This window comes from Helicoverpa armigera, chromosome 29 (assembly GCF_030705265.1).
Source record: "Helicoverpa armigera isolate CAAS_96S chromosome 29, ASM3070526v1, whole genome shotgun sequence".
NCBI lineage: Eukaryota > Metazoa > Arthropoda > Insecta > Lepidoptera > Noctuidae > Helicoverpa > Helicoverpa armigera.
The window spans coordinates 1,962,534-2,089,157 of NC_087148.1; the positions used below are offsets into that span (position 1 = coordinate 1,962,534).

General features: G+C 37.3%; 9 protein-coding genes across 19 annotated transcripts; 6 read left to right on the top strand and 3 right to left on the bottom strand.

Annotated features, from left to right (window-relative positions):
- Positions 1 to 2,550: 2,550 nt before the first annotated feature.
- On the bottom strand, positions 2,551 to 14,811 carry LOC110378522 (transcription factor SUM-1). Its single transcript, XM_064042711.1, has 4 exons — positions 14,020 to 14,811; positions 7,432 to 7,563; positions 3,535 to 3,640; positions 2,551 to 2,994 (listed from the first exon to the last, which is right to left on the bottom strand). Exons 1-4 carry the CDS (start codon positions 14,293 to 14,295, stop codon positions 2,900 to 2,902), a joined length of 609 nt encoding a protein of 202 aa, XP_063898781.1. The 5' UTR covers positions 14,296 to 14,811; the 3' UTR covers positions 2,551 to 2,899.
- Positions 14,812 to 17,087: 2,276 nt separating this feature from the next.
- Positions 17,088 to 39,737, top strand: LOC110383447 (43 kDa receptor-associated protein of the synapse homolog). Its single transcript, XM_064042500.1, has 12 exons — positions 17,088 to 17,325; positions 28,687 to 28,775; positions 29,234 to 29,349; positions 29,977 to 30,059; positions 31,121 to 31,290; positions 32,083 to 32,234; positions 33,994 to 34,116; positions 34,677 to 34,860; positions 35,429 to 35,629; positions 37,784 to 37,893; positions 38,779 to 38,959; positions 39,509 to 39,737. The coding sequence occupies exons 3-12, from the start codon at positions 29,312 to 29,314 to the stop codon at positions 39,719 to 39,721; spliced, it is 1,455 nt and encodes a 484-aa protein (XP_063898570.1). The 5' UTR covers positions 17,088 to 17,325; positions 28,687 to 28,775; positions 29,234 to 29,311; the 3' UTR covers positions 39,722 to 39,737.
- Positions 23,665 to 26,636, top strand: LOC126056276 (uncharacterized). 4 transcript variants are annotated; one of them, XM_064042498.1, is made up of 3 exons: positions 23,665 to 25,310; positions 25,518 to 25,628; positions 25,702 to 26,636. In XM_064042498.1, the coding sequence occupies exon 1, from the start codon at positions 23,665 to 23,667 to the stop codon at positions 25,204 to 25,206; it is 1,542 nt and encodes a 513-aa protein (XP_063898568.1). In that variant the 3' UTR covers positions 25,207 to 25,310; positions 25,518 to 25,628; positions 25,702 to 26,636. The 4 variants fall into 4 exon arrangements, with proteins under 4 accessions (XP_063898568.1, XP_063898566.1, XP_063898567.1 ...); XM_064042496.1 differs by having other exon boundaries at positions 23,665 to 25,628; XM_064042497.1 differs by having other exon boundaries at positions 25,518 to 26,636.
- A 12,982-nt stretch (positions 39,738 to 52,719) lies between the features above and the next one.
- On the top strand, positions 52,720 to 67,629 carry LOC110383446 (CUE domain-containing protein 2). Its single transcript, XM_064042701.1, has 7 exons — positions 52,720 to 53,161; positions 59,733 to 59,864; positions 61,385 to 61,466; positions 61,915 to 62,041; positions 62,598 to 62,761; positions 63,744 to 63,873; positions 65,289 to 67,629. The coding sequence occupies exons 1-7, from the start codon at positions 52,996 to 52,998 to the stop codon at positions 65,349 to 65,351; spliced, it is 864 nt and encodes a 287-aa protein (XP_063898771.1). The 5' UTR covers positions 52,720 to 52,995; the 3' UTR covers positions 65,352 to 67,629.
- A 3,013-nt stretch (positions 67,630 to 70,642) lies between these two features.
- On the bottom strand, positions 70,643 to 83,012 carry LOC110382646 (isocitrate dehydrogenase [NAD] subunit gamma, mitochondrial). Of its 2 annotated transcripts, none has more exons than XM_064042549.1 (8): positions 82,663 to 83,012; positions 81,240 to 81,354; positions 80,367 to 80,518; positions 79,704 to 79,848; positions 78,762 to 78,904; positions 77,472 to 77,623; positions 76,438 to 76,638; positions 70,643 to 71,196 (listed from the first exon to the last, which is right to left on the bottom strand). In XM_064042549.1, the coding sequence occupies exons 1-8, from the start codon at positions 82,899 to 82,901 to the stop codon at positions 71,153 to 71,155; spliced, it is 1,191 nt and encodes a 396-aa protein (XP_063898619.1). In that variant the 5' UTR covers positions 82,902 to 83,012; the 3' UTR covers positions 70,643 to 71,152. The 2 variants fall into 2 exon arrangements, with proteins under 2 accessions (XP_063898619.1, XP_049707335.1); XM_049851378.2 differs by lacking the exon at positions 70,643 to 71,196 and adding an exon at positions 72,970 to 73,619.
- A 283-nt stretch (positions 83,013 to 83,295) lies between these two features.
- On the top strand, positions 83,296 to 102,044 carry LOC110382647 (transcriptional repressor protein YY1). Of its 6 annotated transcripts, none has more exons than XM_064042550.1 (12): positions 83,296 to 83,596; positions 89,305 to 89,409; positions 90,299 to 90,398; positions 91,162 to 91,291; positions 92,710 to 92,780; positions 93,405 to 93,539; positions 94,610 to 94,711; positions 95,509 to 95,610; positions 96,060 to 96,161; positions 96,686 to 96,806; positions 97,333 to 97,452; positions 97,928 to 102,044. In XM_064042550.1, exons 2-12 carry the CDS (start codon positions 89,320 to 89,322, stop codon positions 98,055 to 98,057), a joined length of 1,203 nt encoding a protein of 400 aa, XP_063898620.1. In that variant the 5' UTR covers positions 83,296 to 83,596; positions 89,305 to 89,319; the 3' UTR covers positions 98,058 to 102,044. The 6 variants fall into 6 exon arrangements, with proteins under 6 accessions (XP_063898620.1, XP_063898622.1, XP_063898621.1 ...); XM_064042552.1 differs by having other exon boundaries at positions 94,625 to 94,711; XM_064042551.1 differs by having other exon boundaries at positions 92,713 to 92,780.
- A 784-nt stretch (positions 102,045 to 102,828) lies between these two features.
- LOC110382644 (2-iminobutanoate/2-iminopropanoate deaminase) lies at positions 102,829 to 103,305 on the top strand. Its single transcript, XM_021343306.3, has one exon. The coding sequence runs from the start codon at positions 102,829 to 102,831 to the stop codon at positions 103,303 to 103,305; it is 477 nt and encodes a 158-aa protein (XP_021198981.1).
- A 386-nt stretch (positions 103,306 to 103,691) lies between these two features.
- Positions 103,692 to 109,062, top strand: LOC110382643 (coatomer subunit gamma). Its single transcript, XM_021343305.3, has 2 exons — positions 103,692 to 104,331; positions 106,115 to 109,062. The coding sequence occupies exons 1-2, from the start codon at positions 103,789 to 103,791 to the stop codon at positions 108,161 to 108,163; spliced, it is 2,592 nt and encodes an 863-aa protein (XP_021198980.1). The 5' UTR covers positions 103,692 to 103,788; the 3' UTR covers positions 108,164 to 109,062.
- A 285-nt stretch (positions 109,063 to 109,347) lies between these two features.
- On the bottom strand, positions 109,348 to 126,300 carry LOC110382645 (putative uncharacterized protein DDB_G0282133). 2 transcript variants are annotated; one of them, XM_064042709.1, is made up of 15 exons: positions 125,945 to 126,300; positions 124,153 to 124,831; positions 123,502 to 123,623; positions 122,999 to 123,197; positions 122,606 to 122,749; positions 122,161 to 122,258; positions 120,458 to 121,447; positions 119,040 to 119,187; positions 118,270 to 118,349; positions 117,204 to 117,360; positions 116,612 to 116,721; positions 115,093 to 116,171; positions 114,010 to 114,129; positions 113,102 to 113,200; positions 109,348 to 112,490 (listed from the first exon to the last, which is right to left on the bottom strand). In XM_064042709.1, exons 2-15 carry the CDS (start codon positions 124,613 to 124,615, stop codon positions 112,340 to 112,342), a joined length of 3,960 nt encoding a protein of 1,319 aa, XP_063898779.1. In that variant the 5' UTR covers positions 124,616 to 124,831; positions 125,945 to 126,300; the 3' UTR covers positions 109,348 to 112,339. The 2 variants fall into 2 exon arrangements, with proteins under 2 accessions (XP_063898779.1, XP_063898778.1); XM_064042708.1 differs by lacking the exon at positions 125,945 to 126,300 and adding an exon at positions 125,657 to 125,936.
- Between the last annotated feature and the right edge of the window lie 324 nt (positions 126,301 to 126,624).

Below are 126,624 nucleotides of genomic sequence, written 5' to 3' on the forward strand. Positions count from 1 at the left end.
CATGAAGCAACGTCGTTGTGCTTATCCGGGAAATAATAAAAAAAAAACCGGCCAAGTGCGAGTCGGACTCGCGCTCGTTCCATAATTATAATACATCCCATATTCTAACTCCCTTTTGTACTTACCCCATAAACTCCCTTATGTACTTACCATATTATTATGCTCCCATTTACTCTCTATACCTACACCCTATACTTACCCCATATACACCCTTATATACTCTAAAAAGTGTTACATATATTTTTTCAGTTCAGCAGTTCACGCTTTTCGCATTCATATTTTCGTAGCACATATTTTTTACATCCACAATGGTAGTCGTAACCCATAATTGTGGAAAGTCTTTACCAATATGATAACAAACACCCGAACACCACACGCGAACAATTCCAAAATGACCACGAAATTGCAACCTTTTTTGTATTGTGTACCTTCTATGTACCATTAGTACCTACCTCTTATAAAACACTCATTCATATTTAATGTCCTCCTAGCCGAGCTCACGTAAGGAGAATAGATAGCCAACCGCGCAGGACATATTATAGTGCACGAGCATTTGCGCAGACACAGGTGCACTCCCTATTCCTTCACTCTCATAACCCGATGGGACGACAATCCGACACGACTGGAGAGAGATCTGGGGCCCGATTCTTCTAAGTTAATAATGTCAAAATCGAATAGAAATCGAATCGCAATATGATCGCAATAGCAGTTTTAACCATATCGAGCATTCTGCTACTAATATAAGACCAATCGTATTCCGACAACATTAGATTGGTTTGCGATTGGTCTGCTATTTTGGTCTATACGGTAGTTTGCTCTACAATCATATTGCAATAGTTAATCATTTGCAGACATAATGATTCATTATTGAATGACAGAAAAGGATAAAAACGTTTATTTCAAAGAAAAAATAGCGGAATGCCACATACATTTCAATCGTAATCGAGTCGGGATTGGATCTCAGTCGAATCGACTTATCGACGAGTCGAACGTGAATCGTATGTTGCTTAAGTAAAATTAGGAGAATCGGGCCCCAGGCTTTTTTTTTCATATTTAACAAAGTTCTCAATACCCACTTATATTCTGTATACAAACTTATATACTTACCCATACACAAATTATTTCTTCATCAACTATACTTACTTGCCTGAAATCCTATTTATGTGTGTCTAGTTAATAGTTTAGAGGCGTGGTCGCTACAAATAATATACAAAATATTGCTACAGTCACATTGCAGTGGGTAGATTTATTTGCAGAAGAACAGATTCATTTATTTTATAAAAAAAACCTTTTTCCAGTTCACCCACGATCAGAGATAACTACAGAGGGAACTATTAATACCCGGGTGAAATATAGCCACGTCAACCGGGGATAATGCAGCTTTCTAACAATGAAAATTTTTCAAATTGTTTCAGTACAAAGTTCAGTAAGTATTTAAGTAAGTTTAGTAAGTTCAGTAAGTATTTACTGAACTTTGTTTTATGATTCATCATCATCATCTCAGCCATAGGACGTCCACTGCTGAACATAGGCCTCCCCCTTAGATCTCCACAGATACCTGTTGGAGGCGACCTGCATCCAGCGTCGACGGCGACCTTAATAAGGTCGTCTGTCCACCTTGTTGGTGGACGTCCTACGCTGCGCTTGCTAGTCCGTGGTCTCCACGATTTGATTTCTATTCGATTAGCCCGATAGGCCCGATGCAATAGCAGTTTTAACCATATCGGGCATTCTGCTACTAATATAAGACCAATCGTATTCCAACGACATTCGATTGGTTTGCGATTGGTCTGCTACTTTGGTGATTTTGGTCTATACGGTAAGTAGTTTGCTCTACAATCATATTGCAATAGTTAATATTTTGCAGACAAAATGATTCATTATTGAATGACAGAAAAGGATAAAAACGTTTATTTCAAAGAAAAAATAGCGGAATGCCACATTCGTCTCAATCGTAATCGAGTCGGGATTGGATCGCAGTCGAACGTGAATCGTATGTTGCTTAAGTAAAATTAGGAAAAAAAATTAAGAAAAATTATTAAATAATTTTTCGTCTTATCTATGATTAAACCCAAAAAAAAAAACAAAACTGAAACTGAACATACTGCAAATAATTTGTACAGTAACGAAAGCATTAAACAGTGTTTGCTGTGGGCGGGGCGTGTCGTGTGCCAAGCCACGCCCACCGGCGCAGACGCACGCTTCGCCGATCCCATTAGTTACGGTCCCATCTCTCGAAATAATCTTAAGGTTAACTATATAGTATGTATGTATGTTTGGAAAACGTATTTTTTTGCTGATTTTTGGGTAATTAATAATACTTCATTATCTGCGCAGCCTTTTCCCAACTATGTTGGAGTCGGCTTCCAGTCTAACTGGATGCAGCTGAGTACCAGTGCTTTACAAGGAGTGATTGCCTATCTGACCTCCTCAACCCAGTTACCAGTTGGATAATTATACTTGGGTAAATAATTATTTGGATGTTCATGATTAAAAAATAAACATAATAATATAATACAAGATCTTTTTTAATCTCAAATATTGAGCAAATGTTGGTACATACATAACTTAAATATTTACCTAACTATCTAAAAATACAAAATTCACATAAGCTCCATAAATAGCGACTTTCCACCTCATTTCGGCTTACAATATACACAATAAATTACTTTCAGTTTTAAAATAGGTACCTATTTCTTCTAGTATATGCTGATCAATCCTACTTATAAAAATTGACAGCTGTCAATTGCACAAAACATTCGGTACTCCTGTGCTTGGTTATTTCTATTCCACCATGTCTTCAAAATCTTAAATTACATAAAATAGGAACAATATAGACCCCATAGGGCAAAGAAGACAGATTGAAAATGTCATTTTGACATAAACTAAAACACAGGTGTCATGGCGTGTCTTTAGAGTTGGAGTTATTAGAAAGAGCTTGCACGATACATCGTAATCTCGCAAGACTGTTTACTCCACAGGATGGGCTGTCATCTGTAACAATAAAAACAAAATTATCAAGAAGCACCTAATTGGGTTTGTATTGTAGGAAACGAATTAGCTTTTTCTCGCGGTTATTTTACCCGCATCTCGAGGACCCAAAGCCGGGAAAAACATAGCCTATGTTACTCGGGAATAGTGTAGCTCTCCAACAGTGAAATAATTTTTCAAATTGGTGCAGTAGTTTCGAATGGTTTAGGTTACAAATATTACTTTCTCCTTATTCTATACGTATGGATTGAGATAAAGTAAGATTTGTTGAAATTAAATGCAGACACTTAATTTTATATATTGAGACATTTCCTTAAAAATCCTCATCGGATCTTATAAGTACTTATGAAATCTGCAAAATTAACATTGTCTGCCTCGTTCACGCCAAAACTACTGAATGGATTTATATGTTACTTTGTCCTCTTATATTTATAGCCTGCCTGAAAACTTCTACTTTTAATTTGGGACCGGGAAGAAGTTTCCTTGCCTCGGAACGCGAGTGGAACCGCTGGGAAAAGCTAGTATTAACTAGGGCACACTTACTGCTTAAAAATGGTTTCTCTTTTTCAGCTTTTGTCTCTCTCGTATCATAGGAACGTTGTGACGTCACCGGCGACTCCATATAGCTCTTACAGTTTTCAGACTCCAACTATAACAAAAGATATATGGCTTACCTACTTATATTCAACAATGTCCGTAAAGTGACAGCAGGGTTAATCATCATAATGTTAGGTAACCCTTGACATAACCGGTCATGGTGACCATTTTTGTTATAACGAGTTCCTCGGAGTTTGGGAATGCACATTAAATTGTGGGTGACGGTTGACATACCTACGTACTGACGTACACTACATACAGTTATACATACCTACATCTGTGGCAGTCTTTACGAGTAGTCAGAAGCCAGAAAGTCTGACAACCAGTCTTACCAAGGCTTATAGAGTTGCCCTTGTAACTGGGTTGTGGAGATCAGATACGCAGTCGCTCCATGTGGCAAAAGTACTCAACTGCATCCAATTAGACTGGAAGCCAACCCCAACATAGTTAAAAAGCCAGGCCAATTAATTTAAATTCATTGATTGTTTTATAGAACTTAAAAATAGACAATACAGATAGTTTTGTAAACGCTAGATCAAACGGCGAGCGTTAAGCTAAGCTATTCTATCGTTGAATCAAATCGGAATGTACAATAAGTAGAGTAAAACTATACAGTTCAAACGATTAATCCCTTTCTGAGATATTGTCGGCTATTTTTAGTGGAGACCACACATTTGAATGTTTTAAAGCGAAATATTTTGAGTTTGCCTGCATAGGAAACGATTACACATTTAAGGGTCCCATACCCATGTTAGGTAGGTCCCATATATAGGTTTTGTATATAACATAGGAATATACGTTAATATATTTTATTTATCTATGGGCCATTGATGCCTCATAATAAAGTTTAAATAAATAAAATACCCGAAATAAAAAGAGTAAATTCATTTTTCGCGAATGTACCTCATGCATGAACCATAATAGTAGACAGTTGAAATCTTCACGAATGATGTTGCTGCTATTGTAGCAAATACTAGAAACTAGATAAAAATAAATATTTTGTGCTTACTTACTTAGAATTCAGAATCTGCAATTATGATGATGATACCGAAATGGAGGAAAGGACGATTTATGGCAGAAGCAAGAATTTTGGGACTAGGCGTATAAATATTTACATAGGAGGATGTATTTTTTTGCCAACCGACATACCCGGTAGTAATATAATCAACACCATTGGACCATTGGAATTTCAAATGGAACTACCTACATGGAATTAAAATTATCGATGTTAGCGTAGATATGTCACATAAGATAACCGCTAAGTCGTGTATTTTAGGCTATTTCAGTGCGTGCCGGCTCGACGAACATGTCAGATGTCCTGATGCGCTAAGGACACCTGCTTTTAATGACTTCAGATCGCTAGAAATGGTATTTAATGTGATCTGGTTTGATACTTTATACCTACCTGCTAAGATATGCTTTTTGTTTTTAAATGTATCGGAAATGATTGTTTACTAAAGTTTCTGGCTTCAACTGGTAGCGAGAAAAGTCAAATTATATCCTGAAATGTTTTTTTAAGTTTGTTTACCTATAAAATTTTGTACAAACCCAAGTTTACACTGGAAACATCGGGAGAAGGCGCGAGTCTAAGCTATGTTTCAGATTTTGCGATTGTGTATAAAAAAAAATTCTTATGAAGTTTTTAATCATGTGTTTAATCGTGTTTTAGTAGCAGTCGCTAATTACCAGTCACCCTATACAAATATTTATTTTACAATACCTAAGTTAACATGAGATGTGATCATGTAATTCTGGGTAAAAATAATACTATTTTTTATGGTTTTGTATCTTTTCCAAGTTATTCTAAAGTAAAAAAAAAACATTTAAATTGAGAGAACTTTTGGATAGCAAAGATAAAACATAGCCACATCCTAGCAACGAACCACTTCATTTTCTAAAGTCGGTTAGGAAAAGCATTCTCTGCTACATATGTAAAACTTTTATAATGACAAAACTATAAATACACTACAAAGAAATCGACACAATTTAATTCGCACTGAAAACAAAAATATAAGCGCGCGCACACACATACGATTTCACGACACGACTATCATTCTATTACAAACTACAAACTATACACACATATTATATCTATGATTCTATCGCATTACACGTTCGTGTCGCGATGTTAAATTGTCATCTATCCACGTCCACAGATTATTTATTGGTACACGTGCGCCCGGTCTTAGAATAGAATTACACGGAATGGCTTAAACGTGGACCATCGTTTTAATTGCGAGCGATATTTTGTTTTTTTTTTCTTGTTTTATAGTTCGTGGAATATGTATAGATAGATATTGAAATTGAGATCATCATCTGCCTAGCCTTGTCCCAACTTCCAGTCTAGCTGGATGCAGCCGAGAACCAGTGCTTTACAAGAAGCGACTGCCTATCTGACTCCTCAACCCAGTTACCCTGAGATAAAAGATTGGTTGACTGGCTTTCTGGCTTTCCGAAACAACTGCCAAGGAGGTTCCAATGACAGCTGGGACCAAAGGCAGGTCATGAGCCATCTAGACTGGGCCTGGATATTTTTTGTTACATTTAGTTAGTAGTTATTAGATAATTTTGCTCTTGAATAAATAGATAGATTAGAAGTTTAATTGTTGAAAAATTCGCGCTCGCTCCGCTCACCCCGTATTTTTCATTTAGGCATCGTTCAGACCAAACGTATTGTCGGCCGCTGACTGTGAGCGCGCGTTACGCAGTTTATTGCTTTTCCATATATATTGAAATTGTCGTTCACACCGAACCGACTATACGCTGTTACGTCGTCTGTTGTAGCTGACTCTCAGTGGCCGATTATTTTACTACGCGACTATGCACGGCGGACGCGGATTGGCTACGCGGACGCAGTTGCCGAATAGCGCCGCTCCGCCGCGTACGCACCGCCGCGCCTCGGTACAGCACGTCGATAATTAGTGTCCCTTTTATATAAACTTAAACGTATTAAAGATAGTAGGTAACTCATCGAATGTTTTACTGTCATACGAAAATATTTTTTGAACTTATTTGGATAAAGTCTATATTCGAAATAGGTATAAAGTATGAAATTAACCAAGAAAACATCTCTTCAAATTTAAGGGATGTACCCACAATCTCTTCTTTTTATTATTTTCGTCTTCCTCTAGAGCTTCGCAAATGGCAACTATCTCAATGCGAATCATTTAATTGAAATATCAGTAAAACGTCTGATTTGAAAAAAATAAATTACGCTAGTTTTATCGTATGGGAACCACGAGTGATCTCAGAGATCTTTTATAAAATACTACGAGCAACTTCAAATACTGAGCTCTTTTATGTGTAGAATAGTCAGCCGCTCAGCGTACGCATCTAGTGTGAACCTACACGAGCCTATTCTTTTGTTCACACATGTAGCGCATCGTACGCTATAGCCTATTGTCGGCTTGGTGTGTACGCGTACTGCAGATTGAGTCGACGTTCACACTGGGGCAGACAGTGAGTATACTCACAGTCAGCGGCGGACAATACGTTTGGTGTGAACAATCCCTTACTCTGTTTTTTTATTTAGACCTCAAACAATTAAAAAAATGCAATTTTCTTCATAGGTCTTATTCTTGGCGAGTCGATGGCAATCAGACTAAATATTTTTGTGACCCATCATTTTCTCACGCACACGCCGGTGTTGGGGCTCATAGCTTTTTCTATGTATCAAACTATCCTCAAAGTGAAAAAAATGATCCGACCGTGCCAAGCGTTGCTTGACCTAATGAAGTTATGATCGATTGACCGATGTAGCTATTACTAGGTCCTCGATCACCTATCAAGAAGTAAATAGGCAAATACTTAATTATCCAATACTTAATACCTAATTATGCTTACCACAGCAGCAGCCCTAAGTGCAGCTTGTAACCTCTCTATATGCTGTATGGCAGCTCGTAATATCTCCAGCTTGGGCAGTCGCCCGCTGCCGGCGCGCGCTCTGATGCGCAACTCTTCGAATGCTGCGTTTACCTGGTGATGGAAAAGAGGGATAAGAAGTAAGTAAAGAATCATGTCGGATCTTATCGGACGAAATCTTCTTTTAATAACGTAAGGATTAATGTAGGTAAGTGTTTTACGAATAAATTAAACTTTACGTTCGCAAAGTAAATATAAAATGGTATTGTAGGATGTATCTACCTACAGTACCTAAACTAGCGATTTTGTAACAGGGCAAAATATAGCCTAGGTAGGTAGGTATGTAAGATATAAAAGGATCGATGAGGCTCTGCGTTATCGATGAGGCTCTGCGTTATCTACGCAGCTCCGGATCTTCAATTTTTTTTAGGCGGGGCAAAAACTGAAAAATGCCGCCCTGCCTACCTACCTATATGTTTATTTTCACCAACGAAAGTCACTTTTTTGATAGGTAAATGATTTAAAAAAAAGTGTCCAAATCATTATAGCCTGAAACTGTTGGTCAGGTTTAAGTTATGTAAGTCGAGACAGATTAATGTAGGCAAAAAGATAAAAAAACGCTGTTAAGTATTTTGGATTTGACATTTGCAATTAACCATGCAATGCCTGTATAATATTGCGCGAGCGAAGCGAGCGCGAAATTTTTTGAGCCTACGACACAAAAGTACCTGATCAAGTACACTGTCAAGCAACAAGTAGCCGCGAGCGTAGCGAGCGCGAACTTTTTTGAGTTATTTGTTTGAAGACTCACTGGGCCGTCTCTAGCTCATGTAGCGCCTGGGTGCAATCATCACCCAAGCGCACCACCCTCGAAATTTTTTGAGCCTACGACACAATAATAAGTGACTAAGTACATTGTAAAGCCACGAACTTTTTTAAATTATTTGTTTGAAGACTCACAAATTATGTACAAATAAAAAGAAACCGTGATTAGAATGAGTGCCATTTGTGTTCCTTGATTCGGTGCGTCAATAAAAATGATAAACCATCAAAAACACAACATTGTCATATAGCCGCGAGCGTAGCGAGCGAAAATTTTTTCACTTAGTTGGAGGATGTTAAAAGTGAAAAATAATCAAAATGAAAAAATAATCAAAGCGAAGGCGACTTTTTTTAGAAACTTTGCTTGTCAGTATCATGATACAATGGAACTTCCTTATCAAACGGGTGTAATTCATCGAAATTTCCTGGTGGTGGGGCGCCCCTGAGACCAAGGCACCCGCGTTATTCGCACACCCTGCACCATAGGTTAAGACGGCCCTGTAGGTAACTATTATGGTATTATTAGGATTTAAAATCAGGCAGCCGCCTGATTTTGCCGCCCCCTGAATTTGCCGCCCGGGGCATGGGCCCCGGCTTGCCCCCCCCTAGATCCGGGGCTGTATCTACGCACTACCTGCGTTTTCTATATAAATCCATAAGGTATATAATTATTTATTAACATAAACAAGATATTACCTATATAATTAGGTTGTTCATGCATTGATTCTGGGCAGCAGTTAAAATTGATAATACGTGAAGCTAGTGCGTTTGCTTAGAAAACGTTTTATTTATTAAATAGCTACTTTATTTTCCTTCAACAAAACATACAACGTCAAAAAACGTCCATCCAAAAAATAAACAAACATTTTCAATTAGTTCTCATATTTATACATGAAAAACTGTGAAAGCCACATAATTTATGATTTCAGTACAGAGTATAGGCTATTAGTGAACCGCCATCTTGGTTTCACGTCGTAAATAAAATGTACTGAAAATGTACGCGAATTAGCTGTTAAAGGTTAGTGCATAATGACGGATATAAAACAAAATGTTTCGAGTTTAAATCAGCTTTAACTTAAATAATTTTTCGTATAGATAAGCATAATTACTATTGGATATCTTTACAAATCTTTACTAATATTATAAATCTAAACAGTTTGTTAAGTTAACTTAAGTTTTCATGAACGAATACTCCTAACGAATAATTCTACCTAACTTCTACCTTCCATCCGCGAGTCGTGTAAACAACTTCGCGTACTCGGATAAAAGTGAGCCAATCTCGGTACCTAAATAAACTATCAAACAATGATAAAATTCTCAAATAGGACTAGTTATGTATTCCCGACATTAACGTGTTTTATCTAAAAAAAAACAAACAAACTGCAGCTTAACAATATTTCGCCGAAGTATCCTTATTTAACATTTACTTCAGCAAAGAAAGTACCGTTAATCTAAACTAGGTTTTAACCGCTAAAAATAGTTCTCTCACCAATAAACTCGACAATATACGACTTACATCTTAATTTCACATAAAAACGAATTTACTACGTCTCACTAAAGAGACACGATTTATTTTTATATTCAAACGGTTGTACTAGCGGTGTTACCAGCCTTAAATATTATGATAGTGACACATAAATCTGTCAAATGAAATGTCACTTTGACGTTTTGTTGCTTTTTTTGTTTTTGTTGCTGATTGAAGTATTTATTGTTGTTTTTTTGTGGATTATTGATGCATAGTTTTGAATTTGAATTATCATAACTATTAGATAGTAGATATAAGTATTTTCCGTTTTTTATAAAATTTGGTATTGCCAAAACCTACACCGATAATTTCCCGCTAAATAGAAGTTATTATTACCTATTTTGACAAGAATTTCACCGAAAATTAAGGAATATTGACGGTACAATAAGTTAAACAAATCATGAGTTTAAAAAAATGTGCAAATACAAATTACTTATCTGTCTGACGCGATTTCCAACTTTTCAAAACTACTGAACTGTTTTAAACGTATTTTTCCCCTGTTTCGGGAAATGGTAATAACCACGGCAAACAGTTTAGTTTCAAAATAAACTGAAATAGTAGCTTTAAAAGACTGGTACCAAATTCTTTTAAAACAAGAACTCATAAAAATAGCAATAAACAAATAAATCAAAGGGAATATGTCTAAAATAATATCCGTAACAGTTAATTTTATACAACCCGTGCTTATTAGGCACGAACCATTGACAACAACCGACCCGTTTGCTGAAAAATAAAAAAGAGCTAGTCTCTGGTTTATAAATATAATCAAAAGAGTTATTTTGACTGGGATGACGTATTGTTCAATTAATTGAGATTGTAAAAGATATTTTTGTACGCTTTTATCGTTTTCGTGTTTCATTCTATTTCTATGTAAAATTATCATTTAGAAAATACTAAATTATAGATGGATGAAGAGAATAGATCTTTTTTTTTGTCCGGGAATTAACTATCAAATATATGTATATACTTACCTTATGTTTGCGTATTCGTATTTTTTATACCCAAAAGCATGATACCTATTAGGTACCACATCCATTTGTTCTTTCTTCCGCGATAAATGGGCTAACGTTGATTTTTTTTCAAATCGCTTACCTACTGTGACTAAAAACCGCCCTTGTGAAATTACTGTTATCTAAACTAATATAAAAAAGAGGTTTTTTTTTGTTATTTGTTTAAAGGATCCAAATAATATACTAAACTGATTTAAAAAAATCTTTCACTGTTGGAAAGGTACCTACACTTTTTCTGAGTAACATAGGCTACATTTTATCCCGGTACGGGCAGTAGTTCCCTCAGGACGCGGGTGAAACCGCGGGAAAACTTCTAGTAGATTCTTATAGCTTGACACATACATTTACAAGCGTGGCTAATGTTCTAGGCTAATTTGAAACATTCAGAAATACAGAGAAATCAACTTGGATTTAATTAAGAACGGATGTGTCCTGTCAGAATCTTAAAAGGATTATTTACATCTTGACTCTTGAGTTAAGATTATTTACGAACATTTCATTTTATGACATTTAACATTTTTTATATTATGGTCCTGTTTCAGTCGTGGCGTTTTTTTAGAGTTTGACCGACTCCAAAAAAGAAGGTCCTCAATTTGACCTGTACGTATATAGGCATGTATTTGCGTATGTATTGAACCAATTTTGATGCGATTATCAGTATAGTATTTTCCAGACTTAGGAGAAGGTTTAAGTATGTTATTTCACCGTTAATCTAGAGCTATGCGTAATTTAATACGTATAGGTACGTGGGATTTGGATTGCTTTCATTTTACTTGCATGTTAGCTGTTTTCTCGTGGTTTAATTCTCATCCCGCAATATGTAACTACTGCCCGCACTCAGATAAAATATAGCCTATGTTACTCGGGGATAATGTAGCTTTCCAACAGTACAATAATTTTTCAAATCGGGATATGGTAGTTTCAGCAAACAAAAAAATGTTCCCTATAGTGTATGTAGAGTAGAGATAAAAATTGTGACAGTCTGAAATTGAATAGGTACACGACCCCTACCACTTAGTAAGTACGTCTACCATTTTAACTCTAGAAGCTATATTTACCAAAATATCACGCGATTGGAAATCTATAGCGACAGTTACTTTAAGAGCGTTAAAATGTCGCTTCATTTAGTTCAGCTTAAAGTGAAATGGATCCCTAGGGTACGCGCGTCGCGGCATATTAACGGCTCGTCGCGCGCGCATGTGTTAAATCACCCTTTTAATTTTGGGCGCGTTTTTGAACGTTAATTTAGTTAGTAATTGGTTTTGAAAGACTTTTGTGTTGTTAGTGGGTTTGAGTCCTGTGCAAAAATCTTTTTCATGCAACTTGCATGAAGAATCCATGAAAGAAGTACAGATCCCTTGAAGCATGGATACAATCAAATATGACAAGGTAATTTCCAAACGTTAAAAAAAATGCTTTTATGCAAAACATTTCGAGAAGTACCTATGTGAATTGGAAAAACTTTCGGAATTAATAAAGAAAGACGTACAAATATAGAAGTGATAAATACTTATTAGCCCAAATGATCGATAAGATGCATTGTAGATAATGTACCTACCTAATTGTATGTATGTGTATGTAGTTGTATATGTATAATATATACCTTAAGTAAAATACCAAAAAAATCATTTTAGGTATTATCAACCTAAAACTGCTTGGGGTTTGCGATGGGGCTTTAATTTTAAAGTAAGTAAGAGAAAATTACACGAGACAAACACACGCATAAATCCATACAGTTTATAAAACCCAACATACATACACATGCAAGCAATGATCTTAAAATTAACTCGTTTAATCTCATGTGACAAGTTTGTTCGAGTATAATATAAATAAATACCGCGACTCCGTCCGTTAGTCACGTCGCGAGGATTACTGGATTTCGGAGACATGGTGAGACGCAGAGGTTTAGATGGTAATTAGATTAGTTTTATGATTTTGTTGGGTTTGTAATGGTTGAATTACGATTTTATTATCATTATTTATACCTATCTACCAATGTTTTCGTGAATATTAGAATCTCTCTAGCATAGAATATACATACAAGAAGCATAGGTTATGTTACCTATGTGTACATAACATGAACTTAAAAAAACGTTTCGTAGTTAGGTAAAAAAGTGTTTTAAGTTAAAAACAGGTAATAACATTACAGCAGAGGAGATTTTGTTAAAATATGTCTCAGGTCCCAAACTCCCAACTCTAGAATTCTTAGAAAATAAGCTTTCATCTAAAAAACGGCATCCAAATCGGTTCATCCTTTTAAAAGCCACGGTGCTACAGAAAGACATACAGACTTATTGTGGTCAACTTTATCATACCATGTGTTGTTGGTTAAAAACTTTTCACTATAGTAAAACTATTGCCATTCAACTCGTCTAAAAAACTCAGATAAGTAAAAACTTTTCAAATAAAACTTCTTACGAAGCAATCGTGAAAAATGCGAATCCAATACATTAAAACTCCAAGTCCTACAAACTTATATCTAACTTAGCTTTCAATTTAACTTAAGTAAGTTAGTGGTTAAGGCCGGTCCCAATAAGTTATCTATCTTTCATTTGCTTCATCCTCCGAGCTTTTTTCCCAACTATATTGGGGTCGGCTTCCAGTCTAACCGGATGTAGCTGAGTACCAGTGCTTTACAAGAAGCGACTGACTAGGCCACCTATTGTGAAAATTCTATCTCTAGAAAGCACATAAAAGGAAGTCGTGGCTTAGTGGGTAAAGAACCAACCTCTCGAGTATGAGGGTGTGGGTTCCATTCGAGGTCAGGCAAGTACCAATGCAACTTTTCTAAGTTTGTATGTACTTTCTAATTTTATCTGCGACACTACTGACTGTGTTTCGGAGGGCACGATAAACTGTAGGTCCCGGCTGTCATTAAACATCCTTGGCAGTCGTTACGGGTAGTCAGAAGCCAGTAAGTCATACAACCAGTCTTACCAAGGAGTAGGTACTGGGTTGCCCGGGTAACTAGGTTGAAGAGGTCAGACAGGCAGTCGCTCCTTCTAAATCACTGGTACTTAGCTGCATCCTGTTAGACTGGAGTCTGGAGGCCGACTCCAACACAGTTGGGAAAAGGCTCGAGATATGAGATATAATTTTGTCAACCCATATTAGTAATGTCGAATTCCTATCTTTAGTACGTGAAACAGCAGATAGATCTTATATTAGGACAGGCTTCTAACCAAAAATCAATAGTAACTGAATGTAACCTACTTTTCGTAACCGCCGTCGCTCGCGTAGTGTTGCCGCTTTCCGTCGGTCGACTGCCGCTGTTTTTCTTTTACAGGCTTTACAAGCCCAAGCTAAACATCTTCTGCTAGGACCCAAAACATGTTGTACATGGCTCTCCCCTTTTTCCTCATTAATCTCCCCGCTTTTGTGCTCGTTTTTAACTTGGCAACACTGTTCGTTTAGTTTTTCGTCTTTTTGAAATTCGAACTCTTTGTAGTTGTTGTTGTTGTAGTTATCGTAAATGGTGTTGTAGCTCATTGTTTATGGTTATTTAAATATCTACTAATATCGTAATAACTATTAAGTAGTATGTGCTAATATTATTATTAAGTTATGTTTTGTGGTCACTTGGTTAACTTAGTTCACGTTTTGGTAAACTTTTTAATCACTTGAATCATAGCGAGTTATTTTTATAGGAACTTTATTTTTCTTTCAGTCTCCAATCTACAAAGCACTACTTAATATTGAGCAAAATATTTTCCTTAATTCAAATAAACGAATTTTCTTTTATAATGGCTACCACTTCTTAAAGTTTTTCTTGAATGATAATTATATTTAACCTCTTATAATATCACTTTAATTCACTAATATATTTGCATATTATTTATATTCACTAAAAACCACCACAGAGGCCACATCACTACACAAAAAACAAAAAAAGAAACAAAAATTCTAAATTCAAAACGCGCGCCAAATCTGACAGTTCGGAGTTGCAACTTTTTTTTTCGGGTGACGCTCCCGGCGACACGGGCGACACTGAGGGTTGATCGCAGTCAGAGATTTACAAAATATGTCTGCTATTAATAAACTGTCTAGCTGTGTAGCTCTCGCGTCGTTGAGAGATGCCAATTTATTAGTGTTTGGATTGAAATTGATGCCGGCAATATATTCCCTTTAAATTTGTTGCGACGAAAGCGTTGAGACATTTTTATTTTTCATATGCACCTCGTTTGAGTATTTCGAATCGATTTTTAATGTGACTTTTCGTTTTTTTTTTTTTTAAGAATATATTTTATTTGTTTATTGGCTTGTTATTTTTTTTAAAGATGATTATGACTGTGAAAGCGTGGATCATGGAGAACAACCTGATTAGCGGAGGTGCCATAACGGAAAATCTACAAAAGTTGCACGCCAACGTGCAGGTGTTCGGGGCGCCGAGGCACGTTACTGTCTCCGCCGTTACACGCCTTCTTTGGACTCGATCATTTTTGTAATACGAAAAATCGTTGACAGTTGTCTCAAAGGACCAGAACCTGTTATAATTCACTCGTAGGGAACTGATCCACCCCGTACGTGTTTGGCCTAGAAGAAGGCCCCTGACCTACCTTCATAATGGCATCTCCGTTCATTTTTTCCTTACTCCGTGGTTTTCTGGCTTGTTATTTTTTTAAATAATGATTATGGTGTGTGAAAGCTTGATAATAAATCTCCTTACTTCAATGGAGGTTGATAGGTATATGAGTTGGCTGTATATCTGTTAGCGAAATAGAATTTTATAGTGATATAAGTTAAAACATTCTTTAAAATTGTTTATTTGATGTTAAGAATAAAACAAACTTCTGTTATTTCCTGGTGAACATCAAAAGAAATATGAGAGCAAACTTACAACATACAAAAATGTCTAAGCATAAGCATTTATATGTATTTCCTCAATTCGGTTTTAAAGATATTTCATTTTGTAACTTTTGTGTCTCAACGATCTTAACTTTTGGTTTCCCATTGATCTTTTAACTGTTGCTATTCAAATAAAACTGAACAAGGCATTTTGCATCCTTTTGATGTATAAAGTTTAAGAAATCCCGCAAAGGATTGTATACCTAACTTTTCCTAAGTAACTATATATCTGTTGTTTCGTTTATTTACTAAAAGATGGTAATCTAACACAACTTGTTTTCGGCTAATGTCAAAATTCTATCTCTAGCTGAATATTGTTAACGTCCGTAAGTCAATCTAGACTCACATGTTCTTTCCTTACCTATGAGGTAGGTAGATACCGAACTATATTGTAACGAAAGCTCAGCAATAATGTTTATAAAAACATACAAAGGATTGTTGTTGAGTCTCATACGTAATAGTTATAATAAAGAAACAAAATCTGTCTGTGGCTGTCATTGAACATCCTTGGCAATCGCTACGGGTACTTAGAAGCCAGTAAGTCCGACAACCAGTCTTACCAAAGGGTATTGGATTGCCCGGGTAACTGGGTTGAGGAGGTCAGATAGGCAGTCGCTCCTTGTAAATTAGATGCTACCTAGCTGCATACGATTAGACTGGAAGCCGACCCCAACGTAGTCAGGAAAAAGGCTTGGGAGATGAAATAAAGAAACAAAATGAAATGCTACAGAGAAAACTTATCTTAATAACACTAGACTACATCATAACACAATTTTATCACAATCAAATCAAACCACAAATTATTCGTTTTTAACCATTCCTAATTAAATTAACCGCTATCCATTACCACCAGCGCCCCTAGCGGAATTTCCCGGAACTAGGACCGCAAGAGGCGCCAAAAATGTCTGTGGTACTAAAGTTCGCGCATGCGTAGTGAATGGTAGAGTCTAACAGGGAATGTATGGAGATGTGTTAGGAATAAATATTTTAGTATTTATTTATATATTTTGATATCGTTTGTTGTAAGTACTAAATTGTATATTTATAAGTTTATAGACTTGATAGAATGTAGTTAAGACATAAAGTTTACTGAGTTTTAAAGATATTTTTCAGCAATAAGTAAGCGTGGTACTTATTCTGAAAAGTGATAGAGCAGTATACTTAAATTATTCTCTATTTATCTCTCACCGAGTAATAAAATATAAAATTTTTAAATAAAACTTGAAATAATTAAATTTTCTTCGAGTAAAAACTTTAGTGAAACTACAAGGTAGGCAAATACTCAATATAAGTTAAAAAAAAAACTCAGAAAATTATGGCAAGCATTATTAACTTATTAACTTCGTTCGAACTGCGTTCACAAAATACGTACTCAACAACGCATATAAAAAATTCACCCCCAACACTTAACAATGTCATAAAAATATAACAACGTAATAACGACTCCATGCATTCCTTATTCCGCGAGAACAACATCCCTCGATTGGGGTGTGAACCGTTCTTAAGGACACTTATAACATTAAAATTAAACAAAATAACACTATTTACTAAATAAATAACAATTCAAAAATCAAAATAAACGTCAAACGAATATATTTTGATAGTGCAATATAAAAATTTTGTGGTTTTTCTGTGAAAATTCGGATCAAATGTGATAAGTGAAAAATGTCCACGGTAAGTAAAGATTTTCTTGTCTAATATTATTTTTAAACGTTCTATTTTTGTGTTTGGATGTTCTATTAGCCATTTCATTGTTATTATGTCGTGTTTTCTTTGTTTTTGGGCGTAAATCTTTGATTTATTTCTAAAAGTAATGGGTTATAAATCGTTTTACGAAAGAGGTTTGACAAGAAATAGTTTTCATAGGTGTGATCCTGTGATGCAAGTATTAAATAATATTGCGTGTCTTATTCCACACATATTATAATTTTATCCAAAAACCAGTGAAATATAAAGTAAATACTTTTAGATATATTTTTGTTATAGGTACTTTTTTATATAAAAATATAGGTGTTTTGTGAATCTATTGGCATAATATATCACACTGTCTTCAAGCTAATCTATGTTGCCTAAAAAAAGTAAAGGTAACTCTTTTACACACATTTTTTTTTTAAATTAGGTACTATATCACTATAATATTTTTTTTGTAGGTACTAAACGCCGTGGTTTTTCTACTAAATATTGTTAAAAATATCGATTTTAAGCCCAGATATTATTAGTTTACCGTATTAAAATCGAAATGGCCTGTGACCTATTTAGCTTAGACATGACCTAGGTCAAGACCTGTCTAGGTGCTGTAATATTGCACTAAAATGTGCACCTCATTCTAAAATGTGCTTTGACTGGCATCTGTCCGTTTTCAGTGCAACTTTCGGACGAAAAATTTATTAACGTGAGTGCAATTTTACGTTAATTGAATTTTTTGAAATTGTGTTAGGTATGATGTTTCGAAAAAGTTTTTTCTTTGTTATGTTGGTTGATTGTTTAATTTTTTTGGGGCTAATTATCTTTTAAAAGTGTGTGGTTTTTAGTGAATTAAAACGTGACGAAATGTTTAAAACCTGTAATTATTTTAAATAGTTTCTTCTTCTCGTACGCTTGAGAAGAGACTAGCAATTATTAATTTATTCATCAAATTGAGGTTTTGGTCACAGGATTTTCCTTGCGGAATAACCGAGTGTAGTCGACAGTAGTCATCGGCAGTTGCAATTGGCAGCTATCTTTAAAAACACGACACCAGCCGTACTCGGAAGAACCGAGCGGAAAATCCGCCAGTGTATAACGCTGTAACAATTGAATACTCAGAATGTACTCACGTGACAAGAAGTGTCAACTCTTTACAAAATAAGTTACGAACCCATTTTCTGTGGCGTTTCGTACCTACTGTCCTTTCAAGGCCGGGAAAATACTGGGTTGGATTTTTTACCTATAATTTCTTATAACAAATATGTACCTACTTATTTTGTCAACTGTCAACCTCATATGTAAGTTCTTACTAATGTTAGCGAAAGTAGCTTAGTCTGTCTGTCGCGCATTTACACCAAATCTTCTGGACCACTTACGAGGATAGTTTTGAGCCTGAGACACAGTCTTGTTTTCGGGTTGAAAATTGGAACTAAATTGGTACCCTCATAACGCGATTTGAACCGCGAGGACCAGATCATAAAAAGTTTCCAATATGAAATAGGCAAAAAGAGCTTTCAGATCAAAATGTCATCCAGTCTAGGGCATCAACCCATTCCTAGGCTGACCTTTTCAACCTATGTCTAAGGGTAATGCTCTCAGGTATATAATATTCGGACGAAAAGGTCTAAATATTTGTCTGGGAACTTTCATTTGAAGAAATAGCTAAGTTATTTTTGAGTGAACCGCAATGCTGGGTGAGATGAAAATAGAAATTATTTTAATTAAGTATGCTATTTTTATGTTAAGAGCTTTTTCGCACTAGTGGATTTTCCGCTCGGTTTTTCGGCAACGCTTGTTTTGCACGTGCGTTGTAACGCGAATATAAGCAATTGTTTGCTATCGCAAGTATGGTCTCGTGACTTTTCATAATATGGTTTCTTGTAAATACACGTTACGTTTTGCCGAACTCAGCTACTGTTGTCAGTTTTGGCTTATGATAAAAATATGCCGTGAACAATACATCGCGTTTTCTTGACAGCACCGCAAAGTCACTCATCTGCCAAGCCTTTTCCCAACTATGTTGGGGTCGGCTTCCAGTATAACCAGACGCAGCTGTGTACCAGTGCTTTACAAGGAGCGACTGTCTATCTGACCTCCTCAACCCAGTTACCCGGGCAACCCAATACCCCTTAGTAAGACTGCAAATTCACTGTTAATTCAAATAAACGTGCCGTGAGCAAGAATAGTTTTAAGTTGTTGAGCCATAAGTATTGAAAAAGTGTCTACGGTGTTTATACCTAAGTGTACCAAATCTTAAAAACAAACCACTTTTTTATATAAAACCTTATTTTTAATATTAAAAAGCAGCGCCCACAGTCTCGCCAACATAATCTTGCAATGCACGACAAAATCCCTGTTATTAAATTTCTCTGATAATATTCAAAGAGATTCAGAACGCTGGCTTTTGTAAATAACTTCAACTTCTCAGTTCTCTCATCTCTGGTATTTTAGCAAAATGGTTTGCGCTTATTCTTTTGCTCTTTTTATCTTTAAAGGTTAGGATAAACTTTGAGTTGAGAATTTGTGAAATATTTTTACTCAGTATCGCAATTTTTTCCACATTCTTGCTTCCGTTAGTGGTTTCGTGCATTTTTATGGAATTCTTTCGCCAGCAGTTTCAATCGCTTTCTAAGGGAAGTAGTTCCCTCAAGTGTGTAAAAATTAGCCTACCTATATGTTATTTCAATGTTGTTTGTGCAACTTAAGAACACCTGCATCTATAAACAAAACCACATTCAAATCGGTTTAACTTTTTAAGAGCTATGCAATGCCACATAGAGACAGACGTCTAAACTTAAAAACTCTTTTAGAACCGGAGGAATAGGTAATTGGAATAAGTCTAACTTTAGATTCTGCTATCTGCAAATACGTTTTTCTAAACATTTGTCATAGTGGCCCATACAAAACTGATCGCTGTGCCTACATACTGTGAATTTACCGAAGATTTTCACGACCAAAGTGTGCCATGTTCAATACCTCTAATTCTACCGTCAAAGCTACCAGTAGCCTGTTATCACGGAAGTACACACATACACAGACAGGTATAGGAAAATCTCAACTGTCAGGTGTTCTATTGTCTGATAGACCGACCCATTTCACTTGGCTGACAGTTTGAGAGTGTGCACTTTATCTGACGATGTACTCGACACCTTAGCTTAGGTACTTATTTATTTGTTGGTTTGATATGTAGGAAAAAAGGAATTACTTATATACTTTTTTTTTCGACGGTAAAATGGGTGTCAAAGGTTAGATGGCTATGTGTCTTTGTGAATTCGTATCTGTGAAACGGTTCTACAGATTTGGATGCGATATTTTGTAGATGAAAGTTGGTTTTTCAGCGGTGGTTCTTAGGTATGTTTTATCAAAATCAGATTAGCTGTTACAAAGTTATTAGCTGTTTTGACAATATACCTATAGCAATAGGGATCTCAGGTAGGTACGAGTATAATAGATACTTAAATGATCAATGTCGTGTTTGGGTTCGTTTCGATCCGTAGTTTATTAAGAATTATAACTTTTTAGTAGGTCTGATATCGGATCTGAATATCGAATATCTGATCATTGTAATGCGCGTACCTACTACCATTCATCTTCATATCTACTGATTTATGAACCCAAACAAACTATAGGCCGACTAAAAGTTTGCAGTGTGCTCTCAATAAATCACGCTGTTGTATTTATTTATTATGGAAATCATATGCATAAACTTTTATATAAGAAATAATCAATATTCGTAACATACGTTTTGCCCCATGTATCAGTTTGACAGATTCTAGTTACGTTACGGTCATAAGTTTGATTCTTGGCTGATGTATTTCGGTACTTACATAAAATTCGGACCTATTCAGTTACAGACTATTTTAGAGAAAGCTTCCGCCCGTGGTTTCAATCACGCACCGTTCAAACTTCTTCCCGCACATGGATAAAAAGGTGCTTATGTGCTATTATGATACATAAGCGACATTACAGCCAAGTTTCATTACAATCCATTCAGCATGAAAGAGCAACCAATTTAAAAGTACCAGCTAAAGATCCAGCTCCTAGGTAAACCACTTCCCGCATCTGATAAAAGCCTATAATTATGTTATTCTAATATACCTATAGGCTGTATATATTACTGCCTAATATTACCAACATCTGTGAAAATGTGTGAAAGCGTAAATAAGCGTGTTAAAAAAATACACTAATTTTCACGTTAAAATAATTAATAAAAAAATTAATAATAAATTAGTAAGGTTCAGTGTTTTCTAAAACTACATAACAGAGCCATTCTACAGCCAACAGTTAGTCGCGAAAAAGCCGTGTCCCCAGAGAATTTATTATAGCGCTCCGAAGTTTAGAGTCAGCTGAAAACCTTAAAACATTCGCATTTTTAAATACCAGCTTCCATTTGCAATTTCACTCGCTTCTTGAAAAAACTACTTAAGTACCACACTCAGATAATTCGTACTCCTTTAAAGCTGAGTTTCATCAAAATCCATTCAGAAGGTTTTGCGCGAGAGTAACAAACACACCATATTTTGCATTTATAACTATACGAGTATATACTAGCTTCCACCTACTTCCCGAACCTAGATAAAATTCTTACTTCCTTATAGCTTTCTGTAAAACTAAGTTTAACCAAAGTTCATCCAGTCGTTTTTGCACGAAAGAGTATCAAATATAACTTCCACAAATCCGAAGAAAGGTTCAGTGCTTTCTAATTTTGATGTAAGCGCCATACGAGTAGGTCATGTTAAATTCCTACCTCCAGTACCTAAGCAAAATAACAGATAGATAGAATATAGGGAACAGCTCTTAAAACAGCATAACAGAGCCATACTACTGCCAACAGTTAGTCGCGAAAAAGCCGCGTCCCCAGAGAATTTATTACAGCGCCCCGAAGTTTAGAGTCAGCTGAAATCCCTAAAAAACATTCATATTTTTAAATACCAGCTTCCACCCGTAGTTTCACTCGCTTCTTGAAGAAACTGCTCCCTGCACTAAAATAATTCTTACTTCTTTAAAGCTGAGTTTCATCAAAATCCATTCAATTTTGCGTGACAGAGTAACAAACACACATACATATATACCAGTTTCACCAGTTTCCTGAAAAACGACTTTCCGCACCCATCTTTGCAAATTGTAAACCTGAGTTTCTTTAAAATCTATAGGTACAGTACTTTTTGCATGAAAGAATGACACACGACCCTACATACAAAACTTTCGCATACAATATTTGTAGGGTTTAGTGCTTTCTAACGGCCATTCCCAATTTTATATACGTATCTGTTGATTTGGTTATTACAAAAGATAGAGTAACTCCTATCTCTAGTAAGAAAAACAACAGATAGAATATAGGGAACAGCTCTTAAAACAGCATAACAGAGCCATTCTACTGCCAACAGTTAGTCGCGAAAAAGCCGCGTCCCCAGAGAATTTATTACCGCGCTCCAAAGTTTAGAGTCAGCTGAAAAATTCATTGTGAAGCAAGTTTTTGTAGGTCGGCTATACAATAGTTCATTTCTTGCATTATTTGTTGCATTTTACTCCAGTGTGGGTTGAATAGTTTCTTAGTATTTTTGCGGTGAGTTGCACCATTTAACTAAAAAGCTGGGTACTCACTTAGCAGTGTAGCAAGTAGCGTATCAGATACGGTATCAAGTGAGTACGTAGGCACGAGCTCGCTCCAAGCCGCTCGCGCGTGGAGCGCTGTAAGCTCGCAGTGACCCGCCGAGTGGCGGTTTCACTGCGAACACAAAGGCGGCTCGCAGTGTGCTCGTGGACGAGCCGTACCCACTTGCAGGTTGATACCGTATCTGATACGCTACCTGCTACACTTCTAAGTGAGTACCAAGCTTAACGATAACTGAACTATTTTCAGTTGTCATATCGCCGATGTGACCAATGGTCGGCAAGTATACGGCTGGTTATGGTTTGGTTATCGTTATAGTTGAATCGTGCAACTGGATCTTATTGTTATAATGATTACTTAATTGTGCATATATGTGGGAATGAATGTCGAGTGGAATGGAACGTGACAGAATATGAGGGAGGCGTGAGCGAGTGAGCGAAGGAGTGAGGGGGAGGGACTGAATGAACGGGGTTAGAGGCAACCACGCGGTACTGAGTGTAACGAACGAGCCAAAGTTGTTGAAATAAAAGTTGTAATAAGTGTTTAAAACGGGATTTTATTCAAAGTCATCGATCCCCAGCACGAAGAGAGCTACAGATTTTGGGGGCTCGTCCGGGATCGATCAACGACGAATTTCCACGAAGTTTTCTACGACGCACCGGCCGGCGCGACGCGGCGGCCATTAAATTTGAATTACGAAGTTACGGAGCACGATGGAATCGAAATCAACGACGATTACGACTGCAGCGGCGCCGGTGGCGTTCGGGCTCACAGAGGGGCTCATCGAGAAGTTCAGCGGAGACGACAAATCTTACTCGTCGAGTAAGTGGGCTCAAGACATCGAGGATAACGCTGAGATATTTCAGTGGACGCCGCAACAAACTTTGATCGTAGCTCGCCGGTCACTCACCGGGACGGCTGAGCTATGGTTAAAATCCGAGAAGGCATTCAAAACCTACGGCGATCTCAAGGCTGCGCTTGTGAAGGAATTTCCAGACACCGCGAACGTCAAGGAAATGCACGAGCTAATGGCGGCACGCAAGAAATTAAAAGGCGAGACGTATTATCAGTACATGTTGCATATGAAAGAGCTAGCGCGGCGTGCGAAATTTCCCGACTACATCGCGATACAGTACATCGTGGATGGCATCGACGATTACGAGAGCAATAAGGTGATTCTGTACGGCGTGACCACGTTTCCAGCATTGAAGGAAAAGCTGGCTTTCTATGAGAAAATGAAGTCCAAAACCAGGGAGCGAGAAAAGAGAACCGAGAGGTTAAAAGGTCATGCGAGGTCGGCGGAGGCGTCCTCGGCAGCATCGGGATCGGCGAGGCGGTGCTATAGCTGTGGTGACATGGGACATGAAGCGGGTGTGTGTAAAAACGGATTGAAGTGTTTTGGGTGTAATCAGTTCGGTCACATTCGTAACCAGTGTCCCGTAAATCCGATGAGATCTACGGCTACAGCATCGGCATCGGGTCATTCAGGCGCCAAGATGGCGGGCGCAGGCGGCAGCGGCGCTCACGGCGGCCGAGGAGGCGGGGCTTCCGGTTCCGGGGAGGCCGGAAAGTTGGGACCCAAGCGACCCGCGGCTATGTTCGGAACGGTGAACGAAGTAAGCGGAAACGAGACTGTCCGCGCGGTCATAGACAATGAAACGTCACTGACATTGACAGATGTCAACACTGTAAATGTGACAGCTACGAGTTACGAAGATCGAAACGTTAACATCACGCATGTAAACAAATGTGTTCGGAAGCCGGTAAAAGACATTAAAATTAATAATACAGTTTTAAATGCTCTCGTAGATTCAGGTAGTGATGTGAACCTATTATCTTTGTTGTATTTACCTATGTTGAACGCCGAAGTGGCGAGTGAAACGTTAACGATGTCTGGATTAGGCCGTAGTGAAATACAATCAAGGGGCAGCGTCTCTGTTGGACTTGAGATTGATAATCAGTGTTTTAATGGTGTAGTTTTTCATTTAGTTCCACCAGAGGTGATGCCCTACGACGTAATAATAGGTCAAGAGTTCCTGGGTCGTGTTACTGTGGTAATGAATGAAGGGGGTATTAGGTTTTTTCCCATTGGTTGTTGTGAATGGGTTGGTCAAATTGATTGTTTTCCAGGATGTGTAGCAGTCAATGTTGATCACATTCAAGATCCAGCAGTAAGGAGTGAGGTTATGCAATGTGTTGAGGAGTATAAGCCATTGTATAAGGAAGAGGCCCGATCCAACTTCAAATTGTATTGAAGGATGACATCCCAGTGCGACAGCGACCCAGACGACTGTCACTTATGGAGCAACAGGTAGTGGAAGATCAAATCGAGGAATGGCTTGATAAAGGCATCGTGAGGGTGAGTTTCTCAGATTACTCCAGTCCTTTAGTGCTAGTAAAGAAGAAAGATGGTTCGACTAGGGTCTGTGTGGACTATAGGCAGGTCAACAAGAAAATAGTTAAGGATGAATTTCCACTTCCCGTAATCCATGATCTGATTGACAAATTGCAGGAAGCTAAGGTATTCAGTGTACTTGATTTGAAAAGTGGGTTCTTTCATTTGAAGGTCAGCGAGGAGTCTATTAAGTACACATCATTTGTCACTCACCACGGGCAGTTTGAATTTCTCCGTGCCCCGTTTGGTTTGTCCACCTGTCCCAAGACTTTTATGAGATTTGTGAGTATAATCTTTAGAAATTTGATTTCCCAAGGAGTGTTAATCATATTTATCGATGACATTATAATTCCAGCCTTGGATGAAGTTCAGGCTGTATCGAGGTTGAAGCAAGTGCTAGAAGTCGCAGCACATTATGGCTTGGAGATTAATTGGAAAAGGCGAACCTACTGCAGCGTGAAGTTGAGTACTTGGGCCACAGGGTGAAGGATGGAGAAGTACGGCCGAGTACAGATAAGGTGGATGCAGTCATAAGGTACCCTGAGCCAAGAACCCTCAAGCACTTGCACAGTTTTGTTGGATTGACAAGCTATTTCAGGAAGTACATTGAAAATTATGCTTCTGTGGCGAAGCCATTGACTGATTTATTAAAGAAGAATACAGAGTTCATATTTGAGGATAAGGAAAGAAAGGCTTTTGAGACACTGAAGAATAAATTAGCTAGCGGACCTGTTCTGAAGATTTTCAATCCGAAGTTGAAGACTGAATTGCACACCGATGCCTCAGGTGTAGCATTGGCTGCAATACTCATGCAACACCATCCAGGGTCAGGCTTACACCCAGTACATTACATGAGTAAGAAGACAACTGACATTCAGAGCCGGTACTCAAGCTACGAATTGGAAGCACTAGCCATCATAGAAGGTATCAGGAAGTTCAGGCACTACCTTTATGGTATTCCATTTAAAATAGTCACAGACTGTAAGGCTTTTGAATTAACACTTAAGAAGAAAGACTTGTCAGCCAAGGTAGCCAGGTGGGTCCTCATGCTCAGTGAATATGATTTCGAAGTGGAGCACAGAGCGGGCTCCAGGATGCAGCATGCAGATGCTTTGAGCCGCATACCAACAGTGGCAGTGGTTACTACTCTGCAGGAGAGTTTACGCCAAGCACAAGATCAAGATGATGGCATAAAAGCCATAAAGGAAATTTTGAGAGGAGGAAGTCCATACGACGATTATTGGTTAGAAAATGGTGTGTTGTATAAGACTGAGCAGAAGCTGTTTGTAGTGCCAAGAAGTTTGGAGAAAGAAATTATTAACAGAGTACACAGCAAAGGTCACTTTGGAAAGTCTAAGATGAAAGAGTTACTGAATAAGGAATATTACATTAGAGATGTGGACAAGAAGATGCAGGATTTTTTATTGAGTTGCATTCCTTGCCTACTAGCAACAAGGAAGGAAGGAAAACAGGAAGGATTCTTGAATCCGATAGAGAAAGAAGGTGTTCCATTTGATACCCTGCATTTAGACCATATTGGTCCACTTACAGAGACAAGAAAGCAATACAACTACATACTCACGGTGATAGATGGGTTTACGAAGTTCGTATGGCTGTTTCCCACGAAAACTACTTCATCATCAGAGACATTAAGGAAAATTCAGATTCATCAGCAAATATTTGGGAACCCCCGGCGGTTCATAACAGACCGGGAACGGCATTTACAAGTAATGAGTTTAAGAGTTATTGTGAAGAAGAAAAGATATCTCATGTAAAGATTACTACTGGTGTGCCACGTGGTAATGGCCAAGTGGAGAGAGTACATCGAATACTTATTCCAGTTTTAACAAAACTATGTTTGGAGAATCCTGCAGTATGGTACAAGCATGTAAGCAAAGTGCAGAGGGCACTCAACTCTACTTTCCAGAGAAGCATAAACACAACACCATTTGAACTACTGATGGGAGTAAAAATGAAGGGTAAGGAAGATTTGGAAATTCTACAACTATTACAGGAAGAAAATACACTACAATATGATGAAAATAGAGAGAAGATAAGGCAGCAAGCCAAAGAACAGATTCTAAAGATACAAGAGGAAAATAAAAAACAATATGATAGAAAGAGGAAGGAAAGTTCAAAGTATAAGGAAGGTGATTTAGTGGCGATTAAAAGAACACAGTTCGGTCCAGGGTTGAAGCTGAAACCTAAATACCTAGGCCCTTATAGAGTGGTGAAATGCAAGCGTAAGGATCGCTATGACGTAGAGAAACTTGATAGTTCTGTAGAGGGTCCCCAGCGTTCATCCAGTTCAGCTGACCAAATGAAGAGATGGCCTCAACACGGTGACGCCGAGATGCTGGAGGAGTAGCAGTCACCTTACTCCGCAGGTTATTATTGCAGTTCTTATTTCAGGAGGGGTTAACTTTCGTTCATTATCACAGTGCCATGGCGTAGGGCTATCTGTACCAGAGTATTTACTATGTTATTTTTCTATGTAAAACTAAACATTTTGTTTTCTAAACCTATAAATTGTATTAAGTTCGAAGTAACATTTAAATGTTTTTGCCAATGTAGAGTTGTATGTTTTAAATTCAGAAACAAGATTGTCTTGTAGGAAGTAGTTATGTGTATTAGGTTGTTGTAGAGTATGGTTCCAGTTTATTTTATTTAACTCAATTATGTAGTGGTTATTATGATGTTTTAGTCTAGTTAGTACATAAGATTTGGTGTATGTCTGAGGACAGACATGAGTGCAGGACGGCCGAATGTGGGAATGAATGTCGAGTGGAATGGAACGTGACAGAATATGAGGGAGGCGTGAGCGAGTGAGCGAAGGAGTGAGGGGGAGGGACTGAATGAACGGGGTTAGAGGCAACCACGCGGTACTGAGTGTAACGAACGAGCCAAAGTTGTTGAAATAAAAGTTGTAATAAGTGTTTAAAACGGGATTTTATTCAAAGTCATCGATCCCCAGCACGAAGAGAGCTACATATATGTGTGTGCTTCGTTTGTTCATACAAGTGTCATTGTACAGTTCGTACTAACATTGAGTATCAAAATATAATCCTTTTTGGCGATTTTTTGCCTGATATTAACATAGCTTCCACAGGAAGCCGACCCCAACATAGTTGGGTAAAGGCTCGGGAGATGATAATGATGATGATTAACATAGCTTCCACAACAGCGGATTTTCCCTCTTTTACCACCCTTAAAATCTAAGCGGAAAATCCGCCAGTGATCAACTGTAATATAAATAACATTACGGAACCGTGCATGACTCAGCAGTTACAGAGATTATTTCACGAACAAATATTAACACGTTCTATTTCTATCTTTTCAGGTAATCAATCCGTGATCAGATGTATATCAGCAGTGTTGTAACAATGGATGTTATGGATCACTACATTAATCACAATTATTCTTAATCAGGTGAGATTTGAAACTATAACTTCTTTATTATTTTAAACTAGCTTCCGTCAGCGGTTTCGGGCCATTAATTATTTACGAAATAATATAAGAATTGGGGAGTATAAGGTAGCACTTTCGAGAAGTACGTTTAATTATTAAGTGAAAAAATCATATGGGATTATGTAGGTAAATGCATAATAGAGTGCATAAGGGAGTAAATAGGAGTATTGCATAGGAGTAGTACATAATGATTTACTTCTTTAGGTACTCCGTTATGAAAACAGTTAAAAATCCTTTCATTTTTCGATCCGGTATCGGTGACCGACTTAAAAAAAATATTTTCAAACACACTAAGAGCAATAGTGCAACGCACAAGTCCTACAAAAAATCGGTCCAATTATCTATCCTACAAAAAGTCTTCCAATTATCAAAATTTCAAGCAACATGAACTCACATACACTTATCTCTCTCTTTCACAGCGACTCACCGCGCTGAGCGAGCGAGATAGCGCGATGCATCCAACTAGTAGGTGACGCTGTCGGCTACACCCGCGGAACATGTCATGGGACTCTATAGAGTCGCGCGACTTCCTAGGGTAAGTTAGAGGTCTAATGGGTGAATTTGAGGTCTGGAATTGGGTAAAATTGGGGTTAAAGAATGTCCGAAATATAGTAAAATTGGGGTCCGAACCTGGGTAACTTTTGGGGACCAAGATTGGGTAACGTTGGAAGTTGGAGTACATAATGGGTCAAAGCTGGGGTCCGAACTTGGGTCAAGTTGGTGTCCGAACTACAATGAAGTTGGGGACCAAATTAATTAAATTTGGGGTCCAAAACTAGGTTACTCGGCGGTGAAATATGTATCTGATAAAGTTGCAGAGTTGCAGTCAAAACTGTGCAAAGTTAGGGTCTGAAATTTGACAAAGTTGAGGTCCATAATTTGACGAAGGAGAGGTATAAAATTGGGTAGAAATGGTAAGGTTCTAAAATGAGCAAAATTGGTGTCCAAAATTATACAAAATACGAGTCCAAAGTTAGACGAAGTTGGGCAATTTTGGAATCCAATCTGAATCCAAAAATCCAAATTGGCTGGAGGCTATCGCATCGTAAAGTTGAGATCCAACAGCTGTGCAAAGTTGGGGTCCAAAGATGAACAAGGTTGGGGTCAAATATTTGACATAGTTGAGGTCTAAAATATCTAAATCAGCACTGTTCTGTTACAGCGGGGTGCCGGCCCACCAGCTGTCGGCGACACGTCTGCTGAGCTCACCTGACCCATCCAGACACCACCTCGAAGAGCCACAAGGTAAAGTACAACTTATTCTTAGATATAGAGAGCCTACTACTTTACTGCTTATGACTACCCATCCAACTGTCATCGTATTTTATTACGAAAAATCGTCCTTACTGAATTATCTAGACACACGGCAGTGTGTCCGCCAAGTTCGAGCAAAAAAAAGCGACACATCGGCCGTGGGTTATATTACACGAACCATTTCGGGCCAAATTCGACCCCCTTATAACTCAAAATCTATTTTATTTGCGCATATCAAATTTCTCGTATCTGTTGAGACCCCCTCACTTATCTAAAATACAACATTTCATTAATATACCTATTGTAGGTCTTGAGATATTGACGTCAGAAAATCGCTATTTTTACTATACACTCACTGACTGACTGACTGACTGACTGACTCACTCATCAAAAACCTAGACCACTTCCAATGGTCGTATTGACTTGAAATTTGGCATGGAGGTAGGTCTTTATGTCAAGGTAAAGGGAAAAATCTGAAAATGGCCAAGTGTGAGTCGGTTTGTTGTTTTGGTGTAAATTTATACCCCTAAGGAACTAAAACGAACTAAATTTATATAATATATCTTCGAATGGTCGTAGGTACCGATCTGAAATTCGTTACAAAGGTTTGTATTTAGTCAAAGTAAAGTAAAAATCTTAAAACGGCCAGGTGTGAATCACTTTCAAAAATAACGAATGTGTAACTTTGATCCACGAACATAATATATGATAACATGTCATGTCAGTCAGTTGGTAAATCTAGTCCATTTAGTTAATCTAGTTAATTTATTTGTAAGAAGCATAGTGCATATTCACAAATCTGAAAGATAGTATAAATGAGACATTTCTTTAACTAACTTAATCATAAGAAAAAAATAAAATAAACAACCTTACAAAAATAAATGAAATCCCACCCAAAACAAAAATGTGAAAGACTGCCAAGTTCGATAATATGGGAATTTTTCGCCTATAAAAGAAGTGAGATCTGAATAAGTACCAAGTAATATCTGTAATAAGTACCACTAATACAGTACATACAATTTACTATACAACTTAATTCATCATTTTCGCAGAAGCCTACCCATTCGCAGAAGAATACCGAGCGAACGCTGGCTCCGGGCGGAATGGCACGCTGGTGTGGGGCGCCCGCTTCGGGCCCGCTCACCGCCCGCCCACGGCCGGCCTGCTCGACTGCTTCCGAGCCTGCAGGTCGAGGCTGGACCAGTATCTTGCAAGAAGGAAGGTAAGGGGCCAAGATTCTGATGTTCTCTAATAAAGGCAGCTCAAGTTCCTTCTTCTACGCCAAATAAGTGCGATGGACATGACCAAAACGACCACCGCTGGCCTGCTCGACTGCTTCCGAGTTTGCAGGTTGGACCAGTATCTTGCACGGAGGAACTTGAGGGTCCAAGATCTGAGGAGCTTCATCATCATCTCCCGAGCCTGTTCCCAACTAGGTTGGAGTTGCAAGAAGTATCTTGCAAGAAGAAAGATGAGGGTTTCGGAAGATTCTGATGTGCTCTAGGGGATGCCTTAATGCAGGTAGCTCAAGTGCCTTCTTCTACGTCAAATAAGTGTGATAGACATGACCAAAACGACCACCGCCTGTTCGACTACTTCCGAGCCTGCAGGTTGAGGCTGGACCAGTATCTTGCATGGAGGAAGGTGAGGGGCCAAGATCTGAGGTGTTTATGATGTAGAATATACGGTTCCTTCATTCTATAGCTACTTGAATAGCACAATTGCTGTGCTTGAGGTATTGGTTCCGATGCACGGAATGGGCCGAAATCACTTTGAGGATTTAAGAAACCCTCATAAAGCAGCCTAGACTCTAAAAGTGGGTGATTGATACACCCGACCACATGAATGTTATGCCTTCTTGTTATGAGAGTGAAGGAATAGTGAGTGCACTTGTGTCCAAGCTCGTGCACTAAAATATTCTGCGCAGCTGGCTGATCTCCTTATAAATATGAGAAAAGCCGCTATGCTCCGCTCAAATCAACCTCTCTCACACATTGTTTTATTTTTCCCCCAGATCGAGCGCGGAGTCCGTCTCTACGGTCAGAATGAACAACGGCTAGCAGTCAAGGTCTGGCTATCTGCTCTCCGAGGAGTCAGACATAGAAGTGACAAGTTCGCGCTACTAGGCCATTTGTACCAGGCTTATATGGACTTCGGGAAGTATCGGTAAGTAATATGGAGGAAGGAAAGATGAGCAGAGATGGTCCATCGAATGATGATGCCATAAGGAGATGCAGGGAGGTCAAGAGCGTTATAGCACGACTTTCTTTAGGAGATTTTTCATTGTGACATCTCCGGTAGTCATTTTGTTCTCCGCAGTTTAAGAAGAATAGAATTTTCCAAAGAGTTAGGTCTGCCCTCCGCGATGTTGGACATCGCCACTTGTAAAAAGCTTACATGGACTTCAGGAAGTATCGGTAAGTAAGGAAGCTTTTCTAGAACTTTCGCAAGAATGTTAGGTGGGTTTCTAGAACTTTCCAAAGAGTTAGGTCTGCTCTCCAAGGTGTAGGACACAGGAGTGACAAGTTCGCGCTACTAGGCCACTTGTACCAGGCTTATATGGACTTCGGGAAGTACCGGTAAGTTGGCAACGGGTTTCTATAACTTTCGAAACAGTTAGGTCTACTCTCAGTAAGGGTGCATCTATTCGGAGCATGTAGCTAGAGCAAGTGTACATGTGCAAGTGACAAGAGCACGTGGGTGGGTAACTTGCTTTGGTACATGTGCGACTCGCTAGGTCCGTATGTTTTAAAATGTTGAGGCACATGCGCAAGTTACATGCACTGTGTAGATGCACCCTAAGTAAGTAACGGGTTTCTAAAAGTTTCGAAAGGGTTGTTAGGTGGGTTTCTAGAATTTTCTAGAAGAAGTGAGGTCTGCTTCCGAAGTTCAGGAGCATAGCTATGTTCGTTTTCATCAATTGGCTAATGATATGATCAATCTAGGAAGCGAAATAATTCCCTCGGTATACAAGTGAAACCTCTGGCTATATAATATATTATTAATATTTTTCATTTATTTATTTTTGAACATATATTATTAATATTATACATATGTCTTGAAATATTAGATACTTTATTTGTAAAAAAAACATGAGTGACCAACAAAAAATACTTCCGTCCCGCCACAAAATGTAATGTTGTCATTACAATAAATCGTTATTCTACTACGGATCGTCAACAGCCGTAGTTTGGCAAGTTTTCAAAAGAAATTCCCTGTTATTATGTATATTAGTTTTTTTTCTGTTATTTGGAAGAACGCCAAAATAGTTTGGTAACGTAAAAAGTTTGATTTGATAGCTTTATTGTAGTCTGTGCTGTTAATTGTAAACATTGTTTTGAGTTGCCATGTTACTAAATTATATATTTCTCTAATATATCTTAGGCAAACTGTCAGTTTGAGTGAAAAACAGTTGCTCCTTGTAAAACACTGGTATTCCGCTAAATCCGGTTAGACTGGAAGCCGACCCCAACATAGTTGGGAAAAGGCTCGGGAGATGATGATATCTTGACCAAACTAAATATGTATCTATCCTACACGGTATCTTACTAATATTATAAAAGCGAAACTTTTTAGTTATATATGGATGTTTGTTACTTTTTCACACAATAACGACTGGATGGGTTCGCTAAATCTGGGCAGTAATATAGCTTACACATATCAAAAGTAGGTATATAAACAGGACATACGCTAGGAAGAAGTAGAAGATGTTAAAACAACATATCATGGACCGCTTTTTTATCTGAGTGCGGGAAGTAGTCCATTCTTATAGCTGATGAAACCGGATATGGATGAAACCGCCCTGGAAGAAAATTGGTATGGCTATATTTTATCCGCTCTTATTGGTTCACTTCAATTTTTTTTAAAGCAGCGGGGGTAACTACTGAACACAGCTAGTAGTTAATACAAGCTATTTTGTTCTCAGAGAATCTCTGGAATTCGCGAACAGACAGCTGGGTATATCTGAAGAGCTGGACTCGGCGCCAATGAGGGCTGAGGCTTACTTGAACCTCGCTAGAGCACACCAGACCTTGGGAGGACTCGACAGGTAAGTTAGACTGGGTATTTTACGTAGACATAAATGCTTATTGAAATCTGGCCTTGAAAAAAATATAATCCTTAGATACCAATTATCTATATCAATTTTATAAACCTGAAGTGTTTGTTTGAACGCGCTAATCAGGAACTTTTGATCTAATTTTAACATTATATCAAGAATAGAATTTACCATTACCGAGGAAGGCTACAAGAAGGGAGAAGGGCTTTTTTATCCCAGTGTCTGAAATATGTCTTTATTTATACTTTTTGCACCCTTTGTACAATGGTGTACCTAACGCATTTCCCACGGAAAGGAGGTGAAACCGCTGAAGTAAGCTAGTAGAAGTATACAAACCTTTTTTTTCTGTTGGGATACCATCAAATGAACCCTCTGCTGTATGTGCAACGTAAGGTATTCTCAGACTTACTGCCTACAACCCGTCATGTTCATTCGTAGGCCTTTTATTATGTACCAGAGCCGCGGTAACTCAATTTCAAACAATCCCAGAGTATTATAAACCTCAATAGTCCTTTCAGAAACCCCCTAAACACTGTTAATTCCTCTTCCAGAGCCCTTTCCTACGCTCGTCAAGCGCTCTACAACGACTGCGGCGGCGGATCCACAGCGGGTTGCGTACATCTAACTGTAGCAGCCGTCAGTTTAGAACTGGGAGCGTTTTCTAAAGCCATGGACGCTTTCCAAAAGGCTCTAGCTGTGGCCCAAGCGCAGAATGATAATACGCTGTTGTTGCAGGTAAGGCTCTCGTTACGGTAAAGTTCTTGTTATGGTAAGATTCGGGTGAAATTTTGATTTTATGTGTTTCATAATATACACATAGGTACATTAACACACACGTAAAGCAAATACGTAGGTACCAATTAAACTACTTATCTTTAAAACTTAAAATTCTATATACAAAAATAAAAATAAAAGCGTATACGGAAAAAAAATAATTAGGTGTTCTTGGCGAAATTGTGAATGCGAGTTTACAAGGCAGAGTGGGGGTTTGTGATGTTTATGTAACATTTGTACTTAAAAGTGACCTAGGTAACACAAAGTTCAATTGTGTTATATCTTTGTTGTTATTTGTTTGTGAGAGAAAATAAAAAAATATTTATTACATCGATTATTTTTTGGATTAGGTTAAAGATGGACTAATGACTTTTTTCATAGACCGTGCTTATTACAGAATGCATAAACTTCTCACAGTTGCTCATTGTGCCACACTCATACTCAGCTGAATAATTTTAAACTGGAAACTGACCCCAACATAGTTTTAAAAGCTTACACAGAAGGAAATAAACCCATTGTCCTACCACAGGTATACGTAGGTCTCTCAGAGCTCTGGCGTCGTCTCCGCGACGCAGAACGCGCAGTAGCGTGTGCGGCCCGCGCCTGCGACCTGGGCCGCGGGCCCCGCGCCGCCGACCTCAACACCCGCCACCACCGCACCGCGCTATTGCAGATGGCCGCCGCTTTGAGAGCACGCGGCGAGCTGGGGGATGCGCATGATTATTGTAATGTAAGTCTGTTTTATAATGTAGGTCCTGTCATTGAACGTCTTCGGCAGTCGGGTAGTCAGACAGTGGATTGGGTTGTTAAACAGTTGTTTTAAGAAAAACGGACTTTTATATTGTCGGTGAACTTGGGTCTATATTAGGGCATGCAATACCGGTTAACCGGTTTCGTTTTTACCGGTAAATCGCCCATTTTTGCGAGTTTAAAATTACCGGTAAAAATAATATGAAACCGGTAATTTACCGGTTTTTACGTTTTTCTGATAAAATATAGCAATTGTTCATTTATCGTCAAATCTTTGTTATGTAGCCTGAATATAATGTAATGTTGCATACATTACGTATTGTAAGAGTGTTAAAGTTGCTGTTTTTTAGGAAAGTAAACTTGTGTGTCCTTAACTATCTCCAGGTTAGATACAAATCTTCTTTCTCATCTTAATTTATAAAATCTAAACAAATTGTATTCAATCGGTTATTCTGTTTTTCCTCACAGATGTCAGCTCATACTAGGTACAAATGTAGCTAATGCTTATTTTACCTACTCAATGACCTTACTTCTTCTTCTTCTTTCGTGCCGATGACATGTCATATATTGAGACTACACTATGTCAGCCCAATATGCCGCCACAGCGAGAGCACGGCCAATGACCTTACTGAGCAAGGGCTTTTACTTCACCACCATGCGGACAGCTCTGAGGACACGGTGGAGCATACAGTCCAGGTGTGCACTGCCTGGGAAGGGTACCGCCGTGTTGTCGTCGAGGCAATACGCAGCGGCGACCTTTCGCGTCCTTCCCTGGTTGAAGCCATGGTCCGGAGCTAGAGGGAATGGGAAGCCGTCGCCTCCTTGTGCGAATCAGTCATGCTCGAGAAGGAGACGGCGGAGCGACTGCGAGTAGCACCTCTCATCCCAGCCGCTGTAGTGGACCAGGAAGACACCACGGGCGCCAAGGGTCGAGAGACGACTCCCGGCCACCATAGGCGTCGGTCTGAGGGCGGCGAGTTCGGGTGGCTCATTGTTCCACCGTCTGCATAGACAACAGACCCGTGTCAGCGGCGCGCGTTGTTCCACGGGCTCCTCAGGAAGATGTCAGCAAACCCAGCGGGGCCCAGCACAGCCTGCCGCGCCGGGGCCGCGGGATTGTTCGAAAGAGTTACGCCTACTAAAAAACATGGGTTTTAGACAGAAAGAGTCTGTCATTTGATGTTTACCATAAAAAAGGGCTTTCACTTCAATGTAAAATATATTTTTTTAGGGTAATTCTTAGCGTTTCTCCTGTCTTGTGACGGGGTCGGCTTTCCGTATCTTCCTTCTTCCACTTTGGTCTATCCTCCTGAATACACATCTTCCTCTTCGAGTTCGCACAATTTCATGTCATTCATTACGACACTCAACCACCACGGTTTCGGCCTGCCTTTGCGCCTTTGACCGGGTATATTGAGATTGAGTATCACAATCACACAGCCGATGTCCTCAGGTGTCACTCCTTTTTACATGTCCGTACCATCGCAACCGTTTCTTTTGCATTTTGTCGGCGACATCGCGTACGGATGGCTGACATGTTTTTTGTTACGGCCCACGTAAAAAAAAAAAAACATATTTATTTAGTTTTTGACTTAGACTACCCAATCTTATTGTTATAATATCACATTTTAAAAAAATTACAAAAATTACCGTTTTACCGGTTTACCGGTAAAAATATTTTTATTACCGAATTTTTACCGGTAATTTTTGTTTTACCGAAATTGCATGCCCTAGTCTATATGTACCCGGACTGCAGTAGCTGATGGTAGTTAAATGCTCATTACAGGAGGCATTACGCCTTGCCACAGTGGCATTTTTTTTATTGTCCAGTTATGTATCCGCGTTTTCAGGATCCAAAGGTTTAACTACGTGAATACTTTTGCACATATTTTAACGGGTAAAATATCCAACACACATAAAAGTATCATTTTATAATACAAACTAGTGGCCGAGTTCGCTACGTATGAAGTCCACCATTTTGTTACAAAACATCCGGTTAAAACCAAAACTAGACTAGTCTAAATAGTCCAAACAAAGTTAAACATTTGGTTTGAATAGGTGAGCCCGGTCTTGAGTTCGAAAATTACAAGGAAAATTTACATTATTTTTTATACCTTTGTCTCTGCTATTGCAGGAAGCATTACGACTGGCCGCAGTGGCGGGAGACCAGGGATGTTACGCGCGAGCTGTCCGCATCGCGGGCGATGTGTACCGAAGAAAATGTGACATCGGGAAGGCTTTAAGGTAGGTATTTTTTAAGTGATATTTTGTGTACCTATGGGCAAATGCCTTAAATTGAAGAACTGTATTCATAACTTTAAATACTGTTACCTAGTTAACACTTAACGTCATACTTTTTTAATAGGGTAGTGTCCAGGGTCGAAATAATGAAATAATATTTAGTCCGCTTTTTAGATAATCAAAAAATATTGGATACGTATTTTTTCTTTTTTTAATTAAACATAAAATGACAAAGATATTACACTTCAAAAATTAGGAGTGGGGGCCTTTTACGTCACAGTGTCCTGAAAATTGTAGCAACTTGTGACGTCACACTCAACTTTAACACGCTATATCTTAACAAGTTCTGATCCAATTTAAAAAAGAAAAAATACGTATCGCTTAATTTTGGACAATCTACAAGACGGACTAATTATTATTTTTTAGGAAACTAGCCTATTCGATCAATTGAATAGAATGGTTAAAATAAAAAGTCAAAATAAAAATATTATTTGTGTAATTCCAGCTCAATTATCGACGATATTTAATATCATAACAAGTGAAATTATGTATGAAACCAAAACATGTCAACAGTACGCTCCTCAAATTGAAACTAATCTTATTTAATACGGCTAATTTTTATGTTTGAAAACCATTAAACTCAATGACGATGAAGTTATTGTTGGCGCCCAGTGTGGGACCACCAGTCCCAGTTGGGCGCCAAAATCCATTCATCATTTTTATATTATCCAAACTCGTCGCTTTACCTTCTTCATTTTTTAAATATTAAAAATACTACGTTTATGAAAGAACTTCTTCAGATTTCCATTCTACCACCTTTCTGATAGTGAATGACGCTGAAGGCTTAACATTCTCCCCTTTTTAAATTATTATTTATTTCTCTTCTAGACATTACGAAGTAGCAATGGGAGCGGGTCAAGCTTTAGGCGACCGCCTCGCCCAAATGGAAGCCATGGACGGGGCCGCCCGATGCCTCGAGGCGTTGAGACTGCAAGGCCGGATCTGTAATTGTAGGCCATTGGAGTTCAATACAAGGCTGCTGGAGGTTGCTACTTCTGTTGGGGCTAAGGTGAGGATTTAGCGTAAGGGGGATTTTTAGGATGTCTCTTGTAATTTTAGCAATAGGAGTAAGTAAGGCTTTAGGCGACCGCCTCGCTCAAATGGAAGCCATGGACGGGGCTGCCCGATGCCTCGAGGCGTTGAGACTGCAAGGCCGGATCTGCAACTGTAGGCCGCTGGAGTTCAATACAAGGCTGCTGGAGGTTGCTACTTCTGTTGGGGCTAAGGTGAGGATTTAGCGTGAGAGATTTTTAGGGTGTTATATAAGATGAATGAAACATGGTGTGTTTTTAGGTGCAAGGGGTGGCTGGAATTTTAGTTTACTAGGTACATAGTTTTTTGCATTGCCTATTTTAAGGTTAGAAATGAGCATGCTTGACGTGCGATAATTTAATTCTAAACTGCGTAATATTTTTTAAAATATTTTTCCTGATGTAGGTTACCGGTATTTTGTTTTATTTTATCATTTCCTTTTAAATTTCGCGTCAAAGTTAAATTACTCATTTTTTCACTGGTTGAAATATCCAAGAAATCATCAATATACATTCTTCTCCGTCAGATGTTAGTACGTCGCGTACGTCTGCGCCTAGCAGAGATCTACACCGGCCTGGGCGACGTGGAGGCGGCAGCGAGACAGAAGCGAGCGGCGGCCGCGTGGGCAGCGCCCGCCTGCGCCCGCTGCCGCTCCCCGCTCGCCGAGCGCGCCGAGCCGCTCGCGTCTCTGCCCTGCGCGCATATCGTGCATCACGCGTATGTATCTATATACAACTAGCTGCCCCCGCCTGCGCCCGCTGCCGCTCCCCGCTCGCCGAGCGCGCCGAGCCGCTCGCGTCTCTGCCCTGCGCGCATATCGTGCATCACGCGTATGTATCTATATACAACTAGCTGCCCCGCCTGCGCCTGCTGCCGCTCCCCGCTCGCCGAGCGCGCCGAGCCGCTCGCGTCTCTGCCCTGCGCGCATATCGTGCATCACGCGTATGTATCTATATACAACTAGCTGCCCCGCCTGCGCCTGCTGCCGCTCCCCGCTCGCCGAGCGCGCCGAGCCGCTCGCGTCTCTGCCCTGCGCGCATATCGTGCATCACGCGTATCTATATACAACTAGCTGCCCCTGCCTGCGCCTGCTGCCGCTCCCGCTCGCCGAGCGCGCCGAGCCGCTCGCGTCTCTGCCCTGCGCGCATATCGTGCATCACGCGTATGTATCTATATACAACTAGCTGCCCCGCCTGCGCCGCTGCCGCTCCCGCTCGCCGAGCGCGCCGAGCTGCTCGCGTCTCTGCCCTGCGCGCATATCGTGCATCACGCGTATGTATCTATATACAACTAGCTGCCCCCGCCTGCGCCTGCTGCCGCTCCCCGCTCGCCGAGCGCGCGAGCCGCTCGCGTCTGCCCTGCGCGCATATCGTGCATCACGCGTATGTATCTATATACAACTAGCTGCCCCCGCCTGCGCCCGCTGCCGCTCCCCGCTCGCCGAGCGCGCCGAGCCGCTCGCGTCTCTGCCCTGCGCGCATATCGTGCATCACGCGTATGTATCTATATACAACTAGCTGCCCCCGCCTGCGCCCGTTGCCTGTCTGACCTCCACAAGCCTGGTATAAGATGTTCAAATAACACCCGGATACATAAATTAAAGTGCTTTTCGAAATACTGTATGTATCTTTGTCTGACCAAAAAAAAACAACTTTATACATTCTGAATAGTAAATACCTATTTTTTGCTTCTAAACTACAGCATTTTCCCCAAAACTAGCCATTTTAAAATGACAACACTTTTATTTTTATTGTATTTACTACGATTATGTGCGGACTCAAATGGATTATGTGTGTGTTAGCACTTAAATGGTGCCGTTTGATTAATCATTAACATCTTACTACACAGTTGCATGCCGGAGTCGTGGTCGCGTCGCTCGGGGCGCGGCGCCGCCCCCGAGTGCGCCGAGTGCGCCTCCCCCCGCGCCCCCCGCGCCCCGCCGCCCGCGCCGCCCGCGCCGCCGCCGCCCAAAGCTAATGCTGGACAGGTAACACACTACACAGCTGCATGCCGGAGCGCCTCCCCGCGCCCCCGCGCCCGCCGCCCGCGCCGCCCGCGCCGCCGCCGCCAAAGCTAATGCTGGACAGGTAACACACACACTACAGCTGCATGCCGGAGGTGCCTCCCCGCGCCCCCGCGCCCGCCGCCGCGCCGCCCCGCGCCGCCGCCCAAAGCTAATGCTGGACAGGTAACACACACTACAGCTGCATGCCGGAGGCGCCTCCCCGCGCCCCTGCGCCCGCCGCCCGCGCCGCCCGCGCCGCCGCCGCCCAAAGCTAATGCTGGACAGGTAACACACACTACACAGCTGCATGCCGGAGTGCGCCTCCCCGCGCCCCCGCGCCGCCGCGCCCGCCGCCGCCGCCGCCCAAAGCTAATGCTGGACAGGTAACACACACTGCATGCCGGAGGTGCCTCCGCGCCCCGCGCCCGCCGCCCGCGCCGCCCGCGCCGCCGCCGCCCAAAGCTAATGCTGGACAGGTAACACACTACACTGCATGCCGGAGTGCCTCCCCGCGCCCCGCGCCTGCCGCCGCGCGCCCGCGCCGCCGCCGCCCTAATGCTGGACAGGTAACACACACTACACAGCTGCATGCCGGTGCGCCTCCCCGCGCCCCGCCGCCCGCCGCCCGCGCCGCCGCCGCCCAGCTAATGCTGGACAGGTAACACACACTAGGCTGCATGCCGGAGTGCCCCCCGCGCCCCCGCGCCCGCCGCCCGCGCCGCCCGCGCGCCGCCGCCCAAATGCTGGACAGGTAACACACACACAGCTGCATGCCGAGTGCGCCTCCCCGCGCCCCTGCGCCCTGCCGCCCGCGCCGCCCGCGCCGCCGCCGCCCAAAGCTAATGCTGGACAGGTAACACACACTACACTGCATGCCGGGTGCGCCTCCCCGCGCCCCCCGCCCGCCGCCCGCTGCCCGCGCCGCCGCCGCCCAGCTAATGCTGGACAGGTAACACACACACAGCTGCATGCCGGAGTGCGCCTCCCCCGCCCCCCGCCCCTGCCGCCCGCGCCGCCCGCGCCGCCGCCGCCAAAGCTAATGCTGGACAGGTAACACACACACTACAGCTGCATGCCGGAGTGCGCCTCCCCCGCCCCCTCCGCGCCGCCGCGCCGCCGCCGCCGCCCAGCTAATGCTGGACAGGTACACACACACAGCTGCATGCCGGAGGTGGCCTCCCCCTGCGCCCCCCGCCGCGCCGCCGCGCCGCCGCCGCCCAAAGCTAATGCTGGACAGGTACACACACTACGGCTGCATGCCGAGGTGCGCTCCCCGCGCCCCGCGCCCGCCGCCCGCGCCGCCCGCCGCCGCCGCCCAAATGCTGGACACACACACTACAGCTGCATGCCGAGGCCTCCCCGCGCTCCGCGCCCGCCGCGCCGCCGCCGCGCCGCCGCCCAAAGCTAATGCTGGACAGGTAACACACACACAGCTGCATGCCGGAGGCCCCTCCCCGCGCCCCCCGCCCGCCGCCGCGCTGCCCCGCCGCCGCCGCCCAAAGCTAATGCTGGACAGGTAACACACACTACCTGCATGCCGAGGCGCCTCCCCGCCCCCCGCGCCGCCCGCGCCGCCCGCGCCGCCGCCGCCCAGCTAATGCTGGACAGGTAACACACTACTTGCATGCCGAGTGCGCCTCCCCGCGCCCCGCCCGCCGCCGCGCCGCCCGCGCCGCCGCCGCCCAAAGCTAATGCTGGACAGGTAACACACACACAGCTGCATGCCGGAGTGCGCCTCCCCGCGCCCCTGCGCCCGCCGCCCGCGCCGCCCGCGCCGCCGCCGCCCAAAGCTAATGCTGGACAGGTAACACACACTACTGCATGCCGGAGTGCGCCTCCCCGCGCCCCCGCCCGCCGCCGCCCGCGCGCGCCGCCGCCGCCCAAAGCTAATGCTGGACAGGTAACACACACTACACAGCTGCATGCCGGAGTGCGCCTCCCCGCGCCCCCGCGCCCGCCGCCCGCGCCGCCCGCGCCGCCGCCAAAGCTAATGCTGGACAGGTAACACACACAGCTGCATGCCGGAGTGCTCCCCGCGCCCCTGCGCCCGCCGCCCGCGCCGCCCGCGCCGCCGCCGCCCAAAGCTAATGCTGGACAGGTAACACACACACTACAGCTGCATGCCGGAGTGCCTCCCCGCGCCCCGCGCCGCCGCCCGCGCCCGCGCCGCCGCCGCCCAAAGCTAATGCTGGACAGGTAACACACACACTACACAGCTGCATGCCGGAGTGCGCCTCCCCGCGCCCCTGCGCCCGCCGCCCGCGCCCGCGCCGCCGCCGCCCAGCTAATGCTGGACAGGTAACACACTACACAGCTGCATGCCGGAGTGCGCCTCCCCGCGCCCCTGCGCCGCCGCCGCGCCGCCGCGCCGCCGCCGCCCAAAGCTAATGCTGGACAGGTAACACACTACACAGCTGCATGCCGGAGGCGCCTCCCCGCGCCCCTGCGCGCCGCCGCGCCGCCCGCGCCGCCGCCGCCCAAAGCTAATGCTGGACAGGTAACACACACACTACACAGCTGCATGCCGGAGTGCGCCTCCCCCCGCGCCCCCCGCGCCCCGCCGCCCGCGCCGCCCGCGCCGCCGCCGCCCAAAGCTAATGCTGGACAGGTAACACACACACTACACAGCTGCATGCCGGAGTGCGCCTCCCCCCGCGCCCCCCGCGCCCCGCCGCCCGCGCCGCCCGCGCCGCCGCCGCCCAAAGCTAATGCTGGACAGGTAACACACACACTAACAGTGAGCGGCAACAACTTCAACAAAGTGTAAAGAAACCAAGTAGCTTATATGGGTGCGCCATAATGGCGTCCACGGCCGATTTCGGCCACGGCGGAGATTAAGGCGGGCCATTTAAGGAGGCACAGGACATATTACAGTGCACGCACATTTGCTTGGACACAGGTGCACTCACTATTCCTTCACTCTCATAGCCCGATGGGACGGCAATCCGACACGACCGGAGAGAGATCAGGCGCAGGACCGACATTTACGTGCTCTCCGATGCACGGGTGAATCAATCACCAACTTCCAGACTCCGGGCTGCTTTGTGTAAGTTTCTAAAACCCACAAAGCGGATTTCGGCCTGTCCCGGGAATCGAACCTGAGACCTCGGGCTCCGCAGTCGCGCTTGCGATAGCTAGACCAACGAGGCAGTCAAGTTTAAATAAATACGTCATACAAAACTTTATGGTTTTCCAGGACTTCCCATTCGGAACGCCACCAACGCTTCGCGAATCAGACCTGAACTCCATAATATCAGACCACAGTAGTCAACAGGCTACATCCAGCGTCTAACTTATTTAATTCTACCATTTATTTCTACCAAAATGTTTAAAAAATACTATTGGCAACACTGATGTTCTTTTTTTGACACTTTAAGCGGTTTAGACTAGCGTTTGCAACTGTAAAGCATTGACGCTATTAAAAGCTCATATAAGAGCAAGTCTCTATACTAATTCGTGAAAATATGCGTCTTTTGAAAAGCGAAACTACCGTTACAAAGTTTGCGCGCGGGTAAAAACGTTAGTCTGAAATCGTTATATGTAGAATTTCTTTATAATTAAAACTTTGACTGCTTTTTTAACTGACTTCCTAAAAAGAAGAAGATTATTATTGTTTAAATAAAAGATGGAAATAATTCGATCTTTTTCTGAAGTGCAATAGGGATGGGCTATGTTGCACATATCGATGTTATCGATAATATTCTGTGCAACATGGATTGTGCAAAATAGTCCATACTGATAATGACAACGGTTAAAGTAATATCCAGGCAGTCAAATTTTAATTATAAAACATTTAAAATGTTATTGTGATTAACCATTTTTTTTTTAATTTTAAAAAAGGGTTTTTTTATCCAACTTTAAAATAAGTGCATTATGAATTGCTGATTTTGAAATGATGGATGAAAAGATTATTAATATTAAAGAACGAAGATTTACTAATAATTATATTATATTGAAAATAAAATTATTTGATCACGCTCGCTATGCGAAGCGGTGTAAGTAGGAAAGTGTCATTTCGGTGCAATCAAAATAAAATAAACTCTTTTGCAAAAAAAGCGGGCACCTATGCGAAATCTTAGTTTTAAGGACTTTACGTGTATTTTAAAGGGTTTTAATGATTGTAGGTTATTTCTAGCATCAAAAGGGTTAGCCAAGCATGCGTGAGAGTGTATTCTAAATTTGAATTTTGTACAATTGCTAAGAAATTGGTTAAACCTAGTTTTGGAATAATTGCTGGCAGAAAGTTCGTCGGTGTTTTGAAAAGTTTTTGAAGTGATTTTCAGAAAAATTATAATGCAGTTTTAATTAATGATTAATGTACATTTTTGTGAGATCAAAACGTTTTCGAAAAACTATGCATATTTGATAAAATTTTCACCTGCTCTAAATGGGCTATATTGATGATTGATGGCAATGTTAAGAGTTTCGGTATTTTATTGTAAAACGTTCTATTGTTTAGATATTGTACCCACGTGTTTTAAAATATCGCTTTTTCATAAATAAGCACTATTTAGAGGAGTATCAGTACTTTTTGCTGCGACAAAATCAATTTAAAGTAAGCAATGCCGATCACAACTCGTCTCCTATCAGACTTTGACATTTTTTAAAGTCTTGAAATTCTACAAAATACAGAAAATAGTGCATAGATTATGAGCACGAGGTCTTAAGGTCCCGTAATCACTCGTTTTTAAACAACCCCGTCTCTTGGGAAACTCCGTAGACCTCTGAAGATCTATGAGTCTGAGCGTTCAAATAGCGTGTTTTCAACCCACTGACGTTTTATTAAATAAACTTGACTGCACCGAGATTTTCTGGCATCTACAGCACGTTCCTGCTTAAATCATGACAATAATTGGCTATCTGCTCATTTCTTAAGAAACATACGATTGTACAATAATTTTGTATTCTTGACTCCCTCTCAGCTAAATCATCGTTTAGTAACCTGGTACCTATGGAGTTATCGAAAGCTTCAACGCGGCAATAATTTGACTTTTGAGATAGCTTAAACCCTCCTCATCATTTTTCATGTGGTTAATTTTAACATTAATCACAAAATTTGTTATTTTTTAAAAGTCAAAGTCCGATTGGAGACGAGTTGTGATCGGCACTGCTTACTTTAAATTGGTTTTGTCGCAGCCCAAAGTACTGATACTCCTCTAAATAGTGTTTAATTATGAAAAAGCGATATTTTAAAACACTTGGGTACAATATCTAAACTATAGAACGTTTTACAATAAAATACCGAAACTCTTAACATTGCCATCAATCATCAATATAGCCCCATTTAGAGCAGGTGAAAATTTTATCAAATATGCATAGTTTTTCGAAAACGTTTTGATCTCACAAAAATGTACATTAATCATTAATTAAAACTGCATTATAATTTTTCTGAAAATCACTTCAAAAACTTTTCAAAACACTGACGAACTTTCTGCCTTCAATTCTGCCAGCAATTAGTCCAAAACAAGGTTTAACCAATTTCTTAGCAATTGTACAAAATTCAAATTTAGAATACACTCTCACGCATGCTTCGCTAACCCTTTTGATGCTAGAAACATACTACAATCATTAAAACCCTTTGAAATACACGTAAAGTCCTTAAAACTAAGATTTCGCATAGGTGCCCGCTTTTTTTGCAAAAGAGTGTATATTGATGTCTAAAGATTATTATATTGTTAATATTAAATTTAATTTATCATAAATATATAAATGTGTGGTTTCATTGCCGTGGTTGGCATTAAAAAAATTGGTATAGGTATATGTATATTCTTTGCGATGCAAAATATTTTTCGCTTTTAAATTAAACCACGTTGTGAAACCACAAAAAATGTTGTATAAAAATTATGATATTTTGAAATGAAAAAGAATGGAAATTATTGAAACGAAGACCGTTCCCAATATTCAATCTATCCACTGACTAGAGATAGAATTTTGACATTGGCCTCATAGAACTAATATCATATTCCTATCTCTGGTCAGCGAAACTGCAGATAGTTTGAATATTGGGATCGGCCGTAAATGAACGAATGTCCATATCCTAACTGTAATTTCTATATATTTAATTATAAAGTTTGGAAGTCTGTACATTTAATGTTCGCTGTTGTGATTAGAGCGTTACAGGAACTTGAAAAACTTAAATATTAAAGAGCGAATGAATTTCGTGTTCTTTTCTAATTTGTGGAAAGATGACAGTATTATGGTCTCTGTCAAATGTAAAATACAGATGATAGACAGAGATAATAACATGCGAAGTTAATTTTGAAAAGTTCATTAATTCTACGTATAATGTTTCACCATTTCTGGATTAATCTGCAAAAAAATATGTGAAATTATCTACCATAGTTTTCACAGATTATTTCCGGAAATGACGAAACTGGTCACTACTCTCGAAAAGTGTGACAAAAATTACGCTTAATTTAGTTTTATTATTACATACAAGGGATTAGATAAATAATGGCTGATTGCCATTTTAAAATTATAATTACCGCGTCTCTTTCCTAGAAGTATTAAAAAAAAATGGATAACAGTATTATTTGTGCCAAATTATTATGCAGGTGAATGTCAAAAACTTTGTCAGATTTGTAAAAAAAAAAGGTTTTATTTAGTATGGGACTCGGTAAATTTAAAAATTGAATGAACTTAACCTTAACTTGACTAAAATGGCCGAATCCACGGCAAAAAGCTAGTAAATAACTAAATAGTGTATTTAGGATATCGAATCCTTTAAAAATACGCTTTATTAAAAATGGAGAAAATTTGTTTTTTGTACGAATTATAAAGAAAAATATTATTAATGAACGGAAATTTGTGTATCGTGATGAATTTTTATTGTTGTTGGTCTGTATGTGAATGTGTTTTTTTCCTTTTCTTTAAAAATATATAAACTTTACATGCACTGTCATAAGATACATGGTAAAAATCAACATATTCAATTACCTCCGTCATTTTTAAATGCCCAAAAAATTAGGATCGATCTATCCACTCAACCAAAATGACAAAGTTCTGGCTCACCGACTTTCTTAAAATTAAAAAAAACAAACAGCAATAATTATCTAATTGAAATGCGTGTTGTGACTAGTATACAATAGTGATACAAAGCAATCTAGCAATAAAACATAATGTATAAAATCTAAATGACTTAAAATTGTATATGAAATTGGAAAGCCAGAACATTGTCAGTGTTCCTTCGATAAGTGTCTATAAAAGAAAGATTTGCGAAAAAGTCTCAACTTCACTAGAAAAATACTAGACCAATTCCAAAAGTTCTCTCAAAGCCCTACGCTTCATATGTATAACATAAGCAATTTTGTCATCATTACCTATCATTTCAGTTACAGGATGTCCACAACTATGTAATCAGTCATTGATCATCCAAGATATTAGAAGATATACATACTTAAAAAGCACATGCAAACTTAGAAAAGTTGCATTGATACTTGGCTGACCTCGAATTGGACCCACACTCATACTTGAGAGGTTGGTTCTTTACCCACTACGTTTTTTTGCTTTCACATGCAGACTAACATAATTGTATTGTGATTATACTTTTATATAGATGGAGTATATATATAAGCTTGTATAGCAAAGATATACGTTGCTGTTTATATACTATGTTATAGCATGTAGTTGTACATTTCTAAGTCTTACGGTAATATGTGTAATTATTTCTACATTAAAATAAATAATGGTTAAAAATCCCCGATGGCTGGTTGGAATAAAATTATGAACATGGTTTGGTTTTCTCTGGGTTTTATTAATTTAGTAGCATCTACTGTTGGACATCAGACTTAATTCGTTCAATTAAAGCCCAAAACGCATTATATTTTTTATTAATTTAAAGTTACTGCTAAATTCTCCCAAGTATGATATAGTATCTCCATTTTTCTTTGAAAGTTGATGGAGATAGAGGGATGACATATAGAAAGTCAGCAGAGCTGGGCTTTTTTTAATACAATCTATAATTCTATATACCTATCTATATTTTATGTTTCTTTCGAAATTATAAGGATTCTGTTCGAGGTACCCTTAAAATATCTCAAAACACGCCATCGGGTTTCAAAACCGTAAGCATAGAATATAAATCTATAAATCAAAATTTAATTAATAAATCTGGAATTTACATATTCTAAATCCATAATTAACTGCCAAATTTCTAATCGTCAATTAAGCATAATAAATAAAAAATAATGATCATATATAAACAGTATCTAATATAGAAGCACTGGTTTGTTGGGCACATGAAGATGTAAAGGTGAGAGTGAAAAAAGCTACATTTTCAACCGACTTCCCAAAAGGGGGTCCTCAATTCAGATGGTTTTTTTTGTAACACTTGTCTTGTATAATCATTTTATATTTTTCAAAATGTCTTTTTATGATATTTTTCAGAATTTTAATTTTCAATTTCCATTTAGTTGTGAAAACTGTCTTCCAATGTTACAAAACTTACAAATATTTAAAAAGTTCTGAAATTATAAAACAAATCGTACTTTTTTCACTCTCATCCAGAAATTAAACACTGTTAAATAGATAATCAATCATATAGAAAATATTAAAAAATATATCCAAATAATAGTCCAAAGTCTATCGTCGTTACTTATTATAAGATTTATAACTAAATAATATTTTGTTTCCAATATACTTACTTCACGTTTGTAGAAGTATTTCGTTTTGTAGGAATTAAAACAAGTAACCAGGGTCCCGATTCTGCTAAGTTAATAATGTCAAAATTGAATAGAAATTCAATCGCACTAGCAGTTTTAACCTTAGCAGGCATCCTGCTACTAATATAAAACCAATCGTATTCCAATGACATTCGTTGGTTTGCGATTGGTCTATCTATATAATTTGCAGACAATATGATTCATTATTGAATCACAGGAACAAAGCACGTCGTACTAAGTTTGAGAAAAAGAAAAGAAAAACCTGTCAGTTTAAATAACATTAAACGAAATACTTCTACAAATAAATCTATTTATAAAAACACTGAACTAAACCTCACTTCGTCCTAACAGCTATATATCTTATATTTTAGCTAGATAAACTGATTTAGACTAATATTTTAGTTAGGTAACATAGAAAAATCTATAAGTTTAAATGGAGGCACATTTATCACATATTATCGAAAAAAAATCGATATCGATAAAAAATGTGAGTGTGCCCCATCACTATACAAGAGCATTTAGATAGATAGAAATTAAATTTTAGTTAGGCATTTTCGAGGACGTCTCTAAAAGCAAGCTTAACTCCCTTTTTTGGAAAATACGTACCATGACTTAGATTTTCAAAACACGCTTTAGTAGATAAATTAGGTACCAAAAAGAAACGGCAAAAAGTAAAATTATTAAATTTAAATTAGCACACAAAACACTGTTTTTAGGAAAATAATCACAATCATTTGAGGTAATAAAATAAACTAAAGTCATGTTACGGATTTTGCAAAAAAACCTTTTGCAGAGTGAGATTTTTTGTGAGCCCTTTTTATAAGCAACTGCAGATAAATATTTTTTTTTGTTTAGTCAGAATTCGTCAGCGGACGTAAAATATATTAGAACGCTTAAAAATTACAATTATTTACAAATTAGACATTAAAGTTACCATCAAAAGTCAAAAAAAAGACGAAAACAAGTAATTTGCCAAACCTACGAACATACAAACATGTAAAAATTATCTATCGACAGAAGTATAGACGAACGTAGCGTTCATTTTGAAATAATATTTGCTTATAAAATGGGCTTCTGAAATCCAACTCACAAAATCTTTATAAAACTCACAGAAATATTTAGAAAAAAGATTATATTATTATTATAAATTATATGAAATATAGTATTATTATATATCTTATCTTTATAATATTATGTACTTGCACATACGGCTCGGTTAACCTATTTTAGCGTCCATCGACAAAAAATATTATTTATTGCAAGAGTAAGAGTATCTATTACTTGTTAAAACCTGCTTTTGAAACATTATTTATTTATATTTGTTGTACTTCGAAAATCCGACGACTTATAAAGTAGAAAAATATTGAATAACAAAATCATAAGAAAAGTCGTTGATCTTAATGAACTTCAAAAAGTTATTATTTATTGTTAGGGGACATTTATAGAATCTTAAATGAAACAGCAACAATAATAATAAAAAAACACAAACATAAATTTTGCACAGTCGTATAATATAGTGACAACAGCAGTCATTTTGCACAGAACCCATTGTGCACAAGGCCATCCTGCACAAAATAATATAAGGTAACACAAAAACCACTTAAGGTACAGTAAGTGTCCCCTCTCAATAAATAACATACAAAAAAGTCTATAAAAAAGAAATCTTAATATATATTTCGTTAAAAAACTGTCTAACGTTCCAAGAACTTAAAATTTTCACACTAAACCTAGCTAAACGTAGGTAGATTGCACTCTATTTATTAGAATTTACAATTTTATTTATCTCATAAGTAGAAATAAGTATTTATCGTGGAATATGTACCAAAAAATATTAAAAAAGGATATATTGCAATAATTTTGTGTTGTGCTCGTGTTTGTTTAAAAAGGTCGTAAGTTGTTTATTTTTGCTTCTTAATAAAATTTCATTGAAAATCTACGTAATATTAAAAGCTGTAATTTATTTGGGCAAAGAATTAGACTATATCATGTATAGAAAGTTAGAATAAAATATCACAGACCATCATTTGGCTTAGGTACTGCGGATTTAATAAACAATCGATCGTTTACAGCGATAAGAGATTGAATATTTACGTACGCTTCATACAAATAAATTCAAATTCACAATCTCTGATCGCAAAACTACGGATGGATCGGTTATTGAAGTCCGTAGTCTACAAAGAAACTTCATAAATTGATTATATTTATAAAAGCTATGGTCATAACCATAGACGAGTAGGACTAAAAGAAAACCTAAAGAAAACTAAACTAAAAAAAAGAACCTAAAGACTTTGCTTACGACCTTTTTACTTTGTCTACTACGCAATATTATTTTTAAAATGTATAAAAAAAACTGTGCCAAGACATTCCCATTGTGATTCCAAATAATTATTGTTATAGGTACTGTAAAATAAATAAAATATAAAAATGTAGTTGTGAACATCGGCGTTGTGTTAATCAGTCATTTTTAGGATAAAGGTTGAGAGAATAAATGATTGCTCGTTATATTTTAAAGTTTTAATTGAAATATATTAATTTCAAAAGAATGTTGTTTTATTTGTCATCTTTATTATTTAAGATTCTTGAAAACATAAAAAAATAGACTTATCAGAAACTACTTAACTGTTTTCCCGCGGTTTCACCCGCGTCCCGTGGGAACTACTGCCCGTACTGGGATAAAATGCCTTTGTAACTTAGGAAAAGTGCAAGACTTTTGGCTACTTATACAATAAATTACTAAGATATAAAATGTTCTCGCTATAGCAGCAGGTTCAACGAAATTACATTACTTTGAATCACCCGCTAAAATTTACAGCGAAATTCAAATGTTTCCCGCGGAATCAAACTCGCAGTGACAGCCGCTTCGTTCGGAAACTCAGCTGTCATTTCAGTTTATTTTGTTTCTTAATTTATTTCAATAAAACGTTTTTAAATAAGAAAATAACATACACAATATAAATAATGAGTTAAATATCATAACTGTCAATAAAATAAATAAAAATACGAAGCAGAAATACGCATTTAAAAAAACATGACAAGTAACAGTGGCTGTATGCAGATGAGTTTTTGCCTGTCCTTAAAACTACAAAAAGTTGTTTATAAAAAAAAACTTGCATTTGTATTGATTTTCGCAGTTCTATCCCAGATTTTTCCCGTGAAAATACAGCTGCAGTTTGGTCTAAACATTTTTTTTTCTCTTACCGAAACAAAGAGACAGTGATTCTGTTTGCTCGGGACGGTTTTTATGGACATTAAACCTACTTTTACTGTGTAGCCACCCGTAACGTTATTTCTGAATATATTTTACATTCTTCTAGTGTTTTACTGAAAAATAAGGTGTTTTAGATCAAAATGAGTGCTATAGCGCAACAAAAAGTCCTTGTCAAGGAGGGTTTATTTCAGTTTATTACCAAACATATCCCTAGTGCGGATTTAAACGTAATTGATGATATTGTACTTACATATGTGATTTCGATACTTGAGGAGGCTTCCCAGGACCCCTGCTTCGACGTAGAAGGTAAGAATATTATTCTAATCCATTAAAAACTATCGGAATATAATTTGATGAAGAAATATTTAAATTTGACCTAAATAAAGGTGTTGAAAATTACATCCAAGTTGAGTAGACATATCATGTTGTCCATTTTTCATTGTTTTTCGTCACTGTAGTGTTTCTTGATTCAAATTACGTGTTCGCGTAACAAAACAGGCTCGCCTTGACAGATATTCATAATGAAAACAAAAGATTTCAGGCCTGGATGCATTAATAACATTAGTATTCTGTTTATTTATTAGTTTTCTATAAGAATATTTACTAATTTAATTACTTAAACAAATGTAAATGTTTTGTTTTACAAACAATAATTACATACAATATATAATTGATAAATACTGTTTATTTAATGTTTTGATAGCTTATAAAATTTTAACGGACCATAATCCATCCATAACTTCTATAAACTTATTGTAATATAATATTCAAACTTTAATAGAGATGTTAAAATAACATAAGGCATTCTTTTTTTATTTTTGTCTATCGTTTACATCCATTTTCATTTACATTTCCATCAGAACAAATAGACAGTCACTCTTTGTAAAACACTAGTACTCAGCTACATCCGGTTAGACTGGAAGCCGACCCCAACATAGTTGAGAAAAAGCAAGGCAGATGATTTAATTTACACCCCTAGATTAAACAGCATATCAGGATTTTTATCAATGAGGAAACTCTAAAGTTTCCTGACATTCTTAATCTGATGATGGTCAAAATAATATATTCTTTATTTATCCTTAACTTATTTTATGATGATGATATCCTGTCAACATGAAAGCTTTTAATCATGAGCGACAAATGAGATCTCCTTCTAATGAGACCAGTCATCATCGGTGTAGCCTTTATGTAACTATTTTGGGGTGGCTTCCCATCGAACCGGATGTAGCAGATTACCAGTAGTATATGGAGCGACAGCCGAGACTCAAACTCAAAATCATTTATTCAAATGTGGCTGCAAAACTGGCTGCACTTTTTAAATTTTACAAAAGACAGCTCCAAAGCCCTGCCCTTCACCACTTCCTATGTGTTTTGCTGGAAAGAAGAAATGACGCAGGCAGTCTTTGGTTCTTTATTCATATAATTCCCATAGTGAAGAAATTGAAGCAGGTTTCCTGTAATTCTATGAGCACGCAACATAAATTGGAGCATCACTCCATTTATGGACTACTCAAACTTCATTCTGTATCTGTCACACTTATGTATTGTGATGGAAATATGTACTTTTAAGTAGGCCTTAAATCCAAGTAGCATTTGAGTATTCAAGTTATATCAGTGTAAAGAGCCTTTTCTATGAATTAGTCAATACTTAGGCTTAAATAGAATTATAAACAAACGCTGGTGTCAGCATGCCGTCCCATCGTGCTATGAGAGTAAAGGAATAGAGAGTACACCTGTGTCTGCGCAAATACTTATGCACTATAATATGTCCTGCGCAGGTGACTGATCTCCTTGTATGTTAACAGCTGCTATGAAAACATCATTACAAATAATTGATGATTAAGCTGAAGCTGTAAAATTATGTGAGAACGCTAATATAAAATAAAAACTTATTTATCATGACAGCATAAGCTTTGCATTGCATACCACAACATATTATTAGCAGGATTTGATATATTCAGCCAAATTCTAAAATTAATTTTGTTTTGATAATAACATTCTCCAGGCCAGAGAATTACTTAAATTAATATACTGTGAATTGATCTTATGTAGATGTTTATCATGAAATATGTATACAACCGCTCTGTTGATTCTTGTTTTAGCCAAAAACTGACAATACAAAAAAACTTTAAAAATGCTTTTTGAAAGCTAGTTGTAACTGCATGAAATCAGCCACAGCTGTTAAGTTTTTTGCACTCATCTCTGAGATTTCCTTACAACCTCTCTTAATGAAGCTAGTTTCTGTAAAGAAGAAATAATTTGACTTCCTTTTGTTTTGTGTTATAAACTGTCTTTGAGCAAAAGAAGAAGTTTCTTGCTTATAAGAATAAGGTAATATTGGGGAAGCAGTTTTATTAACTATATTCACTCATAGTGGAACATTGTATACAATCAGATTGTAGGTTTCACACTTCTTTGCCCCATGAGTCATATGTGATACACACAGATTGTTTAACTATGGTGTCTGCATCGTGGACAGTGAAGTGGTTAAAGGGGAAAACAATAGGACCCTATCACTAAAACTTCACTGTGTATCTGTCCTTCTGTTAACAGGCTGTATCTCCTGAACCAGGCATAGAAAGAGCAAGACAGCTGAAATTATGACAGACGAAAGTATATCTGTTGCAGCTATTAAAAGTATTTTTTTTTACTGAAAACTAATAAATATTTAAGCGAGTCCGGAATTTCGTCTTAGCTTTCGCGCGTGAGTCCGAATCGCATTAGGCCGGTTTTTTGTAGTGTAGCAATTGTTTACAACGCCCGTAGGAACTGACCGTTGTCGCTCAGAAAAACCGAGCGTCAAATCCGCCAGTATGAAACTCCTAACGTCACTTAAAGAGATATTGATTGAATTAAAAATTCAAATCTCACTTACGTAACACCCTGTCGTACAGTTACGCGAACATAAATAAATTATGCAGTACCTCTTACTCGTTTTATATGGATGACTATTTTCTGCATAATTGGGACTTTTAGTAGTAGAATTTGTGTCTAGACTGTTCGACTCTCGTCGAGAGGGAATTCTATTTCCCGTGCCTTGAAAAACTCATCATCTGTGTAGCCTTTTTTAACTATGTTGGGGTCGGCTTCCAGTCGCTATGGAGCTACCAGTGTACCAGTGTTTTTTAAGGAGCGACTGCCTCTGACCTCCTCAGTTACCCGGGCAACCCAATACCACTAGGTATCGACTGGTTATCAGTCTTACTGGCTTCTGACTACCCATAACGGCTGCCAAAGATGTTTATTGATAGCCGGGACCTACAGTTTATCGTGCCCTCCGAAAAACGGTTCCCGCACTCTGAAAAAGTAACCTGTGTAATTGATGGGATTTTTGTAGTCAGATCCTAGAAAGATTGCCTGGGTGATAGGTATGTGGTACACTGGTACTCAGCTATATCGGGTTAGATTGAAAGCCGACCCCAATATAGTTGAAAAAGGTTAGGCTGATGATTTGGTATGTAAAAAGATATATTACAAAGAAACAATAATACCAAATGGAGCGAGTTTGTTGCGCCACTTCTTCCCAGCAATAACACATAGGAGGTGGTGGATGAAGAGCGGGCGTTTTGGCGACTGCCTTTGTGCATTTTTTTGACTTTCAATAAAGTGCTGATTTTCAGCCTAGTTAAATGAAATAATTTTGATTTTTCTAGGGACTTATTTACCTAGTAAAAAATATTGAGTGAAAACCAATCGTTATTGTACCTTTATTTCGTTACATGAGGTTCTAGGTCGCCTATCTAGGTCATCTGGGATATGCCCTGCCCGATATTGCATAGCTCCCGGCAGACAACCTATTTTATGAATCGGGCTGTATTTTCAAAACCTGTTGCTGACAGCGTTGTTGATTTAAATTTTTCAGTGGCAAAGCTATACTAATAGTTTTTTTACTAGCGGATTTTTATCGTGTGCGTAGCAAAACAAAGCTTATACAAGACACTTATTTGTCGGCGGATTTTCCATTTGCCATTTGCTCATACACGAAGTAAAAACATTGTTGAAAAGGTCCTCTAACCTATAGACAGACATGTGTTGCTGGGGAGTTTGTTGCGCCACTTCTTCTTCCAACAAAAACATAAAGGAAGTGGTGAAGGACCATTTTGGAAGCTTTTGTTTTGACATTCTAAAAGTGCTATTTTGCAGCCAAGTTTTAAGATTTTGATTTTGTTTGTTTAGCTTTTATTCAGTTCTTATTCACGTTTATTTTCTTAAAGCATCAAGTGACCCTTCTCACTGCGGGTCTATCGGAAGGCGTTAAACTGTTACTGACTATCACTGGAATGGTGGCCCTGAGTGGTTTTACCTGCAAACCTACAGCCACGACAAATGAAGTTTCAACATTATGCAAACAGCCATCATTTAAACCATCCCCATCCCTCATCCCTTACTCGAATGAAATATAAATATAACGAACATGATATCAATCTGCCAGCCAGACAGAATCACAGCTTCCAATCGATCGTTACTCTCGTACAAACAAACGCAATCGAGTCGAGAGAGCGAATGAAATGATTCCGTGAATCGATACAGCCTTTGAAGTGCTTGGTGCATTTGCTGTTCGTGTAATAATTTCATCCATCTTTCAACGAATATGAAGCTTTGAAAGCTGTGTCTATATTAATTGAAGGATGTAGGTATATCGTGAGAGCTTGCGTTCCATAATGTATGTATACAGGTTGTTGGTATATAGATAATTCAGTCACAATTATGGACCCCGTCGGGCACAGCATATATCAATAGTAGGAGAGAGGAGGAAGAGCACTGAGTGTTGAATGTGATATATCCTATGTAGGTATCAGTTAAGTAGTTAGTAATTTGGAGTTATTTTTTTCATAATTATGTTATTAATTGGACGGTTAACTGAGACAAGCAAGTTTTTTAACACATAGTTTACTTTTTAGTGATTGGCACGGTGGATGGCCATTAGTTCAGACAAAATTTAATGATTAATTAATCTCCTATTCCATAGTAGTGAAACAAAGAGCTTTTAGCACCCGTAAGGCCGGGTTGGATTGCTTGCTTGTATTGACTAACATTGATATATTACAAAATACTACTATGCCTGTCTATTTGACCATCTGTAACGGTTTCTCCGCTACGCTATAAAGGTTCTGGTGGAGATAGATATACTCCAGACAGCAAATTCACAGTGACACTGCATGTCCTTCCAGTGAATTCAACTGTAAATTCAATTCTATTTCAACTACTAGTTGTAGCTGACAGAAATAGGTCAACATACAAGTTGTGAGTTTTGAGGTCAAGGGAGAATTCGCTCCTGGTTATCCTGATCGATTATTTATCTTGTAGTTTGAGCTTATCATCAGTATTAGCTAAATAAGTACACGTTAAATACATTATGATTTAAGCTATCCGCGTTCAATGCTGTTGGACGCTAAGCCTGTTATACAAGCTGTTGATTTGCATCCGTGCCATATTCAAGGAGGTAATTATGCTAATGATTCTCGACCCAAATCAATAAAAATATTGGTGCGTAATTTTTTTAAAATGTCATATAGCCTTATTTAAACTTGGCGCGTATGTTACTGGCCTTGAAACCGTGCTGCACCCTCACACAAACGCAAACACAAAGCATACGCAATGATCACTCATAAACATTCATAAAATTGCATTACTTCTGAAACACCACGACAATACAATGACAAAAAAAGCAGTGCATATTAGCTATTTCACATCTACTGTAATTCCAATCGATTATTTACGTATTCTATGTCCTCCTCCTGAACTATGGCACAAATGCAAATCAACACCTTGTATGTATCTGGCTGTTTTTGTTGTTAAGTTAAATAAACATATGTCTTATATTTTTTTTAGAGTTCTGTCCCTAAAGGGTAAAAGGTAACTGTTTTTACTAAAGGCACGATTGAACTATAACGATAGGTATCCAAACCATAACCTGCCGAGTACCTACTTGCCGCTCATTGGTCAAGTTGGCGATTTAATAACTGAAAATGGTTCGGTTATCGTTATAGTTAACTGACGCTTGTCACCATTAGACTTCGCTATCCATCTATCCGTTAGTTTATCACTAGGCTAAATCTCACCAACCCTGATTGTTACAAAGATGATATATTCTCTCGTGTATTTCTAACGTGAAAGCCATTTTGAAAAACATCGAAACATAGGGGTCTTTACAAAAAATCCGTGCCTCAAAAGTAGAAGCCTATATTTAGCTTGAAGGGCCGTCGTACACAGTACAGTCCTTCATTATTAACGCAGTATTGACTTAGAAATGAGGACGCACTCACCAAACAGCAGGTTTATTATTAGACAATGTATTAGAAAAGGTTCGTTTAAAAAGTTCAAGTTTTTTCGAAAAGAAGTCCAGTTATACCTAATGTTTTTTCGGGCGGGCAATGAAAATAGAGCGTAGTTAAATATTGCGCATTTCAATTTATTGCGTACTAGCTGTTTCTCGGTGTTTAACCTGCTTCCAGTGAGACTTACTGCCCGTACCTGGATAAAATATAATATATACCTATAGCTTATTTGACAAACAATTTCCTTTATAAAGTTTGCATATGTTCGTTTCTTCAATGCAAAAACTATCGAATCGATTTTGATAAAACAGGACAGTCATATATAGCTTCTACGTATGAAGACTATTTTTTATCAGGTTGCAGGAAATATAAGTTCCTTCCAGAAACCGTTAGTTTTTTTGAAGTGATAAACGCGGCGTTTTTCCACAACGTCTTGCAAGAATTCACTATCCAAACACCATAGATCGTCTAACGACTCTGAAAAACTTTTTTACCCAACTGCACCAGGAAGCATCCAAAAGCTGCTGATCATCTGCTTGCTCTGAATAACCAACATCTTACCCAACTGCACCAGGTTTACCCTTCAACCTTGTCCCCAGGTTTCATCGAGATGATGTCAGCATACGTGCCTCAATTCGGGCGCATTGATGCAGGGCTGGTCTGCACCTGGGTGCTGGAGCTAGAAGCCGAGATCAACCAGAGAGATGACACCGACTCCTTGTCTAACCATGGTGAGTGAAAGAGTATCTTATATTACATATAATGGCGTCCACGGCTGAATTCGGCCACGGCGGCTGTTCTCATGTAAGGAGATTAGCCAACTGCGCAGGACATATTATAGTGCACGAGCATTTGCGCAGACACAGGTGCACTCACTATTCCTTCACTCTCATAACCCGATGGGACGGCAATCCGGCAGTAACTTATATATAGTTATCGGCACGAATCTTGAGCGCTAACCTTCATCGACGCAGAAGTGATTTATTAGCAAAGAACCAATCCCGAGTGACGGCTATGACGCGATGCACTGCGGGCCAATCACCGCTTTAGCCCGTCCCCGCGTCTCACTTCATACCACAAAAGGGACCCAATAAAATACTTCTGCGCAGGTGAAGGTCAGCGCTCAAGATTCGTGCCGATGATTATACTTATATTTATATATATCCTCCGAGCCTTTTTTTCCAACTATGTCGGGGTCGGCTTCCAGTCTAACCGGATGTAGCTGAGTACCAGGAGTATCTTATCTTGCTTTCATATAACTTCGTACTTTAACTTGCATTATACATACTTATTATAATTTTCTTCAAGTCGCATACATATTTTAAACGCTTCATATCATATCGTTTATTGCATTCCATAATGTGCATTAGGTGGAAAATATAAAATTAGATGGTTTATAGATGATTATAAGATTAGAGATGGTTAGAATAAAGGAAGGCGTTTAATGTAAGATAGAAGCAGTGTAGTATTTACTTAGTTAATAGCTTTCTTTTAAAGTGTATAAAGTATTAAGAATTCTATCTATACTTGTATACTAATATTATAAAGCTGAAGAGTTTGTTTGTTTGTTTGAACGCGCTAATCTCAGGAACTACTGGTCCGATTTGAAAATTTCTTCCAGTGTTAGATAGCCCATTTATCGAGGAAGGCTATAGGCTACTTTTTATCCCGGTACGGGAAGTAGTTTCCACGGGATGCGGGTGAAACCGCTGGCAGAAGCTAGTATGAAATAAAAGCTGTAACTTTAACACTTACGTAGTTGGGAAAAGCAAGCGATTAAAAACCCGCTACTTTTTAAACTATATTTGAATGAAATGAATGCTTCACAATGTCATTATACATATAAAGAAATAATATACATACTATTCTATTTTAGTAAGATTTCTTATGAAAATCTATTGTACGCACTTTTTAGCTATGTATATGTTTGTATCTTTGTTCTTTTGTAACGCTCTATAAAAATGAAACGGGTGATGCAATGTTTGCAATGCTACGTCATTCTATTTATAGCAAACATTTAATAAAATAGAATTGCCCAAAAATGTTTTTTATTAAATAATATAGTTAATATCCTATACAGTATAGTTCTCGCCAAACTTAATGACGGTTCGCAGCTTATTTCTAAATCGCATACCTATACGCATATACCCATTTTTCGAGACCCTAAAAAATGCTTCCCGGAGAGCAACTTGCTCTTGTAAACCTGCCTCTAAGTTTGGTATGAATTGTATCAAAAATGTGTTCATTTCAGATGATTCAGCCAGCAGCGATAGGCTCAGCCTGACTCTTCAGAATTTGAGTGAAATGCTGCCCCCATTGACCAAGAATAACCGGTGAGTAACCATCATGGAGTTTCTTTCCTTGTTTCTCCCCAAATGTTTGACTTTCCTTAAGAAGACTGGAAAGATTGCTAGCCTATACCAGTACCCATAGTAATACAAAAAATAATCAGTAAACTGGATCATTAAAACCGCATTGGACACTATAGTTGCTTGCCCAGGATCTGCAAGCCATTTAACACTTAAAAACTTGCTTTTGGGGGCAAATGTTGTAAGCTTTATTTTTCGTTATAACATAGGTGCTGACTTATCTACGGATCGACCGGCCCCGTTCGGGCGGTCATGTAATTCTGCTATAGGTCACTTTTCCACGGGACGCGAGTAAAACTTTTGCTTTTGGAAGCTGGCAGTTAAACTTAATGAGCGTTGTTCCCACGGATCGTTGCTAAAATTGCTTTTGGAAGCTAATAATTTAACTACACAAGCTGGTGTTTTGTCCCAGGTCCCATTCTAACTCTGAGTCATCTGAGAGCGTGGAGGGTAACCGTCGCCCTCTGCTTGAAGAAGATGTTCATGCTGAACAATGCCAGGCCCTCGCTGAGATGTTCCCTAACACCTGTGCTATGGAGGTAAGAGTATACCATGGAGAATGTTCAAAGTATGGCTAATGAGGGGGCTATGCCCACTGCTAGATGATGTATATTAGGACCAGATACTCGTTGAAGTATTCCCTATTCTTCCCTGGTCCCAAATCAAATTGGAAAAAGGGCATTTCCAATTTGATTTGGGACCGATGCACTATGTTTTCCCTTTTTATTCCTCTTTGTCCCTTGTCATCTTAACGTTCAATCCCATCTTACTCATTTCATCTCTCAGTCATCCATCTTTTCTTCAGTCTTCCTCTCCCTCTTCATCCATCCGCTTTTGTACATAACATACTTTGTGGCATGTTTCGTTCTTCTTATAACATGCCCATTATGTATATGATTGGGGAAGACAGACAATCAAAGACCTCTGCTATGAGTTATGTAAGTAAGAATCTTGATCGCATCTGCGAAGCCGACTTTAAGGAGGCCTCCCACGCTTTTTATCCGAGCCGAATGCGCTGTAAAAATCTTTGTATTTCCAATCATGTTATTTCGAAACTTTTTATTCTACCATATCCCCAATTATTTCTGTTTCTAGATAAAACACTGCGTATCCATCGCCCACGGCGACGTAGAACGCGCAGCCGCGACGCTATTACACCGACGCGAGCAGGGACAGTCGCTGTCCGCCGCCGCGCTGCACACCGCCTCGCGACAGCCGCTCTGCGACGACCACGAGCTGAAGAACAGGATTATTGCTCGGTGAGTGTGTGTTACACCGAAGTGACGTAGTGTTACACCGACGCGAGCAGGGACAGTCGCTGTCCGCCGCCGCGCTGCACACCGCCTCGCGACAGCCGCTCTGCGACGACCACGAGCTGAAGAACAGGATTATTGCTCGGTGAGTGTGTGTTACACCGAAGTGACGTAGTGTTACACCGACGCGAGCAGGGACAGTCGCTGTCCGCCGCCGCGCTGCACACCGCCTCGCGACAGCCGCTCTGCGACGACCACGAGCTGAAGAACAGGATTATTGCTCGGTGAGTGTGTGTTACACCGAAGTGACGTAGTGTTACACCGACGCGAGCAGGGACAGTCGCTGTCCGCCGCCGCGCTGCACACCGCCTCGCGACAGCCGCTCTGCGACGACCACGAGCTGAAGAACAGGATTATTGCTCGGTGAGTGTGTGTTACACCGAAGTGTAACGTAGCGACGCTGCTACACCTGTAAGTCTGGTTGTCAGACTTACTGGCTTCTGACTACCCATAACGCAACATAACTGTCAAAGATGTTCAAATGACAGCCGGGATCCACCAATTTAACGTGCCTCCGAAAGACGGAGGCACGTTAAATTGGACCGAGGAACTCGTCATGACAAGATGTTCAACCATCCACGGATCAACCGCGTCAACCGTTGCTTATGCTGATCTGATGATCGATTGACCCGTGCACAATTCTGTGTCCACAATTTTTAAGAGCAAATAGGGTTATATACAAGTAGGACCAATTAAATAACTTCTAAACCCCAAAATAAATATTACAGAGAATAAACTGCTGAAACAGTTTTTTTTTTTAATTTTCGATAAATTAAGATTTCTTTCCACCAAATACCAAAATAACTTCCATCTACATCTACCTAGAACTTTTGCCATTTTTATATACATGTAACTGTTTTTTGTCCCTAATATATAAAATAAAAACTATAACTTCTATAAAATAAACTTACTTAACATATCTTTACAGATACTCCTACGTGGACAAGAACTCTGACCAGAAGGAACACAAGCCTCTCGCTCCTAAAATCGAGCCCAAGAAGATGGTCCGCTACAGGGACAACAAGATCGTCTCCCTCAAGGGAGAGAGGTACACTGAGGTACGTGTAGATTGCTCTACAAACATACCCATACACACACATACATACATACAGAGCCCAAGAAGATGGTCCGCTACAGGGACAACAAGATCGTCTCCCTCAAGGGAGAGAGGTACACTGAGGTACGTGTAGATTGCTCTACAAACATACCCATACACACACACATACATACATACAGAGCCCAAGAAGATGGTCCGCTACAGGGACAACAAGATCGTCTCCCTCAAGGGAGAGAGGTACACTGAGGTACGTGTAGATTGCTCTACAAACATACCCATACACACACACATACATACATACAGAGCCCAAGAAGATGGTCCGCTACAGGGACAACAAGATCGTCTCCCTCAAGGGAGAGGTACACTGAGGTACGTGTAGATTGCTCTACAAACATACCCATACACACACACATACATACATACAGAGCCCAAGAAGATGGTCCGCTACAGGGACAACAAGATCGTCTCCCTCAAGGGAGAGAGGTACACTGAGGTACGTGTAGATTGCTCTACAAACATACCCATACACACACACATACATACATACAGAGCCCAAGAAGATGGTCCGCTACAGGGACAACAAGATCGTCTCCCTCAAGGGAGAGAGGTACACTGAGGTACGTGTAGATTGCTCTAGAAACATACCCATACACACACACATACATACATACAGAGCCCAAGAAGATGGTCCGCTACAGGGACAACAAGATCGTCTCCCTCAAGGGAGAGAGGTACACTGAGGTACGTGTAGATTGCTCTACAAACATACCCATACACACACACATACATACATACAGAGCCCAAGAAGATGGTCCGCTACAGGGACAACAAGATCGTCTCCCTCAAGGGAGAGAGGTACACTGAGGTACGTGTAGATTGCTCTACAAACATACCCATACACACACACATACATACATACAGAGCCCAAGAAGATGGTCCGCTACAGGGACAACAAGATCGTCTCCCTCAAGGGAGAGAGGTACACTGAGGTACGTGTAGATTGCTCTACAAACATACCCATACACACACACATACATACATACAGAGCCCAAGAAGATGGTCCGCTACAGGGACAACAAGATCGTCTCCCTCAAGGAGAGAGGTACACTGAGGTACGTGTAGATTGCTCTAGAAACATACCCATACACACACACATACATACATACAGAGCCCAAGAAGATGGTCCGCTACAGGGACAACAAGATCGTCTCCCTCAAGGGAGAGAGGTACACTGAGGTACGTGTAGATTGCTCTAGAAACATACCCATACACATAACACACACATATACTTTAAAATATTATTTCACTGTTAGGAAACTACACTATTCCCGGGGAACATAGGCTATATTCTTGCCACATAGAAACAACTAATATGTACCTATTTACCTAAACTATATTGTCTTAATCAAATTTCAGGTACCCAAATCTGGTGCCGACGAGGAAAACTTGAAGAAGCCCAAAAAACATCATTGCCCTTAACCATTAAGTGCATGTCAGTACAGTGGAGCAGCGGTGCCCGCCCCCCCACTCTCGCTGTCCCCCCCTCCCACTTCTATGCCACGCCCAACACCCCCCATTTCCCCCTTGACCAGTAACCTCGTATATCTTACCTACGTCATTTTATCTACACTTCTAAAGTGTTTCTATATATTCGTCAGTAGTAATTCGTCTAAACTAATATCATATTATTCAAATTTAGAATTTTCAAATCGCGTACAACTCACTGACCGCGTAATTTTCACTTCGAGTGAGTTGTACGCGCGTTCAAAAATGGTAAAATTAAATGAATTAATTAGTCGCGCTGAAATACGCGTGTTGTATAACCTATTTGTGAATTTAATCAATTATTGTGATTTTTACGCGAACGTACGGAGTCGCGTACAGCAGTGTCATGTTGACGTAATTCGCGTACAACACTGTCAGTTTGACGTATGTCGCGTACAGTTGACATTTGGGCGTTCGTACATGTGTGTCTGTAGAGTTAGAGTAGTCGTAAAAGTGCGTGATTCGTATAAACTTTATTTCGACCCGCTTGTTTCCAGTACTGATTTTGAACAAGTATTTAATTTTGATACGTCACAATTTAAACTTATAGACTGTAATTATTTTATTGTAGTTAATAATTTAATTTCAATTGTATTTATTTTTAATTGTAGGCTTTTTAGGCAGCTACACAGTATTAGGATGGCATCTGGGAAATGTGTTCATGATAGCGGTCGTAAGGTTTGGATGACAGATGCCATAGTTGCGATGCGAGGAGCCCTAAAATGCTGCTCAGTTTCTAACCGTAATGTTCGTAGTATCGTCGCAGAGCGGCATCTTAGCGGCCCGGCCGGCCATTTTGGATTTCCAATAGTTTTAAGTAAAACGATCTGTTTACCTGTGATTTCGTACGTTTATTATAATTTTATTATCATTAAAAATGTGATTCCTAAGATAGATTTAAAGTTTTTACATACATCTGTGATTGTGATGCCATTTTTTTTAATATTTTACCCTTTAAGCGGTTTTTATATTAGTTTTAGTTTGGACAATAGTTATGAGTGGCATTCGCTTCGTAATGAACGAATAGCTCTCTTGTGATGGTATTTTTATTTAGTTTAATCTGATATTTGGTAATGATTCAGGTTTAAAATACAGTAAAATGTACAAAATTATACACAATAGTTAAAAACTATTTCATTATTAATAATCTATAATGCAATGAATATTCTCACAGCTTTAGTTACCGGAGAAATACCAACCAATACATCTTAGTAAGGTCAGAATTTCTGACTTCTGACTGCCCGCAACGACTGTCAAAGATGTACAAATGACAGCCGGGACAAATTATTCAAGACCTAAATAGGTCTTAAGGACTTATAGGACGTACCTAGCATGATAAGGTTGGTCACCCATCCATGGGCCGACTTAACTTTTTATCTAAACAACAACATTCTACCAAGTGGATTAATTTCATAAACAATATCAGGTCTTTAAAAAAAATATATGTATCACTTTTTGACAAAAAGGGTGACTAAATAATTTCTTGCCCCGTTCCCAATTTTATTCGGGATCGTCGTTCCATTCCTAAAACCTGAATCATTACCATTTATCTGAAGAATTAATTTAATAAATTATTTAAATAGGTTTGGAACAGACTGATTTATTTACAAATTATCTCATCGAATGAGATATATTATTATTACATATATTTTTATTTATTATTTAAACTTTTACAGCTAGGCTGTATCTCTGACTATTTAATGATAATTTTTATTTCGCATACATTTCTTGTGTGATTATTTTGATATTATCGTCATTTTGCCAAAATTCCATAAATAAAATAATGTGAAAAAAATAGTTTAAAAAACTAATAAACACGCTTTAGCAAGCGCAAAAATTACAAAATCAAAAATAGCCAGTCCGCCATCTTGGGGAGGGCGCCATATTGGATTTCTAATGACGTTTCTTAGCTAGTCATATATTGTCATCAGAACTCAGAGCGAGTGCAAAATTTCACTGTAATCGAAGACCGGGAAGTGGGTCAAATTAAGATTCCAAGATTTTCTTGCAGACATAGTTACAAGTGAAGCTGATATAAGGGGTGTTTCGATCGATATCTGAGGGCGACTGCACGTGCTGCTGCCGCTTCGATCCAAAACGGTTTCATGTAAATACATACAAACCAGTAGTGCAGCTGCGGCCGACTTCATGCAGTCGCGGCATGTGCGGTCGGCAGTTGCAGTCGGCAGCTAGCATTGAAAACGTACCTTAACATCTTCCTATGAAATTATCATACTTACCATCCTATTTCGAAAAAAAATCAGGGTGGTATTTTATAATTTACCAATGCCTATATACAGGCTGATGACGAAAGTATGAATTTAGTCACACAAGAACCAGCTTTTTGATTTGAGCTTTTAATTAAATTAAACAATACTACTGGGTTGTTTGATAATACTGTGAAATTACTGAACATTATTTTAGGTATTTCTTACATACAAAATAAGGAATGAACAGATACGCGAATTTTCACATAGTTGGTGGAAAAATTGTCAATTTTGCTTTCAAAAAATCTTAGCTAAGAATTGGCTAATATTGTTGGCCAAAATATAGGAAATTTTTTGGTTCACATAAAAATACATAATTCCTATATGTAGTAATTTCAAAGTATTATCAACATAAACAGTGTATTGAAAAATGATATTTCGCCAAAATTTGGTGCTAAATCAAATTAAAAAAATGAATTTGCCAAAATGCGATAGATAATTTAAAGAAAATCTCGATTTTAAATTGTTAGATCTTCTCTGTTAATATTTTGGGGCTTTGCTTATGTATTTCTTATACTTACTTTATTTATTGACGATATCAATTTTATTTACGGACGACTTTGAAAAAAAACTAAAAAAAATATAGCAAATATACAAAATAATTTTGAAAAAACTAGATATTTTCTGAAAAATCTAAGGTTGATAAAAGTATATCTTTCACTTTTCAAAATGTAAATTGATATAATAGATCTATATACATACATATTATATGAAAATGAATCCATATATCCCTTGGTCACGCCATAACACGTGATCGGCTGGACCGTTTAAGCTGAAAATTAGAGGGGAGGTAGCTTACCGTCAGTTGCCAAAAGTACATTAAAGTTAAAGCCTCTTTAAATCCATCGCTGTCTCTTTTTTTGCCAGCAAGATAATAAGTGTTAGCAATAGATTTAATGAAGCTTTAATTTTAATGGACCTTTGTGCAACTGACGGTTAGACCCAGAGGAAAAAACATGGGATATGTCACCATTCGGCTACGGTAAAGCTGTCTCGGGACGCGGGTGAAACCGCGGTCGGAAGCTAGTTAATTAGATAATTTAGAAAAATATTTTTAAACTTGTCCCAAAATAAAATTGATTGACTATTGTTGAATCTCAGAAAATGAATCGATATTTTACTCGACAGTATTATTTATTTTATGACCATATGATTTACAAACAAAATGAATTCATAAATAAATGTATCAAACATAGATATTTTATTGTAAATTGAACAAAAAGATGACAAAAACTCTAAATATTTTGGACAAAAATATGTGACAAAAGAGAACAAATTATTCTACAAAATAAAATCTATGATTGATACAAACTAAAAATCAGAAAAACGCCATAATCACCAATATTGATCGAAGTTTATTAACAAAATTGTATAATATTTTTGTTTTAGATTTTCTGTTTAAAATCCTTTTTTGTATAAATGCGAAAGTAACTAAGTAAGAACCAATTTAAATGGAATTTGGTACACAGATAGTCTAAGGCCTGAGAAAGGATGTAGGCCCATTTTTAACCGACTTCCCAAAAAGGAGGAGCTTCTCATTACCAACAGCGTTGTGTAAATAAGTAAAACAGACGTTTATTCTCGTTTTACTTATTATAAAAACTGTTTCCTTTTAAAAATTGACACGAACTGACGTGTATGTTATCGGTGAACTACTTTTTAACCGGATACGGGAAATAGTTCCCTAAGGGTCAATTCACACTGAAAGAGCAGCGGCCGGCAGCGGCCGTAAGAGCACGGAAAATGTAAGAGCGCGGCGCGGTGCGGCGCCGCGCGGCCCGCCGTGCTCGCGCTCAATCCCTTGCAATTACGGCCGCAGCCGGCCGCTGCCGGCCGCTGCTCTTTCAGTGTGAATTGACCCTAATACGCATGTCTTACTTTATACGTACTATATACATATTGGGCATGTAATTTTACCTGTGTACATTTGAAATTTAGACGAAAAGCATTCGTATAAAAAAACTATAAAGTTCAGATAAAATTTATACAATTTTGTTAATAAACTCAAAATCCAATATGGCGACAATCACAGATGCAATAAAAACTATATATCTGTCACCGCATTTATTTTCTATGATTTTTTAATTTAATTTTAATTACCTTAAGTGTAATTTGAATATGATTGTGTATAGTTTTAATGATTTTTTGTCAGTAGTGCTGGTTTTAGATCAACTTAAGTATTGTTACAAAATTATATGAACAAAACATGGATATTATTTATTAATGAACTTTTTAGCATTTAACCAAAATATGGGGCTATATTTTTACCAACTAGGACTAGACTACATACACTCCTAAAAAATTGGAGCATTTTTGACATCAAAAACCACAATGAGAGGTGACTTCTATTTGAAAATAAAAAAAATTGTTTCCATAACCCGATAGATGGCGTTGTACCTACAGAAATACTGGGCCTTTGGCAAAATGCCAAGGCTAAAAAGAAAACATTGCAGTAGCGAACCTAGATCAGCGCCGTCTATCCAGCCGCCGGGAAAAGAATTTCAAAAAGAAAATTAGGGATTTTCTTTTGGGGTTTTTTTTGACATCATCCCCAAAATCGGGGAATTTTAATAGGCTTGACTTTCGGACAATTTTGAACAATATTTATAAATTTTCATGCTAAAGCCAGCACTATTGCATGCGATGATCGCGCTCTCGTTGTCATATCTAAGTCCAGTGTGAACAATTGTACTGAAATATATCGTTAATATCCCTAAATATGGAGTTTTATTTCTATTTTTTCCCTGTAAATATGGGACTACTTTCAATCTCCTCGAATGCAGCTTTATCAAAAACGCTGAAGAAGACATGGTAAGGAATTTTGTACACATTTGTTCTATAATAATATCAGAATTTTTGTCTACCTATATTATAGGCTTTAATTTCATTAATACGAATTTTAATTATGAGTAAATTGAGACTGTAGTCAGAAGGCAATATATAAATAAAACAAAAAAAAACTGTTCTTAACATTATTTATTTATAATACATAATTTATTTTAATTGGCCTAAGACCTAATTAAAGTAAAAAATAAATAGGTAACTTCTTATTTTTAGATCATAATACGACATTTATGTTTCGTTAAAATCATCCAAATTTTACGGTAAGGACAGAACTACATATTGTATATAGCTATATCTCTTTCTGGCATTGAAAAATTGATAATTTTAACAAAACATAAAATTCTAGAATCATTTTAAGGCGTGTGTTATTTACTAGGATCAGAAGGCGAAAATATATTATCTACAGAAAATTCACTATTGCTATTGAAACTAAAAATCTCAGATTGAAAACTGGTTAGATAAACTTTGATTACAGATGTCAGTCAAATTCACATTGATTTGAAATTGAATATTTCTTACGGGATCAGATCAAAAAATCACTTTTTTTCAAATAGCTGTCAAATACACTGAAATATATTTTTTTACAAAAACTACATGATTTTTTAATGTAGAAAAAACTTCATTTTAGTGGAAAGAAACTTTGTTCTTCATATACAGGTCGATGTTATCTGAAAATACAAGGAAATCGATTAAAAAATAATTCTTTTGAACTGTTTATAATAAACCTTTTGAACGCCACACTCGTCTATGAAAGTCAAGATTTAAAAGTGCGAACTGCAATTACAATGATTTTCGCTTGTCATATTTGCGTCTTTTTTTTCACCCTTAAACTATATGAAATAGGTAAATTATACCAAGGATTTCGAAATGCAGCTACTAAATCTGAATTTAAAGTCTGTGAGGTTCAAAAGGTTGTAAAAAAAAAATAAAAAAAAAAACAACATACCGTTAGTATCATGAGCATCCATATTAGTTGTTATTATAAATTAATAGAAAAAATAATACCATATACAGAATTAACATTATAGTTAACTTGTTTGCCATCTCAAAAATATCATATAAATATTGTTATAAATTCCGGAACTTGTTAGAAAGTGTCAAGCTACTGCGATCTGTGAACTTTTCACAATCAATGTAGAACCTTATACTTTAGAGATAACGTTGAAAATCTATTAAAGACATTTGAAAGATTATAGTAGCTTGACCTGCTAGCGTCTGTACAATAATTTGTTAAAAAAATAAAAAAGCTATAAAAACATTAAATAAAACACAAAATATAAATGCATAGCCACCTGATTATATTTAATGAAGTCATGCAAAGGGTGCCAAAGTTTATGTAATGAAAAAAAATGAAATTGTTAGAATTACATTACATAAATGTATTATTAAAAAATGCAATTGTTACATTTTATACTTACTGAATTGACTATTTGATTTGGTTAGTTCATAATTTCGTTCCAAAAAAATATGAAATAAAGTAAATTGTATAAAAATAGCATATTATAGACCAAGAGCCTTTAATTTTCGGACATTATGTTTTTGGTAAGAAAAAAAATTATGGTGTATTCGTAAATCCCAGGTAAATCAGATGTATTTGTAAAATCTACGCATTCATTCAATCAGGATTTAAACGGGAACTATAGTTTTCATCAAAAATTTTGTCCTCACGGTACATTCAAATTCTGCGTGTACTTATGCTCGAAATATAGTAATTTCGGTATCTAGAAGTAGGTAAAATAAAAATAATTTTAAAAAATGCTGACGTTTACCAATTCAAGAATAAATTGTTATAAATCAATATTGGCAAGCATTTATTGTAGGCGGATACATTTACTAGACACTTACAAAGTCGCATTTTTTACCGCCTCATACCATATTGAGATTACCAGACAATATTGAGATTACCAGACAATATTGAGATTACCAGACAACATTGAGGTTACCAGACAATTTTCAGATTACCAGACAATATTGAGATTACCAGACAATATATAGTATTTTAAACCGCTTAACAATAGTAGACGAGCTCTAATTATTTTTTGGTTCAATTAAAGCTCGTTTTTTAATTTATAGCGTTTAATTCTGTTATTTTAACTGTCTGTCGTTGGTCTTATTTGAATTTCTGAGAATATAAGTATATCCCAGCAGGGCCAAGGCCTGCCGGGGCTGCGGGATTGTTCGCGCTCATTACCGCTTACTGGTACATAGGCGGCCTACGACGGAACACGACGGTGTTTAGTCAGTAAGAGTCTGACACTCCCTCACCGCGCGTAACCCACAGCATTTGATGATTTTTGACGTCGTTAAAAAAAAGAATATAAGTCCGAAGGTCATCGGATCTTGGTCTAATATGACTGCAAATTATTAGTACATTAACATAGTGTTATAAAAAATATAAAATAAAGAATCAGATAAAATATTAGTAATAATGTCCACGATTGTAAAAAAAAATAACAGCTGGGCCTTCAGAGATAGAAGAATACGTAATGTATAGCTCCGTCTCTTTTCTGCACTAAAATTTTGATGCCTAAATTAATGTCACTATATGGCTCAAGACTATAACATTATATTGTAAGAGTATTAACAGACTACTAGACCTACTAGGGTACTATCTAGACCTATAAAATCATTGTGCAATATAACAATAAAATAATATGTAGCTTAAAAACACAAAAAAAATCATTACAAGACTTTTCTAACAAGTCCAAACACAGCTATGATACGATGTTCCATCATGAAGTTCCAGTTCATATCTTCCGGCTCCATAGTGAGATCAGTTGGACAATACCATATTATTGTATATTGAAGTTTACCCAATGGTTTTTACCTAGCAACATTTTTATTGCGTAATATTTTATTGTAATATTGCGCAATGTTACGGTAGGCCGACTAAGAGGCAAGAATCGCGCCTCAATCCCTAGTTTGAAACTACTCTTATAAGCAATTGCCCACGTAGTTTTAAAATTTCACATTTAAGACTAAATAGTCTTGATCATTTTTGGTAAATTCTAGAAAAACTTCCTCCTCTTTACATCTGGTGTTCTTGAATTTCCTTTATTTTCTTCATTACTTCGTATACAATATATTGCATCTGATAAATAATATAATTAAAATCAGTTAACAAAAATATCTATTCATCTATACTTCACTACATAGTATATAACAAAGTCGCTTTCTCTGTCCCTATGTATGCTTCATCATCCTCCGAGCCTTTTTCCCAACTATGTTGGGGTGGCTTCCAGTCTAACCGGATGTAGCTGAGTACCAGTGCTTTACAAGAAGCGACTGCCCTATCTGACCTCCTCATCCCAGTATGAAATCCAATCCCTATGTATGCTTAAATCTTTAAAACTATGCAACGGATTTTGATGCGGATTTTTAATAGATAGAGTGATTGAAGAGGAAAGTTTATATGTATAATTAAGTGTATTTAGTATCTGCATGTCCCTAGTATATAATAAAGAAGCAACCTTTTTTTTGTACCCTAAAGGCTCCGGAACTACTGAACCGATTTGAAGAATTCTTACACTGTTGGAAAGCTACACTCTTCCCGAATAACATAGGCTGTATTTTATCCCGCAGCGTTACCCATGTTAATGAACTAAGAAATTATTTGCGTACTTTTTCTAAATAATATACATAACTATGTATATCTATGATATCTAACTACTTATATTAAAAAGGGGATCTACTTAGTATTGCCAGATATTAATGCTAAAAAATAATGTCATTCATCCATTATACAAGAAATGGTTTCAGAATGTATTAATAATGGAGTTATATTGAAAAATTATGATAGAAGAGTATGGAAGAAGAAAACATGCTGCGCCGACATCATCCTCCGGGCCTTTTTTCCCAACTATGTTGGGGTCGGCTTCCAGTCTAACCGGATGTAGCTGAGTACCAGTGCTTTACAAGGAGCGACCGCCCTAACTGACCCCCTCAACCCAGTTAATAGACTGGTGTCAGACGTACTGGCTTCTGACTACCCGTAACGACTGCCAAGGATGTTCAATGACAGCCGGGAACTACAGTTTAACGTGCCATCCGAAACACAGTCAGCTGCGCCATGACCAAATTAAAATTGGAATAAGGGCAGGAAGATGATGATGATAAATGATGCTTGCAAAGTTTTGTCTTTCTCGCTAATTTCTCGATTTTTTTTTTAAATTACACGAATCTGGCAACACTATACTAACTACGATACTAAAACAACACAAAAAAAAACAAGAATAAATACAAAAACAAATAAAGAAAAATTACCAATTTATTATTGAAATAAGAAAGGACTACATTAAATAATAATTTACTAAACATTAACTACGGTTTAATACTTTTGGTTTTTTTTTTTTAATAAAAAAAATTGTATGAGAATCTATGGTATGGCTGTCAGTGAGACTTTTTTGTACTTTGTAAAACACATAACCCTCCTTTGCTTGGCTCAGTCGGGTAAAAAGGCCAGTTTAGACATGAAAATATATTTACACAGACAGAAATATTTTTTTATAAAATTTTTGTTTTTTTTTACAAAATCTCACTAAAGCCATCTTTAGAGAAGATATTTTAATAATACTTTTTAAATTTAAATTGCATTATTTTTGGTAACCATTGAATATTAATATATAGTACTACTAAAATTTTAATAATACTTTTGAGCAGAGAATCATCATATATTTTTTACTTATAGTGAATTTAGGGATTTTTTTGGAATTTGGAGCCAGAGAAATTTTGGCAAAAACGCACATTGAAGTTGGATGAGATATATTGCATCCAAATTTTGAGTAATTTGTGAAACAAATAACACTTCGGAATGAGGAAAAGTTATTTTGGATATCTTTCCATAATTGAACAATTTAATGCTTAAAGAAAAAGTCTATCCATTTTTACGTCCTGAACAATTTTTATATTAATAATATTTTTGGTTAGTTTTTACCATTTTACCAATAACATTAGTAATTGAAAAAATATGATGGTAAATGATAATTTTAAACAGCAGTGATAAGTTAAAAAAATATTATTTGCACCAATATATCTAGAAATAGTTTTCTTTTATGAAAAGTATTTTCACAATTTTCTTTTTTTTTGCACTCAAGTACAAATAATATTTTTTTAACCATGTTATATATTAACTAAAAGCTGTGCCAACCAATGATAAGCTCAAATCTCTATTAGTGCTTCCAAAATTCCAATTAGTTAGAAATGATGCCAATTAATTTAAATTCTAGGCCAATTATTATTAGTACTTTACTTATTTGTACTTAATTGAGTTGTGAACGATTTTTTTGAGTTAATTTTAAAGTTGTTAATGGTGTTGTAGTAGATATATTGCTTTGTTAGTTGGGTAATTTGAAAAATATTTTTTTAGGTTTTTCATAACTATTAAAAAAAATGTACTCAGACTTTAAAATAATGATTAGGATAGATTTTTTTTATCTTTGTTTGCTTGAACGCGCTGATCTCAGGCATTTTATTCTTCATAACAAATGATTCAATCTTCATAACCCTTATTTCAGAGAACTAGGGCCCATAGAAAAATTTAAATTGGGAAATTTCTTTAAGTGTTACTTTTTATCCAGCAATATGAAATAGTTACCACTGGATGCAGACAAAACTACTGGCAGAATCTAAAAAAAAAAATTACTCTACCAATATACCTACAATTTCCGTTTATTGCCGTTAATTTCTGTTTGTATTTTATGTTTCTCTTTCTATCCACCTTTTGTTTTGTTTTATTTCTTATGAATAAACGCTTTATCTATCTATCTACAAGCAATAAATCAAATAATTAAATTTAACTACAAAACCAACAACAAGAATTCTTTTTCTAAACCCCGTTCACAACCCAAAAAAGTACCAACCAGCTACTTAAACAACCGAACACTGCTCTGTAAATCAATGTTTAAGATTACCAATAATAGCTTCAACCACTTGGGTCGAAGAAGCCTGTCCTCCAAGGTCCGGGGTCATGATGTGGTCTTCATTGATGGTCTTGTCCACGGCTGCTTTGATCAGGTCAGCATGGAAGTGGTGACCGAGGTGTTCGAGCATATCGATGGAAGCATTTATCATTGCTATTGGGTTGGCCACGTTTTTGCCTGCGATTGCGGTACCTGGAATTTTTTGAAATTTTGTTAGAGATAGTATTTTCTATACTAATATTATCACGAAAGTATTTATATTATTACATTCTTAGGAAAACTTACAGCCAGGTAATACAATAGTAATTATTATAAGTAGGATATAGCCAATCACAAGTTTTCACTACTAAGTATGTATGGATGTGTTTTCCTCTTTCACATTACATACTAGATCGATTTTGATGAAACTTGACAGTAATATAGTTTCTAATAAACCTCCTAAGAAAGTTAAAAATAAAATATAAGAAAATCAATAAGTTTTAATTAATATTCCAGTTATTAAACAAGATAATAATGTTTGAAATAAAATTATTATACACTTCTAACAGAATAAATCACCGACTGAAACACCTAATTGGAATGCGGATGATACCTGTAAGCTAGTTAAGCTTTAAAAAAGACACTAGTTGATGAACATATTACTTTATGATTATATATTTTATCTTGGATAGAAAAAAAACCGGATATCAAAGGAATCGAAATCCAAAATTAACTTAAAAACATCAGATTTAAGGTACCAGCACTTTTTTTTACAATATTTTACGTTACTTTAAAATAATCAACATTACTGTAATTTGAGTATTTTGTAATTATCATCTGTCTAGCCTGTACCCAAAAAAGTTGGATTCTGCTTCCAGTTTAACCAAATAAAGCCGAAGATACTAATTAAAATAAATATTTTTAATGTTTTTTTTTTCACATCTTGTTGTTAGTTCAGTAAGTGCCAATAGCTAATACTCCTAATACCCTCTAATCAAACTCCAGAACCTCCATTTTTTGAAGTCGGTTAAGCATAATCCACTTACCAGTATTCCTAGTCCCCGGCTCGAACACAGCGTAGTGGTCGCCGTAGTTGCGTCCCGAATGTATGCCGGCGCCGCCCAGGATGCCGCAGACCACGTTGGACACGATGGACCCGTACAGGTTTGTCATTAGCATCACGTCGAATTGTTGCGGCCTGGGAAATATGGAGCAAAATGATTAATTGGTTAGATTTAAGATGGTATAGTTGTGCTAAACGAGCTAATCTTAGGAACAAATCTTTTGGTCAACACAACATTACTTAACTTTATTTTATTATTTTCCACAATCATCTTGAGTAGTGTACCATGTAGACAAGGATCATAATTTTTTTTTTATTATGTATTATCTAACTATCTATCTACTGAACTAATTTTAAAAATTCCTTCTTTGTCAAATAGCCTATTTATTTATTGAGGATGACTAAAGGCTACTTTTTATAAGGATACTGGGACTAATTTGACATAGATATTTATTATTTTTATTTTGCTTGGAATAGGCTAGTTTCCTAAAAAATAATAATTAGTCCGTCTTGTAGATTGTCCAAAATTAAGCGATACGTATTTTTTCTTTTTTAAATTGGATCAGAACTTGTTAAGATATAGCGTGTTAAAGTTGAGTGTGACGTCACAAGTTGCTACAATTTTCAGGACACTGTGACGTAAAAGGCCCCCACTCCTAATTTTTGAAGCGTATTATCTTTGTCATTTTATGTTTAATTAAAAAAAGAAAAAATACGTATCCAATATTTTTTGATTATCTAAAAAGCGGACTAAATATTATTTCATTATTTCGACCCTGGAAACTACCCTATTGGACATTACATGGAATTTTTACACTAGTAAGTTACGTCAAACTGAGAACCTCCTTTTTTGAAGTCGGTTAAGAGGAACAGATAGATAATTGAAATCTCATCGTCATCATCATCCTCCTGCCCTTATCCCAATTTATTTGTGGTCGGCGCAGCATGTTTTCTATTGAAATTATTGAATCTGTTTATAAATATTATAAAACTGACCTAGACACCAGCTGCATACAGCAGTTGTCAATGATAAGATCGTTGTGCTCGAGCTCGGGGTAGTCCTTGGCGACGCGTCGGGACGTCTCCAGGAACAAGCCGTCTGAGAGCTTCATGATGTTCGCTTTGTGAAGACTTACCTAGACACCAGCTGCATACAGCAGTTGTCAATGATAAGATCGTTGTGCTCGAGCTCGGGGTAGTCCTTGGCGACGCGTCGCGACGTCTCCAGGAACAAGCCGTCTGAGAGCTTCATGATAGCTTTGTGAAGACTTACCTAGACACCAGCTGCATACAGCAGTTGTCAATGATAAGGTCGTTGTGCTCGAGCTCGGGGTAGTCCTTGGCGACGCGTCGGGACGTCTCCAGGAACAAGCCGTCTGAGAGCTTCATGATGTTCGCTTTGTGGACCGTTGTCACCTGGAATTAGAGGACAAATGTGGTAAGATATGGTAAGAGATATTATATTAGCTGTTCTTTAGGGAAGTACTCCCTGCACCAGGATAAAAAATAGCTTATGTTATTTCAAAAGTTTGCAGTTAAAGAATATTAATTTTCTTAGTCTTTAGAGTTTAGAGACTGTCTGCTATTCCCCGCAGAACAACTTCTTGCATTCGGATAAAACAGTAGTCGTCGTAAAGTTTTTTACTCGGAGCATGGAGTAGCCAATCTTAGTACATATTTTCATTTAAATCCATGCAGTAGTCTTAGTATAAAAGCGCAATGGACAGAGGAAAGAGATACTTCCTCGTCTAACATTATAAAGCTGAAAAGTTAGTTCTTTTGCTTTCATGTGCTAATTTCAAGAACTACTAAACCTATTTTTAAAACTGTTTCAGTGTCTTGCAGCCCTTTTATCGAATAAAGCTAAAGCTTCTTCATAACCTCTCACAATCGTCCGATTACTGCCGTCCGTAAATGAGACGGATTGTTTCTCATCTACAGGAACCAAGCAAAAGGGTGCTTACATAAAGAAACAGGTTGCTACATCCTATTGACTCACTTATAAAGAAAAAGTTTGTTTACCTGTTTCAACTTATCTGTTTCTTTATAAGTGAGTGAATAGGATTGTATTGAAATATTATACCTGCACTGATCGGTACCTACCCGTACAGGTTTGTTTGTACCGGAAACCTGTTTCTTTATGTAAGCACCCTTAGGTATACATCAAAATAAAAACTTCATATAATTTATGCCCAAAATAAAGTTATACACTAACCTTCTTCCTGCCATTTTTCTTGGCGAACTCGAATGCGAACCTCGCGACTCTCTCCGAGTTGCTGGCGGTCACCACCTTCATGGACTCGATGACGCCTTTCACTGATTCGTGCTCCAACATAGCGTACTCGCCTTCTGTGTTTTGTCTGGAAATTGTATTAATTAAGAGATTTATTTTGTTTTCTTCATATAAAAAGATTGAGGTTTCGTAGAGTTCGTTTGTCGTTTTAGGGAGAAATATGAACCTATTATATAAAGCATCATCATCTCATATAAAGCAGTTCATTGTCATCAGTTTTCATATAAATAAACAGTTCATCATCTTTTCTCCCAAGCCTTTTCCCAACTAGTGTGCCACATGGAGCAACTGCCTATCTGACCTCATCAACAAAGTTATACAGGCAACCCTATACCCCTTGAGAAGACTGGTTGTCAGATTTTCTGGCTTCTGTCTGACTACCCGTAATGCTCAAATGACACACGGGAAACAACAATTGGTCCTGCCTTTTGAAACATGGAGGAAATTCAGAAAATCTTAGCCAGAATTTCCTGCAGAAAATCGGCCTGTTTATCTGTCCTTCAAAAAGTCTGATAATGTCTGGATAGCATTCAACTCATTATCGATCAGTCCACGGTCCTTGTTATTAAACCGAGAGTAGCTTACCTGATAATATGGATGTCGATATCCTTATGCCTGGTAGCGACACCAGGGAAGGATTTGCAGTGCAGTACATAGGCGTACATGTCCAATTCATTACGGAGGGCAACATTACGGGACGTCACGTAAGCAGCTTCACTCTTTGTCTCGATATTACCCTGAAATGTGGGAGTTCTTGTTTAAAGTTAGGTCATATTATGGCCGGGGCTGCGGTTTGAATACACATAAAAGGCCTACGACGGAACGCGACGGTTTTTAGTCTGTAAGAGTCTGACACTCCCACACCGCTGCTAACCCACAGCGGGAGGGGTCATTTGATGATTTTTGACGACGTTAAAAAAAAAAGAAAAAAAAAGGTCATCATGGAAGAATTTTCCTACTCTACTCTATTTGAGTTTTTTATCATTTTGTACTACAGAATACGCACCTATGAATATGATTGGTGAACGTCAAACGCGTTTATATGAACAAGCAATAGTATAGTACATCAAGTAGTGCACAATCCTCTATACTCTATTTCAATAGGTACTTAACTAAATATTAACAATCTTGATAAGACTTTTTAATTAAATACTCAGTGTAAAAATAAAATGTGACATCAATTGAATAAATATTCTTGCTTAGAAAATTGAAATTTGTCTATGATTCTAAGCAACAGATAATTTGTATTGTTTATTCCCATATTCTCGTCAATTGTTAAACTGCTAGCCAGCTGCGCAGGACATATTATAGTGCAGGCGCATTTGCTTGGACACAGGTGCAATCTCTATTCCTTCACTCTCATAGCCCGATGGGACGGTAATCCGACACCACCAGAGAGAGATCACAATCGGACCAACACCAACATGCTCTCTGACATAAATTAAACAAGACAATTACCTTTAAACAGACACCATTCCTCTTAATGGTAGTGATGGCATACTTCAGATCATCGTCATTGTCCGCGTTGGGGTCAATGTCCACTATTTCAAAGTCTACCGGAGCTCCAATGTACCTGGAAGATTAAGTCATCACCTGCTTAGCGCTTTCTCTATTTTCCACAATGGCGTTAGCATTTATTAATTTACTGATTGCTGCTGAGTAACAGTGAGCCACATGAAGTATCTGCCCATATGAGCTTCTAAACCCAGTTACCTGGGTAATGTTCTACCCTTTGACAAGTCTAGTTGTCAGTCTTTCTGACTCCTGACTGACTACCCATAATGACTGTCAAAGTTGTTTAAATGGCTACTGAAAACTACAAGTTTAACATATCTTACAAAACATGGTGGAAGAGTGAAGTTTTTTTTTTACTTAAAAGCTAGGGCAGGTGTTAGTTAGTTTAAGTAAGGAATTATTATATTTTTAAGTGTACATAAGTATTACTAGTCTACTAACAAAAACACTGCATCTCTTGCATCTGTATCTACTTAGCTTGTTATGACTAATTACTTCTCATCGCACTTTAATAATAATTATAGAAAGGAAATTGATAACGTTAATTAGCATTCATAATACACACATGTGTAAAAGATAACCAGTATCATTATTAAGCTTTTGTTATGTCTGGGCGCTGACAGACTGTCTAGGTTTAATTCTTAGATTGGGCAAGAAATGTGGAGATTTTGATTTTTGAGGTTCTCTTGGGTCCTTTGTAAACCCATAGAATCAAATATCCATAGAATGGAGTATAAGGTGTCAAACAATGTAATTGCGATGACTGTATGGGACTCAAAATTGATTAAGCGGCCCCAAAATTATCTTGAAACATCAAAAAGTCCCTAATTATACATCTTTTTAAATATTTGTATAAAATAAAAAGAAGAATTAAGTTGAGCTAAGAAGAAAACAAGATTATATTATACAAGAAATAAATGTTTATAGCAAGCGCACTGTCCGTGTCTCCTACTCAATTGTGTTTATATTAAATCGAAATAAGCATCTTGCTAATTTCTTAAAAGACCTATAATGTAAGCTGAAATATATACTTTATGTGCCAACCTCCTTAACAATTCTAAAGACTGTTTATTCAATTAACTTCTATGCTAAATAAGGATATGTTTTTCCCTTTAAGTCATGTGATAATTTCTGACGAACGATAAATTAAACGCAATTGTACTCTTGAAATATAAACTACAGGTTTCATATTACATTTTGCATTAATTATGGACGCTACACATATAATATGACATAATTTTATATGTCTAATATAAATAATTTAGTAAGAAAAAATTTGCGAGGCAATTTGAAAATAAACACAGCTGATTTTTGGCAATCTCGTTGGCACGACCAAAAAGGTGCTACAAATGAGGTTATAACTTACTTGAAAATATCTCTGACGTAGCCCATGCACTCGGGGCCGATTCCACCACCAGGGAGCATGGTAACGGCGTGACGGCCTCCATAATGAGCCTTGGGAACGAGATGCACCTTCCTTACAACTGGGGTTTTGTGCTGCACGTCGAAATCTGATAGCTGGGCCGGTGCAGCAGCAGAACTAAGGTTAACAACACCACGGAGTTCAGGCCGGACGTTTAATTTCCTTAATAATCTTAGAGCCATTGTGAATTTTGTGCAATTTTTTTGGCCCAACTGTTAAATAACCACAGGAAGAGGAAAATGGGAAAATGGCAGATGGCCACGATTTTCACCGTCAGGTGGCGCTGTTATGTCAAAGTTTTTGTATAGATGGCAGCTCTGGACTCCATTTGACAGCCCAGCTAACGAATTTTGTTTGTAAACATGAGAGGTTTTATACGTTATTTTTAATGAAAATACGGTTTATCGTTTCATGAAACTTACTTGTAACTACGATTGATTCGTAAAATATTATTTAAAAATATTTCTATAATTTTAAGTGCCTTTATTTCGCCCAAATTAAATGAAAAACAACGGCGAGGCTAATTTGATCATGGCAACATTTGACAGAAAAGATTTTTTTTTCTCAGTGACATGAGTGTTGCTTTTCCTTTCTCGGTGGAGTTTGCAAGTACGAGCGGGTGGAGAACGGGCGTCCATTTTGCTTCGCCATATTGAATTTGGTCGGACATCTTTGGACGCCATGTTTAGTCGGACATATTTTATAAACATTTTCGCGTAAATTTGAAATATTTTTGAGCCTAAATATCGAACTTTTTTTCACTGAAAACTGTGGCACTAGTTGTGATAAATATCACGTTGGAAAATTCCGTGCCAACGCATCTATCCATATTTGTCTCCTGGGGGCCGTGGGTGCTTTTGTTACTGGATAAATACAGGTAAATTATTTCTATCGAAAACATAGTACTTTTTGACGTATCGTAACAAGTGTTTTGCATTTTCTATGAAATTACGCGTTTGTCCGATCAATTGAGGGTGACAGAATGAAGGTCATTTTATAAGGTATCGATGTGTGTAGCGTTTGGCGTGGTCATTTTATAATTATCTAAAAAATTGTCGGGTGTCGCGGCCCGGCCGGTCCAGTTGCGCCGCCAGTAGCCTCGCACCTGCCTCAAGAGATAGTTGTTTGACTCCAATGCAGCATAATAAATAGTAATAAAAAAGATTTTCTCAGTGGGAGGCAACGAAATTCTCATTAAAACTTATATCAAACGAGTGACGTTCTCGTTCACACCATTTACGCTAAAATCACGACTGTTTACGTATATCATGATACGTTCTAAAAATAAAACATGAAAAACAAATCAATAGTACTGTATAAATGATAATAAAGTGTTTTATTTACATTCGCAATGTTTTTATCGTTAATCTATGGGTAGAAATTGTTGTTCTCTACTTGTCATCTTATCATGACAAAGGTATGTGTTCATTCTGCCTGATTAAATTCTTGTTTTTATTTAATTTAATTAAAGTTTTTTTTTGTACTGTATGTTTACAGTAAAATCCAATTAAATTAAAACAGAAGAGGTTAATTGAGAGACCTCTTAATAACTGTTCTTTTGATAATTTATGTCTCTCTAATTAAACTGGTTTTACTTTTCTTCTCAAAAATAAAAATAGAATAGAATTATTGTGTTATATAAAGCTTGGTAGCAATGAACATACATTACATATGACTAATCTATTTTGATATCACTTGATTTTCCCACATACTCAAAAATGTACTTACCCATGTTTAAACATAAACTTCCTATATATATAGGACTGATTATAATTATTTATTTACAATCCAATTCCAATGTCACTTTGGTCAAAGTTATACAACATTCCATTTAACAGAATTAAATTAAAATATACCAGAGAAGTTTTATATCAACATAGGTGTTTCCTACGCTATCTTTTGGTTATGAACACTACTTAATATAAACATGTCAAGTTTATGACGTTGTAGTGCATAATCTATGGATCTACTAAACCAATTTTGAAAATATAGGCTACATTTGAACCAGATTTGGGAAAAAGTTCAAAATCATGCGAAACAGCTAAATATGCAATAAATTGAACAATCTAAACCCCCTCTTTGACTCATACTGATGTTTATTTAAAAAAATAGAACAAAAATATTGTCAAAACTGGTCTAGCAATCAGACATACAAAAATGTGTCTATACCTACCTATAACCACGTACTCGTGCATTCAATCAGATCACATGAGAACTATTTCCCATATCCCGAACAGAGCCTATTTTATTAAGATATCTGAGCGCTAATGTTATAATATTTTAAGAAAATTTTTGAATCAAAGACAAGTCTATTCTTCATAATCTTTTACCTTTTCATGTTAACTTTTTGTCATAAAGGCACGCCTCTATAATTGTAGTTATGTTTTTTATTTGATTTGGCACGCAAGTCAATAAAGGTTCGCCATCCCTGCATTACAGTATTATCATTTTACACATTTTGAAAAAAAGTAAAACATTAATGAGTTGGGATTAATATTTCTCAATTTTAATTCATACAAGCTTCTGCCTGCATTACCCTTATGGTGCATTCATGATAACTGACTTGTCGGTGTAGGTAAGCTATGTTACAGTAAAGATACATCAAAAACTGTACAGTAGGTTTTGCATAGAAGTGTGACAAAGCATTTATTCACCCTATAACTATAGTTTCTTATAAGCTTTTGTAGGCCTATTTATAAATGATATTGATTCATTTTATATACAATGGCCCATTAGTCCTTTCCAGTAATCTTAATATTACAGATAATGTAATTAAGGCATAAAATATGTATATGAAATGGTAAATAAATTTCTTCTTCTTTCCCCTGCCCTGTTCCCAAATATTACTTGGGGTCGGCGCAATATGTCATTTTCTTCCATTTTCCCCTGTCACTCGTCATACTGACACTCACTCCCTTCCTATTCATATCATCTTTCAGGCAATCCATCCATCTTTTCTTAGGTCTTCCTCTTCCTCTCCATCCATCTACATTCATACTTAGCACACACTTTGTTGCATGCGTATCATCCCTCCTCATTACATGAAATGGTAAATAAATTAGTAGATAGAAATCAGATTGCTGCAAAAATAATTTGTTGCTTCATACTAATTAGAACAGTTTTTGTCATTTATTATAATTACCAGTAATTAAGACTAATTATAATAAGATTTTGGCCATCAAGAAAAGAAAGTAATACTCCGAGCTTTGGGTAAAACATAGAGACACAAAAACCTACTTGTAACATCTCACATAGCTGTAATTTGACCTATATTGTTAACAAATAAAGCATTCTGATTCTAGCTTAGACATTGACTAGGTCTTATACTTAACAGCCTAAAGCATAGCGGCATTATGGCAAAGGACTTTGCCATCAATCATAGGTCACTCCGCTTGGACACTATAGCCATAACTCACCATGTCCTTTCTGGAGCCCTTTGTGTACCAGGACCAGGGTAACTCCCAAGACATTCCGCCACTTTTAGGATCCCTTTATTTCCTGTCCAATGCCGTGACATAGATGCTACAGCATCAATTTGTAAAGAATTCATGTCGTACTAGCTGTTTCTCCTTTTTTTTTAACGACTTCAAAAATCATCAAATGACCCCTCCCGGTGTGGGTTAGCAGCGGTGAAGGAGTGTCAGACTCTTACTGACTAAAAACTGCTGTTTCTCCTCAGTTTTACCCGCGTCTCGGGGTCCCGAACCGAGATAAAATAAAGCGTGTGGTACTGTGTGATGCAGATTTTCGTAAGAGTTAGAACGAACTCTGATACAAGAACTTGGTCTCGTAGAAATATGAGCTAATGCTAAAACAGGAAATAGTTTCAAAAACAACTATTAAACTTATCTAATGCTTTGGAACAGAATTTTATGATTAGGCAAAAAAAAATGTTAGGTTAGGTTAGGTTAGTAAAGTGTCAGAGTATACATTATATAATATAATATTCTACTTAATTTCCTTGTAATTAACATTAGTATGAATAATTATTATTATAATAAATGCAGTTTGTTTTGATCTGTAAAAATATGCTGCTGCAATTGAACACAACTCTCATAAGTCGATAGATCAGAAGATTAAGCCACGCTTGGCGCGATCAATCTGTGGATGGGTGACCATCTTGTCATGACGAGTTCCTCCGTCATTAGGAAGGCACTTAGGTCTTAAGCTCTAGACAGACAGACTGCATTTCAACTGCAATTTGCAGTTCTATTGCAGTCGTGTCAACTGGATTCAAACTGCTCCCGAACTGCAATTTGCAGTTGGATTGCAGTTGAAATGCAGTCCGTCTGTCTTGAGCCTAAGACCTAAGTGCCTTCCTAATGACGGAGGAACTCGTCAATTGTTATGGGTAGTCAGAAGCTGTAAAGCCTGACAACCAGTGTTACCAAATGGTATCGGGTTACCTAAGTTACTGGTGAGAGGTCATGAGTGGTACTCGGCTGCATTTAGTTTGAAAATGGCTATCCTTTTTTAATCTTACAATAGTTACCCCACACCATATCACAAACATTCACGCCTAAGCCAAAGGACAATGGGCGATTCCGGTCCAAATATCCACCACGAACGAGACCTATATGGCTAGATAGCCCGTTAAATATAGAACATTTTTTGTTAGGAAAGTAAAAAAAAATATAATGCCAGAAAAAAGTTATAGCAAAATCAAATAAAACATTTTATAGATTTAATCAATTTCATTTTTTCAATTACTTTTCGTGATGTTCGATTTTCGTACTTTCTGTGACTTCTGACAAAATAGAATGGTTCATATGAGAGAGAAGACACCACCAGTTACATCGAACTTTCTTAGATCCAGGCACCGCTGAGTATATTCAAGCACTTCTGGTGCCTCAATTGGTTAGTGATTCGTACATCCATCGGGCAAAAACTGGGTTGGTTATATGCAAATGAGTCTTACTCATCTTAGTTTTAGATAAAGTTCGGAAATGGAAGTGGAATAAAATAAAAAATAATAATGATAACATACAAAAAGTACCGAAAATTAAGAATACATTTTTGGCTATAACTTTTTTTTGGCATTGTTTTTTTTTTACTTTCTTAGTAAAAGTTGCTCTAAATTAAGTGGACTATTTAATTATATAGGTCTCGTTCGTGGTGGACATTTGGACCAAACTTCATACATTCTTGCCCAATCTCCTTTATTTGGGAACTATATTTTTTGTCACCAAAATTTATATTTGTCATCAAGTTGTATCACCTAATAAATAGATCTATCGCCACGAAATATTTTCGTTCTCAGATAAACAAAGAGTGTTCCCATGTATGAATTACCAAATTATTGTTAATATAATGTGTAAAATATGAGATGGATTACCAATAAAATTGAAGTGCATTACATGAATATAAACTTCGTTCTTATAATAATAGTTTTATTACTTAAATAATAGCTTGGTGCTCAGAATGGTAGATCTGTCACCAAATAAATCGATTAATCGATCCCTGACTGCGACTCCTTTTTATTTGTTATTTTGTCACCAATACAGTAGTTACATTTTATTTCGTTCAGTTATGAAAATCATGTATTCGTTACCAATTTAATACATCAGTTTATAATTTTAATGAAAATATGTTCAAAGGGAAGAGCAAGGGAAGGGAGACAAATTGGCGCGTTTCGGGCCTCAAAGAATGGGTTGTAGGTTGGTTGTACGATGCGCGGCGCGGGCACCGAGATGCAAGATTACGTTCATTGTTGTGGGTGCATTTTATTAGCCCCCCACCGGAAGCAAAAAATTTTCTTATCGGCCAGAAAAGAAAAAGGGGGCGCCCTTCAAAATCCAAACCAGCGCTGATTATTCAGTGATTAATATTTTTAACAATACATATTGATTATTTTGACTTTAATTAAGTGTTTTATTTACTATTCAGCTAGAAATTTAATTTAAATATATTTATACTACCTGTGGAAATTAAGACCCTTGGGGGAGGCACATGGCCAGTTAGTAGTAGGCTCTTTTGGTTCAAAGGATGAAGACGACTACCCTACATTTTTAGACCTTCATGAAATTTTCTAGTGAAATAATATATGATTTATTGGTGATCTCTTTAAATTAGTTTGCTTAAATACTATTAGGACAAACCTATTATAATACATACAAAACCATTTATTTGGTACTTGACCCCATATCTCCATGATTTTCGGTAATTTATAGTGGAATTGATTTTATACTGTTTGGTGATACATTTTGGTGACAAATCTACTATTTTGAGGGCAAACCCTATTATTTAAGAAACACAAAATGAATTAAATTGGTGACAGCTTAAATCATACCCAATTTATTTGTCCTAATTCATGTTGTTGATGATGAGAAATAAATAACAATTGATTAGTTGATTTCTGCTTAAGGGTTTTTGAAAATATGTCCATATTTTTAATACTAGGTACTCCTTTGCTCCTTGTAAAGACCTGTTACTGAGCTACATCCGGTTAGACTGGAAGCCGACCCCAACATAGTTGGGGAAAAGGCTCAGAGGATGATGATGATTTTTAATACTACTTTTCTCGACCACTACTAAGATTTCTTCAAGTAGAAGTTTTACCTACAAAGTAAAACCTCTTTGTTTCAGTGAACAACTAACAAGATGATGAACCAGGAGATAATGTGTGAAGTGGAGATAGGCACACATGGCTCCATGGTGGAAATCGAAGGAGACGATCAGGTGGGAGTTAAGGTATGACTTGCACTTCTTTATTAAATAAAGAATTTAAATAGATTTGCATAATTGTTGGATCAAAATTAACAAGTTTACCCGCCACCTGCACCGTTGCATTTATAAGGCTTACCAACTAAGATACATAAAGACAATCTCAAAAATGTGAAAAACAACAGTTAGTGTATTAAAGGTAGGCTCAACGATATTTTTATTTAGACTGTTCAAGTAATAGGATAATTAAGGAACATTAGGAGGAATTAAAAAAGGAAGAAATAATGCAATACATAATACCGATGACTAGCTGTTTCCCGGGATTTCACCCACGTCCCGGGGAACTTCTTCCCCTACCCATATATAATATTGCTTATATTACCCGGGAAGCCGCCATCTTGCCAACAAACAAAGTATATTACGGGGAAAGAACTATAAAATATTTAGTGCCTAGATTATGTAATAAGTATGAAGAACTGAGGGAAGATAAAAAAATAAAATGCAAATTAACATTAAAAAGAAAAATTAAAAGGAAAGGGAATAAATAGTGTATAAATATAAATATTAAGTTATATACTATAATAGATAAAACATAGTAATACATAAGGGAGTGTGTATGTAAATGGATATTTATTTAGTATTCTTAGACATTCTACATGTAAGTAATTATGTTAATGAGCGAAACGCCTGCAAACTGCTGCAGCAGTTTGGCGATTATTAGTTATAGAAACTGAATTGTGGAATGGAATAAAAAAAAAAAAAAAATACAACACATTATATACTTTACAATATCAGTAAATATTCGTTTTCCTTTGAAATGCCAATCGGACTGTTATAACATTAGTAAAATAGTGCCTTAGAGCAGATTCCAATAACCAAAAATATAAGTCTCAAGGTAATATTCCTATACTTCCAGTATGAAGAGATAGAAGCCGGTCAGTATGAGGAGTATATCACAGATGACCAGTATGAAGAAGTGGAGGAACAGGTCATTGGCATGCAGCATCTCGAAGAAGGTGAGGTTTTCATTCATTCTTAAAAAAAATATGCAGGTAGAGTCCGCGCCACGACTCAAGTCATCATCCTCCGAGCCTTTTCCCAACTATGTCGGGGTCGGCTTCTAGTCTAACCGGATGTAGCTGAGTACCAGTGCTTTACAAGAAGCGACTGCCTATCTGACCTCTTCAACCCACACCACGACTCAAGTCTAGCAGAAAAGATGGTGGATAAAAATAACTTTTCTATGTAATTTTCCAAAGGCGTCTTTGGTAGTCGTTACGGGTAACTGGGATTAAGAGGTTCAGATAGGCAGTCGCTCCTTGTAACGCTCAACTGCATGCAGTTTGACTGGAGGACCTCAACATAGTTCTGAAAAAGGCTCGGGAGATGATGTAATTTTAGGACTTTAGTCGTGGCGCGGACGCAATGATATTTTTTTGTTTAGTAGCTACTATGAAGAATGTTGGACATTCATTGGCTATGATTTAAGTTATTTTATAAAATTTTGCGCTTTTTTGTAACAAACGGATTTGCTATTTGCATGTTTTATTTATTTAATAGTTTTATGATTGATTTATCATCATCAAAGTTAATCATACATTTGAAATGTATTTTATGTAGACCGTCTCTCACATCATCCATCTATTTATTTTTTCATCATTTTTCATGATATTTTTTAAAGCAACCTGCCTCATGCATAAGACTTCATTCATTTCATTCACTCACTCATATATCATTCATTCACAATACTGTCATTATCCATGTCGGCTTGGCTGACAGACTATTTTAAAATTTCAGTGGGCAGTGAAGAGGTGATTCTGCCCGGGATTTCAGGAGAAGAGGTACTGAATGCCAGCCCTGAAACACATTATGATCCGTTATATCCGGCTCCTGCGACTACTAGTACCAGGTAATATTATTTATAACTATTTTTATATATTTTTCCTCTATCACAACTATAATATGGGCTACTGTCTAGTAAGCAATACATCAAAAATTCTACGAAAAACCATAGATAGATAAAATATTGGGAACTGCCGTTAGCCATGTACTAAATTAGGAAACATGAGGGCCTGTTGGGTATGGCGTCGTCCTAATTGGCAGCGATCGCGCGATGGCGCGATGCGTTCTCGTCGTGCGATGAGTTCAAACATACAGATTTCATCAGAGTGTCCTATTTGAACCTCGCAAGTAATCGTGCGAGCACATGAAATGCTTAATATTGATCGTGCGATGCGTTTGATCGTGCGACCATGTAATCAAAGCAACAGATCTCTTTTGAGTGTCCTAATTGGTTATATACGTACGCGATGCGTCGACGCGCGAGGGGCGCGGGACGAAAGGGGCAAGGGCCAACACCAGTGACACACAGTAGGTACTCGGCTCGCTCGCGGCCGGACGCCATTTTTTGTGTTTTCATTCTTCGTGTAAAGCGTTTGGCTATTCTGTTACACACAAGATGACATTCGAAGAAGATTTAATTAACCAAGTAGGTACGTTTACATCCTATTGTTTGGAATAAACAGAGTGAGGACTATAAAAACAGGTTGAAAAGTGAAAGAGCATGGGATATAATTGCGAGGAAAGTAAATCTTAAAGCAATATTGCCCGACAGCAAAAACTGTGCAACTCTATAAAGAGCCATCGTGAAAGTGGCGTAAACACGACGGAGCGACGGCATCGCATGATAGACATCGCGCGATCTATTAGGACACCTGTTAGGTCATCGTGCGACCACTTTGATCGTGCGATGAAAAACGCATCGCGCCATCGCGCGATCGCTGCCAATTAGGACGACGCCTATGTGTGTAGTCAACCCCAAAGGTCAATGAACACATCGAAATTCCAAAACTGTTAAGCAATTGAGAATTCAAAATTGACTTTAGAACTTGAAATCAAAAAGTTGCTGAACAAAAATAATTCAGATGTAATGTTATCAGAATTATTTAACGGATTTTATTATTTTTGCCTACTGAAGAAATACTTTTGCACTATTCTTGAGATTTTTTCTTAGAAGCAGAAAAGAGCGCATATTTGCGCTAGGGCTAAGTATGTGAAGTAGTATAAATATGATGTCAAATATCAGATTTCTTGCGCTCTTGTACAGACTAGATCATCAACCTACCTCAATCTGTCAAATTTCTTCAATACATTCAATATATCTATTTTCTACCTTACCACAATAGTGGAAGGTTAATGTTCGATTGGTAATATTGACCTGCTGGCGTTTGTACCTTTTGCCAGAAACCAGTTGGTTATATTATCAACTATTTACTACTATATTATCTACTACAATAAGGCTCGATAAAATACCTACGTTTGTTTCAGAAGAGGTCGCGGCAGGCCCCGTTCCAACGCGAATAACAGCTCAAATAATATACAGCATTTGATGCCCATTGGTAAGTTATTATTATTAAATTTTATTTTGCTAGATATTTCACACTTTCACCCTTGTCCTGTAGAAATTCGTATCCGTACCCTGATACAGTATAAGCCAATGTTGCACAGATATAGCCTAGCTTTCCAACAGATAACAAACCTTTCAATTAAATCGGTTCAGTAGTTTCGGAGCCTATAGATTACAAAAAAATAAATAATTATATGTTGTTGTAATAATAGGTACCAAGTCAAATCCCGTTTCGGAAAGCACGATATATTACTGGGCCCCGGACTATAATTTCAATATTTCTGTCAATCTCTACGGGTTGTCAGCAGTCAGTAAGTCTGAGGGTTAAGGGTATTTAGACGTCCGGTGTCTGTATAACTGGCTTGAGGAGGTCAGACAGGCAGTCACTCAGCGTAGCACACTGGTACTCAGCTGCATATAGGTACAGCCAAACCCAATATAGTTATGAAAAGGCTAAGCAGATGCTATGTCAAGTATTTTCCTAGCCTTTACAACAAAGAATTTCCCATACGAAGAAGCCGACCCCAACTTAGTTGGTTGGGAAAAGGTTCGGAAGATGATGATGATGATACGACAAAGAATTTCCCCTTCATAATATTATTTCTTTTCTAACTAGGCGAAGTCCCAGTGAGCTTGATGGACGGCGTTGCCGGCCGCGGGCCGGCGCGGCGCTGGGAGCAGAAGCAGGTGCAGATCAAGACCATGGAGGGGGAGTTCTCTGTCACCATGTGGGCCACCGGAGAAGATGATGGTGAGGAACCACATACTGCTGTTGTATACTATTAGAAAGAAAGAAAAAAAAAAAATTATTGCGCAAAAATAGACGCATACACACACTTTAAATTAGACACATTATACAGAAATAATAATAGAAGGGAAAAATATGCGTCTTAACGCGCAATACGCAATACTATCAACTCTTTTCTTCCTCCTGCCCTGTTCCTAATTTCATTTGGAATAGGGCTGGAGGAAGTTTATGTATACTATAAACGAAAGACATTTATTAAAATAAAACTACTTTTACGGATTTTATTATGGTTATATTAATATTATTTAATTGGCCCCAAGTTGTATAATCAGCAACAAAAGTCCGTGAACACAAACTGATTTTGATCTGACTGTAATTTTCACATTTTCGTCTCCAATATTGATATATCGCACGCATACAAAATAAAAAATCATTTATTCAAACTTGGCTGCAAGGCAGCACTTTTTGAACGTCAGGAGTTTACAAAAGACTGCCCCCAAAACGCCCACCCTTCACCACTTCCTATGTGTTTTTGCTGGGAAGAAGAAGTGGCGCAACAAACTCCCCAGCAACACATGTCTGTCTGTCGGTTAGAAGATATACACACATAATATATTTACATGATATACATATCGGGTGTGTCGTTCACAATCACATTAAATCATATCGCATATACTTTATGATATTCTATGGCGAATTGTAAAAACAAGTGTCATTTTTCGTTTTTATAATTTACAACATCATGAGTAAAGCATAGATAAAGTTAGGAGTATCGTATGTTTTGATCAGTTGACAGCTGTCAGTTTTCAAGGGAGAATTTCAGTTGTTTGTAATGAATGACTTTTATATGGTGTTCTAATTTTTGCACATTTTTATTCCATTTACTTTGTTTGAAAAAAACATTTTTTTATTTTTACGTATTTTTCTTTTATCTTTGTGTTAATCGACATATATTAACCAGTATATTAACGCATTTCATTTAATGTGATTATGAACGACACACCCGATATATGTTGAGATACATTTACATACGTAATATGAAAATGACATGCTATATTGACAAATCAATGAAGGTGTATTGCTCACAGATGACGGATCCAACCCAGAACCGGATCCGGACTACACGGAGTACATGACCGGCAAGAAGAGTATTCTCGGCGCTGAGACTATGCCTGGTAAGAACATACATTATTTATTTATTTAACAGCTTATGTATATGTCACCGGAAAATAACAAGACATACTTATGTTAAATAGTACATTTTATAGTTACCGGCACGGATATTGAGCTCTCGGCGGAAGAGTGGGGATCGCTTTGCGCACTATACACATAAGGCAATAAACCAATAAATCGCTTCTGCGCAGGTGAAGGTCATGGCTCAATATCCGTGCCGATAACTATAAATGCCATTTATTATTTTCCGAGAGTTGATCAACTACCTAGAAAATTGATCTATAGAGAGTCTTGTTACTATCCGGTGACATATACAGTTTATGAGACAAAAAGTAGAACAATTAAGTAATTCAAGTCAATTACAAACAAAACTTGTATTTATGGTGTCCAGGGGCTTAATTCTGCAAATTTTATTGAAGCGACATACGATTAATATCCAACTGAGATTCAATCACGACTCTATTACGAAGCATGTGTGGCATTCCGCAATATGTTATTATCCTTTTCTGTGGATTTGCTTGGACTACGGTGCACTTACTATTCCTTCAATCTCATAGCGCGATGGGACGACAATCCGACACGACATGAAAGACAAAATAACTAATTAAAAACGGCTGAAAACCTTCAAAAAATAATATTTGACTTTTATCATCATAATCTGCCTAGCCCTTTAGTTGATTTCGCCCACGTTCCGTGATAATTACTTAGTGCACACTGATCAATAGCCTTCTTTTAATCATTATTTTTTCCAAACCTACAAATCTTTATAATGTTAATGTATAATTATTTATGATTTCAGGATTAGATTTATCAGATCCCAAGCAGTTGGCGGAATTCGCGCGACCAGGTCACAAGATAAGACTAAAGAAACCTATGCCCGAGTCTTCAGATAGAACCATAGGTAAGTACATGTATAATTTATATTACTAATCTGCGATTTCACGTCCGTTTAGAAGAAGGATCTTCCCGTACCTGGATAAAAAATTAAAATGTCTAATTAGCTTTTGCCCCTGGTTTTACCCGCGTTTCTAGGGAACTATTTTGCTTACACATATTAAGTATACACTTATACCTGTGTGATATTACCGTCAAGTTTCATCACAATCAATTCCTGAGGAAACTTCCACGCACCCAACAAAAACCACAACAGCTTTAGTAAGTGATTTGTAAGCTTCAAAGTTTCTATTTTGTTGTTTATACGTTATTTTTATTTGACTCTGGGTTTTTGGGTATCATCCTTTTCAAAAATTTTCAGTGTTAGGGCAATTTCACAGATTATATTCCCATATCTTTAGGCTAACCAACCAAAATATATTTTTAAATAAATAATGTTTGTGTATATGTTCGCAGCGTGTCCACACAAAGGCTGCACGAAGATGTTCCGCGACAACTCGGCGATGCGGAAACATCTGCACACGCACGGACCACGGGTGCACGTCTGTGCTGAATGCGGTATGTTTACTATACTTGCTAGTAAAGTAATAATATCATCTGCCTAGCCTTTTCCCAACTATGTTGGGGTCGGCTTCCAGTCTAGAGAACAGTATGCCACAAGGAACGACTATGTATCCCAACCCATAACCGTAACCCATTTACCTGGGCAATATGATACCTCTTGGTAAGACTGGTTGTGAGACTTTCTGGTTTCTGACTACCCGTAATGACTGCCAAAGTTGTTCAAATGACTGCCGGGACCCACCAGTCCATAGATAGTGTCTTTAGAAACAGCGGACACGATATATCTTCAGCCCGCGGTTTCACTCACGATGACTACTTCCCGTAGACAAAATCGGTAAATAAGTAATGGTAACAAAAGCCTACATCCTTCTCCCGGGTCTAAGCTACTTCCCATCTAATTTTCAGTTTAATTGGTCCAGTTATTTACGCGTGATGGCCTCACCAAGACATATAGGAAATAAGTTTTATATATGAAGATTATAATTCACCTTTATAATATGAATACAATATTATTTCAGGCAAAGCGTTCGTGGAGAGTTCTAAACTGAAACGCCATCAGCTAGTTCACACCGGCGAGAAACCTTTTCAGTGCACCTTCGAAGGATGCGGGAAGCGATTCTCCTTAGATTTTAACTTAAGGTAAGTATTGTCACTTCAATGTTAAGGTATAGTTGTGTCGGATACCAGTTTTTTCAGTCTTATTGCTAGAGATAAATTATTATATGTAATGTGTATGTATTAATTATTGAAATGTTGAATGACAGATATTTATTACTTACTGTCCTAGGGGAACATCTCATACTCGGACGAAATATAGCCTATATTGCTTGGGGATAGTGTAACTTCACAACAGTGAAATTATTGCTTTTTATTACATTTTTATAGATAGGAGTATAGGTGTAATGCGAGGCCTTTGCCATGCAGTGGGACAGTTCAGGCGAAGATAGAAGTATAAGTAATACTGCCAAGTTTCATCAAAATCCATTACTTAGTTTTTGTGTTGAAGAGGAACAAATATCCATCCATCCACATACAAACTTAAACTTTATAATATTATTAGGATCTTTAATTTGTTTTTTTTTTTTTGTTGCCTTCCTTAAGGTACATTTATTACCCAACAAATTAGGTATGACAAATATTTAAATATCTATATAATGTGTTCCAGGACGCACGTCCGTATCCACACGGGCGACCGGCCGTACGTGTGTCCGTTCGACGGCTGCAACAAGAAGTTCGCGCAGAGCACCAACCTCAAGTCGCATATACTCACCCATGCTAAGGCCAAGTACGTATATTTTATTATATGTTTCACTTACTAACTACTACCCGCGGTTTCACCCGTGTCGCGGCTTCTTGTACCGGGTTTGCCAGGAACAGTATCCTGTCTTATTATGTCTGTTTCCTAGTTCTAAGCTACCAATTTTCAGCTAAATCGGTTTAACTATTCTCAACTATCTTCGTTATCTCCAATAGAGTTACTAACATGACTTTCTTTTTATTAAAAATAGATTTTGTTTAAAACTTGCGATTGCACCCGCGTCCCAAGGGAACTATTTTCCACGCTCGGATGGGAATAAAAAGTCCAAATGTCATGTCTGTCTCTTGGTTCTAATCTACCTCCCGCAAATTGTAAGCCAAATCATTTTTTCTTGCTTGAATTATAAAAAGTGTATCTTACATGAATTTATTCGAATAAAAACTGTTACAATTCATATTTACTTGAAACAAAATAAAATTCATAAAATAATATAATTTTTCAGATCAAGAAATTCCCTATCCCGTAACGGTGGCAATTCATACGAATCAGCGAGAACCACACCACAATACGTCCAACTTGAAATGTCACCCGACGACTCTAACCCACAACTAATATTCTACACGCACGAGTGAAGCAAGACAAGACTCTTGAACCAAGCAAGACTCTTGAACCAAGCAAGACTCTTGAATCAAGCAAGACTCGTGAACTGTGACGCAAGAATCGCTCAAAAGTGATAAAAGTGATGCTTAAATGTAAAAAACAGTGTTTCTAAGTGATTTAAACAGACACTAGTTAAAGTGCTGTGTTAGATATGAAGCAAGAAATTTGAATAAAGCAAGACTGTTGAACAGACTTGTTCGTGATCAAGTGTACGTATATTATGTTCTTTTTTTTTCTATTTTAGAAACTGCTTTGGAGTAAACCAAAGGTATTTTATGTTAAATATTAATTTTTAGTTTGGCAACACTTGTTTTTAAAGTTGTTTACTAACAAAATTAATTAGCAGCACCTTCTTTTTAAGTTTTGCACTATTTGCTACTTTTTAAAATGAAGTAAATTTTCTGTATATGGTCACAGCTGAGAATGTTGATTATTGTAAAGTATACATATCAAAGAAATTTAAAAATTAAAATAAGACTAATTTTGGATCAATTAAAGAAATAAATCTCTAGCATTTTCTGTAAATTTTATGTTTCTCTATTACGTAAATACGACAAAAAATTTTGTGATGATTTTCCTGTTAAGCTGTTTAACTAGCTATTTTATGATGCAAGAATGAAACTATAGTGTTGGGTTATAGTTATTTTGAAATATGAAACAAGAATTTTGAAAAAGCTCTGTAATCTGACGCCCATCCTCCGAGCCTTTTTCCCAAACTACGTTAGGGTCGGCTTCCAGTCTAACCGGATGTAGCTGAGTACCAGTGCTTTACAAGGAGCGACTGCCCTATCTGACGCCCAATGTAATATAATTAAAAAAAAAGAAAAATTCTAAGCTGTGACTAGAAAACTGCATTGAAGAACAATAATATTAAACATTCACATGGTCTTACTGCAAAAACTTAAACATGTGTCAAACACTTGTCTAAAAAAAGTATGGCTGCAAAATGGACCTTATTTCAACGTCATAATTTCATCATAAATTTTTTTAGAAAAGTGTTAAACTGATGTTTAGTTTTTGTGGCAAGACGGATTATTTCTATCTTTATTTTATTCTAATGACTTGGCGTGAAAAGTTAATCGCGAATATAATATCTCTTTTTAAGAAAATCCTCCTTTTTTATTAAAAACAATATACATATATATAGTTTGACCAGTAATTAGTGACCTATACTTGAAAACGTGATTCTACTCACAAGAATCGGTCACAAATTATCTGTCATCCTAAATATTTAAAAAGAGGTTTTTCCAAAATAGAGATGTCAATTTGTAAATTTTGTACCATATAAATGCCAAAAAATAATATTGTAATATAATTTTTAAATTAAATTAGAGGGGAGTTCATATGTTAGTATATTATGATACTTTAATTACTTAATGAAAAATACATATATCGGGTGTGTCGTTCATTATCACATTAAATGAAATGCGTTAATATACTGGTTAATTTATGTCGATTAACATAAAGATAAAAGAAAAATACGTAAAAATAAAAAAATGTTTTTTTCAAACAAAGTAAATGGAATAAAAATGTGCAAAAATTAGAACACCATATAAAAGTCAGTCATTACAAACAACTGAAATTCTCCCTTGAAAACTGACAGCTGTCAACTGATCAAAACATACGATACTCCTAACTTTATCTCTGCTCTGCTTTACACATGATGTTGTAAATTATAAAAACGAAAAATGACTCCTGTGGTTAAACCACTGAATGAATCAGGTTATTTTTTTTACAATTCGCCATAGAATATCATAAACTATATGCGATATGATTTAATGTGATTGTGAACGACACACCCGATATAGAAGTCATGTTTCGGTATATCATCATCATCATCATCTGCCTAGCCTTTTCCCAACCATGTTGGGGTTGGATTCCAGTATATACTTATGTATATGACATTTTGATTCTGAACTTCAAATATTCTACAAAGCACTTTATTATTTATTCTCGTAAATGCACTGCTATTTAGATATTTCTATTGAAAATAACATGAAAGTCAAAATGACTAGCGGAGATGTCATAACGCAAAATCTCCTAAGAAAGTAGCGCGACAACATGCGGGTGCGAGGGGGACGAGGAACGTTACTGGCTCCGCCCTTACACGCCTTCTTTTGAACCCGCCCATTTTTTCCAAGCAACCCAATTGCATAAATATATAAAAAATGCAGACATCTAAATTTAGACCTCCTCATTTTAGGAAGCTGGTTATTACATTAAATTATTAATTTAATTTTTTACCATGAAATCACCTATGGTGTGGTATTTTGTCTTATTTATATAAGAAATGTATGTATAATTTACTTATCACAAATAGTTACACAATTTGATTTTATAATTTTCTAAAAACTCTAACCATGCATATGAATTCCCCTACGAATGTATGCACGCAAAAATATTAAATTTTTGGTATATATTTTTGTCAAAATTACCTTTTATTATATCTCATTACAGCAAGATTAGATAATTACATGCTTTTGCTTTCACCAATGTTTTACTATTTTTTGTAAAAATTTGAGTTTTCTTCAAAACAACTGTTGAAAATTTAACATGAAAACTCATTCATTGTATGTGTGAGCTCGGGCTTTTTGATTTATGGCTTAAAAAAAATCGATTTAATATTTTTGCTTGCATACATTAGAGTAATATTATAATTTCATTCTTATAAGTTAAGGAATTAAAAAGTCGACGCTTCCTCTTACAGATTATAAATGTAAGCAGTATTTTTTTTATAATCGGAAGTTAAAAAAAAACGTATTATATTTTTTTCTTGTAATAAAGCCAATACTTGCTGAAATTTCCAGCAACCGGATGAAAAGTGGCCCGTAGCGTCACTTGATAAATGGGCTAAATAACATGGAAAGATTTTTTCAGCAACCGGATGAAAAGTGATCCATAGCCTAACTTGATAAGTGGGCTATGCTATCTAATCTAAAATAGAAAGAATTTTATTAATCCAACCAGTAGTTTCTGAAATAGCGAAACTTTCTAGAAAGCAAACTCTTCAACTTTATAATATTAGCATAGATTCACTATGCATATTTTATACTTGTAAGTTGTTTCCGTAAAAATTACGTAAGTCACTTCTGCAAGAAATGACTTAAGTATTACGTTTACATTTGTGAAATCGTATAAACAAATTACGTGAGTAAAATTTACAAGTATAAAATCAGCCTTACGCTGCCTTGTTAATCCAAAAGACACATTTTCCTTGCAAAATTGACCTTTATTTCAATTAGATTAAAGTTTATTTTACAAATTCAAAATACTGCTTACAACTATTCTCTGTAAATGTCTTGTATATCTAAGATTTTTTAAATAAACGACTGATGTGATTGTATATATACTTATTATTTTCATGATTCTGTAAGTGTATTGCTGTGTTTGACTGAAATAGGTCCTTTTAGATATAATATAGTCGAAATTTTATAAAGTGGCTTACGTTTGAAAAATGTGTAAGCCATTTTTGTGAGAATTAAGTGTAATTTTTCAATTTTGAAGGTGGAATTTTTATTGATTTGAAAATTGTATGTACAGATCAGAGATAGTTTACCTTTAGTTTAAGTGTCTATTCGAATGGATGGCATAGTTAACTGGAGGGAACTAGATTTTGATTTTGTGAAAGATAATTTAGAAAAATCTTAGCTGATACAGGAAAATTAGCTCTTGAATGTGTTAAAATTAGTTAATTATTTAATTTATGGTTTTCACTAGTTACTGATGAAGATCTATCAGGAATCTTATCTGACAGATAGCATTAACTATCAAATAACTAACTTTATCGGTAACCAATGAACTGGGCCTTAATATTCTTATAAAGAAAATACTTTGTTTTTCAACTAATCCAGCTTGAAAATTGTATAGTTACGCGAACAGTCAAATGACAGCAATCACTTGAACGAGTGAGTTGTCCATTGAGATGTGACAAACGAATAAAATGTAAATATTTATATATATTATGTGTTTTATTTACTTTTGTTCCTAAAGTAGTGGAAAATCAAGTTCAGTGTCAATTTTATTGGCTACTTATTGCAAGTTTGCTGCTCTCAACCCGTCAAAATAATATAATTTTCTAGAGCGCTTCCATAAAAGTGAATCTTGCTCAAATACGGGCAGTTTTCAGGGGTCGTTTTTGAGTCGGTAGTAACGTGCATTATCTGTCATTGAATATCCTTGGCAGTGGTTACGTTAAGTCGGAAGCCAGTAAGTCTGACACCAGTCTAACCAAGGGGGTATGGGGTTACCCGGGTAATTGGGTTGAGGAAGTCAGATAGGCAGTCGCTTCTTGTAAAACACTGGTACTCAGCTGGCTGAATCCGTTAAACTGGAAGCCGACCCCAACATGGTTGGGAAAAAGGCTCGAAGGATGATGAGTAGCGCGCATTACCGCGCCAATACGCCCAGTGTGAAAGCGCCATACAATTGTAGGCAAACTACTGATAAAGTGCGCGCATAATTTCTGCTTGCATTGCCAATAGATATCTATAATTTCGAAAAAATCCTCTTTTCCTGAACTCTAAAAAATTTTTGCCAGATTGTCATTGAAGCATACCTACCATAGATGATGGTCTATATTTGACATTCTTCTCTGGAAAATATTCAAAATAATGTTTTTGTAATTTTATATATTTTTTTAATCATTTTTACCTCTAAATAAGTAATTCCCTTGTGGCCTCCCAAACAAATTGCTTATAAGTTCATATTACAATGATTGAAGAAGGAAATTAGAAAGAAGCTAAAATGGAAAATCCAGAAAGCGAAGCGAGTTCAAAAAATCATAAAGTCACCAAAACAATAGTTTCGACTCCGAATTCTTACAAACCCGTTGGACCTTACAGCCAGGCGATTCTAGCCGAAAAAACGCTCTACGTATCTGGGGTTCTAGGCATGGATGCCCAGTCCCAGTTGGTCCCCGGTGGCGCGGAAGGCCAAGCAAGACAGGCTCTTAACAATCTCAAACAAATTCTCGGAGCGGGCGGCGCCACCATAGACTCTGTAGTAAAAACTACCATTCTACTAGCCAAAATGGAAGACTTTCAAGCTGTGAATCAAGTTTATTCAGAGTTTTTTACAAAAGATTGTCCTGCCCGCGCTACCTTTCAGGTGGGTAAGCTGCCTTTAGAAGCAGCCGTGGAAATCGAAGCCATTGCATTGAGTGGTGATCTGACCATCGCTGAAGTAGGACCCTGCCCTTGTGAGCCTTCTAAAGTAAATTAATACCGTCGGACAATTTGGCTGTTGTTATGTAATAAGTGTGGAAGACCTGGCTAATATTTCTGTTGTTTTAAATACAAATTTGATTATAAAATATCTATTTCATTCATTTACGTCCATCTACATTAGTGTAGGTACAAGATATTGGCCTCTCTTTTAGCACATTGCTTACATCGGATCGTCGAAATAGTAGGAGACCTACGATATTATTCAATCTTGACCATTTCTTGCCGTGTTTTATAGCAATCCTCGAAGGTTAAATCCAAAATGATTTGTTGATATTCAAGTTTATATTAGGGTTTCTGTAAATACTGTTATATATTTTTTGTAAATAAAAAATGCATTGTTGATAAAATCAAACAAAGAACGAAACGCAACGCAATATTTTGACAGTGACATTTCATTATCGACTCGCTGCAAGTGACGTGTAAACTGTATTCGTCGGCACCCTATAATTTCCTTCTCGGAAGCCCAAAAAAGCTCAAAATGAGCTTCAAACGTGACAAAAAGGAGGAAGAAGACAGCGGCGGGAACCCCTACCAGAACTTGGACAAAACAATAATCCTACAAGAAGCGAGATACTTCAATCAATCGCCTGTAAATCCGCGAAAATGCTCGCTTATTTTGACGAAGATTTTGTATTTATTGAACCAGGGAGAGAAGTTTACTACTCAAGAGGCTACAGAAGCCTTCTTTGCGACTACAAAACTGTTTCAATCCAAAGATGTGATGCTCCGTCGAATGGTTTACTTATGCATCAAAGAATTGAGTACGCTAGCTCAGGATGTGATCATCGTTACTTCTTCACTAACAAAAGACATGACGGGGAAGGAAGATTTGTACAGAGCGGCTGCTATAAGGGCTCTATGCAGTATTACAGATAGTACGATGCTGCAAGCGATAGAAAGATACATGAAACAGGCAATTGTTGACAAGAATCCCGCAGTGAGTTCTGCTGCCCTGGTATCGGCGCTCCATTTGTCATCGACGGCGCCCGAGTTGGTCCGAAGATGGGCGAATGAAGCTCAGGTTTGTAAACTGTTTATTTTAAGAACTAGTAGTGGTTTTAGTAGCTACTACTTAATGAACTGATGAATTTAATATGCTCCTCCATATGGTTAAAATTTCATGAAAAGTTTTGTCTAAATTGGTTCTGTAATAAACTAAGAAAAATTTAAAACAGATACATAAGATCAACAATATTTTACAGGATTTCAGAATCTTTGAACTTTTATCCTTTATACTTTAGAGTATAAATTTTCCTCTCTTTTTTTGTTTACAGCCCCTTCTTAAAAATATTTTCCCAGATTCCTGCCCAATTTAGACTAGAATAATCATGCAAAACCTAATCTATACTAATATTATAAAGCTGAAGAGTTTGTTTGATTGTTTGTTTGTTTGAACGCGCTAATCTCAGGAACTACTGGTCCAATTTGAAAATTTCTTTCAGTGTTAGATAGCCCATTTATCGATTAAGGCTATAGGCTACTTCTACTATCCCGGTACTTGAAGTAGTTCCCACGGGATGTGGGTGAAACCGCTGGCAGAAGCTAGTATTTTGTACTTGTTTTGCATGACAATAAAATATATAAGATACTTCATTACTAACATTGAAATACAATGTTTGTATGGCACAATGATTAGTCACTCGTAGTTAGATAAACTATAGTTATAATTAAAACAGTTTTATGTTGTGCTGATGATAACATGTTGTAATATATCGTTTGATGGTATAATCGTAACAAGTTTGCCAAAATAAATAAAATATTGTTAGATTTTTTCTGAATTAATTTTTCTGCAGGTTGCAGGTTTTTAGAGACCTGCTAAAATTTAAAAAAATGTAGGTACCTGATACAATGTCTATTGTAGGTTTTAAACAAACCCTATTTATTAATAGTTCAATATTTTTTACATGAAAACTAAGTTCAAAATATGTATATTGATCCGTAAATTAGAAAAAAAAACGAAATTAGGTATAAATTCTTTATTTAAAACTGAAAAATATAAATACCACAGCTGTTCAAATGTTCTGAAGAGTATGTAAATATGTAAGGTTTGCTATATTGATCATTAATTCAATGATACAGACAGTGTTTTCATATCTGTTAGCTATTTTTAAGAAAGGTAACTCATATAATCATCGGCACGAATCTTGAGCGCTGACCTTCATCTTCGCGCAGAAGTGATTTATTAGCAAAGAATCAATCCCGAGTGACGGCTTTGATGCGATGCACTGCGGGCCAATCACCGCTTTAGCCCGCCCCCGCTCCTCACTTCACACCACAAAAGGGGCCCAATAAATTACTTCTGCGCAGGGATCCCGAGGGAACTCCTTCCCGCACGTTATTAAATGTAGGTTATTCTGAAGTATAAGGTATATTAAGCTGTTCCATACATTATATTTTAAAATAAACTAAATCTATATAAATATATGATGTGATTGCATCAACCATTTACTTATCAGATAATCCAAAAAATATTGCTTGATTGAGATCTTGATATAATCTAACATTTCTATTGAAATGTCTTTTAGTGACATATAATTATCTCTAAATAATCTGTCTCATATGTCTCATTTTATTAGTTTACATTAGAGTGCAATTTTTTCTACAGAACTACAAAAAAAATTAGCTTAGAGCCTTCGTCTACACTACAATAAGACAGAATTTTCTAATTTAACTTATTATATGTTTTAGTACCTATGTCTAAAAATTTAGACAAAATATTTTTCATTGATTGTCTCTATAAACACAAACCATTGCAATATAATAACATTCTATTTTTAAAACATCTTTTTTCTATCTATTTCCAGGAAGCAATCAGCTCCGATAACGCTATGGTATCCTACCACGCTCTAGGCGTCGTGGCTGGCTCCAGGAAGAACGACAAACTGTCCACCGTCAAACTGGTAACGCGTCTCGCTAGGGCTCCGCTAAAGTCGCCCTACGCTCTCTGTCTCCTAATCCGCCTAGCCGCACAGCTGGTCGAAGATGACGATTCAGATGCTGCCCAACCTTACATAGAGTTTATCGAGTGCTGTCTAAGACATAAATCAGAAATGGTGATCTACGAAGCAGCCCACGCGATAGTCAATCTTAGAAAGACCGCTAGAGATTTGGCTCCCGCTGTGTCAGTCCTGCAATTGTTCTGCGGGTCGTCGAAAGCGTCTTTAAGGTTAGCAGGAGCCAGGACTCTTGCTAGATTGACCGCGAAACATCCTACGGCTGTAGCTGCCTGCGCTGTTGATCTTGAAAATTTGATATCTGATCCTAATCGTTCTGTAGCTACATTAGCAGTCACCACTTTGCTAGCGACAGGGGCCGAGAGTTCCGTAGACAGACTGATGAAACAGATATCCAGTTTCGTATCAGAGATTTCTGACGAGTTTAAAATTGTGGTCGTAAGAGCTATTAGGAGATTGTGCACGAAGTTCCCGCGGAAACATCAGTCATTAGCGGCGTTTTTGGCAGGAATGTTACGCGACGAAGGAGGTTTAGAATATAAGGCTGCTATCGCTGATGCCATTATAGCTTTGGTTGAAGAGAATCCGGAAGCCAAAGAGACTGGGTTAGCCCATCTCTGCGAGTTTATCGAAGATTGTGAACACACGGCTTTGGCTGTTCGTATCCTACATTTACTTGGTCGTGAAGGGCCAAAATCCCGTCAACCTTCAAGATACATAAGGTTTATTTATAACAGGGTGATTTTAGAGTCTGGGCCTGTGAGGGCAGCCGCTGTGTCCGCGGTTGCACAATTTGGAGCCCAAAGACCTGAATTGCTGCCAAATATAAGAGTCTTACTTGCTCGCTGCCAATTGGATGAAGAAGACGAAGTAAGAGATAGAGCTATTTACTATAGCGCGATTTTAGACACGGGTGATCAGCAATTGATTAATGATTACATAGTTAACGTGCCGAAACCAAACCCAGTTCTTCTAGAAAAGGCTTTGCGAGACCACTTGGCTACTACACCAGATGATCCTTTCAACATTTTAACAGTCCCCGCGGAAGAAGACCAGAAGGAAAATAAAGAGGCCATCGTCGAAATTGAGGTCAGGAAACCGGTGCAAATGTCTATTGAAGAAATTTACGCTGAACAACTGGCTAAAATACCTGGCATTGAAAGGCTGGGTCCTGTATTCAAAACTAATCTGCCTATAGATTTGACAGAGGCAGAAACTGAATATAGGGTGAGATTACTTAAACATGTTTATGCCAGACATGTTGTATTACAATTCGAGTGCGTTAACACCTTAAGTGATCAATTGTTGGAACAAGTCCATGTTAGGCTTGAGGTACCACCAGAATACGAAATAAAGTCTATAGTTCCGTGCCCAAAATTGGTGTATGACAAACCTGGTAGTGTCTTCGTGATTGTCGAATATCCATGCGCTTTTCTAGACAGTCTCGGCACATTTGGAGCTACTTTAGAATTTGTGGTCCGCGACTGTGACCCGAACACAGGAATTCCTGATCAAGGCGAAGGATATGCGGATTCATATCCTTTAGAGGAGTTTGAAATGTGGTGTTCTGATCAAATCCGGGCGAGAGCTGGATCAGATGACTGGGAACAGACTTGGGATCGGGCGGCAAATGCTCCTGAAGCGAGTGATACTTTTGTGCTTTCCCAAAATGATATTAATGAGGCTGCTAGAGCTGTTTGTGAACATCTTGGTTTACCTAAAGCCGCCGTTGTAGGTGACGCAGTGAAGGACATAAGGGGAGGTGGAATTTTCAGGGGCGGAGCACCCGTGCTTGTTAGGGCTCGTCTAGCGGCTGCTAGTGGCGGAGTCACCATGAAGTTAGCAGCCAGATCCCCTAGGGAAGATGTGGCACAACTGCTTTTGGCAGCAGTCGGTTAAAAAATACTTAATTTTTCCTCTCTGATTGATGTATTATTATTGTAGATTTTTATGACTTACTTATTAGTTTTTAAGGCATTTCCGATATTTATAATAAGCGTAAGCAAAGAAACTTATCAATATTTTCATTTATAAAATGTATACCTTGGAATTCAGTTTTAGAAAAGTAATAATACCCTATGTAAATTTTTGAGATTCATAAAAGTATGTTACTAGCTTCCACCCGCGGTTTCACCCTCCTCCCGAGTAAACACTACCATATATAAAAAGGTAGCTTATGTCTATAATATCTATGTACCTTTCATTATAAAAAGTTTCAGAAGTTTTAGTGCAAAAGCGTGACAGACAGTTAATTCTGCATTTATTATAATAGTAGAAAAGGTTTTCAAACCATACATTCCTTTGATATCATTGTAACAAACAAGTGGTCAGAATTCGTAGAAATTATTATAAAATAATGTACAGAAGCCAGCACATTAAGCTTCTCCAATCTATAGGTACTAATTATAATTAGATTCATTAATTAGATTCTATTGAAAAGATTTGAAAAACTCATTCACAGTTGGAAAGCTACACTGTTCCCGAGTAACATAGGCTATATTTTATCCCGGTATGGGTAGTAGTTCCCACGGGACGCGGGTGAAAATTTTCCCAATCAACATTGAACTTTAAGCTTTAGAAATAAAGTTAAAAGTCTATTGAAGACATTTGACAGACAGTAGCTTTGTTCAAAATGTTCTATTGTATCATACATAATGCATATAATGGCCTACATTTAAAATTTCAAGTGAACAATATCTTGTCAAAATCATTAATATATTTTAGTTAATACCTAGTATAGTTTTGATATTTTGTATTAATCTCTATTCTTTATTTAAATAAACATATTATGTAGTCAAGATTATGCTTTATTTATTTATTTACTGCGACCTACGGGAACATTATAAAAGTAGTAAAAGATAACAAAAATCAGAAGCCAGTAAGTCTGACACCAGTCTAACCAAGGGGTATCGGGTTGCCCGGGTAACTGGGTTGAGGAGGTCAGATAGGACAGTCGCTCCTTGTAAAGCACTGGTACTCAGCTACATCCGGTTAGACTGGAAGCCGACCCCAACATAGTTGGGAAAAAGGCTCGGAGGATGATGATGAAAAGAAAACAAAAATGAATGATTAAATCTCTGTTTAATAAATCAACTGCTTACAAACTACTAAAACTTAAAAAAAATAACAAAAGATAGAAAACTTATTCTAGATTTCTTCAATTACACAATTTTGTAATATTAACAGCCAGTTTCTTCATCAAAAGTTAAAGCCAAAGTAAAAGTTAAAGTAATGTCTAAAGTAAAAGTAACGGTCAAATTCAATTTTTCTATTAGTTTTGTCACTTTAGCCTTGAAAAAACGAATTTGACCGTTACTTTTACTTTAGACATTACTTTTACTTTTGATGAAGAAACTGGCCGTAAGTGGCTTCCATTAATTACGTACGCGACTTTACATTTTTAATTTATCGTAAGTTACTTACGAGAGGAAAACTTACGTTAAAAGCAGCTTAATACAGTTGGTTCTTTTTATATGAAAGCAATTAAGACAAAAATGTTTTATTTTAGAATCACAATCAGAAAAATACTTAAGTACCTTCTATTTACCAAAAATACTTAGTAAATGCTTTATACTACCCTGTAATATTTAACTTATTACAATGACTTAATCAGACCAGTCTTAACAAAGGGTATCGGGTTGCCCGGGTAACTGGGTTGAGGAGGTCAGATAGGCAGTCGCTCCTTGTGGCACACTGGTGCTCAGCTGCATCCAGTTAGACTGGAAGTCGATTCTAATGTAGTTGGAATAGGCTAGGCGGACGTTGATATTCTACAATATATTTTTTCTATTTTTATTTATGGCAATCCAGGTCGATGACAAGTGGGATTGCAAGCAAATAGTATTTATGATTAACAAAAAATAAAATTAAAATGATGTTGCTATCAAGTCAATCTTGTGTAATAATAAACTTACCGTCAGTTGCACAATATCCATTAAAGTTAAAGCTTATTAAATCTATTGCTGACTCTTTCTATGTCAACAAGATAAAAGGTGTCAGCAATAGATTTAAAGAAGCTTTAACTTTAAGGGAGCTTTGTGCAACTGACTGTTAAGGTGTTAGTAAGACGGCACAATGCAATGTAAAGCTCCTTTTTATGTAAACAAAACGTTCCTGGCTTGTTGTTGACAATACTGGAGTAAATAATCATAGACGTTCTTGGAACGACCAACTTTTTGGAACCGTGCAACTAATGTGACGTTTCATAGGAGCCTGAATTTGACTTTGACTTGTTTCCAGCAACATTCTTGTTGCTAAACAAATTTAATGTTTACAATGATTATTCAATTATATAATTGGGACGTAATAATACACCGCTGGTTACAAACAGAAGGACACAATCACAAAACGCCTAAAAGTCACAAAAGGTCACTAAAACACTGAAAATATCTGAAAATTTAAGACACGTGCTAACCCTAAGAATTTGATCAATTTCACAAGTACAATATACGTCAATTTTGAATCTGAAGCTTATGTCGTCTATTTTTATTAATTATTTTTACAGGTACCTCGATAGTTTTTTTTTTTTAATAAAGGGCTTATTTCACTTGACTAAATTCAGTCGTCTAAATGATTCAGTCACTAAATTCAGACAAATGTAATCGCATTTAGGATGGTACGTTTCACTAAATTATTTAGAAACCTAATTAGGCTAAAGTCACTCCTTAGTGACGGATTGTCAAAGAAATCCTTCACTAAGAAATGGCTTAAGTAATCATTAAATGTCTCCGAGTGCGTCCATTAGTCAAGTGTAATAAGCCCTTTAACAGTTTCTTTCAGTACATACAACTATATTTTTCCTTGAAAACTGATAGCCAACTGCACATAACATTCGGTACCCCTATACCTAAGAGATTATTTCTCAGTCCGTTCTAAATCTAATTATGTCTTTGACAGTCCAAAATGTAGTTCCACGATTTTGGAATAAGAAACTATATAAATAAGTAATAATAATTATATGTATGTATGCCACCGGAAAATAACGAAGTCCGTATTTTAGTTTTTCTAGGTAAATTATAAACTTTGGTAGGATTCTAAACATGAAATAAATTGTATTTAAAGAAATGTTAACGATATAGATATTGACTTTTTTACACACAAACCTTTTTAACCTTGGTATCGAATATATTCCAAAATGTGTGGAATTTTATCACAAGCAACTATGCATTTATATGCAATCCTCATTTTTAATATTAAACTTAAAACTAAAGATACTCTTTTAATCACAGAATAAAGGAGGCTAGCATTCAAAAGATACCTTTAAGAATGTCCACTTACGGCCAGTTTCTTCATCAAAAGTTAAAGTTAAAGTAATGTCTAAAGTAAAAGTAACGGTCAAATACGTTTTTTCAAGGCTAAAGTGACAGCAAAACTAATAGAAAAATTGAATTTGACCGTTACTTTTACTTTAGACATTACTTTCACTTTTAATTTGACTTTAACTTTTGATGAAGAAACTGGCTTTTATATTGTTATACAATACTATTTAATATACATATGTATAATATACTGTATTTACCATTAAACTTTAACGATAACACTGGTCTACAGCATATTTGTTGCAAAGGTGAAATATATAATTTCTTGTAGTATATTTGATACGTAATCGAAGTCCAGATCCCGATTCTCTTAACTTTACTTAAGCGACATACGATTCACATCCGACTGAGATCCAATCACGACTCAATTACGATTGAAGCGTATGTGGCATTCCGCTATTTTTTCTTATAAATAAACGTTTTTATCCGTTTCTGTGATTTAATAAATTATGAATCGTATTGTCTGCAAATTATTTACGATTGCAATATGATTGTAGAGCAAACTACCGTATAGACCAAATGGCAAAAAAATCGAATGTCGTTGGAATACGATTGGTCTTATATTAGTAGCAGAATGCCCGCTAAGGTTAAAACTGCTATTGCGATTCAATTTTGACATTATTAACTTAGGAGAATCGGGCCCCTGGACTTCGATTACGTATCAAGCATTCTACAAGAAATTATACATATAACCTTTGCAAAAAAATATATTTGTAAACTAGTAATAATTTTCAGTTTACGATTAAGTTTTTGGTACTTATTCGAATATATTTAAGTATCGAATACTGGAATTTATCGTTTCAGCACCCGATGACATCGCCTCATAGTCGCCTAGTGTGACCTTAACTATAGTTTTCAGAGCTTTTCTGAACGTAAGCGCCTGTTCTAGTAATTTTTTCACAAGACTACTGAAAAAGAAAAAATACATGAAGCTATAGTCATTTTCTTTTCTATAAATCGTGGTGGCCTAGTGGGTAAAGAACCAACCTCTCGAGTTTGAGGGTGTGTTCGATTCCAGGTCAGGCAAGTACCAATGCAACTTTTCTAAGTTTGTACGTACTTTCTAAGTATATTTTAGACACCAATGGCTGATAAAAATGTGAAGGAAAACATCTTGAGGAAACCTGGACTAATATGTCTGAAATCAGCAACCCGCATTGAGCAAGCGTGGTGATTAATGCTCAATCCTTCTCCGTGTGAGAGGAGGCCGCAGCCCAGCAGTGGGACGATAAAAAGGCAGTAACAGTAATATTTTTTTAAATACTAGCTATTTCTCGCGGTTTCTCCCGTGTCTAGAGGGAACTACTTACAGGGTCCTGGTTGTCCTTTGAACATCCTTGGCAGTCGTTATGGGTAGTTAGAAGCCAGTAAGTCTGACAGCCAGGCTCACCAAGGGGTATTAGGTTGCCCGGGTAACTGGGTTGAGGAGGTCAGATAGGCAGTCGCTCCTTGTAAAGCACTGGTACTCAGCTGCATCCGGTTAGACTGGAAGCCGACCCCAACATACATAGATAGATACCTGTATCTTGTAATTCTCTTATCTGTGGTAGCTTCAACTCCTGCTCGAAGTATCAATTTTTTTAATATCGTATCTGGTTCCGACTCCCTTTTTTTAATACTGTAACAAAAAAAGCATAATTAGCCGTTTTCCCGCGGTTTCACCCGCTTCCCATCATTGTTTTAGTCAAGTGTTCAACAGACGTATTAAAGTTTTTGTTGGACGACGGTTAATGTTATGTTTAAATAAAAAACATATGCCGTCTTACTACAAAAACTTAAACTTCTGTTGAACACTTGTCTAAAAAAATGTGGCTGCAAAACTGACCTTATTTCAACGTCATAATCTGTATTTTTTTAGACAAGTGTTCAACAGATTATTAAGTTATTGTAATAAGGCTGTTCACGATTTGTTAAAAATAAAAAATGTGTCTAAATATTTAGCCGGTCTAAAATGCGGACTAATTAGATTAATTATTATTTAAACCAGTCATCATGTCTATTCCTCCCCGGCTGTCATTGAACATCCTTGGCAGTTGTTTCGAATAGTCAGAAGCCAGTATGTCTGACACCAGTCTAACCAAGGGGCATTGGGTTGTACAGGTAACTGGGTTGAGGAGGTCAGATAGGCAGTTGCTTCTTGTAAAGCACTGGTACTCTGCTACATCCGGTTAGACTGGAAGCCGACCCCAACATAGTTGGGAAAAAGGCTCGGAGGATGGAGGACGCTGGGGAGTTCGTTTCACCACTTCTTCTTCCCAGCAAAAACACATAGGAAGTGGTGAAGGGCGGGCGTTTTGGGGGCTGTCTTTTGTAAATTAGGCATTCAAAAAGAGCTGATTTTTAGCCTACTTTGAATGAATGAATTTTGATTTTGATTTTTCTGCATAGCAATGGGACAATACAAAGGATGATGATGATAAGACTTACTTTCTCAATTTCTGTATGACAATAATTATCATTTCAAATAATTTGCTAGCGTGATTGTGGAGAACATTCTTCCTTGTATCGTTTATTCTTCTCGAAAAAACTTCATCAACGAACGATGTACTGCAATGAAATATATTTTTTTTAACACACGGTTGGTTAGCTCCGTGGTAAGTTATTAATAAACTTGTGTTACGGGTGCTAACACAACTGATAAACTACATATAGCTACACATATACATATTTATAAATACATATTGTAACACCCAGACCACGGCCAACAAGCATGCTCATCACACAAATGTCGACCGAACCGGGAATCGAACCCGGGACCTCAGGTTCGAAAGTCCGGGATGGTGACCATTGCGCCATCGAGGTCGTCAAAATAGATTATATTTATAGTTTAAAAATATTAGAAAAACATGCTACTATCCAACTAATATTATAAATGTGAAATTTTGTGAGAATGTATAGATGTAAGTTTGTTATTCTTTCACGCAAAAACAGCTGTACCGATTAGGTTGAAATTCGGTATGTAGATAGGTGGAACCCTGAATTAACAGGTAATTTTAATCAACACACTACGCGGGCGAAGCCGCGAGCGGAAGCTAGTAATACAAGACCTTTCTAACAAGTCTCTAGCATTTCAAAGTTATAACGAAAAATTTTTTGTTCTATGTAAAGGCTCCGAAACTACTGAACCAATTTGAAAAATTCTTCCACTGTTGGAAAGCTACACTCTTCCCGAGTAACACAGGCTATATTTTATCCCGGTACGGACAGTAGTTCCCACGCACGTTAAACTGTAGTTCCCGGCTGTCATTGAACATCCTTGGCAGTCGTAACGGGTAATCAGAAGCCAGTAAGTCTGACACCAGTCTAACCTAGGCGTATTGGGTTGCCCGGGTAACTGGGTTGAGGGGGTCAGATAGGGCAGTCGCTCCTTGTAAAGCACTGGTACTCAGCTACATCCAGTTAGACTGGAAGCCGACCCCAACATAGTTGGGAAAAGGGCTCGGAGGATGGATGTAAGCAGTAGTTCCCACGGGACGAGGGTTTAACGGTAAAAAAAGTATATATACTTACATGAATTTGTAAAGCTCTATCAGAGTACCGCTTACTTTGTTCAAACATAATGCGATAGCAGAATAAGCATAAGTGCTATCGTTCTCAATACCAGAATCGTTGGGACTTACAGCCGAAACTTGGTCGGATTTTTCGAAACTGGTGGTCCCAATTTCGGGGTTATCGACACAAAAGTCGTTATTAGCGGTCCCAGTTTCGGGATTATGGACACAACAGTCGTTGCTGGCGGTCCCAGTTTCTGGATTTTCGACACAACAGTCGTTACTGGCGGTCCCAATTTCGGGATTTTCGACACAACAGTCGTTGTTCGACAAATTTTTATCAGTAGATTTCTCATTGGTAGTTTTTTCGTCAATATTTTGTATAGTGTTGCCAGTTTCTGATGTATGTTCGTTTCCCGACTTTGTGGGTAATGTATGTTCAACATTATTTTCTGTTTTTCTGTCATCATTTGTATTAAAAATATTATCAAGGTTGTCTTCAGTCTGAAAAATAGTCTCCAATGGTACGTTTTCTGTAAATATGTTGTTATAATTTTCAAAATGATTATTATTATTTATTTGTTTTTCTTCTATAATGTCAAATTCTGGATTTTCGGCGACGGATGGTTCGTAAATTTCTGAGTAATCCAGTAAGTCCATATCCAGAGGCTCTCTATTTTGCACTTTCTTCTCGTACTCATCTATTACTGTCGTGTTTCTTATCATTTTCGGTCCATCTATTTCAGTAGCAGGATTTGATAAATCAGTATTTTCTATACATACAGATTTTGTTGGCGTGGTGTAATTTTTTTCAATTTCTTTTGTATCTTTGGAATGCAAATTATTTTCATCATTGATTTTCGAAATATTTCCGCTGTTATCTTCACAGAGTTCCATCAATTTTGGTTCAGTAATTGCTAAGTTACTATAAGATTCATTGAGTTGTTTGTTGGCTATAAGTCTAATAACTTCTGATTTATTTTTGTCATTGGCTGCATCACTTTCGGTGGGATTTTGAAGACAGATAGCTTTGTTACTGATGATTTTCACTAAATTTAGATTTTTACCTGATGTTCTTACTACTTGAAGGTCGGGACGCTGAAATATAAACGAAAACCATTACTAATATTATAAATATAAGTTTAACTGTTACAGCCTTTTTATCATCCCACTGCTGGGCTGCGGCCTCCTCTCACACGGAGAAGGATTGAGCATTAATCACCACGCTTGCTCAATGCGGGTTGATGATTTCAGACTATATAGTCCAGATCAGTCAGATGTATTTCTGTTGCCGCTATAGCAACAAATATAGAAAACTAGAATAAAATAAATATGTATTTTGTTCTACCAACATGATTTTTTTGCAATTTTTTCTCGATATCGACAATGGCAACAGATGCTTGAAATATTCACAGAATATGGAATGTATTTATAATTAAGGAACGTATAAATAATAGTCCGGAACCCTACGTGCGCGAGTCCGACTCGCACTTGGCAGGGTTTTTTTTTATTGTGCGTTATGATAAAAATATACTTACATTTATCTCCTCCGTATTTGGAACTTTCTCAATACATTCCTCTTTATATGAAGCCCATTCTTTGAAATGTTTTTTCAAATAGTCTAATACATAAGACTTTTCTTTGGTGACTGAAAAATATAAAATAATACTGATTTATATAATATATTGGGTGTGTCGGATCTAATCACATTAAATTAAATACGTACATATACTTGCACAAATAAAAAAATTTATACGTAAAAATAAAAAATAAAAATTTTCACACAAATATAAAAAATGTGCGATTACTAGCTTTCGCCCGCGGCTTTGCCCGAGTAGAGTTCGGTTGTATCGCGTTTCCGAAAAAATTCTTCAAAAGTCCGGGATAAAAACTATCTTATGTTCACTCCCAAGGTAAATTCTATCTCTGTACCAAATTTTATTAAAACCAATTCAGTGGTTTAGGCGTGAAGAAAAGACGCATTTATAATATTAGTAGGGATTATATTCATCTACCTTTATTATTCCATTATCATGGGTAGTTCATTTATTTATTTCACAACATATTATTTACATTTTAAATATTAAATTATAAAAATAAAAAATATATTTTCATTATATTTATACTTACAAACGACTTTTACTCTATCATCCGTATCCGCCCTGCTCACGGAAGGTGTTCTTAATGATTCCAGATCAATCTCATTGGCGTTACTTTCAATATCACTCAGTAGATCATTCAGGCTTAATTCAGCATCATTTAATTCTTCAGAATTCGGTAAAATGACCTGAAAAATTAAAAAATAAAGAAAAATATTATTGGCGAAGTGTGAATCGTACTGTATAGTTATCGGCACGGATATTGGGCTCTCGGCGGAAGAGTGGGGATCGCTTTGCGCACCCGTACGTATAAGGCAGTAAATCACTTGTGCGCAGGTGAAGGTCAGGGCTCAATATCCGTGCCGATAACTGTACCTATGTATATATCGGGTGTATCACATTAAATTAAATACGTTAATATACTGGTTAATATATGTCGATTAGCACAGAGAAAAAAAGAAAATACTTAAAAATAAAAATATTTATGAAAATTAGAACACCATATAAGAGTCAGTCATTACAAACAACGGACATTCTCCCTTGAAAACTGACATCTGTCAACGGATCAAAACATTCGATACTCCTAACTTTATCTCTGCTTTACACATGATGTTGTAAATTATGAAAACGAAAAATGACTCCTGTGGCTAAACCACTGAATGGATTAGGTTATTTTTTTACAATTCGCCATAAAATATATGTGATAGGATTTAATGTGATTAGGTACGATAGTCCCGATATATGTACTCATAAAGAAAAAACTTTTTTCCGGTTATACCTTAAAATCTCCGAAAATATAGACCCGATTTCAAAAATGAAAAATACTGTATAATAATATTTTAGTACAACAAACGTTATTCTTTGCTCGTTTATAGATAACTAGCCGTTTTCCCGCGGTTTCACCCGCGTCCCGTGGGAGCTACTGCCCGTACCGGTATAAAATATAGCCTATGTTACTCGGGAAGAGTGTAGCTTTCCAACTGTGAAAGTATTTTTCAAATTGGTACAGTAGTAGTAGACTTTAGGGTACAAACAAACAAAAAAATGTTTCCCCTTTATTACCTATATATTAGTGCAGATAAGTATAGATTTATTACCTTCAGAGTTGAAATAAGCATAACGCCATATCGAAACATTTTCATGAAGAATTCAGGACTGATAAAAGCCTTAAATTTCCCTGAAAAAAAGTAGAAAAAAAAACATGAATTGACTATCAAATATTTAAATATTCTTGGCAGTCGTTACGGGTAGTCAGAAGCCAGTAAGTCTGACACCAGTCTAACCAAGGGGTATTGGGTTGCCCGGGTAACTGGGTTGAGGAGGTCAGATAGGCAGTCGCTCCTTGTAAAGCACTGGTACTCAGCTGCATCCGGTTAGACTGGAAGCCGACCCCAACATAGTTGGGAAAAGGCTTGGGAGATGATGAGGGAAATAGGGACAGAGAAAGTGACTTTGTGTTGTGATGATGTCCTCCTAGCCGATTATCGGCTACGGCGGCTGTTCTCATGTAAGGAGATCAGCCAACTGCGCAGGACATACTATAATGCACGAGCATTTGCTTGAACACAGGTGCACTCACTATTCCTTCACTCTCATAGCGCGATGGGACGACAATCCGACGCCACTGGAGAGAGATCACAAGCAGGACCGACATTTACGTGCTCTCCGATGCACGGGTGTATCAATCACCAGCTTCCAGGCTCCGGGCTGCTTTGTGAAAGTCTTCTAAAACCCACAAAGCGATTTCGGCCCGACTCGGGAATCGAACCCGAGACCTCGTGCTCAGCAGCCACACTTGCGACAACTAGACCAACGAGGCAGTTTAATACTTTGTTTTATACTATATAGTGAAGTAAGTATAGTATACCTTTACAAGCATTACATTTATCCAGCATTTCTGATAGTTTGTCTATAACCGTCGCTTTTGACTGACAATCATAGGACATTTTTACATAATTCAATATATCGTGTAAGTTCAATGGTGCCAGCGTGTCTTCCATACAAACACTGCTTTTCTGAAAATTAAGAAAAATTGCATCATTTTATTTGTTCATAATTGAAATGGCGCATAAAAAAAAGTAATAGTCTGTCTTTTAGATAACCCTTAAATAATGGACACGTGTTTTTTCTTTTCTTTTCTCTTTTTTTTTTTACCGCAGACTTGGGGGTCCGCGCTTTTATTTACATTTTTACTTAATTACAATTTTTTGCCGTCTTGGCCTCACAAACTTATGTCTAGTCTTAAGACTATGCGAGTCCACCGCGTATTTACGTATTTATTTTAATATTTATATATGTCACCGTAAGATTACAAACATCGTTAGATTACAATCTATCTCGAGAGATTGTAAACTGTCGAATTATTGTGAACCGTAACATCTGATTGCAATTTAACGCATTGTTTTTCGCTATATTATAATCTATCGATGAGAAATTGTCAAATTGTCAACTGTCCGAAAGCTCTCCCTGATTGGTCAGTCTTTTTGTAAGATCGACCAATCACGACCAGCCGTTCTGTTGCCATGGAGTTCCCGTAGAGTTAGGAATGAATTTGTGTTTGAAGACAAACTACCTAATTGTTTTGTTTTTTTTTTATAAAAGTTTTTTATAATTTTCCAATTTCATTTAAATAAAACTACTTTCTCTTACAAACAAATAACAACGAAGATACAACACAATAAAAATTTTTGTTACGTCACTTTTAAGTACATACATAGAGGTGACGTCCCAACTTTTAATTTTTGTTGCTTTATATTTAAGCAAATATTTAATGGGAAATATTTTCCCTAAAGGTTAAAATAAACTTTCCTTAATAATTATTTTTTTCTCAATACTTTCATTTTCAAAGTCGCCTTTCAACCATAGCTATGATCTATCTAAGATTAAAATGTTATTATACATATAAACCTTCCTCTTTAATCATTATATCTATTAAAACAAACCGCATGAAAATCGGTTGCGCAGTTATGAAGATTTAAGCGTACAAAAGGACATAGGGACAGAAAAAGCGACTTTATTTTTTTACAATTCAATTATTACTTTACTTTATTCGTTTCAATTTCAATTTTTATTACATTTTTTCTTTATAATTTTATTTTAATTAGTCTTAAGTAAAATTCAAATTTGTACTACTAGTAAATTGTATTGGTAAACCCTCTCTAAATTAGCGCCCAAGATACAGGCTTTGCCTAGTTTGGGGCTAATGAAAACAGAAAATGTACCTTTTTTGGAAATAAATTTCTTATTCTTATTATTCTTATTTTATATTATGTAGTCAAGACTTACCAATAACAGATTACTTAATACATCCTCCATTATTTGCATAAAACAACAAATCCATTCCTCTATCCTTGTGCTAATCTTCTCTCTCATAGCCGAACTCTTTACACAAAACTTCTTAACACTCTCTTCTATAGAATCTTTGTCTATGGTAGTTCGAATTTTGTCATTTGAACTCGAACTCTCGACGGGAGCAGACGTGTTCCTTCTAATTTTAAATTGTAACGGCTGAGGTACTTTGAAAATACCACTGTTATCGAATTCTTTCGTCGGATTATTTGTTTCTGTGTTCAATTTGATGTTCTCAAATATTTTATCTATACGTGATTGAGAAGGATTTTTTTTTCGAGTATTTGTAGCACTGATATTTAAAGATGACCCAGGATTATCGAAATTAGTATTGGAATTTTTATTATTGAACATAAACTGATCCGAAGTAGAAATGGGTTTACAAAAAAATTGATTTTCAGTGTTTAGATATTTTTCGCACTGATTCGATTTTGGCACCGTCTTTTCGAAATCAAATTGCTTTTTTGAATTTTGACTTGTCTTATCAAATATGTAACTGTCAAAAATGTTAGATGTATTTCGAAAATTAAATGCTTCTTTCACATTTTGCAGTAGAAACGGGTTTCGATAAGCACTTTGTGGTTTCATAACATTTTTATCGATAATATTTAAATTTTGGACTTCCCTACTAATGTCAGATGTAAAGCTGTCACTATCGGAATCGTCATTTTGGAAAAATTTCGGTTTTGTTATATTAATTAACTTATCATCACTATTATCGTTGAAACTCAGTTTTTTAACTGTATCTACAGAACTTAAGTTAGGAAATAATCCTAATTTTGCTTTGGTTTGAGAGTTAATATTTTTGGCCTGTGACGTCACATCCGGTTTGATGTCAGCGCCATTTTTAATGTCGTTTATTTTGTAAGAGGGTATGTTTAGAGAATTGGCTCTCACTTGCAAATGTGGGTCGTTTGATATTAAAACCTGGAACAAAACTTCTTTTTTAACACGTTTATATTAGCTTCACTTGTAACTATGTATGTAAGAAAATCTTGGAATCTTAATTTGACTCACTTCCTGGTCTTCGACTAGGATGAAAGGCTCCAGCAGACCGGATGCGTATGCGTAGACGTAAGCGTAGTCACGCGCGTAGTTACGGCGTAACCATGAGTTGTAATGTATGGAAATGTATGAGACAGGCCACACCGCTTGCGTAACGTAGACGTGCGCGTCGTTAAGTTAGTCACGCGCCGTAACTACGCGCGTGACTACGACGTGGTTACGCATTACGCATCCGGTCTGCTCGAGCCTGAAATGTTGCACAATAAGGCTAGGTGACATTGAGGGATTTTCGAAAAAAAAATACGTATAGTTATCGGCACGAATCTTGAGCTCTGACCTTCACCTAATTAAGTAATTTATTGGGTCCCTTTTGTGGTATGAAGTGAGACGCGGGGGAGGCGGTAAAGCGGTGATTGGCCCGCAGTGCATCGCGTCATAGCCGTCACTCGGGATTGGTTCTTTGCTAATAAATCACTTCTGCGCAGATGTAGGTCAGAGCTCAAGATTCGTGCCGATAACTATACCAATTTTTTGGTTGATTTGGGTAGAGAATCATTAGCATAATTACGTCCTTGAATATTGCACAAATCAAAACCTTGTATCAGTATAGAAGTATTAATAATATTATTTCTTACCACATAATAATTTTGGTTCTTCGCATGTAGGCAACAATTTAGAATACAATCAGTAGTCACTATGATTTCATCCTTCTTGTCTATGGGCGGTGGTTCAACTGTAGACAAAAAATATAAGTTTTATGAGAAAACAGCTGTCAGTTTTCAAGGGAGAATTTCAAATGTTTGTAATGACTGACTTTTATATGGTGTTGTAATTTTCGCACATTTTTATTCTATTTACTTTGTTTGAAAAATGCATTTTTTATTTTTTATGTATTTTTCTTTTTTCTTTGTGTTTATCGACACATATTAACCAGTATATTAACTCATTTCATTTAATGTGATTGTGAGCGACACACCCGATATACTAACAATTTTGTACAATATGTATGTTAGTCTTTAAGGTATATATCTATGGGCCAATGCAGCCTGAAAATAAAGGTTTTTTATTTGATAAACATACCTGTATAATGTGGCGGTGGTGTTGCCAGCTTTCTAGCAATTTGCCTAGCTTGAATCACCCGTTGTTGTCCATGGCAATCGCCTATGCAAAGAGATTCTATGTCCACTCGAACCGCGTGAGGTATTATTAACTTGCATTTTGGATCTGAAAGGAAACACATAATTATTATTATTTAAAAAATTAACCAACGGCGCAAAAAGAGGGGTGTTATAAGTTAGACAGCTATGTGTGTCTGTCTGTCTGTGGCATCACAGTTCGGAATCAGAAATTATACATAAGCACTTATTTAGAATTAACTGGAAGCCGACCCCAACATAATTGGGAACCAGTCTACTTTGAATTGGGAACAGTTTACTTTGAATAAATTACTTCAGAATTATAAAAGTATCTTACCTGACAAAACAAGATTATCGATTAACTCATAATCCAAAAGCAAGATATCTGTGTCAGCGACAATATACCAATTATTTTTTCTCACTGGCAACCCCAAATCTTTTGCTAATGACGATGTTGCCACTTTAGGAATGTCTGGTTCTTTAGTAAAAGTTTGATTTAAAATTGGACTTTTTGGTCCAATAGACGATGATGATGGCTGTAAAAAAAGATATCATAATTATTATTACATACATCAGTTATAGTAAGTAGACTTTAGTAAGTATATCTTAGACACCAATGGCTGATAAAAAAGTGAAGGAAAACATCTTGAGGAAACCTGGACTATTTATTCTGAAATCAGCAACACGCATTGAGCAAGCGTGGTGATTAATGCTCAATCCTTCTCCGTGTGAGAGGAGGCCGCAGCCCAGCAGTGGGACGATAAAAAGACTGTAACAGTAACATTAGATACTATAACTAACGAGGCGTTCTGGTTCCTTGTGTATGTATATTATACTTACTTGAAAATCGTCCTGTGAGCTAATATCACTTAGTACCAAGCCTTCACCAGTTTCTAAGCCAAAATCGAAAGTGACTTTTTTCTTAGGAGAAGTCATAAATTCACTGCTCTTAAGTTTCTTACCTGAAAATAGTTTAAACTAATATTATAATTGTGAAAATTTGTGTTTTTACTCTTTTATGCAAAACTGTTGAAGAGATTTTAAAAATACAGAGCATTTTGTTTGTGCCCTACTTTTTACACTCTAAATGCTACTGTACAATAAAACAGTACATGGACAATAAGTCAGTAAAAAAATAATAAACACCAATACAAAAAATAATATAAAACAAAATATAACGAAAAAAAATTATAAATAAGCCTTTACATACAACTTTACAAGTGCATACACACCCTTACGCACACACACATACACAACAAATACATAATAAGATAGGAATATAACATGTTAATGTACTTCAGTTTTTTTTTTTACTTCTTGAACATACAGTACAATGGCGGATGTAACGCCTTAGGCATTCTCTACCAGTCTACCTTTGGGTGGTGGAAAAAGCATTGGTAGGTGCAAACAAATCAGAAAACTTGTATGAAACAAATACCTACAAATATTAAAATACACAAATAAATTAATAATAATAAATATTATACTTACTTTCAATAGTTTCAAGAGAAGCATCCATAGATTTTCTTTTGTTTGCTAGCAGGCGCAACCTCAAGTCTGTTAGATTTTTCATATTTTTTCCACTTTTTCTTTCCACCTCTGATGTACTTTCAAACTGAATGCCTTGATTTAACTCTGGCAACTTAGAATCGAATTTCAAAATGGATTCCTTAATAAAAGATTTTGATTTTCCCACACTATTTTGGCTCTCATGTTTTTCAAAACTGCTCTTAGGTGTAGACGTTTCAAATTTCTTCGGTTTATTAAGAATTTTGTTTCTTTTATCGAAACAAAGTATTGGTTTTTCATAATTTTTGAACCGTTTACAAAGTGGTACATTACAAGTTTGTACGGATAATTCTATTTCCGTCTGAGTGTCTTTATCCGACATCGGTTTCTTGTTTTCTGGACAAAACGTTGGCAATTGGAGTGGTGCCCATACAATGTTGGGCATTAAAGTTGGGTTGTTGGCCACATATTTTGGAAAAGCAAGTTGGCCAAACGTTGGCAGACTTTGGTTTCTTAAGAAGTGAGGTTTTGTGACATGTGCACTGATATCAGAGGCGGTTAAAGAATATTCATCCGGCAAATTGGTTGGTTCGGGATATTCATGTGATTTGTCTGCTATTTTCTGTACTTGTGGTGCAATCTTCTTTACAAAGCCTTTTTTCTGGAAACATGTATTATTTTATAATAATGTATTGTGTTATTTTTTGAGAGATTTAAACTTAAGTTTTGGGGCATAAGTTAATTAATTGTGACAGGAATATACTAGGATGCCAGATGTTACGAGAACTTCGCAAAGATAATGATGATGATCTCCTCCTAGCCGATTATCGGCAACGGTGGCTGTTCTCATGTAAGGAGATTAACCAACTGTGCAGGACATATTGCACGCACATTTGCTTGGACACAGGTGCACTCACTATTCCTTCACTCTCATAGCGCGATGGGAGGATAATTCGACACAACCGGAGAGCAAGCAAGACCGACATTAACATTCGTAAAGTGATTCAATCAGGAACTTCTAAACTTCATGCTGCTTTGTGAAAGTTTCTAAAACTCACAAAGCGATTTCGGACCGTTCCGGGAATCGAACAGGAGACCTCGTGCTCAGCATTCGCGCTTGCGACAGCTAGACCAACGAGGCAGTCGCTAAACTACTTAGTTAAATGTAAGAACAAAAATACTGACTGTGCGCGACAAAGTTATTAAATGAGAACTTCAAGTAACTTATTTTATTTCTGTATAAACTCGACGCGAAAAAAATTGCTAACTTATACTTACTCAGTACCTATTTATTTAAATAAGTTTAATGAAAAATTAAAATTCACTTCTTAAGTACATTTCTATCTGCTGACAGCGTGAATACACACTATAATGTCTTTTTAAATTTTGCATCACAAAAATATGTCAAAAATAAGTAAGATCGTAAGAAATTTCAACCAAAAGTTAGGAATATGTAAAATATTTCAAAAGTTTTGTGTTTACGTACTTCTGGTTCGCTGAGACTCCATGCGGCTTCACCATTTAACACATTGAAGTAATAAAACTTGCCAGGAAAGCTTTTCGAAGGACATAAAATCCAACCGTTGCTTATACCTATATTTTTCTTACCGGCGTTCATTATTAACGTTAAATAACTACTTTATAGAACGTTGTAGACAGTTAACATGGCCAAAAATATATTTATATGCATCGGAACTGCTAGGAAGCATGTTAGCAAAGAAGAAAGAAGTTAGTTAATGAAAGACTAAAAAGTTATGTGAAAAATTTTGCTTACCCCCGCGAAATTTTATAACTTTCAAAGCAGGTAAGGTAGCGCGTCGAGTGACAGCTTATGACCGCCATGAAATCAAAACAATGTATTATTATAGAAAAATACGACGAAACGTGACTGCATTTAAGCCAAACGTATTTAATCAAGTTAAATTAGTACTCTAATGCAAATATTTATTATGAGAGTAAATTTAGGAAGTTCTATTGTGTTCGCATAATAAAAGTATTTTTGATACTTTTTGAACTGTCAAGCAGCGTTTTGTTTACTCCAACTTTTAACCGCATAGCCTAGGCGTTCTCGTAAGGTATGATTCCGGAGAAAGAGATTCAATTATTTTCTATTGACAAATATTTGTATTTAATATTATGTATATTAATAAAAGAAAATAAATATGATACTGATTATTTTGTTGGATGTTATAATTTAACTTACAAATTCAAATATTATAAAAACAAAACGCTTGACAATATTTTTATTGTTCTTGCCGGTATTTTTATTGTTCTGTATCCTAAGAAAAAATTATGACCCTTTTACTGAGACTATTCACGCAACTGTATCCCAAAGAACCGTGGACGTTAACATTTTCAAAGATGGTTTAAGTTTTGGTGCAGCTATGACAACAAATGCAATTGTTGTAAAAATGTACTACCCCTATATACCCTCTTATGGACTTCCGTTATGTA

Bases quoted from the DNA above. Each gene is read 5' to 3' on its own strand.
- LOC110378522 (XM_064042711.1), bottom strand. From the start codon at position 14,295: ATGAGCTACAACACCATTTACGATAACTACAACAACAACAACTACAAA. The intron at 7,564-14,019 runs GTAGGTTACATT...TTCCATCACCAG, and splicing joins AGCGACGGCGGTTACGAAAA to GTAAACGCAGCATTCGAAGA. The intron at 3,641-7,431 runs GTAAGCATAATT...CTTTTGTTATAG, and splicing joins CACTTAGGGCTGCTGCTGTG to TTGGAGTCTGAAAACTGTAA.
- LOC126056276 (XM_064042496.1), top strand. From the start codon at position 23,665: ATGGAATCGAAATCAACGACGATTACGACTGCAGCGGCGCCGGTGGCG.
- LOC110383447 (XM_064042500.1), top strand. From the start codon at position 29,312: ATGTCATGGGACTCTATAGAGTCGCGCGACTTCCTAGG. The intron at 32,235-33,993 runs GTAAGTAATATG...TTTTGTTCTCAG, and splicing joins ATGGACTTCGGGAAGTATCG to AGAATCTCTGGAATTCGCGA. The intron at 35,630-37,783 runs GTAAGTCTGTTT...CTGCTATTGCAG, and splicing joins ATGCGCATGATTATTGTAAT to GAAGCATTACGACTGGCCGC.
- LOC110383446 (XM_064042701.1), top strand. From the start codon at position 52,996: ATGAGTGCTATAGCGCAACAAAAAGTCCTTGTCAAGGAGGGTTTATTT. The intron at 61,467-61,914 runs GTGAGTAACCAT...GTTTTGTCCCAG, and splicing joins CCATTGACCAAGAATAACCG to GTCCCATTCTAACTCTGAGT. The intron at 62,762-63,743 runs GTGAGTGTGTGT...ATATCTTTACAG, and splicing joins AAGAACAGGATTATTGCTCG to ATACTCCTACGTGGACAAGA.
- LOC110382646 (XM_049851378.2), bottom strand. From the start codon at position 82,901: ATGGCTCTAAGATTATTAAGGAAATTAAACGTCCGGCCTGAACTCCGT. The intron at 80,519-81,239 runs GTAATTGTCTTG...CCCACATTTCAG, and splicing joins GGAATGGTGTCTGTTTAAAG to GGTAATATCGAGACAAAGAG. The intron at 76,639-77,471 runs GTAAGTGGATTA...AAAAAATTCCAG, and splicing joins GCCGGGGACTAGGAATACTG to GTACCGCAATCGCAGGCAAA.
- LOC110382647 (XM_064042550.1), top strand. From the start codon at position 89,320: ATGATGAACCAGGAGATAATGTGTGAAGTGGAGATAGGCACACATGGC. The intron at 89,410-90,298 runs GTATGACTTGCA...CTATACTTCCAG, and splicing joins ACGATCAGGTGGGAGTTAAG to TATGAAGAGATAGAAGCCGG. The intron at 94,712-95,508 runs GTAAGAACATAC...TTATGATTTCAG, and splicing joins CGGCGCTGAGACTATGCCTG to GATTAGATTTATCAGATCCC.
- LOC110382644 (XM_021343306.3), top strand. From the start codon at position 102,829: ATGGAAAATCCAGAAAGCGAAGCGAGTTCAAAAAATCATAAAGTCACC.
- LOC110382643 (XM_021343305.3), top strand. From the start codon at position 103,789: ATGAGCTTCAAACGTGACAAAAAGGAGGAAGAAGACAGCGGCGGGAAC. The intron at 104,332-106,114 runs GTTTGTAAACTG...ATCTATTTCCAG, and splicing joins GATGGGCGAATGAAGCTCAG to GAAGCAATCAGCTCCGATAA.
- LOC110382645 (XM_064042708.1), bottom strand. From the start codon at position 125,788: ATGAACGCCGGTAAGAAAAATATAGGTATAAGCAACGGTTGGATTTTA. The intron at 124,832-125,656 runs GTACGTAAACAC...ACATGTTTCCAG, and splicing joins GGAGTCTCAGCGAACCAGAA to AAAAAAGGCTTTGTAAAGAA. The intron at 123,624-124,152 runs GTAAGTATAATA...AACTATTTTCAG, and splicing joins TTCTCTTGAAACTATTGAAA to GTAAGAAACTTAAGAGCAGT.